General features: G+C 38.3%; 1 protein-coding gene across 1 annotated transcript; it reads right to left on the reverse strand.

Annotated features, from left to right (window-relative positions):
• Nucleotides 1-45,891: 45,891 nt before the first annotated feature.
• LOC306997888 (uncharacterized protein) lies at nt 45,892-115,870 on the reverse strand. Its single transcript, XM_079611463.1, has 3 exons — nt 115,699-115,870; nt 62,990-63,111; nt 45,892-47,088 (listed from the first exon to the last, which is right to left on the reverse strand). The coding sequence occupies exons 1-3, from the start codon at nt 115,719-115,721 to the stop codon at nt 46,922-46,924; spliced, it is 312 nt and encodes a 103-aa protein (XP_079467589.1). The 5' UTR covers nt 115,722-115,870; the 3' UTR covers nt 45,892-46,921.
• Between the last annotated feature and the right edge of the window lie 28,309 nt (nt 115,871-144,179).

Here is a 144,179-nt window from a genome sequence, read left to right on the forward strand (position 1 = left end):
TGTTATTCTAATTCTGCCGCGCCAACCGGGATTTGAAGATCTGTGGTTCATAACACACCGGTGACTCCCTGATGACAGTTAATATTCAGTGCACACACTTGTTTCCCTTTTGCAGATAGGGTTTGATGATATTTGTTTGATTCCCAAAGCTTGCATGAATCAAAGACGGCTCAGTTCATAACATCCCTGAGCTCTACAAAATTCATTGTCATCCTAAATCCTAAAGATGTCACTTCAAGCTTATAGTCTAGTCATTCTGAGGTCCGTCCCGTTCATGAAAGCAATTTGAAATTCCGTCGACCATCCGACCGAGGTGTCCTCTGGTCAGTCGTAATGGGAACTGGGTTTGACTTTGATTTCTTTGCGTCCTTCCCTCAGATGTCCTTCTGTCTCCGCTCATCTCTGTTAATGCTCACTCTCTCTCACCTGGCACACAAATGTCATTCAAATGCTAAATGCCTCCGTGTTCGTCCACATATGCAAATTGACAGCTCGTCTCGAAAGAAGCCGCTGCCAGAACAATCACATTCAAATCCGCCAGAAAGTTCCCATTGTCAATGTTGTTTGATTCTCCTTTCACATTATTTATTTAATTTGTGTCCTTATAACGTATATTTAAAGATTTTTTTCTTCCTCTTCTTTGAAGTTTTGTCGCTATGAAGACATTTTTACGTGCTTTCATGTGTGCCGGATAATCCACTTAAGGGTTCGGTTTCTGTCGGAACAACTCCGGTGAAGGAACCGTGTTGAAAGACTCCCAAAACCTCTCTTGTACCTATTGAATCTCAAGTCTGCCTTGCATAGTTAAATACCCAAGACATGAAATGGAAGATGCTGTTTAAACAAGGCTCTGTCAGAATTCTGAAAGAACGCAACTCCAGAGAGGTTTGTCTCGCATAAGTGAGAAAGAAAAGCTCATCGTTTCAGGATGCTGTGGGAAAGGAGATGTTCGAGTGCAGGTCTTCAAATATAGGTTTAACTTAAATGAATGAAATATTTAAGCCCATGGGCACAGCCTCATTTTATCTAACCTTCTGTCCTTCAAAGCCGTGTACTGTGCCATTTAGTTCTGTAATCACATTGATTATGCAAACTATGGGATTGTATTGTAAAAAACAAACAAAAAGAGCATCATGTCATTGACCCGATTTCAAAACCTGTCATTAAAAAGTCTCATGGTGCTCAACACCACCTCTATTATTTTCTCATCTTATGTCTTTAAATGTTTAGTTCAATCTACAAACACATACCTCTCCTTCTGAAAAATGTATTGTCCCCATCCGTCACCATGGCAGTGACTTGACATCATCTGCATCCATGCACTCATCTTACAATAACTGATGTCAAAGAGTGATTTATAGCCCATTTGATTCAGGTTGACTTGAACATGATTGCACTTTTTTTGTCTTCCCAGCTTTTAATATCAACAAGCTTCAGGTTTACTGAGTACTTTTCTCTTATATGTTTCACGAGAATCCCGTACACCAAATGTAGGGGTCAATGTACATCCTGTTGTCCTTTCTATCATTTTAATGTTGAAATCCACATGCCATTGGTGTACAATTAAGCAAGCCAGAACATTTCCGTTTGGGTTTGATCACATTTTGATGTAAACGTGCTGTGCCCACATGGACGTTTTCCAACAGTCACGTTGTGCCAGCAGCACCGAAGGCCAAATTCCAGAATGTGAACTTAAAAGTGTTCACAATGCATAAGCGAACAAACAAATGCGACGAACACAGATGGTCCCCTTGTCAAAGTCTGTTTGTGTCTGTCACATTAGACACTTCAGGAATGCCATCACAGGACAACCCGGACTGGAAAAAAATATTAAAATAAGAGGCAGTTTGCGCATTTTAAAATGCATTTTAGGCACAAACCTGAAATCTTGAGTGCTTGCGTCTGCCATCTGTTGACTCAACAAACATTATTCAGAGACTAACTGGTTCTGTCTTCATTTAATTCCTCTCCAACCTTGCAGAATCCCTGAATACCAATCAGTCATTGCTGCAAAACACCCTGCTAAGGGGGTCAAAATCCTTCTTTGACGAGGCAAATGAAAATATGCAAATGGATTCGACAACAGAAAGGGGCAAGCTAACGGGTGGCACCTGTGCCCATTATCCCTTGTCGAATTTGAGTTCCAGGCTCTCGAGCACTATCCCTCCCCAGCATGCCAGTTCTTCACAATGACTGGATTGAATTGAAATGGTAAGACTGCTGATATTGTTTGAAGATCACGCTGGCAAACCTGGGGAACATGCATCTTTGTACCCTGAGCTGTCTTGCTGAGTTGTAAACCCAGTAGCACAAAGCTGAATTCTGCACAAAACAAAACACACGCTGTCCCGTAGGAAACAAGACTCTCTTAGCAACACGTTTTGCATGATATTATAAGCCTGTGTATGCGGTGTCATCAAATTAAATCCACAGCATGATATTGGCAAACTAGTACACACAATCTAAGCTATCTGTTACCATTCCCATTCATCTGCTCATGCATGACCCCCAGGAAGTGCACAGTTTTACATTTGCCATATCAACATAACTGCTAATCACTACAAGAAAACATTTTTTTAACTAGAGCTGAATCCGAAAATGCATTATTCCCTACAATATAGCAAGGTGAAAAACAGTATAGACCATTTTGGTGTTTGTTGGCGAAGCCTACCTGGTGGGAGAAAGTTACAGTTCTGCAATAGCAGTCTATGGACATTACTTATGCCATGGAATAATATATATTACAGCAAATTCTGACTTTGCCATGGATGGGTTATAAATGCCAGCTGGTTGGGGAGCCATAAGGAGCAGCTCATATATAACAAAATGAATGAACATAAAAAAGCACATTTGTTAGGGGACACGTATTGGGGAAAAGCATTTGTCTCGAATGTTACAGTGCTATGAGTCATTGGCTTTCTCATATTAATCTTTCTTGAATTAATTCTGAAACCCATCTGACTCATAGAAACCAATGCCAACCCCATCTCACCCCACCCTCCCGTTACCAAATCAGAGCATGAAAAATGGATATGTGCATTAATAATAACGTCATTCTTCCATGAATACCTACAGGCATGTGTTGATTTGAACACAATGACAACATCTGTTGGGTGAGTCAATAGGTTCGCAGGATTTAACCAAGCCCTTATTACGAGCATTTATGAGCTGTTGAATTGTCACTTTTCTCAGTGTAGACGGTCTTAAATGGTTCTTACATAAGTCACTTTACATTCTGCCTAGCTTCAGCAGAGCATATCACTCTTACATAACTGTTTTGCAAAGCTAAATGTTTGAGTCTGAGCCTGCACTAACTTCTTTACAAGGATCAATCACAATGAGAATGTCTACGGTATAATTAGGAAAAAGGACATTTCATTTACAAATAGAATTTAAAACACGTTGCCAAGTTTTATTTCTTTTTTATTTGTATTAATCCTATTAATACAAGTTTTAGTACAAAAGTAATGACATATTGTCCCTAATCTATGAAACCATGTGGGTGTATAATAATTAAGTGACATATTTTTTGCTCATTGTAAAAATGATTATTATTATTACAAATATCATGAATACTTCATAAATATTTAGTTTTGAGGGAGTTCCACCACCTGGCATTTTACACCAAATAACTAATATTGCCTTGACATACAAAGGTCAAATTATATGGTATTTTAAAAGACTAGAATGTGGGCTGCACTATTTGGTAGAGCTTCACTTCAGCACATACATATTTCATTTAACAGTCATATATTGATATGCGTTTTATTTCATTTAATTGTACAGCCCTGCTAAACCGTTGAAGCAGTTTTGTTATAATATTGTTTTATAAGAAATAATAAAAGATTGTAAAACTAATTTCAAATCTTTTAATACGATTTTTCAAGTCATTGCATGAATGAATTGCATGTATTTAAATAAATTACCAGAATAATAGAATGAATAGAAAAAAGACTTCTCACTCCAAAGTACCATTGCTTAAGATCTCTGAGGTTTTTCCTTGCTCCCTATGAGTATTGTATAGTGCTTTCGGAACTCAAGCGTTGAGGAGTCTAGTCACACAGGAGGAGCTGTCTATTATAGCTGAACAGGCCGAGTACCTTTCAGTAATCAGTTGTAAAGCCCTGTTACAATTGGGCATTACAATTCAAAATGACACCTCGGCACAAGGTCAAGGCAGGTGCCATTATTCACCATGTAGTGCCGTTAGACTAATGAAGTCTTTCACAACACGCTATCAAAATAAGGTTGTCTTCTGTAATGTATGTGAGCAGGAAAACAGAATTAGAACACCATTAATAGCACCAAGTCCTACTTAGAGTGATGGGATCAAATGCGAGCCAATTAGACACCCACTTCGCTATCCGCAGTACATATTTATAGAGATGAAAGCGTCCAAAGTGAGAGCCGAGAACCTAACTTACCACTTTTGCAGATTTTGGTAAGTGAACATCATTCACTTGCACATATGCTTTGACCTTTATTGTAACGTACATGGTGCCGTGCCCTAAACCCCATCTCCAGCCGTTACATTTATGAATACGTTATTTAATTTTGGACAACGGATCTGTTTTCCATGTTCATATCTGGATGGCTGATTCCGCACAGGTCCCATATGGCCTGATTTGAATAAGGAAATTCGTTCAGGGTTGCAGGTAAAATGCTGTGTGTGACTCACAAGTGAGTTATAATTCATGATATTTACAAAGATGTCTGCTGTTCTCAAGAACAACTTTGATGTCATTATGATGATGGCAGGGTAAATAATGATTATGATTAAGACATTAGTAATGTACTGTAGTGAAATGCTATTGCTAATATGGAGGATACACCGAAACAAAGTTTCTGGGCTGATACCGATTATTCAGAATGACTTCTGCTGATGACGAGAGTTTAGTATCAGGAGATTTTGTGCTATAAACACAAATTTAATTTGTGTTTGATTTTTTTTTTATTCTGTTGAATGCTTGCGCTATAAACAGTATGATTACGTCTCTAAAATATCACAGTATACGGTATTAAAAACTTCGATTCAATATTGATTTATTTATAACAATTTCAGGTAGGCCTACATGTACATTTTTCTTATGGAAAAAAAATCACTCCCAACTAATGCTGTAGGGATCCCACTCATTTAGTAAATTACTGATTAACATAATAGTGCCTAAACTATTATATTCAACTGCTATTTATTTTCAGATATAATATTAAACCTCAAATAAAAAACATTAGGACATTAGGTTGGTCATTTTTTTTTTTTCGTATTACTTTTTGTTGACGACAAAAGTTGATTCCTTAACCATCTTATCTGAGAAGCCTTGTGGCAATTTCCCCAAAAATAAATAAATAAATAAATGAATACCACATTTAATTGAAAGCAATTCAGCTTCCACGGTGAAAAGCAAATCTAAGACACTGTGAAGGTCAGACCTAGACAAAAAAAAATAGCCTTGGCTTGTCTGGTTTTGCAGTACGAGTCTGTCGGACAAATTGGCTTGTTTTTGTTGCCAATGAATTCCCCTCGTGTCAAACTATTTCAATTGCTTCTTTTAAGCTATGCAATCCATACTGTTGAGAATAACACATTTCTTGTTATAGAATGAACAGGTCACTCCCGCAAATGGCAACTTGTGATCTTCAGGTCACAACCTAGACATAAATAATGAAATCATTTTGACTATATACTGTCGACTGTGCTTATGTATGAGACTGAGACTTCCTTTTCCAACTGGACCAAATACTATAAAAAGGTCAACACATCAGTATGTATCCTAACTATTGATCAGACTTTTCACCTGCTAAATAAAACAACTGTTGAACTGCATGAAAGCATACCTAGATACAAAAGTTTCAGAGAGACCCTGGTGAAAAAAAGAAGCTAAGTATACTTGCAGCCAGACTAATTTAGTATACATCAAGTGTGTTAATGATTAGTTAACTTGAAGTGTGCTATTTTGAAAGAACTAATTTTGAACTAAGTATATTTTAGTTGTAATTAAATTTTAGTAAAGCATAACTTTAAGTGTATGTAGGGTACTTTTGTGTACTAAATTGGAACAACTTTAAGTATATGCCTGTAGGGGCTAATTACATAGCCTGGCTCCGTCCTCCTACGTACTTCCGCTCAATTTTCATTTTCCTTTAATACTACGTCTGGGTTTGTGGTATATTCGCGGGTTTTCTCCGGTCAATTTTTTACCGGTCCAATCAGCGAACAGCGGGAGTGGCTGAGAAGTAGTTTGAGTTGAAGGCCCTGTCCCAAAATGCACTTTCGGTCTTGTTGACTTACAATGGCTGCCACGTGCGCGTGTCCGTTAAGTCCGTGAGACCGTAGGGTGTCCCATTTGTCATTTTAGCTTTCAGAAGGGTGCTCGCGAGCGCCCCCTCTGCGGTCAATTTGCGCCCTCGATGCGCACTTTTGCCAAGCCCGCACTGATGCGCACTCCGCAGCAGACTTCTTCCCGACAGGCAAAGCGGTGTTACATCACGAAAGTGCGGACTCAGAGGAAGACCGTGAGTGCTTAGGGTGCCATTTGGGACAGGGCCGAAGTTTCGTCACGACCAAACGCGTTAGCGATTGGTTATGGCAGATCCAGAGTGGCTCTGGGCAGATCCAATAGTTTTAAACTTCAAAAGAGTACCTGCCTTCAAGGAAGTTAACACTTGTCAATGGAGAGAGGCCAGACTCTCTGTACAAATGAAATGTACGAGAGTCTGGTAGGACCAGGCTACTAATTACATGCTTGATTAGTGATATTGAAGTGTACTTTATTTGTGTTACAAGTACATTACAAATTCATTAAGTGTCTACGAAACATACAAGCAATATACCATTAGTGTGTATGTATTAGGGATGCATCGATCCGATATTCAGTATCGGTATCGGCTACGATACTGCCATTTTTGCCGGATCGGGTATCGGTCAGACGAGGCCGATCCAAATCCGATATTGTGCGTATACTATTCTGTGCTATTGTTAAGCCCCACAAAAGGCACAAAAACATTATAAAGCACCATAAAGTTGTCCTGCACTATATTATAAGTGTTCGGAAGCCATTATATAGTATAATGTGAGATAGAAATTAATATTTAAGTCATTAAATTCAAGATCACGTACACTTTTCCCTCCGCTGCGGCTGTCAGTCATTCTCCATTCAGCATCAAACAGCGCGTCGCGCTCGGTTACGACGGTCAACACGATGAAAAACTCTCTCCAAGATGATTCAAAGTTACTATAATTATACTTGATCTGTAGATAAAGGTCTATAGGTTTGCATTAAACAACTTTATCTTGCTGGACTTTATTGCTGTACCTTAATCATGTTACTTTCTACCGGGTGTCTCTCACAACACTGAAGTCAGAGCATTATAATTGTTCTTCACGCGCATTTAAAACTGTTAAAAGAAAATGCTCAATAAACTATTGCATAGATAGATAGATACTGTATAATACACTACGCATCAATATGTCTTTCCTTTGTGATTTGAACTTTTTAATGCGGACTCAAAGTGCTGCGCGCTGTGACTCGTGTTGCTTCAAGCGCATCATTCTGCGCTCGGGATGCGCATACATATTTTGTGCCGCACTGTACTGGAGCCTTTCATATCATAATACAGCGACGCAATGAACGATTATTAATAGCCTTTCTAGTTCTGTCCTATCTATCATATGTTGCTGCCTCATTAAACCGCTGTGATATACATTTAAAACATGTCTCAATTTTATAGTAGGCCTAGGCTATAAAATAATTTATTTTTGATTTTTGTTATCTTGTTTTTCATGAATGTATTTTACAACAATACAAAGAGTAATGTGTAACGTTTTACCAAATTTAGTGTTACACTTATTGTCTCATATTTGTTCCCCACTAAATGTTTTTTCATGTTCAGATTTAATACAATTATTGTGCACTTGTGATTTTTTTCTAGACTAAATTTTACTGCTGAATTATCCACTAATCTAGTTTATAATAGCATTTTTGTCACAGATTATGATCATATTTTTTTTTATTTGTTGTTTTTCTTTATAATGAAGTTGTCTGTATTAATTAGGTTGTTTTTAACACAAAGAGTGATTATCAGTTCAACACACAGAGTTAAAGAAATTCTACTTGATAAAAAAAAAACGGTGCTGGTATCGGATTGGTATCGGTATCGGTCGATACTCAGAATGTTTGGTATCGGATCGGATCGGTTCTGAAAAAATGGTATCGTTGCATCCCTAGTATGTATATCTATACTGTATATATTTACAGCATTTTATTAGGATAGGACAGTAGCTAGACAGGAAGAGAGGTGGGAGAGAGAGTGGGGGGATGGGATGGAATAGGTCCACGAGGTGGGACTCGAACTCTGGTCTCCCAAAGCACAACGGCGGTACATGTCAGCGCACTTGCCCACAAGGCTATCGGCTAATGTTACTATTGTATACTATAAAGTATTTTCAAAGTATACTTTAAATATATATATAAAATAGCCTATATATATATAAAAAATATAAATATATATAAACACAGTTAAAATATACCTAAAATATATTTTTAATGAAGTACAAATAAATACACTTTTAAAATATAAACAGATTTTTCACTTCAAGTATATTTTTAGAAAATATATTTTTAGAAAATATACTAAAGTACAATTATTCTAAGGTGTGTTAAAAGTTGTATTGTGAAAATAGGTAAAAGCATGATGCTAATATATTTTTTATTTTTATAAAGACAGTGCAATTCTTGTTAGTATATAAATACAATAAAAAATACTTTTTTTCACTATAGGGGAGACTATTTTGAATTGGGTCAGAAAGAAACTACTTAGCAACCTCCTAGCGACACCCTAGAAACTAGAAATCTAGAAATTCCCTAGCAACCACCAAGCAAAACCGTAGCAACAACCAGAGCACCCTAGCAACCACCTAGATTAGAACATCATAGCAACCACCCTTAACACCATAGAAACACAATGCACTAGCATTGATGGCCATTGTTTCGGCTATAGGTTTACCTCTGAAGGAAAGGTTTGTAGAAAATAACACTGCTTTTGGTTTAATAATAATTTGAACATTTGAACATTGAACATTTATAAAATCCTGATTTTAGAAATAACATGCTATCTATGATTTTTTCTATTTCTTATTTCATTACGTTCACATATGAGGTTATACTCATACTTATTTTGGGTAGAAAGTCTGCCAATTTAAAGTGTTTAGTTACAACAGTATCACGCTAGAAAAAGTGATGTTGTTCCCAACACCGAGAAAGTTGCCAACACAGTTGCTCACAATTGAAGTAGACAATTGCGAATGTGATATTGCTTTTGTACAACAGTTAAATAAACAATAAATTAATACTGAGTAACTATTTCATACACAATTGTCATGCAGACTTTGGTCTGTTGTTGCTCCATAAACGGAAATAGTTCCAAACGAAGTCCAAGAAGAACCGTTGCGTTTCTCCGACCAACAGTGGTGGTGTTTTGATCCTGATTGAATCAGTCTTTTGACCAAGTGAACGATTCAACAGTTCATTAATAAATAGAGTCACGTTCTAATTGGTAGAAAAAATGATTCAGCGACTCACTCATAAATACACTTGTTTCATTCCTGAATGAATCAGCATTTTTGAACAAATCAGTTGAATGAATGATTCAATGACTCACTCATAAATACACTTGGGCTGTGTTCGAAATCGACCTCTTAAAATAGGGCACAGAGTCCAAATTCACTCACTCGTTTTCATTCACTCCATTAATTGGACTATATTAGTGAATAATGCAGGGAAAGGTGAATCAAGGTATAGGGGGTGATTTTGAATTCAGCAATGTTTCATTCCTGAAGGAATCAGTGTTTTTGAACAAATTGGTTGAATGGGTAGGGTTGGTTAAGGGTTAATAAGACCCCCTTTATTAAGACTTGCCACCTGCTGATGCAACAATGCTCTTGCAGAAAGAATATCATTGTGTCTAAGGCATTGTTTACAAAAACTCTGAACATTTTATTCATAAAAGGGAAAGAAATGGATAGTTTTGTCTTTTAACAAAGTCCTTGCTTTTTGTGTTTGGGCTTCCCTATATTTTGTTCGCCATTGCTGGACTTTCTTATAAATTGACATTGTCTTCTCTCCGGACTAGAGGCATCAATCACACATTCTTTGGACGTGCATGGCTTGGAGGGTCTTTACCGTCATTCTGTCCTTGTCTCAGAGCAATGTCTGTAAACATCTATTGTGAAGTGAGGGACTGCCAGAAACATCTCTGCTTTAGCCATTTTTGTTGTCAAGTTGTCCCAGTTGACACTAAATGTGTTTGAGGCTTGGATACCTTTGGTCCTCTAAGTGCACTTTTCATCTGGGGAATAAAAGTAGGGTGCATCCTAAAACATGAAATAGATGATGTTACAGTATAATAGCTCATAAGATCATATGCTAGATTCTACAATTTTACTCATCTTGTCTAATTCAATACAACACATGCTGGTGTACATTGCTTTTGCACAGAATGTAGAAATTATATTTTGGCGTTAATCATAGTAATGCGCTTCAGAAGATGAATGATCTTGGCCAGTTTTTATTTGTATAGCTTCTGTACTACATTCGGCAAAGATCTGTTTGACCCATAATGCATCACTTTCTGCCCCAAATATTTATGTAAGATATTACTTCTGAGTCTGTAATCAATATTATCCTCCTTATTTATCCTTGAGTCAAACATTTGTTCAGTGGCCCTTGCAAACAATTCAATCTAGGACAGTTTAATGCGAGGTCCTGAGCTGTACTACGAGAATGAATTTTTCGAGTGCTTGCAGAAGGATATCGAGCTCTGTTTGTTCAATTTCTTAGGTGAATATTATATATCAAACTAAATTCTCAAAGTAAATGAAAATTTAATTATGTTTAGAAATGAATATTTTCCTCATGGTTAATTAGTAATGGCTATTAAAGTGAGTTTAGAACCCAGCTTGTCCATTCTCATGAATAATTCGTTACATTTATATAGCGCTTTATCTGAGACCTCAAAGCGCTTTACATAGAAGGGGGGAATCTCCTCAACCACCACCAATGTGCAGCATCCACTTGGATGATGCGACGGCAGCCATATTGTGCCAGAACGCCCACCACACACCAGCTTACTGGTGGAGAGGAGACAGAGTGATGAAGCCAATTAGTGTATATAGGAGGATGATTAGGAGGCCATGATGGACAGCGGCCAAGGGGCAAATTTGGCCAGGATGCCGGGGTTACACCCCTACTCTTTTTCGAAGGACATCCTGGGATTTTTAATGACCACAGAGAGTCAGGACCTCGGTTTAACGTCTCATCCGAAGGACGGACGTCTCATCCGAAGGACGGAAACTTCCTTCTGGAAGTTCACAATTGAAGTAACTTAACTTAAGAAACTTAACGTTCTGTTTATAAGTTACGTTGATTAAAACAAAGGATGACTATAATGAATGCGGTCAATAGATCAAATGTTCATTGGTTGAGCATCTGATAGAGTTGTGTTTTAGCATGTAATTCACTAAAGGAATTCTGCAAAAGAAAAGGTAATAGTTCAAACACAAAATCTGTGCTAAATCACAGTATGCATGACACAGTTCCTCGTCCAGCTATCCGAAATTCTTCTCAGCATACACTCATGGGTCAGTGAGTTTCCTTAAAGATTCTCATTAGTAGCTCAGACTTCTGTCAGGTTTTTTTCATGTAATTATGAGGAGACCAACCATGCAAAGTCCCATCTGCCCTTAAGAGTGCAGTTTTCTTTTTCAAAATGCATTGTCCATGTTTTTCACTCTGCATAAAAAAAACCCCGCGCTTACATTTTACTCGCTCCCAGTTTATCTGTGATGATGCAATCTATGCTCACTTTACAGTCAAACTGAGGCAGCATCCAGGGAATACAGCAGCATACTGAGCCCTTATTTGTGTCACAGTCTGCTGCATTACAGGAATAGTTTGCTATTAGCTCCATAAGACGGCCAGATCTTCATGCTATCAGATGTTTAGCTTTCTCTGGGTTCATCTATTTCAAAATGCCTCTCTCCTATACCGAGCTCTGTGAATATCACTGGCAGGCACAGAACTGATTTGTGCTGTAATTATGGGGCTTTACTGACTGGATAATTGACTGTTAACACATGTGTGTGTCAGAGACACCTGCCCTCAGAGGCAGGAGCTGAAATCTTTGAGACTGCAGCAAGAGGAGGGCTGGATGTCGTTGCTGCATGTGCTCACCAAAATACTGTCACACAGAGGACAGCAGTGTACTCTTGAATGCTATATAGAGAGGCAGGGAAACAGTGAAAGCGAGAGGGAGAGAGACATTTGCATGTTTTAGAACCGGTTGATTGGAGTAGATGGTTGTTCTGTTGGTTAATTGTTAATTACATCCATCTAAAATCACAATCTACTCACTAATGGGACCTAAAGTGGGACAAATTCACTGGCATGTACTGCTTTTTGTGTGTATAATGGAGCAGTGTATTAGTGTTTAATACTTGTCTAATTGTTATTAGCTTAGCACCGTGCTAACATCAAACCCGAATGCATTGCAGTGAACTCGGTGGAAAACTAACCTTGCACCCGGATATGAATTGTTCCACACTATAAAGTAAGCAAACAACATTATGTGAAAAGACTACTATGTTCAGATTCATAGCATTCATAGACCAAAAATACCTGGATGACCTACTTCCGCTGAGATTCTGAAATTGACATCTGATGGACAGTTTAGTATCCCATGAGGTAATGGGAGAACATTTGTGAAGTGATGCAACTGACACTGATGGTGACAACATGACGAATTTCACTTAATATTTCACATTCACAGTTCTGTCATGGAACTCTAGATGGCGCAGGTTGTTAGGTCCTTAACTCAATCTGCTTGTAATCACATCGTTCTCTATAGGGCATGCTGATTGGTTCCTGCTGTATCAGTAGCCAATGAGCTTGCAGCTTCAAACACACATTTGCATAGCAGTTTGCAGCACACTTTCAGAAACCCTCCACCCTCCCCAGCTCCACCTGTGTAGATGTATGCTATTATACAGCAGCATGCCTTACTTGCTTACTGCAGTGTATATATATATCCTTTTTATTTTGAATGATACATATTTACAATCAACATTTCCTTCAATTCATCTGCCAGTTTGGATGACTTCTTTCACCGAGAACAAGATAATGCTCATTATAATTTAAGGTGTCTTAGAAGCATCAGTGTTGCTGCCAACCTTCTTTTCTTTCTTAACCTACCTTTTTTTTTCTCTAGCCTATTTTATCTTATTTATTAAACTAGTAATTTGGCTCTGTCTATACCCTGTTTAAAACCAGTGTTTTCTCCTATTGTCTGTTGTTGTTGTTTTTGCTACTTATCAGTGTGTCTGACAACTGTGGATAAATGATGTCTGCTTGGGATAAAGCGGTCTGTCCCTGCTTGTCAATCACAGCTGCAAATCATTCTGTCAAGGTTTTTTCTTTTCTTTTCTGAACATGCAGGGAATTAAACAAGTGCTTTTACTTGCTTTAAATTTGCAATGCAAAAATTTGTCCATTTTCACTGTAAAGCATGCTAGAATCTGAGTGCTAGATTTGAGATCTCTCAGAGACTGAATCTGATTTATATGCATATGAAAGTTTTCTTTGTACAGTTTTCCAGCACTTTGATGGGCAATTTTCCACGTTTTAGTCCAATTTTGTGTACATTAAAATAAAATCAATCCAATTTATCAACACTTATGTTACATCTCATGCCTTACAAGCCATACCCAGATCACAGTATTTTTTCTGAGGAGCAAATTATTGCCTAATAATAACAACTTTGGTGCTGCAAAGATCTTTTACAAAACCGCCTATACACTGTGTATATTGTGGTTAAGACAGCCAATAAAAAAATAAAAAATTATATTTGCAAATTTTCCAAATACATTACTTTTCAACAAAATCTAGTTTTTTATTTGTCTTTATTAGTTTCTCCATTTTAGCTTATTTTATTTTTAACTTAGTCCATGTTGCTTTGTTCTCAAAATTTAAATGGATAGTTCACCTAAAAATGTAAATTCAGTTATTATTGTGTTATCATTTACTTACTGTATTCAAATGCTATTTTTCATTTTCATGACCTTGCGTTTATAAAAAAATAAAATAAAAATCCGACACAGACAAAAATGCCCCTGAACTTCATTAGCAAGCAGTTTTTGGACCTTGGTATTTCTAAAATAATAAAGTACTATGATTACTATGATAAGCAGATAGATATAAATATATATATATATATACAAAAAAAAAATCCATATATATAAGCTGTTTTCCTCATGGGGGCCAAACAATGTTCCGACAAGGACTTCGGATATTGCCATCTTCGTGGACGCTTTCGCAATAAATTCTTTAATTCTGAATTATTAAACTTGAAACAAATGTATTGTTAAGCCCCTGCAGCGTACACAGGTATGAACTCAGTAAACTGGCAAGATCCTAAACACATATTCCATTAATACTTTGTGATATGTCTTAGTGAAGTCAGTATACCGAGAATAGAACTGCTGTCCTTGGTGTTGAACTTCTTCTGCAGCACTGAGGTTTGTCATGCAGCACAGCACACCCAGACAGACGGCAGCTTAAAAAAGGTGGTATTAAAAAAAAAAGAAGAAGATACAAACAGAAACCTTTTCCAGCACCTCTTAAAGAAACCCCGAAAAGAAACTCTCCCTGCCTGCTTCTCCGAAGAGAGCAGCTGATCTTCACGTATGTGACTGTCTCTCTGTCTTGCACTCATTTGTCGATTTGAAAATATCTTTTCTTATGAGGAAGCATTAGGCCTTTTTATCATTACTTTTTATGGAGTTTTTTTGTCTACTGTTTTTCTTTCTTTCTGAAAGACGCTTCATCTGAACAATAGTTGTTACTGTAAACAACAGTAGGCTACAACCCATTGAACGCACTGTATCCTACCCCTTCACAGCCTTGTTTTCATTCCTGTCAAATATTAAATATGGCACTACCCTGACTAAGATCTAAATTTCATGTTTTTGGAACAATTTACAATGACAGAAAACCATGTCTGGGAGGGTTTAAAAAGCAGAAATTTAAAACCTGTATTTTTGGTAAAGCACTTACATTAATTATTCAGAAAAAAAAAAACTTTATTCCTGCTGTAAAGTTGTTTAATGTATCCTTGGATTCTGGTTATGAGTTTGCTCACTTTCTTATGGAAGTCTGTCACCCATCTCTCATCTTTAAAGATGTAAAGGAAACTTGAAGTCCTGACAAAGTGCTATGTAATTATTAATATTATCACCATTATTATTACCGGTAGTATTGTTATTATTATGTGGTTTTAGTGTTTATTGTTTTTTTTTGCTGTGTGCTTCTTAAAAAAAAAAAAAAAGGCAATGCAATGATGCCTTCATAATTATTTTTTATGTGGTAAACCTAATTTTATCTTGTATTCAACAACCAATAAACCATAACCCAACTCTTTTAAGTACTTTCATGAATCATATTATTAGGCTTATTAGAGTATCAACTAGTCTGTTCGGCACATTTGGTACCACTAATATGCAGACTATTAAATTTTCTTGTTATTGCGACATGTTCTATGTCAGCATATCTCTCCTACTGGAATCCCCTGTCTTCATTATCCTCAGCCAGTACGTAACCTGCCATCACTCTTCAAATCCTGAGGAAAACGGGCGTCCAGAGCAGACAGTGCCCACAGTGTGCCATCTGTAGAGGTGCCACACTGAAGTGGAGCCCTCACTTTTGGCATTGCTGGTGCACAGAGAGGGCTGTCCCTGACAGATAGACCAAAACAGGGATGTGACATTGCCTTGGGAAGTTGCTTCAGCTCCCAATGGGAAGTCTAGCTCTTCTCGGTGGAAAAGCTGGTGTGAAGCTGCAGGGCGGTGTTAATTTGCACTTTAGACTAACGCTGAGGTACATCACTTTGCCAGGGAAAGCTCTGTGGGAAATAAACTTTTACTTGGAATAATTAAAGTGAATTAGTTTTCACATTTAATAGGGGAGAGTGTGGTAAGATGTGACACCTTCTTAAAATGAATAGTTCATCTAAAAATGAACATTAATTTTCTCACCCTCATGCCATTCTAAACCCGCATAAAATGTGTACAGTTTTATAATGTGAACGTTTAGATACAGCCCATCACAAATTGCTGTCTATGACTGAGAATATATACAAAGTTCTGTCATGAAACTCTAGATAGCGCAGGCTGATAGGTTCTTAACTCAATCTTCTTGTAAACACATCATTCTCTAAAGGGCACAGCTGATTGGTTTCTGTTGCATCTGCAGCCAATGAGCTTGTTCCTCAACCGTCAAATACTTGGTCAGCATTTGCTGTAGAAGTTGTAGCACACTTTCAGAAACCCTCCACCTTCCCCAGCTCCACCTGTATAGATCTGCTATGGGTAATTCATGAATGCTATTGTACAGCAGTACACGCAGCAGTAATAACCAAAAGCAGCAGCGTAGCAAATATATTCCGCTGAGACCAAACATGTCAACATTGCCATATGAATTAATATGCCAAACACACTGAGAGCTGTCATGACAGAAATAAGTAAAGTGGTACAAATGTTAAACTAGGTTTTTTACATGGCTTGTGAAATAAGTTGTAACGGTCACCAGCTGGAGTGCCCTTGAGAGCCACCAGAGGGCACTCCACATCAGACTATTTTCACTTCCTCACAAACTACATTTCCCATTACTCACTGCCCGGACTCATCATCACTGATTGCATTCACCTGTGTCTCATCACCCTGTTAGTCTCAGCCTATTTATACCATGTTCACTCATTCACTCACGACAAAGTTTTGTACTCTATGTTGTTGCACTGTATTTCCGAGCGTTTTCCCCGGTTTCATGTCTCATGGTTTTTGGATTTCTTGCCTGTTCCATGGATTACTCTTTTGCCTCTGACCCCTGCCTGTTTTGTTTGTTTGTTTGTTTGTTTGGACTGCCTACCTGTGTTTTGACCTATTGCCTGTATATTGGATTACGTGTCTGGATTGCCCCTTAATTAAAGCTGCATTTGGATCTTAACCTTCGTGTCTCGGAGCAGTTCGTAACAGAAGTGTTATGTTGAAACTAATTTATTCAGCTCTATTAATATTGTTTGATGCCAGTATATATACACTAAAGCACTTTAAGAGAATAACTTTTGAGGTTTTTGATGAATTATTTACTGAACAGGCTGCCACAGGCTCACAAAGTTATGTGAACTACAAGGAAGGAACAATATTTGTGCAGTTTCATGTCCTAGAGCCTGATTTTTATTAAAACTAACTAAACAAACTTTTTTGTTGTTGATTTATTGTGTATATATATATATATATATATATATATATATATATTTGTCCCACAGTGTGGCATCATTTCTAACACATTGAACATTAAACAAATTTTTTTCCCAAAAAAAGTTTACGAATTAAGTGTCAGTGAAGATCTTGTGTGTGTATATATATATATATATATATATAAATTCTTTTATTGCACATCATTGTTAAATTATTACAAATGTGTAAAAATATTATTTTAATTTTGAGCATTTATGAAACAATACAATTATAGCTATGGAATTAGCCTTGGAGTTAACTTACTGTGGTTGGAATGTGGAATGACACTGTGTTTGTTTGTTCAGGATCTCTTTAGATTATTTATGAAAAACATCTATATGCATAATAGCAAAAAACAGAAATTGTCACTTGATTTCGGATTGTGAAAGCTGGAAGTGATCTTAAGCCATATTTTGTGAGCGTATGCATGCATCCGAGTGTTTGTGAGTGCAAGTAAAAGTATGACAGAAAAATGACAGCAAGAAAGAGAGAAGATGTGCAAGAGAGAGAGAGAGAGACTGCAGCCGGATTCAGTTTCTGGTTCATTAGAATGACACACCGCAGCAGAGTCGGTATCAGCCCCGCTCAGATCAATGGTAAGCTGGTTGCTCTTGGGGAGAGAACAATCTGGAAATATTGTATTACAGCCAGACAGGGAGATGAAAAGTAAGATACATTCTTGCGGTTGGCCTTGATATTGCATTATCTTGTGTCACATGATGTATTCCATACTATTTACATCTGCAGAAACAAGAGCTCTGTCATTGTGCAGAAATGAGAGAAAAAAAGCCAAGGGCTGCAAAGAAAAAAATCAGTGAGTCGTGATTTATTGTTGTTATGACCTTGCATGTGCTGAAGGAGGTGTTTTTCTTATTTCCAGGCTTACTGTGACATGACTGAACAGTCTTTTAATAAATAATGTGCCTTTTAATAATATGTATTCAAATATTTAAACAATTCTGTTACTATAGCAACTTTTATTTTCTGTGGTATTTGCATCTTAAATCATCTCAAAGTTAACTATTTGTGTTTGGTTAATGTTAGAGAATATTACCAAAAAAATGACATGCATTGCAGTATATAAAGTCATTATTTTTCAGCAAGGGCTGCTTTGTATCTCTTTTGTACACTTTAAGGGACATCTAGGCAATTTCAAGCAAACATTGGCTTGGGTTTTCGGAGATGCGATAACTTAGAGATTTGAAATGTTGTAAAGGAGATGCCGTTTTTTTTTTACCCAACAGGTGAGTAAGGTGTTTTAGCTTTAACAGATAAATTGCCATATGAAGCTCTCAAACAGAGTTCATTGTTAAGCATTATCTACTGTGAAGGGTCATTTCATTATGGTTCTTAGCGAATTTATTTTCAAGGATGTTTTATTAATGGGTAAAGCTACAGTAACGTCTTCAGCTAGTCAGCTTGAGATCCTTTATATCTTATATCTCTTAAGCCTACTAGTGAATGTTTTATGAGCGGTAACATTCATCCGTAACAGTCATGCAGAGCCGAAGCACAACCAAAACAATGTTCTTCTGCAAAATGCAAGCAGTTTAGTTTAGTTTTTTTTAGGTTTTTTTAACTGCTAGAGGGCCACAAGGTGTAGTGTACCTTTAAATTAAAATAAATGAAATATATGAAAAAGTAAACTTATTTTATTTCAGCAAAATTTCTCATTTTCATTTAACTTGATGTACTTAAATAGGAGCCAGGTTAGATAGCGTATATGAGTCTCATAATTAATAACTTTCAAATAAGCCTGAGGTTTTTTCCTTATATATATATATCCTATCCTATATATATATATATATATAGAACCTCCGACTCTATAAAAGTTATTGGAAGATCAATTTTTTTTCCCAGTAAAAAACAACAACACCTGAAGAATATCTCCACAAGGAATGAGTAGGTGAGGCAAGTGAATTCCACTGCAATAAAATCAAGCACCGAGCAAGGAGGGATATAAGGCCACAAAATCCCGGAAGATGAACTGTGCCAAAAAAAGTTCTGTTATAGCCACAGGTTTGTTTACTATCCCAACTGTTTGAGATATTGTCTCAAATATATGAAACCAATATCCATGGGGAGATTGGCAGAACCAAAACATGTGTGCCATGGTTGGGCCTGAAATTGTTACTATTTGCGTACTGACTTTACATTTTTTTTGTTTCATTCATTTTGTATGGTAAAAAAAAAGTAAAAAGTAAAAAAAAAAATTATGCTGGCAAAGGTGCAGTGCCCAACATCTTCCAAAAAAATATTCATTATTCCCTTATGAGCATAACAGCTAATTCCGAACCGAATTGGAAAAGGCGGTGAAGATCTGTCATGTCCTATTACAGGCTTATCAGATGTGATAAAGGCAAGTGTAAGGTCTGACTTTGCAGATCTTGTTAAGAAAAGGCAGAAATCCGATGACGTGTGCAATCCCTTGCTGACTAAAGCATTCTTAGCTCTAATTAGGAGAATCTCTGGGCCATGTGGCTCTGCAGTGTCATAATATGCAGTTTACAGTAGTTCTCCGAGGCCGTCTAGATCCCTGTCGCATTTCATTAGTTCTGCGGATTGTCTTCACAGAAGACTGGCCCGAGAGATTTCAGACCACAAGGCACCTGTGCAAAGTCACGAGTGTGCACACATGCTGGCATAAACCGTTCTGTAACAGCCACATACAACTGGGTCTCAAGTTGGCCCACACTAAGTGGCACAAAATTGACAAACATTTAATAATTTTGTTAGTGAGATCAATGATGAGAAGCTTTTTTTTTTCTTTTTTTTTTTTAAAATACATTGAAAAGGCAATTATGACATAGTGACTTGAATACACCTCTTTGATGAGCACGTTTTTAATGACTTAATCAAAATTCATTTATTTTGTTTTTAATATTAGATCAAAGTCACTGTCACAAGATAGTAATGTGCAAATGCATGGAGTAAAACCAACCCTCATGACTTTGTGTCAAAATCAATATTAAAATATCCGATAATTTTATGTTTTTGTATGACAGGGACAAGGTTAGTTCAGCCTATAAAACCACAACAATTAATAATTCACAATATCTGTTAAAAAATACCTTTTTACACAACACCATCTTTAAATAAAAACTGAAAAGTTTTGGCCGTTGATTTACACGATAATGGCATTTTAGGGGACTGAAAACTCAAACTTTTGAAAACGAGTTGCAAAGTGCATGTTTTTTTGAAAACGATACTGTTATCATCTGTGTAAACTACAAAAACATCAGTTTGTGAAAACGGTGACGTCATTTTATAGTGTTTCTTTACAAAGTGACAACGTTTCCGCGGATCATTTTGACAACGTCGTCGTCTGTATGCAGAATTTTTTTTCTTCCGTTTTTACTACATCATTGTCGTGTCAACGTACCCTAGATGTCTACATCTGTGCAATATAAGGACAATATGATATTACTTTTAACTTGATGGTTAGGCCACATGACATTTTTTTTTTTTTACATATTTCTTATCTGTCAGTGACTGCCTGTTGTTATGTATTCTGTCTCCATCTGGGTGTCAGCACATTGAGAGGTTTCATGGCAGATGGTATCCATCAATTTACAAAACTGACCTTTTACATGGTCTATGTGCATGATTAGGAGAGATGGAAATAGGCATGATGCTGGAATAACCTGCTTCTTTTTAATATCCTCTTTGAATTCAGCGCTGACGCACAAGGATCACTGTCACGATTGCAATTATAATGCGATGGAGTTGCTTGGCAGTTATTAATCTATTCTTAGGGAGGATAATGCAAATTAGTATGCATGAGCAAAGAATGGATAGTAAGGGTGAATACAAAAAAAATAGCTTCTTAATTGAGGAGTCTGTTTGAGACAACCGGGTGGCACTCCATCAACAAGATGGAATAACGTGATTTTTTTCTTGTTTGTTTTTTTGAAAAGAACATGGAACCCGGAATTAGTTTTTGTCCATCAGTTTGTATTGTGACATTTACCAAGAAAGAAGGTGCTTGGTAAAAATGCAGTTTTATACACAGCAATGTAGTCACAAGCAGCGCTCAATTATCAACAAATGGAAACCATATACAGACCTTTGGGAGCAACTTGACAATATGTTCCCTGGAAGGACAAATTACAGCTTTGGAATGAGTATCTGAATGCCGGCTCTTAAGAATGAAAGACGTTGCGGTTTTCTCTCTATAAGTATCACATTGTTCATGATTGGAAAAGCAGATTTTCAGTTTAAAAAGCACTTTGAAGATTGTAGAAATTAGCCAATGACATTCTTGTTACTTGTTCAATATGTTGAGTGTAAGTAAAGTGTTCTTAAAAAAAATAAGTAAAGTGTGTGTTACTGTACATACCAGAATAACAATCCTAAATAATTATGAAGACAAACCCTCAGATTGATTGATGATTATTTATTTAATGCATGAAACCAGGGACTTGAAAGTAAACAGGCTTAATTTTGTTCCATATTGACTTCTTATATACTTTAAGTAATTTATGTTTACACTTGAGGTTAACATTGTATATACAATATTTTCTTCTCAAGAAAAAAATAATGTCAGGATTTTTATTAAATGTGTAGTTTTGTTTATTAATGCTTTACTGTTTATTAAAAATGATTCAGTTTGAGTCTTGTGCACACGTCTCTTCATTGCATTACCAAGAGACACGTGAAATTATTTATTCATAAAATACATTTTATGATCACTAAAACTCTGTACTTCCCTGAATTCCAACACAAAATGTCTATTCCCCAACATGTGGTCAATGCTGTCTAATTTTCCTTTGTTGAAAACATGATTTCAGGTCAGCTGTTCTGTAGGAGGGAGATCTATTAATACTGATGGAAGCAGAGAGAAGGAGAGGCAGATGGAGGTATAGATGAATTTAAATGCCACAAGGGGATCGCTGGAGATTCTGGAGGTCTAGGAATACCCCGTTACCCACGAATCCAACCAACAATCTGCATAATTCCACAGAGCTGCATCTAATAAAACGAGAGCGATACCATCTAGATAACACTTGAGAGTTTATTAAACTAAATGAGATTCCAAAGGTAATAAGACGAATTTGAATTGTGCGTAAACCTTTTTGACACAGTAAATTCCTGTAGATGAGATATAATGTCATTTGAGGAACAGAAACACGATTGACCCTGAGGCCGGAGCGTAATAACGGCCCACAATTACGGGACATGATTGTGACAGCTGGAGCTAAATTACTTGGCAGGTATAAGGGACTGTTGGATGTATAAGTCCTTTTGAGATTTGGCAAGTATACTTTAATTTGCTGTTCAGCTCAAATCTGTTTGCTTGAGGCAAAGCATGCCTTTCTTAATACTTTCAGACACAAATGTATATAATCTTGCTTGAGACTCGAGCCCATGTAACGATAAGCCAGTTATTCACTTGATTTCCATATCTTGTTAATGCCTCTGGGCAAATTTATTATGTATACAAGAACAGCTCATGTCGACTTGAATATAGAAACACTGAAATGTGCAAATCTGTTTGTTGAGATCTTTTTCAATAACATTCCATCCATCCATCCATCCATCCATCCATCCATCCATCCATCCATCCATCCATCCATCCATCCATCCATCCATCCATCCATCCATCCATCCATCCATCCATCCACCCATCCATCCATTCATTCATTCATTCATTCATCCATCCAGTATATTTAAATTGAAAAATATATAAAAATGGCCACAAATATATGAATAATATAAGTAACTTTAGCCCTAAAGAGGGATATGGTGTAAGCCTCGCCAATCTGTTAGGTTGGGGCACCTTCCTGAAGTGTGTGTTGTTTTCCTCTCCCTTGATTTCAAGCAGAGCGGTACATACAAGGTTGTTCAGAGTAAAATAGATTTTCCATATTCCACACATGCCAGCAAATCTCTCTTTTTACATAATTAGAAAGACAAACCTTCAGTCACAAGTGAGGTATCCCTGCATTAAGTGGCTCGTGCGGTGACAGCTGTTTATATTCCTGAAGTGTTCTTGTGGTGTCCAGGATTGAGTGTGAGAGAATATTCTTCGACCAAAACGATAAGGGGTGAAGTCTTTTTAATATCTCGGTGCTGCTGCCTGGAATAGGCTGACAGGTCCAATTACCACTTGAAGCTCCTCTGCGGTTGCTTGCTGGACAAACACAACCTCCAAATATCCCTTAGGATAAGGACTGTTCAGTCAGACAGATGTAAGGAAGCCAAACAAAGAAAACAGAAGAGTGCATGATTTAGACACCTCTCAAATCAGCTCCAGGTCGAAGTCTTTTGAAGAGACTTTGTGATCCTTTGTTGCAGAACAAAGCACCAACAAATCAATGTAAATAAACCAAGGAAATATTCCAAGGAGTGGACACAGGGAATATGCTGTCAGTCAATCATGTTAGTAGGGAGGTATCAAGAGAACAAGGAACTCCTTCTCACCCCTTCGCAGTTTAATGTTGTATGGCGTTCTGGGTTGGTAAGATTCGTTTAAGGGTCAAGTGTTTGCATGGGTCATCTTGGACCTCTTAAGCAGAGTTATGGACAACACCTTGTGTCAGAGAAAATAAAAAAGCATTGAAATACTGTCCCTCTCAGTCTTCATCCTTTGCACTTACTAGCAGAGGCACTCAACCTGTCTCAAGGCAATGCAATATCTGTGCCTGCTCTCTCCAACACACATCTAGATGTTGCAGCCAAGATCTCTCTGGCGTTTTGAGAGAGATTTGAGTTTTAAAAGGTTACTGTTGACATTTGTACAATATCTGTCAACTTTCACTTCTCAATACCTTCAGTAACTTGGCAGGTGACATAATATTCAATCCCAAAACACTGGGCCTGGACCTTATCAAAGTTGCTATTATGTCCAACCCAGGCTTACTGGAAAAAAAACGTCATGCCTGTGGGGATATTTCTGCAAAATCATATTATGTTGTAAAACGTCCAGTGAGTGGCACTAAAAGCGCGCTAACTTTTTTGCTGAAAGAGTTGAATGTGAATCTGGCCTTGTTTTATTACATTGAATGTTGTACGTATCACGGCAGTTCATTAATGACATGACATACAAGCACCTGTACAGTAAACCTATCCTCAACCTAAACCATAGTGCAAAAGCAACCATGAGATAAAAAAGCATCTGCTGAAGAAACCATGCTAACTTGGTTAGCGTGATTCATGTTTCATCTGCATCACAAGTGCAATGCTGTACAAGGTGAGCTACCAAGCAAATTTACTATATTAAAGCTATTCTTATGGAGCTGGTTATGCAATGCAAACATTACAAATATATTAGTTTGCAAATCATGCACTATGGTAAAGTGTTTTGAGGTCAGAACATACTGAAGTATTGTGCAAGAAACACAAAAAAGTCGTTATTAACTCTTAAGTGCATGAATGTTTCGCCAATCATTACATATTCGGGACTTTAGCAACGCAGGATCTGTATCTAACGCGAAAGGATCTCTACCTGTCGTGATGATACAAAACTCTCCTGATGTTAGAGTAACAATTACAGAAGAATAAAATAAAACATAGTTTGTTACCTTTTGGAGCTTGGAAGGGTTCAGTTTGAGCAGATGTTTAATACCATCATCACTGTCCTCATCAGAGCTCATTTCACAGTACATTCAGCATCTGGCTCATATTCGCGATCTCAAACAAATCCTCAAAACTATCAATTTCAACGTCTTAAAAATCAATATTTTGATCGCTGACAGATTCTTCACCAGATCCACCATCAATAATAAAGGTTGATGTGGAATAAAGGTGAATTGCACTTATTTAGTCTATAAACATTGAATTATTGTTGTGCAGAAAAAAATATACTTAGTTGTTAGTGACCCTATACAATAAAAAAAACGGGAAAACAGGCATTCTTTTATAACTTATGTTGTATTTCTTGTTATATTGTTTATAATGAATTGATACTAAGAAGGTTGATGTCTAACTTTAAAAAATGAATGAGGACGACGGTAGTAAATGACTTCCCGGGTCACTAAAGACCCGAGGTACGTGTTTAAGTGTTAAGTTCTGCTGGAAACTGAAGTGAGTTGTTTGCATAAGTACGTTTTTGGATTTTTGCAATGAGCCCATGCAGCAGATGTCCTCCTCGCTGGAGTCGCCCCACCTTCCCTCATTCCAGCCCACCTGATCATCTGTTTGTTTGAGAGCATAATCACGGAAAAGCCGTTAAGCACCTGTGTGTTATGCCACCGTCACGACGAGGGCTTTGGATGTAAATTACCTGCAGTGTTCCAAATGCCACGACAAGCAGTGCATTTACCGATGCAGTGGGAAAACCCAATGGAGATTTTTACCCTGGTGACAACGCTAATGTCTGGGTAATAGGTGCAATTTCACAACGTAAATGTCAGCAAATCACTGCACACAGGAAAATCCGACGTTGTGTTCTGCATCTCGTACATTTCCCGAAGTGTAACCTCAAAATGCCTTATTCTCTGGACCGTCAGTACGTAAATTAACTTGCGTGAAATGATATCTGCATGTGATATTAAAGCTTGTTTTCTGCGAAGACACTTCACTGCAGTCAAAGCCTTATGAAAAAGCAATGAAGGTAATTTTACCCTTATGAAGCTCAGAGAGAATTATAATACCTTTGGAGGTTTCTGGCTTGGCCAAACTCCATTTTAGGCAAGCAAAGCCAATCCGAATGCCCAGTCTCTACACCTTCAATTACCTCCAAGAATAACCAGTTAATAATCACGTGTCATATCCTGTGCTTGAGCACTCTTACTGAATTAATGAGGTGGCCAGGAACCTGTGATTAATTTTTTATGATGGTGCACAGAGTGAGTCCGTCTCCATGACAAATTCTTGGGGTCGTGGCAAATGACCCCCTGCCCTTTCTATCACAGACTGTCATAGGCCTTTTACACCTCCCCACTGTTAATTAAATTAAAGGAGTCTGCCCAGAGGAGGATGCAAAACACTTTTGATGAAACTTTTCTGAAAATAAAGACGTTGTCTGGCACATTGATGCACTGGTTAGATTCAATATAGCGTCCTTGTAGCAGTGATGATGAATACTGCTAATGTTAACATCCCAACTATGCGGTATAGAAGATTGAGCAGTGCTTACCAAATTATTATTGCATTGCTATTAGCTGAAAATGCTTTTGCTTCATGTTTTTGGATAAACATACTTGATGGTACTGGAACAACACTACTATCAACCAATCAGATTGCATGGTTTCCTGACTTACCTTGTCTATGACTTCTATGATCTACACTTATTGGGGGGAAAAACATGCCTCTGCCTACATTTTTGCAAAACACACTTACTGTATGCATACAATTTACTACAGTTTCAAGCTGAAATGAACACTATAGTGGCAATACGGTGGGTGGCGCTATTACGCATCTTTGGAAAGAATACTGAATCTCCTGATCAAAACACTTGTGAGGAAGATGCAGAAACAAGCAATATCATATATCATCATATGCACATCTAAAATAACATGATCATCAGCATTAAACAGCATATAAATCAAAACTGCCTAATGTAACTGAATGAAAGGTCGACCAAAGAGAAAGTATAGGAATGTGAAGCTTTGGGGGTATTCATGGACTCAATCTACTATATGTTTTGATCATCGTTCTGAATTCGATTCAGACTTTGACAAAAATAAGATTTTCCCAGATTTTTGCTCAAAATGTTGCTTTTTTTTATGAAACTTAATTGTTGATAAAAAAAAGAATGCACAAAGCTAAAATATTATTATTATTTATTTTTTTAAGCAAATGGTCTATTATTGCATGTTCAAGATAAGATATGGTCAAAAACACTGGCGGTGGCAGGCAATTAAAAAAAAATGCTGGAGGGGAAAGAATTAATGTGCTGGGGTCAACAATGAATTTCTAAATAATAAAAATTAAACAAAGGATTGAGAACTACTTAGTATTGGCTGCTTCAACAATGTTAATTTTACCAAATCTAGCACAGCGTTCTGAGAAATATATTTAAGACACCAACTGTACTTTTTTAAGCCTTAATAAAGTGTTTTCTTCTTCAGCTGCTGCTTTGTGCATACATTTCAAGGGAATTTGCTGTCAAGTTAGTGGATTTGCATTTGAAGCCGGCTGTATAGAACAATTCGTGTTTAAGGCATAACACATCATGCATTTTAAAATCAGTGGGTGCATCCAGTTCCCATTTCATGTATTCTCAGAGAGGGCTTTCCTCTTAAAAAATGTTTCTACTGTACCTAGATTTTGTCATTAGAATTCAGATAATGTCCGTAGAGCAATTACTTTGTTGAAAGGAGACGCTTAGGCTTTATATATGTGATATCTAAACAACTTTAGCTTAAGGCTAACAGAATATTCTGTGCTCGGCAGGGTGGGACCCAATTAGTGTGTCCAATTCTGCTCATCACCAGGCACGCTATTCAACAGACTATAGAGGGGGAAGCGTGCAGTGGCAACAATGGAATGCCTTTTATCATAATATTCAATTTGTGCTTGCTTCTCATACTGCAAACAAGGGACCATGCGAGGCATAGATCAAGTGTTGACAATCAAGAGGACTTGCTGAAGAGACTTGTCTTTCTAATTGCACTATTGTTGTGTTTATTGTTAAGCCAGATACACTGGCTTTGTGTGGTCTCTAAGCTAAATAGTCTTGTTTATCATGCCGCACAGAGAGTAGTGGTTGGGCTGAGTCTCAGACAAAAAAGAAAAGAAAAAAAAGAGGCATTGTATGGGGTTTAGCCAAGAGTGTATTTTGTCAACAGTGCTTTTGCCAGCTCAGGCTTACTGGAAAAATGTGCATGTGGTGACATTTCTGCAAAATTATATTAAATTGTTTCATTATTGCACCACTTTCAAAGTGACATTTACAGTGAGTGGCGCTAAAAGTGAGCTCTGTTTCACCCAAAACAGATCGTAACGTTATCCTGGCAATGTTTTATTCCGTTGGTTGTTGTACTGTACGTATCATGGCAGTTGAGAATGTCCGCTAAGTGTTGCTAAAAGGTTAATGGTCTATCGCGTAAAAAAAAATAGCATGCCGCTACACTAAACCCGACCGTAAACCTAAACAATAACAAAAATAAATGTGACATAAAACAGTTTTTGAGACAGAAAAGACATATGGAGCTGATTTTGTGATATAAACATCGATGCAAAACATGACCTCTGGTAAAATGAAAAAAAAAATTTATGGTAAAAAAAAAACGTTCACATATCACGACTTTTGCGAGGTCAAGTTTGTTCAAATGTAGGTGCGCAGCATTTTTTCCTGGCGCAGCGAGATGAAAGTCTCAACTTGCCAGAAAGCCGCAAAAGTACCACAGGTCATGTGACAGGAACCAACCAATCAGCTTCACCCTTTCCGTAACAACATTGAAAGCTCAGTCAACATGAAGGATGGGGTGCACCCAAACACTATGGGTGTTTTTCTCTTCTCCGTAAATAGATCAGCAAGCATTTTTCGGTGGTGGAAATCCATTAGCTACTAAACTTCTTTGTCGTTGTGGAGAGCGCGGTGCATGGTTGCATAGCAACGACAGACACCACGGGAAAATCGGACCGAATTTTACTATTAATAATAAAAGATAAGCTAATGTGCATTTTAAATGTCAGTAATATGTGAAATATGTGAGGTTTATCTTTTTATAAAACCTTTTTTGTCAAAACTTTATTTTAACTTGTACATGCTAGTAGATAACATGTTGCAAGACACCCCTTTACAATCTGGCCATCATTTTTAATGGTATTATTTTAATGTTTATGTAAACAAAAAGTGTATATTGATGCTAATTGTATTTGTTATTTGCTAGTCTTCAATATAAAACTTGTTGAATTGATTTCATTGTGTAGTAGGCTAGTACTTTTTGAACAGGATTCTGTGATATCATTTTTTCACTATAATCATGAAATTAATAGTTATGATATATGATCAACTAAAATTATGTGTAAAATCAACTATAATTATGTGTTGTTACAGTATAATATGCAAAGTACACTTTTATATAAAAAAATGAATCTCTGATTCTGTTCTTTTCTCTGACATTTAAGGTTGACTTATACAGGCCTACACAAACTATTTTAGGTCTAAAACAGTTTGGATAGTTGTTAATATGAGAGTTATGAGACATTATTTAAGAGATTTAAGTATTGTAGCCTATTACATGAGTAGCTCTCGGCCACTTTCATTTTAAAAGGTGTCTCGTCCAGGGTGTAATTCAATGTAGAACCGCCACTGAATTTGAGATTATGTTAACCATATTTTTTTGTTTAAAAATGACTATTCATTTCTCTGGGGTAAAACTTTTTAATGAGGTAAAATTAATGAGTTCACTTTTAAATACTGACAAGTATCCATTATTGAAATAACTTTCTTTGCTTTTTCTACTGTGATAAAATAAATTGTTCCTTCGCAGATTTATGGCAGTTCCATACAAAAATAAATCTCTTGTATGGATAAAATTACATTTTTAAAAGCCCTTTTCCGTAAACCTCTGCAGGAAAATATATATTATTACAGGCCTGTGTTTCTAACAGCTTTTTGACTCCAGATTAAATTGTATGAAATGGAGCACACATCTTACCCATCTGTTCTATCTGATTGAGGATCCAGGCAATGAACTAAATCTGGTCTCTACTGCATTTCCTGTTCTTCGACAGGGGAGATGGAGAGGTGAGGAGAGGAGAGGAAGTGACTGATCCATCCTCATTCATCACCGAGCCACAGTCCTGCCGTTCAGTCTGCCGCGTTGTCACCGAGCATGTTTACTTTCTGGAGCGCAAGACCATTATGAATGAGACTCCAACACCCACTACCGATGCTAAGCAAAGAGATTGTCAATGTGTGCTGGATTAAACGAGAGGAGGCTATCAATAATGTGTGCTCAGTAGGCCTACAGATACATGTTAAGACCTCTCCGTCATGTCATGTTCCTGTCCTTCAGTGACAATGGGTCAATACGGCCCCCTCCACGGATAACTACTGTTACTGATGGGCTTCTCTGATTGAATTTCATACTACAGTTAGGTCCGGCCATGCAGTGTGATTGGCAGACAATCATTTTTTTTTTAAATAACAGCATGCTTGTCATCTGTGACTGTGTCATTCTGCTGACCTGCGCCTCCAGGAGCTAAGTAATAGAAAAATTCCCCCACACTTACATACTTTAACCCTTTCACACGTAAGTTTAAAATATTCTGGCTGGCCACCAAGCGTGAGTTTTTCACGGCGACCGTTATTTAGAACGTATCACTTTATAGTTTCCATGGTGACGCGCCATTGCTTGTCATGTGACACGCCGCAGGTACAATAGCACTGAATGACTGATAATCTGCTTTTATTTAATTTTTCCTTTTTCATTCAAAATATTCACACATTTGTTAGCTATAGCATAACATATCTGATATTACGATTTGTCAAATATATGCGAGTGGTTGTGTTTTGTTGTTTAAACACGTTTATAACAATCTCGTTCGTTGAGCTATATGCGCCACCATGTTAGTTTGTGCCGCAGTTCATAGAATCGGATCTGTAGGATTTACAACACATCGAATTCATCCACTTCTCCCGGAATACATGGAAGTAAAGTGGCCGGTGAACTGGGAGAAGAATAGAATAAACTTTATAGTTACTTACACCATATCTGATGAATAGAAAGTGTTGTCTAATTATAATGGAAAGGATTATTATTGCCGCTTCTATAGACATGAGTATGTATTTTACAGGTATATCATGATACAGGCCTGATTTAAAGTGAACCATTGATTGGACAAACAGATAGCCCCACCCCCCAACTCACACCATTGGCTGAGCCAATGTTACGATGGATTGATGGATGTTCTTCATTAAAATATATGCAAATATAGCTCTAGTTACGGGTAGTACACTAGGTTACTGATCCATCTATGCTAACCATTTACAATAAATGTGATTTGACTCAAGACATCTGTTAAAAACAAACAATAACAAACGATTTTGATATGAAATATAACTTGGGGCCTCCCAAGCAACGCCGAAGTTCACATTAGCAGAATTCTGCATTTGCATTTTGTTCGCATTATGAGGAGTCATTTTGTTGAGTTGATGACACATTTCGCATATCTGAAAAACCCTCTCCAAAACACAATATCTTCTTATTTTATCATGCTTGCAGGCTTGACAAATAAACAGAAGGGGAAGGGTTACATAAAGGTTAAATTATCCTCATAATGTTAATGACTCCGGCATGTAAACCACAAACTTGCTATGAGGCTTTCACTAATGTTAAGACAGATGGAAAGGCACTGCCTTTCAGCAATACCTGCTATTTTTACTCATTATAGACACAGATTTCTAATTACATTCAATTACAGAGCAGGAAAGTGATTACAATGCAAGGGGACCGTTACGCCAAAGGACAAAATAATCGAGCACGACTCCTCGGGCCAGACACCCATGACTCGTGAAAACAGCAGAGAGATTTTTGTCATTCATGTACCGTATTTAGTCAGACAGTGCTCTTGCACATTTGCAGGGGGAAATTTTCTTAGGTCACTGAGTCATATCAAGCGCAACATGACTTCTGCAGCAGGATAAGAGGTTTCGGATGGTCTCAATCATTCTCGTCGAATTGTGAAATCACTGTTGCATTAAAGCAGGAGAGAATGAGGCCAAAGCAAAACGGTGGTCTCCCAGGTGGAGCAAGCAGTGTAAGTAGACTCACCTAGGTGAGTTTTATAGCTATTTGCCATGTGTGGCTTGAGGTGAATTCGCCACATGCAGGCATATATATAAATTGTGAAATGATAGGTTAACGCAGTGGATTCCAAATATAAACTATAGCTAGGCATGCATTCCAAATAATAGTTATGAATAAGGTTACTCAATACGTTATTTTCAAGGCACTGGCTCCTCTTCACACCCCTGGATTGGACTTTATACTGCCACCTATCTGTCTGGATGAATTAAGTTTCTCTACCAACTGCTGCTGTTTATCTTTTGTTAGCAACGTTTTGCACAGACAGACGATAAAGATGTAGGTGAAGTTTAAATTCAAGGATTGATAAAAGTCCACAAAGTAATCCACAACAGGCTCAGAAATAAAGCAACTTTCACAGACGGTAACGCAAACAAGATCATACACCAAACTCTTCTTCTTCTTCTTCTTCTTCTTCTTCTTCTTCTTCTTCTTCTTCTTTCTTCTTCTTTTTTGTTTTTAACGGTGGTTGGCAACCAGCTTTCGGTGCATTACCGCCACCTTCTGCTCCGGAGTATACACCAAACTCAGGAAAAGGATGAACTTAAGTAGTAATACAAACAAGGTAAATTAACGATACACAGCTGAAAACAATGATCCAATCATGTTAGTAACCATAGAGACAAAGGATTGGAGGGAAATTAAAACTAAGGAACACATGTGACTGATGAAAACAAACTAAAATCCATGAAAACGGACACACACACACACACACACACACACACACACACACACACACACACACACACACACACAGTTTGTTTTGCTATAAGTTTGACATTCTGTGTCTTTTCAATGCTGCAAGACTTGCTGAAATATTAAAATTTTTTGATGCAAAGCTGAATTTTCAGCAGCCATTTCGCCAGTCTTCAGTGTCACATGATCCTACATACAGGGGTTGGAAAATAAAACGGAAACACTGACCAATATAGCGTTGGAGGTTCCCCGCCTATATGCGCTCTCTGGTGGCCAATATTCACTGATTTTACATTCCATCAGTAAGAGCAGAGTGAAGGTTGAATTAGCAGAATAGGACAGCTGTACATAAAATATTGCAATCCACACAACATATTGAGAGACATATCAGAGTTCAACAGAGGACAATTTGTTGGTGAGCGCCGCGCTGGCTCATTTGTGATCAGGACAGCAAGTCTGTCTGGTGTATTCGAGAGCTATGGTATCCAGGGTAATATTGGCACACCACCACATCGGACGTACCACACCCAACAGGAGTAACTGTCGACGCAGCTGTCTTAAATGGATGTCCAGGTACTAACCCAGACCGTACCCCCCCAAAAAAAAACAGAAAACCACAGCTGCCCAACTCACTGCAGAATTAAATGCGCACCGGACTCTCCTGTTTCCACCAAAACTGGAGCTCCGCAGTGTCAACATGGCCGGGCTGCTAGCCAAATATTTGGTCACTCGTGCCAATGCCAAATGTCGGTTTCATTGGTGCCAACAGTGCAAATCTTGGGCTGGACAATGTGAAACATGTATTGTTCTCTGATGAGCCCACCTTCACTGTCTTTCTGGGCTGTCTGAGATCTGGACACTTGTGAGCCCAGAGTAAAGCATGGGTTGATCAGTGATGGTTTGGGCTGCAATATCATGGCGTTCCCTACTGTGCCTAATGGGGGGCGTCACTGCCAAGGACAACCGAACCATTGGAGGACCATGGACACCTAATGGTTCAAACATTGTACCCTGAAGGGGTATCAGCACACACGTGTATCAACATAAGGCACTATTACACACAGCAATAATTGCGGCGGATTGGTTTGATGAACATGAAAGTGAACACCTCCCATGGCCTGCACAGCCACCAGCTCTAAATATTTTTGAGCCACTTTGGGGGTATTTTGGAGTAGCAACTCAGAAAACATTGTCCTCCACCAGCATAACATAGTGACATGGCCACTGTTCTGGAAGAGGAATGGCTCAAACTCCCTCTGGCCACTGTGAAGGACTTGTATCTGTAACTCCAGAAGGAGAACCTGGTGCTGTATTGGCCACAGAAGGAATTCTGGGGGAATTTCATTGTCCAACCCCTATATGCGTATATAATGTATTCAATTGCCATATTTTATGTCCAAAGGAGCCAAGAAAGATGTTTCACCTCAACATGGCTTTACAGATACAGGGAAATAGTGAAATGCTATTTATAACAACAGATCAACATGGTGAACGAGTAATATGGCTGCTTTTAAGGATATTAGGATTAACGAATTGAGATACACAGTGCAAAGATGCAACCGCTAATGCAGCCTCAAATAAGCTTATCAGGCGCTCTTTGGTTCAGAGAGCACATTTCATGAATTGTAAACCTCTGAAATCGAGGGCTTATTAGCATCTCCAATTTAATTTCTTCTCTCTTTTATTAGTGAACCTGTAAAACCCTAGAGGGATCATGGCAATTACCGGTGGTTATATAAGACAGACGGCTTTTCTTACAACAAGGAACAACTGGAACCTCATTCTGCAATAGTACACGCAGGTCATGTATCTCTGTACACCTAACTTATGTCTATGTTTGATTAAAAACTGTGTGTAGAAGGGAACACCTAATAATGATATTGGGTTTTGATTGTCTGGCAAACTAATCTGCATTTGGTGATGTGTTGTGTGCTGTAATTAACACTTTAATATGATTTTTTTTTTTTTAATTCAGACAACATTGGGAATTGGGAATCTTATTGACACCAAACTTTTGGATGGTAGCGTAAATTCTGGCAAAACATTGCTTTTATTTTTCAAAGAGAATGCAAAAATAGACATATTTTCATCAGTGGTCTCAGACTTTAAAGGAGAACTCCAGCACAAAATGAACCTTTGGTCTAATTACACATAGTTACCTAGTCAACCGTTATCTGAGATTTGTTTTCATGATTATCGAATGTAAATAGTTTTATCTCTAAAAACAGTTTAGCCTATAACGCTAGATATAGGGATTCTGCAGTGAGATTCTACGCATTTGCGATCGGCGTTCGTAGATCGACTGATCGAGTCTGTTTTTCAAAGATGGCTTCTGCTTGTATACGTGAAGTTGACTGTATGTATAAAATATCTTCTTATTAAACTGTCTGGACACTGTCAAAGTTCTCAATGCTTCGGTTTGAAGGTAGGGACCCTCATTATGCTACCGTGTTAGTGTGGGGCTATTTTGAGCCTTGTTAGTGGTATTAACAAGCGATTTGTATTTGTCATTACTCAATGCCCTATATACTAGCGTTATACTAGCGTTATAGGCTAAACTGTTTTTAGAGATAAAACTATTTACATTCGATAATCATGAAAACAAATCCCAGATAACGGTTGACTAGGTAACAATGTGTAATTAGACCAAAGGTTCATTTTGCGCTGGAGTTCTCCTTTAAGTTAGTGCCATTTTTTTTTTATTACTGTAAAAATATTAACAATAAAAACAGAAACAAGTGCAAATGACAGTATCCAGCAGGGTTATTTCAGTCAATTTAGTATCTTACTAAATTGGCGGTTAATGATTAGAGTCACCATGTTTTTTTTGTGTATATATTGCAGTATTTCTCATAAATTATTTATCTATGTACACCATTATTTTTTTAAATGCATGTGCCCTCTTAAGCTTTAATCAAAATAACTTCCCCTCTCTATTGCACTCTTCTCTTCTCTTCTCTTCTCTTCTCTTCTCTTCTCTTCTCTTCTCTTCTCTTCTCTTCTCTTCTCTTCTCTTCTCTTCTGTGTTTAGTGGCATTAGGGCGGGACAAACTGTCACTCACATGAGATCGACCAATAGCAAACCACAACCATCCAATAAATTGCCCATGGACAAAATTAGTTTTTCCTCATTTAAGAAGCCGTTTCACTCATATATGCATATCAATAGTAAGAAAAGACTATCGCAACTTGCGTTTCATGCCGACTTTAAGATGTAGGTTCTTGCGAGAATGTGGATCTCAGCAGTGAGATTATGCTGTTTGTACAGCAGCATGATATAAATACAGTCCCGCTGTTATCCTGAATAAGTAAAGAGGCAGCTCAAATGGCCCTAGTGTATTTATGAGCAACGACAGATTTAAATGCATGCCATTGTGATTGAGTTTTTTTTACAAATCAGCAATGGATTGCTGGGGAATTAATCATTCCCGTGGCCCAGGTTGATTTGATTACCAACTCTCGATGTGTGGTTATGGAATGCAGTGCCGTGAAGCTGTTGATTGTTACTATTGAAAGAGTTGCAAGAAAGCCATATGTGTATTAGTGCATTGAGACTTTGTGATGAGATGATCTTCCGAGCGTTAAATATGTTGGATCAGCATGATTACTTCGAGTGCTTGAAAATCAGGCAGAAAAGCTTATATACTGTAGGCCTTCTGGCCCTTAATAACATGTCTATTGAGTCTGAAATCAGTGTTTCAAACTCTTAGTTAAACATGAATTCAAATTATGCTAGATACAGAATGTTGAACAGGCAAGACATAGTATTTTTCTTAAGAAAATCAATGAGATATATAAAAATATTAGACCTCTATAGGTGGGTGAACCAGTGTTTGCTCATTATTAGACTTCCCTAGCATGTGGAGCATGCTTCACTACAGGAGAGTGTGTAAAGCTGTGGAAAGCATAGTCTTCTCCTGGTCACAGACATTGTATGAATATAGATGGGAATACAAGGGGGGATTTTACATGGAATAGGATTATTCCTACATGTTGATGCCTTTTGGGCTTTGACACCTTTGAAAAATCACCCTTAGTTTTTCAAGTGTCTCTGCATTTCATCATACAAAATAAATGTTCAAGTTTTCAACTATTTTGACAAATTACTGAAATGTAGGCTATTAAAATATAATTGATGAGTAATGCATAACAGGGTGGACAAGTCAAGTTATCAATATCATGTTCAATACATTCACTCCAATACCATTTCTTTCAACTTAAGAATGAAGAATGAAATTTGAAAGAAATTAACAATTTTATTGAGCAAGCATGCATTATTAAAAAGTGCCAGTAAATACATTCATAATGCTACAAAAGACTTATATTTCAAATGAATGCTGTTATTTTTAACTTTCTATTCATCAAAGAATCCAGAAAAAAAGGATCACCGTTTTCACAGTTGTTTTTTAACATTATTAATAATAAAAAAATTATAATTCTTGAGCAGCAAATCAGTATATTATAATTATTAATGAAGGATCATGTGACACTGAAGACTGGAGTAATGAAGCTGAAAATTCAGCTTTGACATCACAGAAAAACATTACATTTCAATATATATAAAATAGAAAACAATTATTTAAAATTGTAACAATATTTCACAATATTACAGTATTTTACTGTATTTTTTATCAAATAAACGCAGCCTTGGTGAGCAGAGACTTATTTCAAAAACATTTTAAAAATCTTACTGACCCCAAACTTTTAAATGGTATTGTATTAAACACAATTAATCATTTGTGCATAAATTTGACATAATTACAGCTTGATTAAAAAAGAAGCACATAAAAATACTCAAGTCAAATTGAAAGTCTAGGTCTGGGGCAAAGGCAAATCAATAAAAATCAGTACAAACGTTTGCTATTTGGTCTTCATATAAGAAAAACAACAAAAGCTGAAAAATCAACCCCTAGGTCATAAAAGTGCCCAAAGTTGAAGAAACACCCAATTATAATCAGTTGAAATTTCACATAATAATTACCATAGACATGCTCAGTTCACTCTGCCACAATTTTGTGTCTAGGATAATAAATGCTAGCCCATAAATGCTGATCTAGGATCAGCTTCTCCTTACCAAATCCAACTCTAACCTAAACATTACTAGTGAGAAATCAGCTCCAGGCTTCTTTATTGTTTCTCTCTTTTTGATTAAATACACACAAGTAGTGTGGATGAAAAGGTTTATATCGAATTATAATTAGAGTTCATCTAACAATGTAAAATATTTCTCTTTAAATTGCATCCACACATAAATCAATATGCGACCATCTCTGGAAGCCTGCACTGAGGCGACCTCATGAAAATAAATTATCTGGACACATGCCCTCTCCACTTATACTTTATAGCTTTACCCTGCAGTCAGTTCACCCTCGGCCTATGTCCATATGTATATAAATTACTCACAGCAACATCAAGATCTTATATAATGTGTGGATGGAAATGCGTAAAATTAAAATGCTAAAACAGCTGCAGTGGGTGTGAAATGCAGTGCCAAAAAGGTCACAGGCCAAATTAATGACCATTTGCATTGCAATGCATCGCCACATAAGATCTCACAACAACACAATTCAAGGAAAATGTGTTTCGCTTTCTATTTCAAGCTCAATCTAAATATCCACTATAAAAGCACATCCAGTGCCAGACTCTGATGGTGACAGGATGCCCTTTTTCTGTGTGTGATGCACCCTCTCGTTTTTGCAATCGGCCTAATGCGCAAGATAATACACCTCCTGTCGCCCTCTCCCCCGTTTCCTTCTGCATGTCAGAAATAAAGAATGAGTCTATGATAAGTCTCAGTGGGAAACTGACCCTCATTTTGGAGGCTGCCAGGTTCTGTGACTTGTACAACTGCCTATCTGACTCGGCCAGACGCTTTCCGGAGTATTCCGCAGAGGAGAGTAATCTGAGTGAAAGACGTGTCTGTTAAAGCACTATCCCTCACGCTCGCTCGCGTACACACTTGCCATGCAGGTGTCTGACACAGCGAACAACAAAAGGGAAATGGATAAGCTATAAGCACGGCTTACACGAACTAAAACTGATGCATCCATCAAAACGTCTGTATTTGCTGACTTTAACCACAATAACATATACAGATTATTGACGAATAGAATACATTTTATTATTATTTTTTCTAGTTTATACAGGGAAATGTTTTACTCGTGTTGTTGGGAATAATGTAAAATTGAATTAATATTGATAAAACCAGACTGATCGGTAACAAGAGATCGGTAATAGTTATTCAATTTCCGAATTTCTGACGAACACCTGCAAAATCTTTAATCTTCTTAAGACAAAATAAATAAGATGCATTCACATATACCGAATTTAGCAAATTTGAGCAGGTGAAATACATATTTTCAATAGTAGCCTAATTGGGAATTTGCTATTGAAGCTTTTTTTTTTTCTGCTAGTGAATAAAAAATAAAAAAAGGTACTTACAACTTTTTTTTTATCACAACACAACTTTTTCTCACAGTTGCGAGTCTACATCTCGCAATTCTGATTTTATACAACTTTTGATTTTAATATTAGTAAATGTTGAAATTAACTAACTAAGAATAATAGTTCATATTATAAATGATTTAGAAGTATTTTTATTGTTAGTTAATGATATAATAAATTAACTAATGTTATCAAAACCTTATTGTAAAGATAAACAATAGAGAATTTTTTTAAACAATATATATTTTATGTCTCACAATTTTGAGAAAATAAGTCAGAATTCTGGGATATAAACTTGCAATTGCGAGAAATCAAGTTAGAATAGTGAGTTTATATAGCCTACCGCTATTGTAAAAATAAATTCACAATTATCTTTTTCTTAAAAAAAAAACACACACAAGCTTCCATAGCCAGATTGTACAAATTGTCATAACAATTTCATGACAATTTGTAAATATTTTATTGGTGACTAATGAATTTGTACAATCTCATTTGTAGCCTACCTTTTCGTACAATCTACTTCTGCCCCATTTAAGGGAGAACCGTCATGCTTATTCTTTTCAAATTTTTTTACTTTTTTCATGCAAATTACATCGTACGAATTCATACAAAATTGCTACCTCGTAAAAAAGTTAGGCTATTTTTCCTCATGAGATCAGTTTGGCAGTGTTTCATCCATCGCCACACTCTTATAATAAATTAACTTTTTCGCCCACAAAATTGTAGAAATGCGACCGCACCTTTACATGCATGTGATTTGAAAGGCACTCATTTCAGTAATTAAACCCTTAGCCTAATCCAAACCATACAGAGACCACAACAGCGTTATTTGACTTATTTTTGAGTCTTGAATGTACCGTGAAAGGCGGGAATATTCACAGAATGGTGGCATCTGTCTGAAATTAGAACTGAATTTAGGTGGAAAAACATTATGAGTTAGCACGCTAAATTCCAGCAAAGATGTGAAGTTCAATCATGTAAATGTAAAGCTATAATCGCAGCAATTGAAAACACAAGCTTGAGCACTGCATACTGGTCCTACCAGACTCTCGCAGCCTACATTTCATTTATACAGAGAGTCTGGCCTCTCTCCATTGAAAAGCGTTAACTTACTTGAAGGCGGGTACTCTGTTGAAGTTTAAAACTATTGGAGCTGCCATAACCAATCGATAACGTTTGGTCGTGAGTCTCGTGACGTATGTCAACTCAAACTAGCGCACGACCTCAACGTCATCGTTCTCAACCACTCCCTCTGTTCGCTGATTGGACCGGTACAAAATTGACCAGAGAAAACCCAAGAATATACCACAATCCCAGATGTAGTTCTGAAGGAAAATGAAAATTGAGCAGAAGTACGTAGGAGGACGGAGCCAGACTATGCATACACAGTACTTGTACATGTCCAGACTGAACAGTTTTCGTATGTATTAATAAAATGCTAACTAGATGTAATTGCCAAAACTAGTTGTTTATCATACATGTTATGTCTTTATATTTTATTTTTGCAGATCAACAAAAATATGTAGCTGATCAGCAATTCATTCTGGGAAGTGCTGCATGTTTATTATTTCTCAATTAAAATATATTCACATATATATAGTATATAATATGTCTAGACTAGACTACTATTCAAGATATTATTTAATATAAAGTCTAGTGGGATTCAAACAAGGCTAACAGGCAGACCAAAACAAAGAAGAGAAGAAGATTTAAAGATATTAGCAGAATAAAGGTGCAATATGATAGCCGAGACTTGTGGGGAATATTACAAGAACCGGAGGCTATTGGTAACCTCAAAGGCAATAACAGACCTTCACTGACTCATCTCTTCTACACAAACTGAAAGACCTTGCTTTTTAACTCAAGACAGTGAGCCTGTAAGAATCAGTGGGCAGAAGAAACCCATGCGACAGCTTTTTTTCAAAGGTGAAATGCATTATTTTGATGTTAAGATACTTTCTTCTATCCCAGTTTAATATGCAGAGACAGCTGTAAGTAACCCATTTGTAAGATGTCTTTCTGCAGATTGTGAATATACGGACTCTGCTGCACTTTCAAAACAAACTTTAGTGGTGCTTGCTGTCTAGGGACTAGAATATCATAGATATTTGATGGCTCTTTTGACTTGAGCCAGCTGTCATTTAGTAATGCTAGTTGCAACTGTATATCAATGACCGACCCACAACAGATGAGTCTTTCACTTGGAGCAATACTCACGCTTTCCACTGAAAATCGGTCTCCAAGATGCTGAGTGTTGTTATGCAGTTATCTATCTATGAAAAGGAAAATGCCTCTTCATAGCTTCAGAAGTGTATTCCTGTTTTATTGGTCTTCTTCTGTTAGGCTTGTGACTGAAATGGCTTTGTCCTTTTTTGAAGGACAGCTTAGTAAAGATCAGCCACCAGTTTTCATGAGGACAATCTGATTGAATTTACAGCGAGGTCCAGTCACACTGGCCTCTATTCTTTAAACCTGTCTTTCGATCTTGACCCTTATTCCACAGAGAGACCCCCCACACAAGTGTTTAATCTCGTTTCCAGTTCTATGGTTACTCACCGTCTGTCTCCATATCAGTTTCAAAGCTATATGACAACAATAAATCTGAATTGTTCTGAAGGTCCCTATACAGGCCTCAGTTACAGTACTGTGGATGGGCCATGATGAATATGTTTGAGTACGACCAAAGTTATATCAGTCATATTTTTTTTGTTATTTAAAGTCTAATCATTATTAAATGTATCCCTTTTACATTATTTATTTTGAATCGTGCATTACTATTTACATTAAAGGGGTCATAACCTGCATTAATTTATTATTTTAGAATATTTCCTGGGATGCACTTATAATAGTATGATTTTTAAATCAACAATTTTTCATAATTTAGAAACAAAAGGCTGATTTTAGCCCTCTGATTTGATCGCTCTGTTTGAAGGGACGTGTCTGCTGTGAGACTTCAGGGTAAACTTGATTGGCTAATATCTTTGTATGAAATAGGTATTACATGTAGAACTCTCTTGAAAACTTTTAGCACGTTTTTACTATTACAAATATTAAGGTTAACTAAAAAAAAAGTGTTGATTATAGCATTATATTTGTATCATTATATTTAGATAGTGGCATGAGTCATGACATGTTACAGTGATGTTGAGCGCATGAATGCAGTGATCTCGTCATTGCAACTCGGTTTCTGATTTATTTGATCAAAAATACAGTAAAAACAGTAATATTGTGTAATATTGTTACTATTGAAAATAACTTTTATTTTAATATGTTTGTTTAATATGTATATAATATAAGTGTAATTAACATCTGTGATACAAAGCTGATTTTTCAGCATCGTTACTTCAGTCATCATCATCTCACATGATCCTTCAGAAATCATTCTAATATGCTGTTTTTCATGCTCAAGAAATTTCGTATTATTATTAAAGGGCACCTATTATGACATTTAAAATGTTCCTAATGTTGTTTTGGGAGTCCCCAACAGCAGTTTTACATGCATGCAATGACAAAAAACACTTTTGTTGTCGTATAATATGCATTTATTTTTACCTGATTTGCTCACCGACTCCCAAATGATTCGTTCAACGACTCATTTTTCCAAACCCCTCCTTTGCGCGACGCTAATCTGCGTTGATTGGTCAGATGACCCAGTCAGTTGTGATTGGTATACTTATTGTCTAACACGGAGTACAATTATGCTTTTATCAATTAAATCGTGTTATAATAATGATTATAGTCCACTGCTTTGTAGTTTGTAAAAAAAATTAAATAAGATAAAGAATTTAATGTTATGTTAGCGAGCATAGCCCAGAGTTCATATTGTAAAAGCACAATCAGTCTTTGTTTGCGTTAGCCCGATGCATAAACATAACGTTTAAAAAAAATAAAAAAATAAATGCAGTTACGTTACTACGAGGTATTACTCTATTCTTTAAGACAACTCCGAAAACAACGACAAACACATCACATATCTCAATACAATTGTCATTGAAGACCTAGAAGCTAAACGGTGCTTACACAACAAACAAAATAATTATTAAGCATGCTACATAAAACATAAAAGCAACAATTATTAATAACACTTACAGGTTGTGATACGGAGGAGAAAGCTGATGCAAATACACTTGGAACTGAACCTTCCTTCAATATCAGCCGGCTCGCGAATCCAAGTTTGATTGCATTTAAGTTGGTAAAGCAATCGTCTTCAAAACGGCGCGGACAAAGCACAAGGCTCGGACTATACTTCTGTGGTATAGATAGTTGTATATATGAGTTGTAGCCACTTAGTCTTCAAATGCTCGTCCTTGGGCAGATTAAAAAAGTTGGCTTTTGAGCCGCACTTCAGAACACAGCGTCTCGTCGCCATGATATTTTCCCTGGCCTTGGAGCGCAATAAGTGGGCGTATCGTATTCAAATAACTTGACAAGTTGACGTCATCTAGTCAGAGAAAAAGCTTCGGTCTTCTAACGATTCATAAAAATGACTCCGAGTCGACTCTTACTTTTGAAAGACAATAACTTTATATACGGTGCGCTTTCATATTTCAAACTTTGCAGGATGTTTTTGTTCACTTAGATCTATGTTACACACTACATGAAAGGTAAATTTCAAAATTCCATAATAGGTGCCCTTTAATGTTAAAAACAGCTGTGTTGTCCCGTTTGGTCGACCTAATATATTTATTAATCAAGGATGCATTAATTTATTTAAATATATTACAGACCGCGAACGTTTGAACAGTGATTAACAATTGAGAAAGGAGATACATTTTCCCTAATTTATTTTCAGATTTATTTATTGGAAATGTAAATTATTCATACATTTCTCCTTATTATAATTGGTAGCTCACATCTGAAATCTAATTATGTGTATTATTTGAACTTCTAGCACATTTCTAACATGCAGAGGACAATTTAAATAAAAAGGGATACCTCATAATCTCAATCTCCCTTATATGTCTTTCTCAGGTGACTGAAAGATCTGTCCAATAGAAAAATGTATTGCTCAGCAAGAAGGCAAATAGAGTGAACGTACAGTATGCTTTTTTTTTTTTTTAGATTTCATAAAGAAATCTTATACTGTATACTGCTTACATTTCAGTACCATGCTCTTTTGAAATCCTCTGTGAACTGGTTCCAGGTAGATTAGATGTATTTTAGGTCATTGGTGCAGTGGAAAGGGTGAAGACCTCATGCATGGGGATTTTGGCGAATGTGTACGTCACACAACTGACAGCCCAGAAAGTAAGAGCTCATGTTTTTTTTTCATTCTAAATCGTTTACAGTATTGATACTTGAGCATAGTTGTGCAAGAAACCATGCAGCAAACACATTTTTCCCCCTGTTGTAAATGAAAAACCCATTTTGTGGCTTGAAATCAATCAGCACAGACCTTGATTTGATAAAGTTTGCCATATATGTTCAATCCATGCTGTGAAAGCAGTTCTAAAAGATTTACTTTAGTTAGTTACCTACACAGTGTCCTTCACAAATGATACATGATGGACTCCACATTGACACTGAACCATCTGGGATTAAGTTACTGTATATGTTTTGAATGCTGAGATGGGCATGTATTCTCCTCAGTTCTCGGGATGTGACCATGCCTGTCATCTGACCCTTTGCCCCCAGTGACTATACACTCCATTGATCAATTGTATGTTGCCTGTTGTGATTCAATTTTACTGTGTTCATACTATAGATGATTCAATCATGCTTTAAAACAAAAATCCATATGGCTGACAGAGCAAGTAAAGTCAGTCAAGTATACAAAAGGTCTCTCAAGGCTTCATTACACTATTCCCACCAGAACAGGAAAACTTGATGTGTACGACTCGAGCATGGAGAAACTCTCAGAATTATGCCAAATTATTGCAAACATGGAAAAATGCATTTGTTTGTCATTCATTATTTGCTCACCCTCATCTTGTTCCAAACCTCTATGACTTTATTTTGTTCGAACATAAAAGGTGATTTGATTTTTTCACCTGTAATTTCATCTGAATATCAACATTTATACAATTTTGTCAGTCGAAATAGTTTTGAGGTTTCTGTTAATTGTGTGTCTCTGGAATATAGTGATCTATGACATTGTACTGTTTTGTGTGTGAGTATGTTTGTGTTAATGAGGGTTTTGTGGGCGCATTAATGTTTTTAGAATTGTTGAGTAAAAATTTGTTTTATTTTGAAGTGAAAAAATACAATTAGGCCCTTTGGGTAAGATGACCCCCACAGAACTGGCACAGAGCGGCATGTTGCTACTAGTCTTACTATTTTTAAATTTATTATTAATTGTAATTCATGGGGTTATTATTCCGATGTACATTTCAGACATTTTGACTTTTTATTAAAACCTAGGTTAATTACGTTTAATCGTAGAATTCAAATTCATTATGTGCTGCTATCATGCCATATCTTCAACTGAAATATGAGAAAACAATCATTTAAATAAAATGTTCTGTCATAGGTTATTCATTAATTCAACCGAACTGTCAAAACATAATTCTAAATAGACGGCGTAAATGAGCGTGGAATCATGGGAGGTGCCGTATTCACCTCCACAGCCAATGGAAAGCAATCCGATGGGACTCAGGCAAAAATCGTGTTCATGGATAAGCTAATGATCTAATGTATTAATAGTTTTATTAGCATTACTGTGGTATTGTCACGGGTTGTTTGGAGGCAAACAGATGAAGACAGGAGGAGAAGGTTCCAAACAACAATAGTTTTAATAATACCATTCCCGAAGGCAGGCAGACAGATAGCAAACACGAATTACATAACTGTGACCGGACGAGAAGTGCAGGAGAGGGAACAACTTAAGTAAACACAAACGAGGATGATTAAATAAACACAGCTGACACATTTGAACTAATAGTTATAGTAACCAAGGAGACAGATGAGTGGCGGGAATACGCACAATGACACGTGACAACTGAAAACAAATTGAAAGTCCATGAAAACAGAAACTAACAGAACATAGCGGTGACTTCAAAGGGATTTGGAGGAGGACGAGGTGATGGTGAAGGGCTGGTGACGATGGTAGGACGACGAGACCCCATCAGCAACGATGGAGAGTTCCTGATGGCACAGACTCAGAGCCGTCCATGACGGAGACATGGGAGGTATGATGAGCCAATATGTTACTGGCTTGGCTGTCGGCATCTGGGTGACAACAGACGGAGACAGAGCTGTGGGATCCGATGGCGCAGACCGAGGGTTGAGGGAGCTGAGCGACATTGCTGGTTCTGGAGACCCAGGCGATATCGAGGCGACGGACGTCGTAAGAGAAGTAAGAGTACCCGAGGGCTGGGGTGATGACGGTGTTACCGAGGACAGAGGCGATGCCGACAGGAAGGAGGAACCTACGGCAGCCGAAGAGGTGGAGGGATGCGGCATGAAGTGGTGTGACGACTGACTAAGGGGGAGCCGGTGGGACGAGGGAACCCAGAGGAGCCACTAGGCTGAGGGTCTCTGGTGGAGCCGAAGGTGGGAGGAGCCAAGAGCCTGGTGGTGACTATGCAACCAACTTTGATAGGATGACCGTAATTATGACAGTCCACACAGGTTAGCGCAAAGAATAAATCCCAGTTCATATTGTTGTCCTTACACAGTGGTAAGTCTGAACAGGCTGACGAGTCTTCTACGGACAATATAATTCAGATACCATCCCCAGACAAGTCCCCATTGAAGTCTATCCGCCAGTCCTCCGCTTCCGTTCCCACGGCTGCTGGTGTCACAGGCTCAGACCCCTGGTCAGATCCAGGCTGGGGCTCCACTTCCGGGCGATAGTAAGCTCTGTCCTCTCGTCCACGGGCTCTGGCTCACTCGGCCTCGGCGGGTGGTGCCGCTCGATCTGCGGAGGGCTCACGTGACTTCTCCACGGTCGTTGGTGAGCTTTCCCTTTAAATGTATTGACACACACAGTAAGTGATCATTAAGAAAAGTTACTTCTGGAATCCAGCCCTCCAATCCTTTAATCTAATTTTTAAGAATCTTTTGACCAACTTTGCTGAAAACACAGCTGTGGCCTAGTTGTGGCTTGAGACTTTTAAATACACGGTCCTATAACATCCACCCTCAGATTAAACTGAACCCATCCCATTAAACCGTAATGAGGCTGTCACTCTGGATGCGCAGTAAGGAATAGGAGGTAAGGCCAGATTGAGTCAGAGAGAAAGATTGTGAAGTCTAATGTGACTCTAGTGGTGATTTCTCATTATTGGGGGCAGTATGTGTCAGGAGAGGCAGCTAATGGAGGATTCGGAGCTGTTACCATGAAGGAGGCTCGTACCCCCCTCATGCCAGCCGGCCTGTCAGTCCCTCCTCAATCTGGTACTTCATTCCTGGCAAGTTCTGACAGGACCCTCTCTATCTCACCAAAAACATCAGTATTTTCAGTTAGTAGTGCACACACGTATGTGCCCAGCTTAACCCACCACACATCTCATATGATACAGTATTTGCAATATAGTTTTTATTCAAAATGTATTCTTTAAGCCAAAGATAAACCTTAGTTTTTTTAAACTAACACTATTCTTTTTTTCACATAAACAGTGTTATTAGTTAATTAAAACTAAAGTGATTTTCGGTACTTGATATTAAATAAATGTTAACTGAAATAAAATAAAATCTATATAATAAAAATGTTGCCAAGACAATATTTCTCGAGAAATGTATCATACCTTTCAGGAAATGGGTCTTAGTAATTGGGGAAACTGTAATAGCTCTGGAGGAAATTTAAATGGATTGCAAGGCAGTTTGTAAAAGATTGAGATGGAGTGGTGCAATTCTGAGCATTATCATAAACCAACACATAATGTAATCAATAAATTGCATTAGAAGATAGGCCTAAATTCAGGCTATACCATTATCTGCACTAAACATCTTCTAGGTGGGAAGCAATAACGTTTTGGGACTATCAATCATCAGTTTGAATAGTGCTCCATTAGTTTAAGAATGTTTTCAGGATGATCCAAAAGAATAAGAAATCTTTTGATTGATATTACTTTTTACTTCTAATCAGTATTTAGGATTATCTAGCCTTATTTGCTTAACCCTTCATCCAAATTGCCTCAGGTTAAAAAACTAAATTATTTGCTTGACAAGCAAATGATGCATAAAAGATGGCAATAAAAGGTTAATAATGAAAGGAAAACTTTTCCCCCGGAAGTCATTTAAAAATGTTCTTGTGGCAGGGTGAAGCATGTAGTGGATGCACATTTTTGGAGAACACCTCTCAGAATAGCAATGTTTATTGATTTTTTTAACCCATGAAGTGAGTAAACATCATTTTAAAACATTCAGAATTCTATAAATTATTTGTATGTTATGTGGAATTGCTTAACCCTCTACTGCAAGTTGCTTCAGGGAAAGAAACATATTTTGATGTATTTGAAAGCACATGGCAATGAGGGCTTAATAATGATGTGATGCCTTGGGGTAAAGCACACTTTTGCACTCTTAAAAGCAAGTTTTGATTTACATTTGTAAGAGAGTATTTGAAATTTGAAAGTATTTTTGCATTGCCAATGTGTGAACAGCTTGTAACAATCAAGAATCATTTAGGCCCTGTTTACACAAGAACGCTTGCGGGTGAAAACGTAAAAATATGTTATCGGATGTGCCTTTCGTTTACACGACGGCCGCGTTTTTGGGGCTTAAAAACGCAAAAAAGTGAAACCACTCTCCAGAGTGGAAATCTTAAAAAAAACGCTCCACCGTCGCGTTCCAGTTTTAAGGGTAAAAACGGTAAAAATGCAAAAGTCTGCTAGACATTGAAGGCGCCGCGTACGCGTTTACGTCACAGGCATGCACCAGTACAGGAATATAACAAAACATTATCAAACTAAAATATAGTATTAATTTCATTGACAAAAAATAAATAAATTCTGTAATTTTTGAGCGACACGCGAGGGTTAAAACAGCAGCTTAACCATATTAAACATGAAAAACTGTCAGCGTCTCTTTCACTTTCAGTGCTTGAGATTGCCACCTAGCCGCCTGGAGTACACACTACATCCAATTTCACACACTTTTGCGTCACCATATGCACGCAGATTTCCCCCCCATAACGCTCTAAACGCAGAATAAAAAGTGATAATGCAACGCCACTTTTGCAATTGGGTCTTGATCTTATTGTAAAATAGCCTCTAAAAATTAATATGTGACAATTTTATTATATTCTGTCGTGTATCAGTTAGGCCACTTAATTATTATAAATTTTTTAGGTATTTTAGGTTTACAAATTGCTTACGTCCCACTGTTGGGTTTAGGTGTGGACCTTCATGTTTAGTTTTTCTTTCTTCTTTTTTTTAATCGTATGATTTTGCACAAATCAGATTGTACGATTTCATACAAATTTGTGACCAATTCACTAAAACGTAAACTAGTTACATTTTCTCATAAGATTGAGTTGGTTACAATGCCTTAAATCAAAGCCTTGTAGTTTCATTTGATGAAGACATCTTTCCGCCTGTCGAAATCATAAGCGTAAGCCTTTTGAGCTCCATCTCTTAGAGACAGTGTGAATGTGTGTGAGAGAGAGAAGAAAAAACAAAACAATGCATAGTCAGTATCCATTCCTTGAGTAATGACGCTGTCAGAACTAGCCTGTGCTTGGCCCCTGCGCGCTCAACCTCAGACACGGGTCACGCATTGTGGAGCACAAGACCCTGGCCCCTCTTCCATCTCTCACCTGATGTGCCTAGCAGAGAAAAATACAAAAATAACACTGCATCCTCTGTCACAGAAGTTCTCCAGCCTGATGTTCATCTGCTGTGTCGGTGGAGGACCAACTGCTCCTAATTACTTCACCAGCCTCTATCTTGCCTGTAGTCCACAATCCTACCGCAGCACTGCTTCCACTCAGCCAGCAATTAGGAGAGGAGAAGCAGGCATTGCTGTTCTGCAGTGGCTCCCTTCACTGATCCAGTGTGTGTGTGAATCACTTGAGTGTGAAGTGACTGAAGTTCCTGGCGTTTCCCCAGCTCCAATTACTGACCAGCGCCTCTTTTGCTCTTCAGAACAACAATTCGCAGAGAAGAACAGAAGCACTTGTGCGTCCCACCATCTGTATGACTGCTCTAATGGGGCTTCATAACAGAGGCGCCTTCGGCCAGAAGAAAAGTGAATAAGATGCTCTTTCAGAAGACATTAAAACTGCAGTGGGATTGTAAGCTGTGAACTCTGGCACATGCTTCGCTGGCCCGTCAATAATACATAGGTCTTGAATTACATATCTTTATGTTTCATATGTGCTGTATGTATGAGTGTTGTAGCAATAACAAATAATGACCAAGTGAGCTTAGCTAACATTTCTCAAGCGCTTTTGAGTATGAAATAATCACTGGATTTAAAGCTACAATATGTAAGGTTTTCGTAATAAAATATCCAAAAATCACTTGCACCATGTTATATATTCCCTGCAGTTGTGTACTTACAATATCCCAAAAGTTCCCAAAGAAAAAAAATTCCGAGAAATTCCAATTTTAAATAATTGCCATCCCGGAAAACATGTTCACTTGTCGCCTGTCAATGAAGTAATATCCGCGTTATCCCTGGTTTCCGGCCGCTCGTACTGCCAGAGTAACCATGGCGACAGACATGGATAACTGGGTAACGTCTAGCTGAGCGCTGTTGCTGTTTCGTTCAAACATTATGGACCATGGCAAGCAGACTTTGGGGAAAAAAAGGAGAACTAACACGAGGATCAATATCAGCGTGGCGGTTTCGAGACGCCGAGAGCTCCACGTCCGTGACAAACTTCGACTTGACAGAGCTCTTGCATGTACTTTATTAGACAGGTGAGAAAATGTACATAAAACGAATCAATGTTATATAGTTCAACATGATTAAATGTTAGAATATGATCTGTATGTTATTCTAATGTTGATCTAGCTTACTGCTACTCATATAGCCAACAATCTAACACAGAACAACATTATAACTTTCAACACACTCAAATGAAGTTTAGTGTGATAGTGTAGACCAAGTGAAGCAGCGCTGCGCTACCTCACAAGTTTAATTCGTCTAATAAACTGACCTGTGTGAGTAGTAATTCAGCACTTGCGGGTAAGTTAGTTCGGTAGAATGAAATGTCCTTATTCCTCTATATCCGCGGGACTCGTGTGTGTGTGTGGCGCTGATAGCTGTCTCTTATTAGCAATCGAGCCCTGCTTCACACCACAGTCATGATAAAAACATCAATGTATTCACTCATCCATAAACATTGTTACAGTAGATCCATCGGCTTGACGACAAGTTCCATAATTTCACAGGAAATTATGCGTCATCAAACTACGCCTTTGTTATTGTAAGAGGTTAGCGCCCCATAGCGGCGAAAAACAAACAAAACATATTGTAGCTTTAAGTTTAACAGGTTATTTATGACTAGGAGTGTGGGTAAAAACTTGGCATATTGTTGGCTTGTTGGCATATCCATAAACAACCTGTTCAACTTGGTGATGAAAAACGTTAATCCATTCACTTCCGGAAAAACTAAACTTTTTATGCAATTTGGTCGTTCATTTACAACAGTGACAATTACGACAACAGTGTTTTGGGAGCCTGAAAACGCACACTTTTGTAAACAAAATTCAAAGTGCAAGGTTTTGAAAACAATACTATTATCGCATCCGTGTAAACTACAAAAACGCCAATTTGTAAAAACAAAGACGTCATGTGCCGTGTCGTATTACGTGTTCAGTCTATAGGAGTGTTGTGTTTCGTTGAGTGACATCGCCAACTACTGGCCTGGCATGCATAATACAGTGTCTTTGTCATTTTTTGTGTGAAAAACGCAAAAGAACAACCTTTCCATTTTTAATGTACCCTTAGACAACTCAATGTGATCAAAGACCAAATACAATGCTTGAGCATCCAGATTTGGGCTGTAAATTTGTATCTGCCAGATCTGCAAGGCAATGGAAGTTAATAACAGCAAAACATATGTAACTGTGTGTGTAACTGTGCACACCACAGCAGCAAATGAATCTCAGGAATGGTGCCTTGTAGATGTCAGTGAAGGAAAAGACGACAGCGAGAGTAAGAGAGCTGACACATAAACAACTGCATTGCAGTCAGTCTGTTTTTGTTATTGCACACCAGTTGCATGAAGTAATATTACCTCTGGCTTTAATTCCAGAACTCTTTGATGCTTTTGCCACAGATTGACAGCATATGGAGAATGCATATGTTTCATACAAAAAAGGCAATGTGAGCAGGTGTAAACTTAACCCCTTTGGAAAAAAGTATTTTTTTCCAACCTACTGCTTCCTTTCTATTTCAACCAGGGTTTAAAAATGACTATATGCCACAAATGCCAATAGCAAGTGCATTCATATAAAGAAGTATTTCTAAAGTATCCGTTTTGATGGCTTACTCCAAGAAAGGAGTTAAGCATTCTTATCTGATGGTAAATTTTCCACTGATGTAATAGTGTACAGAGGCCAAGTAAATCACAACACTTCAGTCTTCATACATTTCAGCGAACAGTTCTTAAAATAACCTTTGTTATCCTTATTGTGAAGAACATTTTAATAATCCGAAGAACCATTTTCCACTACAAAGATCCTTTTGTGAAATGGAAAGGTTCCATGGATGTTAAGTTCTTCATGGAACCATTCCAAATAAAGAACCTTTATGTTTAAGATTGTGGCATGATGTTACGACTACTAACAGGAGCAGTGATCCCAACCAGACATTTGGATATAGTTGAACTTGCAATCAACGAAACCAAGACCTTCAGTGATTGAGTTGCTTTGAAGACTACGTTTTATTTAAATTGCTCACATCAGCAAAGGTCAGACTAACTCTTACAGCTAGACTAGTGCTAGTGACAGGAATAGTTCACCCACAAATTACAATTCTGTCATCATTTACTCTCCCCCGTGTATTTCTAAACCTGTATGACTGAATTTTTTCATTGTGAAGAATGATCCATCTTTTTGCCCAGTGGCATTTTTCAAAGTTAAGGCCGTTTACACTAAGGATGAGAACCATATCGATAACAATGAAGATAGAGTAAAAACTGTTCTAAATATGAAATAATATCCACACCACAACTGACGACACCATAGATAAATTATATTGTTGGAATCACTTTCAGAATTACTTTTTTTCCCATCATAAAAACATTGGCAGCCAATCAGAATCCATCCTGCTTTAAAGAGCTCAAGCATTTAAAGAGGCAGACGACTAATATGGACATTGGAAAGAAAAAAAGGCGAGTAAATGACAGACAAGAGGATGAGTAATGTTTAAAAAAGTAAGCTTTTGCATACACTGTCCCTTTAAATCACCTATTATGCAACAGTTCCTTATAAAGTAGCATCTCCCTGGTTTGCTTTTAGCATTTGCACAAGAAAACAACCATTGGGAATTTACCATTTAACACAATTAGGCTATAATTTGGTTTGCACAACATCTAATCACCAACTTGGGTACAATATTCCTTCCTCTAAAAATGTCTGGAGAGTTTTATCACGCAGGAATCTCACATTTTCAGCTGTGAGGCGTCTCATTTGTTTTTTGGATAATAATACTTAAAATGGATTGTGTGTCATATTACCTAGAATTCACTGGGGCTGGTTTGCATAGTGTGGTAGAACTGCGCATCTCCAAGCAAATGGGTCAGAAGGAGGAGGCCGTTGTATTGGAGGGCTACAATTTCGTAACAGAGTGACAGGATGGACCCCGAACTGATCCTAATATCCAAGCCGATTGCGTTTCTGTTGACTCCTTCGCCCACTTCTCCTGGACTATCATTATTTTGGAAGATGACGAGTTGTAGAAAGGCAAATCAGCCTGTCTCTGCTCTGACATCTTGTCTAAACATGTCTGTTGGCGGTGAGATTGGCCTGTTTTTGCTTCGGTGAAGACTGGGGGGACTTTGGTCTTGCCGGGTCCAGGCTTGCGGGAGGTGCAGCTTTACTGTTCTCTATGACATAAACAGAAACTGAGAGCCCTCTTCTCCGGCACTCAGGAAGGATGTGTTCCTTCAGGCGAACAGCTCATCTAAATGATCAAAGACACAGCACTTTTGTTCCCATCCTGCCATGTTACATGAGTCAGCTCAAATCGCAAAGTGTATCCATCTAATATGGTTAAGTTTACACGCATGCTTACTCAAGGGGGAAATAAACACGTTGTTTTTGCGGTGTAGGTAAACATGTCAAATGTACTCATAATTGCTTTATGCTTAGCAGTGATGCTCTCAAACACAAAAAGTGTGACCAGAAAAGCTTGTTTTCAGTCATTCTATTGAATATTTATGAAACGGAACATTGGCATTAACATGTTTACTGTGTTAACAATGTTTATACTCTGATATACTGTATGGCAGTGGTTCACAACTATAGTGAGTCCAAAAATGGCTCTGCTCGGTGTTGGGGAAAGCAGTATTATTGCTAGCATTGCTAGTAGTACAGTATGTCATTTTGCATAATTTACAGTTATAACTGTAATGTAAATATTACAAATACAAATATATATATATATATTTGTAATACAAAATAGTATTTTTAAATATATATATCAAATATATATATATATATTTGTAATACAAAATAGTATTTTTAAATCGATTTTGAGATGAAATACGAGTCATTTCATTGTGAGGAGAACTTATCTAAGGGTCACAGACTGTAACACTTGGGATTTAATGAGATTTCATTTGAATCTAAGCATAATATTTAGAAGTGATTTTATACAGTTAATAACCTCATTTGGCAAACCTACAGAAAGCGCCGGCCTTGACGGCAACGTTTATTCCACTATTCTCATTTATAACACTGTTGCTAAGAAACAGTCTGTCTGATTGCGCCGAGATGAGACGCTGTCGTTATTTCCTTCAGAGGTCAATACCAAAGAAGACGACACGTTCTCGCTTGTCACTGGGGATGTTCTCTGGTCACAACCGTGTGAATTTGTTTATTGCATCGGAGGAGGAGGATTTATTTAGACAATATGTATTAAGATGGTAGGTATTCTGATTTATTTAGACAATATGTATTAAGATGGTAGGTATTCTGAACTGATCTCTGATGGAGAAAAAACATAAACATTGTGAATCACACTTGATGTAGTTTGAGGCCGAATCAACAGACAGCAGTTTAAAAATAGTGTGGTATACAAGCAGAAGCACGGCTTCCAGTGTGTGGGAACTGCATATAGCTTCCTCACAGATATGCTATCTGTTTATTTACAGTATCTTCTGAGAGAATTCATAAAGTGAATCTATATTGGCTTTGAAGTTTCACTGCCATAGGGATGAGGACGGGGCAATCTGTATAACCTGTATTTTTATTGCATGCACCGCTGAGAGCGTGAGGCTACAGGCTTTATAAATGCTGCTTGTTTCCTTTCCTAAATCCTCCAATGACAACAAAAAGTATCTGAATATAGTTCCAAAAATCTGCAGTTTTAAACTATATTGAGAATAAATCCTATAAGCGAGAAGAGGAGGGAAATGGTGTTTATAGAAGCCATCAAATGAGTGATGTAACGGTCAAAGAGCAGCTTGGGGGTGTCGACAAATAGCTAAAGACCAAGAGAGGTTTCGGTCCTTTAGGTCGCAGATAAAGCGGATACAGTCCAGAGTTCAAGGAAGTTTCAGAGCGCTCTCATTTCATCATGACCCATGTGACTCTTAAACACTCGAGTCGGCACAGCGTTGTGGGTGTCTGACATAATAATCCTTCCGAGTCTTTCTCATCCGTTCTCTTTCAGAGAATCTAAAACTGCAGTCGCACAGCTGCCAGTCCTCTGCGCCATGCAGAAAATCTTTTAAATGATATCAATCTACCAAAATCACTCTTTTAATCCAGGATGAAATACTTGATTCTTTTGCATTTTTCATTATGATCTTTTCATCCTTAGGCAGTTCATATCTTTTCACTTTTTATCTTTTTAGAGCACATTAAAGCGTTAGACTTTAAAGTTACACTTTAACACAGTTATTAAACTGGAATTCGCAGCAGTAAAATCAATAGACTGTCGTACTTTTAATCAAGGAACACTATTTGAATAATGAAATGATTTGAGAGGGAATGCAGAGACATTTTTACCCTTTTATTATTTTCACCCTTATCTCACACCCAGACTTTTTTACCATTATTATATTTTATTATGTATTTATTATTACCATTATAATAATACATTAAATCAATTCACAAAGAAAAATAACAATAAAACCATAACAATTATATATTGCATATTTAAAACTATAGTCTAAAGTGTGAAATAATCTCAAACCTTTTCAATATTTTAGTGATATGACAATATTCTATTATGTGAAAATAATAATTTTCTTATAATTTATTATGTATTTTGTTAACTGCCCCAGAGTTATATCCTCCCCACTGAATATACTATTTTTTCCCCCAATAAATTTACAAGAAAATGTAATAATTTAAATTTGTTTCTGTCATTTAATTTACAGAATGTTAATAAACACGCACCTACATCATCTGAGATGTGATTACAAATTACACTGTAGTGGAAATGATAATGACTTTCTGAAAACAAAATTGAAAAAAATAACACAATGCTCCCATGATGCATGCATGTCCACTGAGGAACACAGTCGACCAATTAAAGTCACACAGTTTTCACAGTCAGTTTTTTTGTGTGAAATATAGCAGTATTTGCTATAAATGTATTTGCTTCTAAAAAATTATCCATGCACATCATTATTATTATTTTTCTAAAATTCATGTACCCTCATAATATTTCATCAAAATAACTTCCCTTTCCTCTAGCAAGACAACTCTTTTCTTCTCTGATGATGTGTTTACTGGCATGAGGGCGGGACAGCATGTCACTCATGAGATCGACCAATAGCAAACCACAATCATCCAATCAATTCCCAAATGGACAAAATCAACCAATCCTAATTTTTTTTCTTGTCCAGAAGCCATTTCACTTGGATAAATGTCACAATATGAAAAAAAAAACACACACATACTATTTCAGCTTCCATTTAATCCCAACTTGAAATATCTGAGAAGTGTTTTTTAAGAACGTTTATTTTCCCAATTAAAAATAAATAAATAACTTATATAAAAACAAAGAGTGCATTAGAAGCACATTGGGATAACTGGCCTAAATAACCAGGTGTAATTCCACTTAGATGACCAAACCTAGAGATCTAGAAACCTGAATCTGATCTTTAAAAGACCACAAGTAAGTCTGAACCGATATACTTGTTTTCAGTATTGTTTCATTAAAATGTAAACAAACATCTCTTCTTAATAAATACCTGCTTTCAGTGGACCAACTTTAACTGAACTCTACAAGGAAAAAAGCTCTGCATTTTGAGAATAAAGTAAGTAATAAGCCTAATTTACATAGCAAGGTGGTGTGTTTGTGCTGAAAAGAATTACAATGACTTAATTTACATAGTCAGGAAGCAGAGCTATTTCTGCGCATTTAGTGCCTGGCTAAACTCGATTGCAGGTGGTTGGTAGTTAGGCACCACTCGCAAAACTGTTCAGTGAATTCACCCGAGAGTGTTTTCAAACACAGCTTTAATTTAACGTCTGGAGGAGACCCAACTGGTGATTCTCTTAAAGCATCAAAAACTGAACAAACTACCCTCTGAGTAATGTGCAATAGAAGGTCTGTTCCAATGTTTCGGGTGCCCTGTGGTTAGAGCTTATGTGCCACGAATGCAGATTGTGTGGATATTCTCCTCTGATTTTCTCTCGGGAGTAAAAGTTTATTATTTAAGATCCATTTACTTGTCCTTTTGGTTAAAAAAGGGCCTCAGAAATTCAGCGCTGTGTGGAATGATTCGACAGGCTTTAAGAGAGAGTTTGATTGACATGTGTTGTCCTCCATCCTCCGCCACCCCTGCTGTGCAACACATCACCCCTATCTCTCATCCTCCATCTCTCCAGGCGTATTCCCGGGTCTCGCCGCAATCAGCTGAGCACACCTGCGGAGCAGCCTTGGTTATAAAGCGCTGCCATCAAGGGCACGACATCTGTCAGCTCATGTGACCTAAATCATGTGATCGTCAGGAAAACACAGTTCCACCTCTTATCACTAAACACTTCTCACACGTGGAACAACAACAAAACAAACACACCAACAGCCTTTGGACAACATTCCTGACAAGCAGTTATAGGTCAAACCCTTTCAGTAACTCTAAACCCAAACCATTAAAAATCGCAAATGAAATCACTTTAAAGGAGTGGTTCACTTCAGAATTTAAATTTCCTGATAATTTACTCATGTCTTTCTTTCTTCAGTCGAAAAGAAATTAACGTTTTTGAGGAAAAAAAAACAGGAATTTTCTCCATATAGTGGACTTCAATGGGGAACAACAGTTTGAAGGTCCAAATTGTAGTTTCAATGCAGCTTCAAAGGGCTCTACACGATCCCAGCCGAGGAATAGGGGTCTTATCTAGCGACACCATGGCGGGCCAGGAAGGGCAATGTGGGTATGTGGTGTGAAGTAGGACGTGGCTGAGAACTGTGGGAGCGGACAGAGGAGAATGATAGGAGTAGGAGTAGGGATGGGAACCGAGAACCGATTCTTCTTCAGAACCGGTGCCCAGTGAATCAATTCCTTGGAACCGTTAGCATGCCTGCTTAACAATTCCGCGTATCGGTTCCGCTTGTTGCAAATGTGTCATGACGTCACACACGCGCTGCGTTGTTTTGATTCGGAACACGGCAAACATGGCAGAGGCAGAAGTTCGATGCAGAACTACTTCGTGAGTTCGATGCAGTATAATGAGGCCTTTAACGGGACGCCACGTTGCTTTCCGACCAGCCATCGCGTGCCGACTCGCACAATACATACTCACTCTCTCGCGCTCACACACGCACTCTCTCGCGCTCACTCACTCACACACACACAAACGCACACATGCTCACTCACACACACACTCACTTTGAGAAGTAGCTCACCTACTTTTAGGTTTGTTCTGAGGTTGCTACACATAATTTGTGTATACTCTGTGCTGTGTCTTCTGATCAGATATTAAAGCGAGTTAATACAAACAAACAAATTTGTACTTATTCCCTCACCCAATGAGAATCGATAAGAGAATCGATAAGGAATCGGATCGATAAGCAATATCGATAATGGAATCGGAATCGTTAAATTCTTATCAATTCCCATCTCTAAGGAGGAGTGACGACAGTGAAGGATGAGAGAGGACCAGGCATGGGACATTTATGTTGTAGTTTTGTTTCCAGTCATCCGCGAGGGCTGTCGCTTTACTTTTGTTTCGTTGTTTATGTCTATTTTGTGATTAAAGTTACATTTACCGTTTACCTCCTCCTTCTTCCCTTAATGATGAACTGCGTTACAGAGATCTTTCCACCATTTTCAACCTAGTTTGAATATCCAGTTTGTGGAAATGTTCAGAGAAACAAAGATGTTTCGCTCTTTCTTCTAGAGCTGGCCATCATCCCGCCGACGTCACATCCAATCCTAGCCAGTTTAAAAGACCGCCATAGACCAGAGGATAGGTAAGTATATCACGTGATGTACATTGTGCACACAAAATATGTCTTATGTCATTACAGAATTTTAGGAAAACTATAAGGTGATACTTTAATGATCTTCATTAGGTTTCCGTAGAAAGTTATGAAAGAGCCACCAATGAATGAATGCAGTTCTTCAGGACAACCCATGTATGTCTGTCTGTCCAGGACATCTTGTTGAGTAAATCACATTAAGCTCATAGACAGAGCTGTGCTTCATTAAACTTCTACTATAGAAAATAGGGACTTTCACATTGCGAAGGAGAGGGAACACCAGCATGCCTAGACCCACGCATTCACGCTAAAGCTGAAAAAAACACCAATTCTCAAAATGTGTCAGAGGTGATCTGCAGCATATCCACACGTGACAGTCTGTCTGACACGCCACGGCCGTGCATTTGAGAAGCTATTGAGATGTGCCTGGTAAAGGGAAAGACGGGGCGAGAGAGAAAGACAAGGAGAGAGAAGCAAAGAGATTCCTTGGCAACGTTTCGCTTAGTATACACGCAATTTTTCCCCTGAGAGGCCATATCACGAGGCAAAGGCATGGCACTCTGAAAACAAAACAGCAAAATCAATAAAACCAGCTTTACCAAATCGGTTGCACATTAGGGTTTACCTACCTCATTTATAGAGCCAATTACCTCAGCAGTTCAGAGCTTTATTATAATGACTAATGCTGCTGTGCTCCTGTTGATCAACAATAATTTATTTCATTTCCACACGAAGTATGATCTATATAAACTGCTGTACCAGAAAATGAGTTACTTTGATTTGAGCAGACCAAACTGTTCAAACACTTTCACTTTTGTCATCAACAGGTCAAGTAAAATCAGTTTTTATGTTCACAATTTCAAATCAGTTTTAAGGACTGGAACACTATATCATCAAATGTATCATTACCTTGATAAAAAAAATACATATATTGTGGTAAAAGAGTTTGGTCATATTGCCCACCCTATTATTTTTATCTGGGAGTTGCAAGAAAGCTATTCCATGATTTTACTCCTTTGATTAGAAAAAGCTAATTAAAAGTTTAACAATTCAAAAACAATTTATTGAAATGTTATTCAAGTCTTTAATTAACTTTTTTATTTTCACTTGATTCATTTAAATAACATTGCAATAAGTGTATCAAAGTACTTCAATGCTGAGCTTCACATCGTATCTAAAAACATTTAATTATGTTGTATAATTATGTAAGCAAATCTCTGCACAACATTATAAATAAAATGCTTGTCTGTCCATGTTCTTAAAACACATTTTTCTAAAACACATTACAAAATGTCCAATAGTGAACACACAAGCATCACAGAACATTATATCATATATTCATGATTGTTTGGTTCATGGTCATTTCCAATTCTGTACATGCCAAATCATGTATTGTGTCTAATATAATTCTGTAGTGGAATAATACTAATAATCATTTTGATCATGTACTTCTCCATGTTGAAATGTCCAAAATTATAAAATGACAATGCAGTACAATAGCATAATTGCCGTACAAGTCTTACTCACCATCACAGTGTTAAGTGTGTTTTTGTCATACTACTAAAGGTGAAAACGTGCGAGCGCAAGGCGGAGCCACTGATAGCGCAGTTACACTGCAGTGCTCCTGATGGATGAGTATCTTTAAACCTTCGTTGAGCGAAAGTACAACAGGAAAACTGTGGCGAGTTCACTACAATCCCAAACCAGAGCAGGAACTTGATTTAGATTAATGGGCCTGGTTCTGACAATGTGAGTATAAATGACCTCCAGCGCGTGGTCTCTACAGCTAGATCTAAACTGTAAACGGTGAGCTGAGCGTTCGTTTTCAGCCCTACCTGCCCCTCCTCACATGATCTCCACAGGCCTTTGGAGAAGACTGCAGGCTCTTCTATTTTTCTTTGCTTGGTTGCACTTTTGATTTCTCACCCACTCATCCTGCTGGGTTCCAGATTTGTGGAGGCTTCCAGACCGAGGCGCTCCCCAGGCTGAGGGGTCCTTTCACAACGGTCTCAAAACTCAGTCTTCTTTGATTTGACTGCTCTTCCACATAATGCACTAATTCAAATAAAATGAACTCGGTTTGCTCAGTTTTACGAATCAATTTTATTTCTTTATCTGGATTTTTACCTAAAGATTGGAGAGTACAAATCTTGCTTATTGTAGTAATGTAAATTTGTTTTTGTTAAGTGGTTCTAAACAGTAGATTGGCCACCATTCAACCCGAAAAAAAGTAATATAACCATTCCAATGACTCCGAAGCTGTTCAGTTAAGGTAAATTAAGCTAAAAAAGAACTGCATAGTTCCCCTTTAACAACTACTAACTATTAATAAACAGTAATTAGGAGTTTATAGTTAGTTAATAATGAGAATTGGACCATAATCTAAAGTGTGACCGATTGTTTTAATGGGGCAGTAAAAAAGATTCAGCAATTATATTGCATCATCACGTAAAAACATCACATAATTATACACAGACATAAACAAATACATTATGTTTACATTAAAAAGACATCCTAAACAAATTTACAATATGCTCTTAGATTCAGTTCGCTAATCGGCTCTTCAAAATCATCACGATACCAACATGGCCAAAATATATGGTTCTTGGTTTACTTGAGTCAGTAATACTGTTAATTTTGAGACAGACAAGTTGTTCAACGTGTTTGAGACTGACAAGTTGTCCCTTGACAGACAATTCTGTCATCATTTAGGACGTCGGTCAAAACTTTGTATGCCTTTCTTTCTTCTGTGAAACGCAAAATATATTTTGAGGAATGTTTGGAACCAAACAATATTGGAGCCCATTGGCTTCCAATATATGGAAAACATTAAGACATTTCACATAATATATTATTAATAAAATAATAATTATGATTTGGTCAGTTAGTTAACCTTCGTTGTGAATAACATGTTTTGATAGAGGTTCTTGGTTCAATGAGTCAGTGAATTGATCACCTGATATATTATTAGTTGGATATGTTTGAAAGTGTCACTTAAATATTCAATAAATAAGTTGTTAAATCTCTTGGACTGTATCAATCTGATTAGTTAACGCTTCATGCATCCAGTTTTTCTGATTTCAAGCTAGAAACAGACCGTTGCAAGTCATCAGATTCACTGAGCTTGACAGCTTCATTTGTAACACAAATAGGACGCATCTCTTCTCTACAGTTATATAACTCAGTTTATACGTTTATTCAATGGGCCCCAAGAGATCCATCTCTGCCGTCTGTGCGTGAACATGTTTGGATGACTTCTACAGATTTTATGCTAATGAGTAGCTCTGCTGTCATTCCAGCATTCTCTTACCTGTACTCGCCTCGGTACCTTCCGCCACACACAGACGCTTTTGTCTCCGATAAATGTAGAGATTCCCCTTCGATTGCCCTGGAGGATGGCTTGAACTCCTCTCCATTACTATCATTAACAGACTGATAAAACAAATAACAGTTTCATTAGAGGAGGTTACCATTCTCAATTGATTCATGTCAAAAGAACATTCTAGGTTTCACTCTCTTGCCTGTAATTTATGCCGCAATCTTTGTAGTGCTTCAAGTCAATTAACTCCCTACATCGCCATTAACTCCCTGCATTGCAATGGTTGATAGGTTCCACTTCAACAACTAAACCATATGCCACCATTAAGTCAAACAAATCTCATCACGATCATGGGATTTATTTAACATGGGAAAACGTAATTGGCACACATGAAAGATTTGCGAGTATTGTGACTAAAGAAGACCATTGTAAGGCCAGATGCTCTAACACCGGGAGTCCTCCAGTGAGAATGGATGTGCGCACAGTCAATTGAATTCAGAGCACTTTAAATAATGTTGAAACTAGGTCATTAGGGAGGTAATGCACTCCCCACAGAGCTTCTGACAGCCATCATGTCTCATTAGCGCATATAACAATCCCAATCAGTGATCAATGATAAATATGGGAAAGCAAACCATGACAAGTTGTATTGGTGAGTTAGTAATGGACTAATTTTCTAAAATGTTTCACAATGTATCTTGTTTTTTTATTGTCCCAATAGATCAGTGTATGATGTTTGAGGTATAACCTGTCTGTGTATGGTTTGAACGCTTCAAAAGGGGCAAGTTCATTTCGATGATCAAGAACCCCTTCAATAATTTAGCTCCAGGCAAAATGGCAGCATTTGGGTGGAAAAATTGACAAAGTATATCATTTTTTTCCCCTTCATCTGAAGTATAATGAAGCTCTTTTTTTCCCTAAAGCCACCATTAACTCTGAGCTAATGAATATTGGTTTAGTAATAAATTACAGCAATTTGGATGACTGTAATTTATATTCAAGATACTAAAGCACAGGTGATTGCTTCAAATGAATTGGCTTTGCAAAACCAAAAACAATGCAGCCATAACACAAACACAACCATCAGGATAATTACAATCATAAATATAGCTGCAAGCAGCAATCACCGGGGCCAAGCGCAAGCAAGACGACAAGACATGCCAAAGTGGCTGTGAGTGTGAGACCAACTGCAGCAAGGAGCAATTGAAGACATTTAAAGATGAATTTTGGCAAAATAGTTGAAAAATCACATACATTTACTAAAAATATGAGTATCACTTTCGACCAATAGGTGGCGCAGTTACTAAACTGATGTGATGTGGTCAGAGTGAAGTGACAATGACACTTACAAAGTTTGGTGTCAATATGTCAAGGCATTGCAGATATAAAGCCTGAATAGTCATTTTGGCATCATGCCTCAACTTTGCCGCTGTGGTATATGAAAACGGTTTCGTCTATCGACACGAAATCCATATCTTTTACTCGGCACGGTCTGGAGATGACACGATCCGATTTTGGTGAAAATCGGACGTTCGGTCTAGGAGGAGTTCGAAAAAGTAGGTTTTAAAAGGAAATAAAGATGGCGGACAGGAAGTTTGACTGACTATGGCAAAATTGGTATCTATGTTTTCAGCATAACCCAAGGAATCTATTGAGATCAGTGTCATTACTATAGGCAAATTTATTCAAAAGTTATTAGCATTTCGTGAAAATTTGTTACAACTTTTGACCAAAAGGTGGCGCTGTCTTTAAATCTGTTGAGTACTTTCAGGACATGGTGTTGATGGCACATACTGAGTTTCATAATGTTACAGCAATGCATTTGTTAAGTATAGCATTTTACATCACTAAACTGCATTGAAGTCAATGGGAATTTCATGTTTTGTTTAGTTTTAGCGCCACCAAGAGGCTCAATCCCACAGTTTTTCTTGTGTGTCCTCAGACTGAGCCCATGCATCTGTGTGTCAATTTTGGTGAAAATATCTCAATTAGATTCAACGTTATAGACATTTATGTGAAAAAACACGTCAAAAACGACTGACACGTGACTTTGATTGAATTTTACTACCCCTTACGATCAATATTTTGATATTTGGGCTTTGATGTTTAGCTATCGACCTATGTTTACAAACTTCTGACGGTGGTTTCGTCTCGATCGGACTAGCGGTTTCGAAGATATCGCTAAAAGTTTTTTAAGCGCTAAATTACAACGCTGCACAAACCATATGCCGAAACCTGGCAAGTCTGGTATCGTTGGACTCGGCAACGATTCAGGAGTCTAAGGAGATGACTCCCGTGAGAATAAGTCGACCACACCCAAAGTTATAAGCATTTGAAAAAAAAAATGATCCACTAGGTGGCGCTGTTTCGAAACTTCTCAGGCTCCTTCAGGGCATTGTACTGATGACTCATACCGAGTTTCGTAACAATTCGTTCATGCGTTCAAAAAATACAGCATTTTAGCACATAATTCAAAATGGCCGACAGACAAAATGGCCGATCTGGAAAAATTGGATATCAGTCGACTCGGAATGATGCCCTGAATCTAACGAGACCACGTTTAGGATTCTTGGACAAACCGTTCAGAAGTTATAAGCCAAAATAGCAATTTTTCATATCTCTGGACCAGTAGGTGGCGCTGCGCCGAAACACTGCATGAAGCTTCAAGTCATGCTTGTGATGACATGTACCAAGTTTGGTCAGAATACGATAAAGCGCTGCGGAGATACAGCCTTACGTCTATTTTCGCAAGTGCTACGTAAAATTAGTTTGTGCGTTTATCAAAACCGGTTAAGCGAATCAACTTGAATTCCATAACTTTTTGTCGGCACTGCCTGAAGATGATCTGGTGCAATTTTGGTGAGAATTGGACAAACCGTCAAGGACGAGTTCGCAAAAGTAGGTTTTTTGGACAATTCAAAATGGCGGACATATTGTTATGACGGAAAATGACGTCATAGGGTGCAATTGAATCGGCATGAGCTCAGGAATCAGAGGAAAAAACTATTTTGTTGATAGGCCTTACGCTTCAAAAGTTATTAGCATACAATTTTTGAAACTTTGGACAGGTGGTGGCGCTAGAGGGAATGAGTTAGAAACACCAAAATTGGTGTATTTGATGTTGGGAATGTCCTCTATCAGAATGTCAAATCAAAACAACTTTCCCGCATACGCTTCTATGGGCTGCCATAGACGCCCAGTCGGAAGAAAAAGAAGAAGAAGAAGAACCAGAACAGATACAATAGGTGCCCGCACCTTCAGTGCTTGGCCCCTAATTCAAAGCGGACATGGTCCTACACTAAGCCATTATCAAACATCAATAGCATTCAACCTCATGTTTGAGTAAACATCCGTTATAAAACACAAAGTGAATCTTGTTAAGCTATAGACAATGTTACTGATACTCATAAAGTGGAAGGAGGAAACTGGGGAATTTCTGAAAACTCTCATGGGGTGTGGATTTCAAACACTCTCAGAAACAATTAAAGTGTAAAAATGGTACTGTACCTTTAGGAGTACAGCTTGTCAGTGGAGCAGTACCCTCAAAGGGATATATTTGTATCTTATCTACCCTTAACGGTTCATTGTAGTTACTTAAGGGTACATAATATTAATACTCTAAGGTACTATAATGAACCTTTCAGGGGTAGAGAAGGTAAAAAGTTGTCCCTTTAAAGGTACTGCCCCAGTGACAAGATGTTGTACCCTAAAGGACACCTTTTTGCATATTTTTCTAACAGTAATCAATGTCAGTCTAACACTCTTTTCTAACCAGAAAGACAGTAAACTAAATCTGACACAACGTCAGAATATGCCTACTTCTATTATATTGTATGCAAAACACAGTAAGATGAGAGACGAGGGACATTTTTTCGAGTGTTTCAAAATCAAAGTTGTTCCTTGTAGTTAAATTGTACTTGTTTAATATGTCTGCGCAAATTATTTTGGGGTTAATACAAGGATAATACCAATATGCTGGATGTACCTAGTAGCCTATGCCATAGAATGAACATACACTGCATACCTAAAATACCAACTTCATCAATATTGGAGATGTTAGTCATTTAGTAAAATATACCCATCTCATTTTTCAATGTGGAAATAAGCTAAATAACTAGAAGAACAAAGTACAAAAAAGGCAAAACTATTTGTACTAAAACAGTTTATTCATGGTTATGATAACAAATTAAAATAATATGATAACAAATATTGCTTTGCGAGCGACACAACAGTTTTTGCATATACTTGAAGCGGCTGAATGTATCGTGCCCGCTCTTACATTAGAAAAAGGGGCATACTTTGAAAGTACACAATTTTGAACACAGCTCGAGTTTGTCATTCACCAAGGGGCGAGCGACAAGACATCACTTGATTGTCGATCACTTTATTTCAATTTCCATGACGTAGCCTTGGTTGGCACCGCCCACTACACCATCTCATCGGTCCCAACTCCCACATCCATATAGTTGTATATTAAACATTCAATCTTTTGATTGGCTGTGACTGTGTCATGTGACTGGAAAGTCGCATCATGCCTGGTTAGTAACATTTGTCATAATACAGCTTTTAATTCTTGTTTACAATATATTGTAACTACAAGATCTACAGTGCATGTGTAAAATAATTGCACATGGATTGTGAATCAGTCACAAACTCAAAGTATGTAGAATATAGCAGTCATTGGTTTATGTAGAGGCTGGTTTCAGAGCCATGATGTGAGCTCTCTCAGCTCATACAGGAAAAAATACACCAGTGCCTTTTTTTCCCTTTTAAAGGCGGACATATGACAACCATATCTGCTTTTACTCTAGGCCTATTCGGGGTTATTAATATCACCTTCTCTAATGTAAGCGGGCTCTTCCTCTACCCTGTTTGTGGTAATGCTGCATTCACAGGGGCTCAAGAATGAGTGGTGCAGCAGAAATAGCCCCATTGTGCATCCCGGCTAATTACACCAGAGTCCTGCTAAAACATTGTGGGTCCTCAGTAATGGTTATGACACAAGAAGAGATGGAGAAGAGGTGTCTCCATTAAGACCACACTTGCATTGGTCTGCTGACCTCAGTTTGAAGAGCCCTATCTTTTGTGTACTAATGTTCTGTGCACGTTGAAAACAGCGAAGCTTTGCCATTTCCTTCAAAGACAGGAACATTTTACACTCTGTTTGGTACATTTTTGACAAGCACATAAACCCCGCAAGTGTTAATATTATATACCTAGTTCTGGCATGAAACTCTACATAGGTCAACATTCAAACAAATACCTGTGTGTTGCTGTTAGCAGTTTGCAGCACGCTTTCCGAAAGCCGCCACCTTGCCCAGCTCCACCTGTATAGATCTGCTACGGGGGTTCAATTGTGTATGTTACAAATAAGCAGCAGCATGTCTTCTATGCTCACAGAAATGTCTGTGAATATATTGCCAGTAGCAAGTATCGGTACTTGCTCTGCAGCAGCGTAGCAGATCTATTCTGCCAAGACCAAATACATGAACATTGCCATATCCATTACCATGTCAATCTCTATTAACTATTAACATTTAAATCTCCCGAGAGTTGCCATGACAGAAATTTTGTTATATGGTTGACGCATTGTGTTACAATATGGGTAAATATAGTATGTGGTTGAATTTAAAAAGCCATATGAAAAGCCATTAAAGCCCCTTTCACACAGAGATTCTGGAAAATACACGGATAATGTCCTGGGATCTTTTGATTTTGGTTCATTCACACTGCCAGTGATTTTCCAGGATCTGTGAGTGCATTCACACACATCCCGTAATATCCCGTAAATACACGTGGCGTCGATGAGACGTGTAACGTACGCGTCGAAAACATGTACACTAACTCATCGCGTACCGTTCCACAAAGCTGGCGAACGATCTCAGCTTCAGCGCGGATAGTAAGGTGCTCCTGGTCTCTGCTTCGTTCCGGTTTGCAGACATTTTTTTCGTTCTTTCTTTGTTGATGACGAACACAAACTTTCTAGAGTCGCGCGATGGCACGTGCGTCATCTCTTCGACACACCCCTTACGGCATTGATCCTGGCTTTTGTTCACACAGGGCGCATTCCGGGACTGATCCCGGCAATGTTACTAGGTCCCCAACCTAGTGTTTGCGTTCACACAGAAGGCACTCTGGCAATTTCGCGGGATCAACGCGCTGTGTGAAAGGGGCTTATGTGGAAATAAGCAAGACTTTGCACATTTGCGCAAATTCAAGCTATGGCACATTGAAAAGAGTTAAAACCAGGTTATGTTACAGCAGTACCAGACATTACAGTCACAAAACAGGGATGGAAATCTCAAAGGCATAGTTCACCCAAAATAAACATTTTTGGAGAGTCTTCACACAGCTTCCCCCCCATATAACGACTCCAAAAATGACAAAGACACCATAAAAGTCGATGACTCATGTGCTATATCCCAGATCTCCTGAAGTCAAAAACCACTGGACCTAGATAATTAAGTCCACGAATTGAACTCGAGAACTGGATCAGTGAAAGGATCATTCTTTTGAACTGGTTCTTTTCAAAGAACCACTTAATCCAGTTCACAAACCGGACTGAATGGACAATCAAGAGTTATGTTCAACTCCAGACTCAATGAACCAGTTGCAGCCTTTCCTCAGTAAGCAGCTCACTGAAGGGGAAGATTATCAGTCAATAACATGTTCCCCTGGTCTCACAGACAAGCCTAGTCCCGGACTAAAACGCAATATTGAGCTCTTTTAACAGAAAGCAACTTTCACTGACATATCTTAAAATATGTCAATGCCATTGTTTTTGTCTCATTGTTGCCATTGTTTGTTTATTTTCTAAGGCATGTTTAGAAAAGCTACTTACATGTCCTAATTGAACCAAGGTCTAATTATGGCTTAAGCTAAGCCTTGTCTGTGAAACCAGGCTGTTATTGTTCCTCATACAAAGCTATTGTATGACTTTAGAAGATATTTAATTTCTTTCTATTATCCATATTCGATATAGAGTAGGAGTCATTTATATTACAGCTGAGTACACAATGCTGGATAACTATGATTATTTATTTATAAAAAAAATAAAAACGTAACAGCTGTCTGTTATTTTGTGCTATGGCTAGAAGATAATGGAACAAGCTGTACTCTCAAAGTAGCTTTGATGCCTTCACATTATAATTACGTAAGTGCATTAGTACAGGCAATTTAGACATGCAACTGAATGAGATGCTTCTACGCAAAGGATATAGAGACGAAAAATCGTTTTTTTATAAGCGAGGTGGACTAAATTAATCTGTTATCAAGCAAAGTATACAAAGTTCGATTTTGCGAGTTTCAATTAGTGTAGGTTTTGGATTTAGTTGCATTCAAATCATATTGTACTGCAAACAAGATATTGCAGCACAAATAATTCACAGCCTTTCTGATGAAAATGCAAAACAAGATTTCTACAGAAATATTCCCCTTATCCTTAACACTAGAACTCCCAAGACGCATATAGCCTATATCTGAAAGTTAAAAAAAAAAAAAAAAAATATATATATATATATATATAATTATAATACTATTTTATAGTATTATAAGTTCAGACCTCTTCAGACATGTTATTTAGCATATTAAATAATATATTAAATAATATGTCAATTTAGTAGCCTATATATTGCCTATAAAATTATTATTTCTTGAATTTTTTTTGGAACGACAACATAACTCATTAGCATAAAATCTGTAGAAGTCATCCAAACATGTTCAAGCATGGATCTATTGGGGCCCATTGAATAAACTTTTATCAAATATGGTTTTTACTTGAGAAATAAGGCTATATGATTAAAATAATGTACGTTTTTATACACATATCCATCCATAAAGCCCTCTTATGTAACTTTAGCGTAGAAATGAGGCTTGCCACTCCAGACGTACACTTAAACCACTCACAGAATTTGAAAAGGGAAAACAGACAGATTAAATATATATCCTCCCACTCCTCTACAGGCCTGCTGTCCTGCTCTTGTGAACCGGCTGGTTCTCAGCAGAGCACTAAAAGCTATCTCCAAACGCACATGAGATCAGGAGAGCAATTAGGCCCGATTAGCACCGCAGATGTTAGATGCCACCAAGTAGAAGTCGTTCTGCACAAGTAGACTCTGTCAAGTGTAACAACCCCTCATCTCATATATCCACCCCTGGGCTGGCTGCTCATTGAGCTGTGCGCTATACATAGAAGGCTTGAGCACACCGTTCACTGACACCCTGTGCTGTGTTTCTGTACAGAAATTAGTTATAAATAATCCTGTCTCATTGATTATTGAGGAAGTGCACAGAGGAACTGTAATCTGTGGATTTTAAGACTTGCCAGATAAAGTAAAAACATATTACTCAACCAGTTTGGCAAAATCAATAAGGCTATGTTCAGACTGCATGCAAAAACGGCCTGCATTTGATCCTCCACCCCTCTTATGTGACTCAGATCTGTTTTTGTTTTTCTCTATCTCTCTCTCTCTTCTTAACAGTGTGAACAGCACAAACCACACTTGGGCCACTCACTGTGTTAGCTGCAGCCAGAAATAAAAATTGAGTTATTTATTCAGCCTCATGTCATTCCGTATCTGCATGAATTTATTTTTTAACATGTAAAAATCTATTTTGAGAAACGTCTCAGTGTTTTATGTCCATGCAATGGATGTCAGTGGTCACCAAAACAGTTTGGTCCAACATTTTTCAAAATGTCTTCTTTCATGTTCCACAGTTGAAAGAAAGTCATACAGGTTTGGAACGACATGAGTGAATCATAACGGAACTTGCATTTTTTGGTGATCAATCACTTCAGCCAGACAAATAGTACATTCTCAAACTAAATATAGGGTAAATTAATTTAAATGTTTTGTTCTATTTAGATGTATTAATATAATTAATACATACAACTTAAATGCTCTTTTTTTTATTTCTAAATTATTCTGTAGGGAGACAAAGCCCCAAATGTGACTGTAATAAAGCCCTGATATGACAGTGAACACATATATTAATAATATATTAATAAATGATATTTTTCTCATAATATTTAAGAAAACTGCAGACCCTAATGACTAACCTTGTCTTCACATTGAAAGATTAAATTATAGGATCATGTTTTACAAAACTTATTTCTATGTGATTCATGATATTTGTTAGAAAAAAAATACTTTTTACATTGAAATTATTAAGATGTGTACACACATGCATTCAAGGAGTAAGAAAAATTACATTTTATATACTGTATGATTTCACCATATGCAATTTTAATCCAACTGTTTGTAGAACATACCGAGTACAACGCTACAACTGCTCTGACTCATTTGTGCAAGGATTTATTTTTCTTTATTTCACACCATGATATTCATTGCATTTATTTTGATCTTTTGAAGAAAATGCTGCCAGAATTTTGGATTATATAATTATACATGTAGAATTTAATGAATAGGAGCAAGATTTGTATTGTACTGTGTGATGATGACAATGGCTACGTCTTTCTCATAAATACTCCCCGCTGAGTGTGTAGGCTGGCTATGTCACTTTTGTTTTTTGGCTGTATTGAATATCCTGGCCGTATTCAAAGCCTAAGACACCCAGCTGGTGGGAGTCCAAAGGCTAGCATTTGTATGACTATAGTCCTCTGACGCAAATGCAGAGGAAGGATATTTCATAATGTTAGCTTTTAAGTCTTTCATTTCTCAGAGAAAGAGACACTTGTTTTAAAGCTGTAAAAACATAATGTAATACCTGTATTCAGGATCTTTTTGACATTATGTCAGAGTCTGAGAACACCTTACAAATCTGGGGTGAAAGGTGCATTTAAAGGTGCAGTATGTAATATTGACAGCTAGTGGTTGTATTAGGTACTACATTCCAAATTGTAAATATTAGAGTGTTTCTCCAGCTCCCTCCTCCTCAAACTCGACGTTCACACGGTTTGCCAGATTGAGGACACGCAACAGGAAAGAGTGCAATTGACCATTCGCAAAGACCCGCCCCCTTTAGTTACTGTTGCTATGTCCGACAAGCTACACCGCTCTCACGCCATGTTCTCACGCAGTGAAAAACACACCGCGGAGCAGAGAGGACACTGACAACGTGCTGACAGACAGGAGAGGTTAATTTTGATATTAAACAAAGTTTCACCTTTCAAATTTGGTCATTTTTTAAAAGAAATTTAAACAATAAATACCGTTTTGTGGCTCTTTAATGTGTCTGACAGATCGCTGTAGAGCATCAGTTAAAGCTGCTCGTGAACCGATCATCGCTTCCTTCTACTTAATTTATAGCATCAAATAAACATGAATGAACATAAGAAGGAATGTTGTTTTAACCGCGTAAAGGCGTCAGTACACTCCGTTTTTCAAGTTCAAATCCTCCCATGTTAATTACTAACTCTCCTGACTGCTTTTGTCGGACAAAATGGCAGATGGCAAAGTATGATTGGACAGATCACCTGTCAATCAAGCTCCCTGAGAAGTGTCAATTGACAGTGGAAGGCTACAAGCCTGATAAATGTAAGTTTGTGAGTTGATTTATCAGGGTTTTAATATTCTTCTGGTCATAGATGTTTTTAGATAGATGGCGAGGCTTTTTAGGTTGGGTAGAATCTGTGATCTCTGACCCAGTTAATTTGCTGGATTTCATTCCAGTTGTAATTTTCCACCAACTGCCAGAGTAAATTGTCAGTGGGCGGAATCAAACGAACCAAAACAAAAACGGACATTCCGAAACGGAACGCACATTTAATAGTAGAATAAAGGTCCTTGCAACCTAAGTTGAAATTTTTGTATGCGTGTTTTAGTTTTCGTCATTCAATGGCTCTGAATTGTCAAAACAATTTGCAACTTGCTATGGATGCAAAAAATGCAGAAAATCCCCCCCAAAAATTATGATGGATTGTTTCGGAGAAACAATAATGTGAACTTATTGGTGTTTTCACCAATACCTTAAACGTGGTATTTTTATGCAGATAGATGGACAGATATACATAACTATATGCATTCTGCATTTTGTTAGATTTTATATATTTGAACCTTGCTTTCAAAGTAGGCTACTTTTTTCTTCTTAGTTAGGCTTTAACTTAATTTGAATAAATTGAGGCTGTGAAAATTGAGCCGTGCTCTTTAGTGTTTCCGCCAGTAGTTACACACATTCAGAATTAGCCGAAGGATCTAATCCGCGTTGTTTAAAGCAGTTTCATTCTTCACGAGAATGACATTTTAGGTCTTTGAGGCAAGTGCCATTTACTCAAAGGTCAAAACCAACTGCTAGAACCATACATTTCACGCATTTCTGGCCTGTTTCATTTTATATTTAAATCTACTGGAACTAATACGTTATTAAAAGAACACAGAACGTCTTGCCACAGGGCTACAGATGATGTGTTGGACACGACTGCAGAGGAAATACTAATGAATTTCTTCATGGCAACTCATGGAGATGGAATTTGGAATTTATACAAAAGTGTTTTGTAACTAAGCTACTGAACACATCACCATATTTCATTAATGTACAGTTATTGTGTATGTTTGGCCTTTTTTAAGTACAATCCAATTTACTGTATAATCATTGTAATTAAGAAAAATAACACAAAACACCAGATTCTCACAGGGGTTTGTTATGACTGTAGATTACCAAAGACATTTTCTCTTCACAGTGGTTTCCTGGCATGTTTCTCGGACTCAAGCTGAGATTTTTCCAAGAGACTCTCCACGCTAGAGAACCAGCCAATTCCACTTGACCTCCACAAGTCAGCCAGAACTATAACCCTGCTGATCGGCCCAAACCACAAACTTTGTGGTCACCTTGACTGTGGTGACAACTAGATTTTTGGAGAATGCTTGCATGCAGGGACATATATAGTGACATTTAAGATATCAAGTGCTTCGAATGATAAGCTACAATTGAAAGCTGTTCAGAACCTGGGAAGGTTTCTGTAGCAGACACTGTCCCACATTCACGGAATAAGAAATGAAGAAAGAAAGAGAGAGAAAAAACGTTTAAACATTAGTTTTTCATTTAAGTCTAAGATGAGTTGTTTTACTTAAATAGCTTTTGCTAGGCAACAGAACAAATCCCAATATATATATATTTTTAAATAAACAGTAAAATATTATATTATATTCGTTTTATCTGAACATTTGAAGACGAGCAGTAAATTATGGAAGCAACACAGAAAATATTTGCTATGTTAACTATTTCTTACCATTTGGCATGTACTTGGATCATATCATTATCAAACAAACACTGTTATCAAACACTTTGACCGGCTAACAAGAATGAACAAGCAACACAATAAGGATAATCACACAGTTATAATCAAATTCAACAGAGATAAATTGTGATCCTTCCCCTTCAGAAAAGAAAAGTAACATTATCTGATAAAATGATGAAGCATTAATTCTGGCTTGATTTTGCTCTGATTATGTGTTGCCGAATTTAAGTGCTTCCATAATTCAATTAAACCCGGCTGCAAACATAATAATCAGACACAGTTTATCGTCTCAGCATTTTGGCAATCCAAAGAGCCCTGATGGCTCTATTGTCCTGCAATGCGCCAAAGGCATATAACATTTGAACAAGTTGGATTGAATAGTTCATGATTACCACTTTGTCTGGCCTCTTGTTGGGCCCCCAGGTGGCACAAATCAATACAACACATATATTTACATATGGCACTTGTGCTGATAAGAATGGAGAGGAACAAACTTGAAATATAATTTTTCACTCATGCATGACATTTGAGAACATTGTTGTTTATTTCTATGTCAAGGTTTTGGCTTGTTCCCAGAACTGGCTTCTTCATTTTGAGTTCCAATATTTATTTTGGTTTGCATTATATTGATTCTGAGCCCCGGTTTAGATTCAATGCAAACTAGACCCGTTTAAATGCACATATACTGTCAGTCTAAATCAATTCAGCACAACTGCAGATTCCCAACGAATGGTTTTTGTACCGTAAACGCAATCTGACGAAAACATCACATGCATTCTGCACATGTGAAGAGTGTTGTTTACTGTCAGCATTACCATAGCAGTGAGAAACTTCTTGCGAGTCCTGTCAGAGAAAACAACATAATTGCCATGTTTGCCTTTCTAACATATCTAAATATAAGGTAAAAAAAAGCTTTCTTTTCACATCTACTATAACATACAAAAGTCTAAAAAGCTTAACATACACAAGTTAGCCTACCATATCTGGATAAGAGTAAGTAAATTGGTGTATTTGGAATTGAAACGATTTTAGAATGACACAGCATTTTGTTATTTTGGGCTATGTGACTTTAATAATAAAAAAAATAAAAATAAAAATAAAAAGACCAATAAGCTCACATATAATGCTGCTATTGCTGCATATAAATGAGGTTCCTGCCTTGAGTGTTGCGTCATTTAAAAATAAAAAAGCCCCCACCTCCCCCCAAACAACTGCTATATTTCTAATTAGTGCTTGATGTCTTTGAGGAAGATTTGTTTCAGTTCACTAGGGAAATCCTGAGCATTACTAAAAACTATTTATTTACTTGATTCACAATGAAAGATACCATCTCATTAGTATCAAATACCTTGTCCAGATCTGCAGCTGATACTGTGAGTCTTGTAGCCGTTTCTATTGTAATTTGGATAATGAATTAACATTTGAATAATAAGTGACACAGCAGGTGGTCACAGCATTTTCAGATAGTAGGACATCCAGCGAGATATTCTGAATCAATCAAACGTATTGGGAGCTACAAAATGGGGGACACAGGTCAGATCAAGAAGAGAGTGTTCATGTGTCTGAATGACAGGCTGTCAAACATTTCCAGCTGATTTTGTATCTCAGAACTTGTAGATTCAGAATTATTTCTCTTTTCCCCGGTATTGATTCACGGGACGAGACACCAGTTATCTTGCCAAGAAAAATCTTTTATTCTTATATGTCAGGAGAGAAACTTTGAGAAGATGTTGTATTCACGCCAGGTCTATGCGTTTCCGTGTTTCTCTGAAGTGGTACAGTGAAATTCAGCTTATATACATCACAGACAGACTTACAGCTTCCATTTAAGGTAACAAACATGTTGCTTTGAGCTTCTTAAAATTGGAACGTAGCCTATATGTCATCTTCAACATGTCACACTCCACTTCCATATTAAGAACTATCCTTGTTGTTTACATTGGTGATATGCTTGCATCAGTGGAAACTGTTGTACACTGTTACACACCCTCAGCAAAATATAGCTTCCCTCTGTCTGACATGTGATCCTCACATGGACCATTAGACTCTTCATGCATTCAAACACATGCATTTAAACTCCATAAGATAATACAACTGATCATGAATACCAATAAAGAATAATAATACAGATACACACTATTAATACTGAAATTATATTAAAAGATGAAATTTTAGATCTTCATTTCCCTCCACTGGAACTACGGCCGTAAGTTCCACACCATCAATCCCAGGTGGCCAACCTATAGAAGTGATAGTGAGGAGAAGAAATAGCAGACCAAGAAAAAGATAGAAAGGACAGAAGAATAGAAACAGAAAAGAAAAAACAACAACAAACACAACAAAAACAACAAAGAACCCCTTCCCAGGTTATGTTCCCGCATACTATGTGTCATTTAACGTCTATGTGTACGCATTTAAAATGACCCCAAACAACTAAGAAAGGAAAAATTAATAAGTCTTCACCGATGCCTTGACTCGTTAAGTAAGTACTTAACTACTTCAAGTTCCCGGCTCCAAAATAATAAACTAAAATAAACGTTGATGTTAAAGGATCCTATCCCTCGGGGTTGAAAATCAGTAAGCGGGTGTTCATTGTTTGTGAGGTTGTGTTTTGTAAGTAATGTAGTATGTAAAATCTCCTATTTCACACTGTATGTCCCATTCTTGGTTCTATCCATTTGGTTAGAAATAATCAATTTGACAGGTTTGGTACTTTTCCTTCCAGTAACACATATCATGAATTGTATTGCTAACATGAACACAAGAACTCCTACCATAGTCAAAACTATCCAATCCGACCATGATAAATTCCCTAGGATTCGTGTTAGTTTCCTCTCAGACATTAATTTAGCTACTCCATTTGCTACGATAACATGACCCATTGCTTGAATTCCCTCCTCTTGAGCTGCTTTTACACTCTTTTTAACTATTCTAATCATCTCAAAGAGTTCATAATTCCGTTCTTCTACTAAATCATTATTCCACCATTGTGGCTCTAACTGCAACAGTTGCACATGTGGAACATGAATTCCTCCCAAGTGAAGAGGATAGAGAATCTCAAGGCAAAATGGATCAGGAGGAATTGGACACAACTTCCCTCCGTATATCATATTTTCACTTATTCCATCATGTAATATACACCACTGTGCTTCTGACACCTGCCATGCACCTGTGGCTTGATCTAACGGAACTACTTCCCAAACTGCAGAACCATTAAGAGATAGACTAAACATTGTAGAACATGAGCAAATTACCCACTCATGTTCCTCAACACAACAATCTGTGGTAGAAATCATTGGTGTGTCACCTTCAGCCCAATATCCATTCCTACCTAATCTAATTACGGAATTTCCTTGTCTAACCCCCATTGATTGGAATTGCCTGACTGTCATAATATTACGTTTCCCATATTGAGGCCATATCATAATCAAAGGTAACATCCCAGAACCTGACAACGAATTTTCATTAATAGCGATTTTAACTAATGGAATATGTTTAGCAGACGTTAAATTAAGTTGATTACCGAAAACCACTAACAAAGATTCTGTTATTCGCTCAGGAATTTGTCCCATTCGAATAACTTGAATATCCTCTACCATCTGATCCTTTAGATTCTGGGCTAAAAATAAACACGCCGCACGATGTGTCTCAAAATTAGATGATTTTGTTAATGCATCTGCCAATTCCTTCGCTGCGTTATTAAGATGCTGACCCGCTGCTATAATATGCAGAGAACCTTGAAGAGCCTCAGTGAGTCCTTTCCCAGTCATTGTTCCCACCCACTGAGTATACTCGCTTAGTTGATTAAGTTGAGCAGTATTACTAATTGAATTGACAGAACCAAATACCCCCGCTATGTCTCCCCATATACTTCTAGGTTTACGATATTTACTACTCAGAGGATTTTTAGAGGTATAATACTTAATTTCTTTTTCCAACCAACTCCTTATTTGTGTAAAATTACCACAATAAGACTGATCAAAAACAGTAAGAAGGGATTGCAAATTATAATTAATGCGTTGTCGCACCATATGGGCTTCATTTATCAAGGTTTTTGTTTCTTTTGCCAACAAAATACCATGAGCTGGTGCAATAGTTGTATTTGGGCATGTTGTAGCTTTGTTTGTCTTTTCCGCAGACAGATAAAAACACCTTCCAATTTCCCCAGTTTCTAGCTCAGTCTCACAATATTCATTCTCATCTTCTGAATGCCATACTCGTGCATAATTTCCCTTGAATCTTGTTGTTCTTGAGGAAGTATCCCACAGAAACCCTTCACATGGTACCACTATGGGATAAATACACCCTTGGGCCAATGAGTCCCATATTGTAAGCATGTGAGTACGATTCAAAACGAAATTAATTTCCACATTAGTAGACGTTATGAGGTCTAACCCCACAACTTCGCATTTTTCTTTTGAACAAATATCTCGTCTTTGAGCACTACCAATATACCCCCCGTCTTTTACCGGCCAAATTACTCTGCTTTTGTAACATTGATGGTAAAAGTTACATCCTCCAAAGATGTCCTTACGATATTTAGCAAGGTCTTTATCATTATGTGGCACCCAATCCCATAATCCCCATCTGGAAATAAAGGGTAGAGTAAAATGTTGACCAGATTTCAGAGTTGCATTCCGAGTGATTCCTTGAACTCGAGGAGTCCATAAAGCTTGGCTTCCTTGATAAATGCCAAGTAAAATTAAAAATAAGCATACCATTGTCGTTGGGTATCGAGAATAACTTGCAACCATCTCTAATCAATGTCAATGGAATTGATTCCTGAAATGGAAGCAGAGAAATAATTAACATCACTTCTTTATTCCCAGTCTTTAAAACTAATGGATGAACATTGTTCAATTTCAGGCCATAAGCTATCATTATCATTTTGTTCATTCACTAGGCAAGGTTTAACTTGTGACCAATGATACCATCTATCTGTTCCTACACCCTTTCCTTTAAGGCAAACACTTGTATCTGTAGTTAAGAGTATCTCATATGGTCCCTCCCATCGAGGCTCTAAACCTTTCCTAAAAATTCGTTTGATCATAACAAAACTGCCTAACTCGGGAATGTGTGGAATATCAGTAGTGGTGTGTTTTTCATCCCATTGCTGTTGAGCTTCTCGCACTTTCTTATTATTGTCTTTAGTAGCTTTATCCAGCATTGCGAGATAGCGTCGTAACTTTTCTTGGAACAAAGTAGAGTCCCCTCCTGTTCCCGCAGGTGGCGGAGCATCATGAGGTAGAACCATTGCTCTTCCGGTCATTAGTTCAAAAGGGGTTAGTCCTGTAACTCTGTTTGGAGTTGCTCTCAAGTTCCACAGAATAGCAGGTAATAACTTATGCCACCCTTGGCCAGTTTGCAGAATGGCTTTGGTAAGAGCGGTTTTCAACGATCGGTTCATTCTCTCGACCAGCCCCGAACTCTCCGGCCTGTAGGGGATGTGGAATTTCTGTTTAATCCCCATCAACTTCATTGCTTCCTTCATCAATTTCCCAGTGAAATGAGTTCCATTGTCAGAATCAAGTTCATATGGAAGACCCCAGCGAGGAAAAACTTCTTCCACCATTACTCGTGCTGTCGCTTCAGCAGTGCAAGTTTTTGTCGGGAATGCTTCCACCCACCTGGTAAATCTGTCCATGATTACAAGAATGTATTGATACCCTCCACTGGGTGATAAAGGTCCTGTGAAATCAATTTGGAGATGCGTCCATGGACCTGTTGGTCTGGGTGCATGTGACATTCGCACCTTTACAGATTTTCCCACATTTGCCTTCAGGCAGATCAAGCATCTCCTACAGTAATCATCAATGTCTCTCATCATTCGTGGCCACCACCAAGTCTCACTGATTTGAGCTTTCATTGCTTTTGCTCCAGCATGTACTTTTCCATGATACAGCTGCATTAGTTCTCTTCTTGTTCCGATAGGCATCACCACTTGTCCTGTTGGAATTCTCCAGATACCTTGATCATCCTCTTTTGCTCCTGTTTTTATCCATTGTTCTTTTTCTTCATCTGTCTCCAGTTGATATGACAGAAGATGGAGCTCAGGATTATCTTTGCTGTTTTCTTTTACCAAGGTAACAGGAGTAAGAGGAAGTAGAGCTGCTTCTCTAGCTGCTGCATCTGCTACCGTGTTCCCTTGACTTTCTTTGGACTTGTCAGATTGATGTGATTTTACTTTGATCACGGCTGCTTCTCTTGGTAAGTGGCATGCTGCAATTAAGCGACGAATTATGGAAGCATGTTGTATTTCGCTCCCACTGCTAGTAATAAGTCCACGTCTTTTCCACAGGGCAAGGTAGTCATGGACCACGCCAAAAGCATAACGACTATCTGTATAGATGTTGACTCTATCTCCTTCCGATAGTTCAAAAGCTTCCGTAAGTGCTATAAGCTCAGCTACTTGTGCTGACAATTTCCCAGAAAGAGCTCCTTTCTTTACAACAGTTCCATCAACTTTCACTACAGCCCATCCAGTATGTCGTTTTCCATCGACATAGTAACTGGATCCATCGACCCATAACTCTTTGTCTGGGTTTTCAAGAGGGATTGGATTAACTGGACCAAGACTATCTTCTTCTACCTGTTTTTCACACTCATGTGGTATTCCCTCATGTGGTTCCAGCATCATTGTTGCAGGGTTAAGAGACGTGTCCCTGATGATTTCCACTCTTAAATCTTTGTTCAACAAGGTTGCTTCCCATTTTGCTCTTCTTGCGTCAGTTATGGTTTTGATGTTTGTGTTGTTCAACAGTGTCACTATACTGTGTGGAGTGTGCAATATGATAGTTTGTGCTCCTATCAGATTTTCAACAGCATCCACTGCCCATGTGGCACCGTCGAGGGCTTGTATACATCGTGGTTGCCCAATCATAGTGACAGGAATCTTTGTAGAAAAGTATCCAACTGGTCTGTATCGATCACCTGGTTTTTGACTCAGTACTGCTGAATACGTCTCATCTCCTACCCTGGTCCACAAATGAAACTGCAACCGTCCATCAGGAAGTCCCAAAGCTGGGGCTGAAGTCAGTTTCTCTTTCATAGATGTAAATGCTTCCTCAGCTTCCGGTGTCCAGTTTATCTGTTCCACTCCAGGCTTTCCCCCCTTGTACAGGTCAATGAGGGGACTGGTGATGCTAGCAAAATCAGGTATATACTGACGACAATAGTTGAAAAGTCCCATCACCTTCCGCATTCCTGTAACTGTTAGAGGTTTTGGAAGTTGACGTAATGCCTCTACACGCTCTGTTGTCATTCTCCTTCCCTCGATAGATATTTCCTGGCCCAAGTAGATCACCTTGGTTTTTGCCAGCTGTGCCTTGTCGGGGTTGACTTTGAATCCTCCTTTCCTAAGGGCTTGTAGGATGATATTCAGAGCAAATATATGGCTGTTTTCATCTGGGCTTGCAATCAGCAAGTCATCCACATATTGGAGACAAACACTTCCGGAACTCTCAATTTCAGCTTTGTGCTCCGTTAGGAACTGGTTCAAAGCTCTATGAAATACAACAGGAGAAAGATTAAGACCTTGTGGGAGTCTATTCCAAACATACTGTTTTGCGCCCACTGTGAAGGCCAATTTCTCTTGAGATCTTTCGTCAATAGGTATAGACCAGAAAGCCGACAGTACATCTAGTACCGTAAATATTTTAGCATTACCTGGAATATCATTCAAAATGGTGGCAGGATTGGCCACAATAGGATGCGGTTTTGGTGTTACACTGTTAAGTCTTGTGTAATCAATAGTTAGTCGCCATGAGTTATCGGATTTCCTGACAGGCCAGACAGGACTATTAGTGGTAGATGAAGTTTGTCTGATGATTCCTTCAGCTTCCAAGTCTGCCACTATCTCCTCCACGGCTTGTCTTGCTTCAGGTCGGATGGGGTATTGTTTATGAGGGGCATGTATCGGTCCTTCAATAACAATGGGATCAATGTTGGCTTTGCCACAATCCAATTTGTGTTTAGCCCAGACATCCGGATATACACTGCACAGAAGACCCCACACACCGTCTTTTCCCCAGTCTCTGATAATTGGTTTTGCTGTACCAACAGACCTTAGGTTACATGTGCGATCTTCGTGTGGTATTATCCCAGCTGTTGTAGCGATCTGACGACTGTCTGTGAATATGATCATGTTTAACAATGGAAGAATGTCCATGCCAATAAGGCTTCCTTGTGAATTTGGCCCCACCCAGAAAGATGTCCATAAGACTTCATCTTCATGTATTTGCAGAGGAACTTGAATACTTTTGTGAAATTTTGTGATACCTCCTCCAACTCCTTCAACTTCCATTGTTTCATCTGTTGTAGGTAAGTTCAAATCTGTTATTGAAATTGCTGCTCCTGTGTCAACCAAAATGTCACATGGGTGGCCCCCTATTAATGCATTGATGAAAAGGCGATTGTCTCTTTTCTTACCAAAACAGGGGGCCGCTGATTCCTATTGCGGACGCATAATCCCCTCAATGAGCTGACGGACTTGTGCTTCAGTCCACGTCTTCCCTTGAGAGGTTTCATCATGGTTTTTTACACTGGCCTGTTTAAATGATTGACCTTGACCTTCTGCTCCACCTCCTTTAGCCCAGCAATCTCTTCTGACGTGTCCAGGCTTTCCACAATGGAGGCAAACAATCATCTTTTTCCTTGTATCCATGTTGTATTGAGCTGTTGCCACTCCTCTTCGATATGGCTTGTTTCCTTCTTCTTTGTTTGATCTCATAGCCATTTCTAAGCGGCCAGCCCATTGCATAATTTGATCAAATGTCTCACCTGGATTGACTCCAAGTGATAAGGCTTGTTGGTATTTTGCGCTAAGTCCATCCACAAGTGTGTCAGTGAACTGTACATCATCTCTGTCAGGTTGTTTCTTGGCACAGAGAGCCCATCTCTCATAAGAATTCCACTTACGTAGAGCATATTCATCTGGAGATTCATCATCCTTTTGCTTAATCAATGTCACTAATGTGAAAGGAATTTTACCGCTGCCCAAGATTTCTTGGATTTCTTTTCGGAACTCATCTAATGCTTGCCAAAGACCCAGTGGTCGTCCCTGGCCATCAACCCACAAGTCTATCCATTGGGCTGTTGTGATCGATGCTGGCAAGCGTTCCCATCTGTCTCTTGGGATTTTTGCCTTTACAATGGTGTGTATGTCTTTTAATGTCATTTGATGAGCTTCGACTAATGAGTCTAATTCTCGCCAAAACTCTGTGTTTGGATCTTGTCTCTTCAGAGGAGGCAGGGCTGTGAGAATGGCTTGACGTTCTCCTGGTGTGAATGGTCTCTCTTCTGTCATTAGTTCAGATCCTTCCCTTTTAACAGCAGGTGAAGAAAATTCAGGTCCAATTTTGTCAACAGTGATCATGTCGTCATCTCTCGTCTCCTCACCCCAGTCCGATCCATAATTACGAGCTGGTGTACCTCGCAACATGTCTCTGTTTGGCTGAACTGATTTAGATCTCATTATTATTGGAGCGGCTTGTGCAGATGCAATATACATTTTGTCAACTGGACCTCCATTTGATCTCGAAGCTTGAGGCTGTATCAGAGGTTTAGATGAATCTATATATTGTTCAGGCAAAACTGGATAAATTGGGTTGTAAGGGGGCGGCGTTACAGTTGTTGCAGATTTCACTGGTGCTTGAGAATATTTCTTTTCAGCTTCAGTTATTATATTTGTCCAATCTGGATCAAATGAATCATTACTGGTTGTATTTTCTCCATCTGAACATTTAATGGACATAATTTTGTTCAATTTGTTATATGCTTCAATTTGAGGTTTCATGGCTTCGACAAGTGGAGTTGGGCACCCATCAATACCGCAACAAATTCCACCTTGTTTTAAAATCCAATGTGCGGCAAGGATTGGAAACACTTTTGACTTGATGGAGTCTTTCTGGGACTCAAACCAGCTTAACTGCACATCTATAGATGCGTTAATGTCCAATCCTTTCTTCAAAAACTTAGCTTGCTTTTTATTTTTCCTTTCCAGGTACCAAGCAGATATTGTTCTGCTATTATAGGCACTTGCCATTGCAGAGTATTTGTCACTCTGTGTCACTCTGTGTCTTGTATGCTCAAAACAGCAGGGCTATTTTTGTGTGCGTGGGTGTGTGTGTGTGTGTGTGTGTGTATGTATGTATGTGTGTGTGTGTGTGTGTGTGAATTCCAGGGGAGGCCCTCTGCTGCTCTCCCTCTGCTTTTCTCCCTCTGCTTTTCTCCCTTTCCACCTGGCGTCTTTTACTCAAGAACAAAAAAAGGGAAAAAGGAAACAAAAAACAGAAACAAAAAGGTTAACTCTAATAATTTATGTTTTCTTTGTTTGCTTGTCTCAGATCAATTGATTGATTTGTTTTTCCTACATATAATTTTATTTTATTTTTAAAAGTTGCTCTCAGATCAGTCAACCTCCTCAAACACTGAACAGCTTCATTGTCAAAAATTAGAATGCATGCGATTCTAGCTCCTTTTACATTGATTCCCTTCTTCTAAGGGTTCAATCCTCTGCGTATTTAAACGTTTTAGGGTTTCTTTGTATCTCTATATACTGCACTGAGCTAACCCGGAGCACAGACCCGCCACTTTAAACCGCTATAAATCACCGCTTGTCACACTATCCTCGTCCCCTTCTGAAACGATTCTTCGGTGTGTTGAAATATGTAGAGAAAAATCTGCCCTCGGTTTTTACAGTCTCATCATATTCAACCACCTCCCAGTCATAACAAGCTAATTGCTAAATCGCCTTACAGCTAATTCTACAAATTTGACAAATGGCCTTTTTCTAACAAAGGTCCATTTTCTAAAGTCTTTTCAAAAATTAAAAAGACTTCCCCAGCTTCATTCAATATTTCAGAGGTTTACTGACCAGAGCAACTCAAATAAGTCACATCAAATTCAAATTATTTAATTATTTTCCTTTTTTCTGACACATATATATTCATTGGCAACACAACTGGTACTCCGAATCACACAGTTCTTTTAAGCAGTTTCAGTCAATGTCTAATCACCAGGCAGACTTATAATTATTTAGAATAAAATAAAGTCTTACCTGAAATGATGAGACAAATGCCCGATCAGCCTGCTGTCCGTGACGCCAAAATGTAGATTCAGAATTATTTCTCTTTTCCCCGGTATTGATTCACGGGACGAGACACCAGTTATCTTGCCAAGAAAAATCTTTTATTCTTATATGTCAGGAGAGAAACTTTGAGAAGATGTTGTATTCACGCCAGGTCTATGCGTTTCCGTGTTTCTCTGAAGTGGTACAGTGAAATTCAGCTTATATACATCACAGACAGACTTACAGCTTCCATTTAAGGTAACAAACATGTTGCTTTGAGCTTCTTAAAATTGGAACGTAGCCTATATGTCATCTTCAACATGTCACACTCCACTTCCATATTAAGAACTATCCTTGTTGTTTACATTGGTGATATGCTTGCATCAGTGGAAACTGTTGTACACTGTTACACACCCTCAGCAAAATATAGCTTCCCTCTGTCTGACATGTGATCCTCACATGGACCATTAGACTCTTCATGCATTCAAACACATGCATTTAAACTCCATAAGATAATACAACTGATCATGAATACCAATAAAGAATAATAATACAGATACACACTATTAATACTGAAATTATATTAAAAGATGAAATTTTAGATCTTCAGAACTGCAGCATTATAAAACATGGTTTTTATAATTAAGGAAATGGTATATTGTCATTCTAGAGAGAATTTATTGGACAAATTTGTACACGCCTCTGTGGACAACATGAGTCATCAATATTTCTGGTTTATATTTGAAGACAAAAATGACTGAAATAAATGTGTGTATACATCTGCTAAAGGTTTATTTTACGCCACATTTGATTTCGTCTTTTATTTAGGTCTTCAACAGGCTAAACCGCAGTAAGATGCATGTCAAAGTTCGTCGGTAAAGCACAACAAATGCAACATTTCTAAAAGGAATTAACAAAGCTCAAAGGTCGCTTCAGAGGAAATAGAGGAGGTTTACCATTTCAAAAGCAGAGTGAACCAGGTACACACAGGGGTTTGAGTATTTCAAAGTGTCTTTTGAAGTTTCATTCTGAAAAGCCTGCTAAAACCAACCAACAAGCGACGGTTTTGGAAACCTTTGCCACTTTTATTAGGACAGCAGCAGCAGCATCAGCGTTTGTTGTGAGAATGCTGGCCGATTTTCTCACTCTTGGTTTATCCTCAAAAATTCCCAAAGACTTTTAATACATTTGGATCGTAATTCCAACAGTAAAGCAATGCAAATGCTTCTGTTTTTCCTGCCACAAACAGGTGAATGCGCGGGAGAGACGCGTTCTTCCTGAGATTAGTGTCGCTCTTGTTTAACACGAGAGATTGTCACACGATCACTTTTGGCAAAACGAAATGCCATCTTTGGAGGCGGGGGATTAATTTTGAGATAATTAATCCCTGACACGCGCAAATGTGACGTTATGTGTCATTTCAAGATGTTCTATTATTTGAAAGGTGTCATTAGAATCGCATCACCTTAAAATGTTATGAAATGAGAGTGTATTTATTTCGCTGGCAAAATCACCGCGATACAACAGAAGATGCTACATTAGAAAGAGTAAAAGAGATTAACTTGCTTTTAATACCCAGGGGTTTTTTTCACATTGAGATGATTGTGAAGACCGGTGGTCCAGTTCAAAAAGTAACAATGATTTTTACTTGGAAGTAGGGGTGTGACGATAGACTCACGAGACAAGACGATACACGGCATTGGGTTCACGAGAACGAGACGATATTTTAAAGGGGAGGTTGATTAGGATTTCACTTTTCTAACTTTAGTTAGTGTGTAATGTTATAGAGACAATATTGGGTAACTTATGTCACTTTTGACATGACAATGATTTACGACCTCAATAAAAGACCCACCCAAGCCCCCACCTTTTTGTCCCAGTTCCGGAATGTACGTTCAAGCGTGGGAGTTTTCCCACGGATACCCCTCCTCTTTCCACCCCTTAAAATTCTCATGCTCAAGTATTTCTAAAGGTATCAAAGGTGTATTATGGGTGTTATTGTTTGTTTCAATGTAAAAAGGTTTAAAAATGTGGAAAAAACATTCAAAAACAATATATTTTCAAACTTTTTAAAGAAATGTGTAATAATGACAGTCAGAGGTTAGATGAGTGTACTTTTACACACAGTATTTGAAAGTGTTCAAAATCATGTTTAAAACTGTGTATAAAAGTGAAACATTAAAATACACGTCTTTTAGCATTCATACATATGTAAAAATGTTAAAACATACTGTATTTTTCTAAACCTTATCAAAAGTGTTAGTGTTAAAATTACATCAGACAAACAGTAAAAATTGTTAAAACATCAAACGAAGAAGTTTAAATTGGATTTTCTAAAAGTTATCAAAAATGTGTTAGTGTTAAAATGACATCAGACAAGCACCGCATTTGTAAACTGTTACATTTGACATAAAATGCAAACTAGTTTAAAAACATTGTTAATATCCGTTGTTAAAGGAGGAACCTCATTAAACAGGGTGCATGTTTTTTTTTCCGCGGAGCTAAAGTCCAATCCTCCATAGGTTCATCAATGTTTCATTCAGGAGTTTTGGGGGCTGCAGAGGCCATAGTTTTCTACTTGAATAAAAACCACAAGTATCTCACGTCGTGCTTGCGCTGCTTTTTAAACAGCTCATGTGACTGTCACACTGTGGGGGGCATCGACGTGAGGTTTGTGTGTGTGTGTGTGGGTGGTGGTATGGGAGGGGGCTAGGGGTGGAGCCTGTGGGTGGCTCTGAGCGCACTTTCGGGAATTAATTTCTGGTTTTGGAATAGTAGTGATCGCACGCGTTTCGCTGACCTCCTCGGACTTTACACTTCTCTAAATTTTAGAGATACTGCACATGGGAATCTTTTACACATCTTCAAACTTTGAGCTGTATAATAGGAGTTTTTATTGGGGGTCATAAATCACTCAAAGGTGACATGGTACACAATATTGTCTCTCTAATGTTGCTGTTTGAGCATAAACAACATCTGCAAAGTTACAACGCTCAAAGTTCAAAGCAAAGGAAGATATTTGCTTTTAGAGAAATCGTTTCTTTTAAGGACTACAACAAACGGCTGGTAGGGACTACACGACATTCCTCCTGGGTTAGTGACATCACCAACCCTAAAATTTACATAAACCCCGCCCCCGGGAACACGATTTATAGATAATCATGACAGAATATGCTAATACATGACTTGAAGATAACTATACATAAGCTACATAAATTCATCAACTAACCATTCAGAAATGTCCTATTGCTTCTACATGTTGTCACTTCTTCTTGAGTCTCTCAATCATTGTCTGACTTTTTTAAATTTCCAGTGCATGTCTGTGTGAGGTAAAAGGACACGAGCTCTTGAAGCTCCGACACTCTTCTTGAAAGTGAGCAGCAGTTAATTTGCATTTAAAGGTACAGACAAAAACGGTGCGTTTTGGCTCACCCTCAAAAAGTGACAGTTTTAACATGCTATATAAAAATATAGGCTATGTGGGGTATTTTGAGCTAAAACTTCACATACACACTCTGGGAACATCTAAGACTTATTTTACATCTTGTGAAAAGGGCATTATACCAGCCCTTTAACATTTTTTAAGAAATCTTCAATGACAAAAAATGTGACTGAAAGTCAAAATGCAAAACAATGCATCAAACATTAAATCTTGTGAAACATTAATGAACTAATATCAAAAGTTGGATCCAACATGGCTATATGTACTGTATATGTATATGTACTAAAATGTCCTTCAGAAAAGATCGGAGATTGCAGCTAGCACATGAACCGAGGAATTCAGACAGTACATATAGCTAAAGTCCTTTTACCTCATCTTCATCTTCATCTTCATCTCTCTCTCTCTCTCTCTCTCTCTCTCTCTCTCTCTCTCTCTCTCTCTCTCTCTCTCTCTCTCTCTCTCTCTCTCTCTCTCTCTCTCTCCCTCCCTCTCTCCCTCTCTCCCTCCCTCTCTCCCTCTCTCCCTCTCTCTCTCTCTCTCTCTCTCTCTCTCTCTCTGCTAATCTGTCCATCCATCTGTAAGCATAGGGATAAGCAGATGGGAGAAAAATCATGTCCTTTTCAATAGTAAAGATGGTATTTTTAGTCCCGTCATTCCCCCACAGGGAATAAAGCTCCTCTCAGGTTCAGAAAGTGAAATTCAGAAGAAAGCGTAGCACATTTGCAATGATCTTGGAGAGCTTGAGAGAGGTGTTGGAGAGCAACTAACTAAAAATAGTGACGCTACTTAAATATATTTTCAGCAGGTGCTTTTAAGTAGCTTATCCATGGCTTTTCTAGTAAGAATGTTTTCCAATCTGCAAAACAATATGAAACATGTATTATCAATGTAGAAATTGAGATTTTTTATTATGAATATATAGTTTAATACAACAGAATTTATTTGAAATATAAATATTTTGTAGCATTATACATTTACTGTCACTTTTCATCAAAGTAATGCTTCCTTGAAAAATTAATGTATTAATTTAACTAACTAAACATTTAAATGTTAATGTAAACTGTTCTAATAGTGCAGAGGGGAGACCTACATTCCCTTGCAAACATCTAAAGGTGTTAAATGCTGTAATGTTTGTACTTACTTATGTTGCTATAGTTTACCTTTCTACAGATTTACTGCCACAGAATAAATAATAGCCACATGAAACAAGAACGTCTCGGTTACGGATGTAACCCTCGTTCCCTGAGTAGGGAACGGAGACGTTACGTCGAATGACGACGAATGGGGTTCGCTTAGAAGCCTATCATCTTCGAACAGTAATAAAACGAGCCAATGGCAAGCAAATGCCATGGGTCTGCTGAATTTGCATAGCATAACTCCGCCCCACCTTGTGGGTATAAAGGAAGTGAGCTGGCAACATGCAGATATGTTTCTTCGCTGAAGGAGCCAAGGCTGAACTCGGCTGTTCCAGCGGTACAGCGGAAGTGGCAGGAAGACGTAACGTCTCCGTTCCCTACTCAGGGAACGAGGGTTACATCCGTAACCGAGACGTTCCCTTTCGTTGTCACTTCGAGTTACGTCGAATGACGACGAATGGGGTTACCAGTCCAATCACGCCACCTCGGCTGTCTTCCAGTGCCCTGCGTAAGTCTGAGCTCCCTGTCGTGAGACTAGCACGGACGAAGGACTCCTACTTAACACAGGAATACCAAGGTACACTGGGAGCATATCTCAGTGGAATATGCAATCAGTGCCCGCCCGAAGGGGGGACTTAAGAATAACATATGACCCGGAGGGGGGTGCATACGGAAACACTGGGGTGTCCAGCCCGTAGGGTGGAGTATTTCAACCCCAAGGGTGGCAGACTGGCTTGCCAAGGGAAAGACACATGCTCGAGAGAGGCTTACAGTGGAAATACACACGTGGGGGTCGCCCAGAGGGGGAACCATGCACATGGTGGCACCTAGCCAACGCGAAAGCTGCCGGAGGCATAACTCTGGCGTTGACGTCAACAGCGCTGGAGGAACTCAGGGCTTATCAGGCTCACCTGAGGAATATCGCACGTATCCAGTCCGTGGAGTGGAATGGCGAGCAAGCGAAGACACCTGAGCGGGTCCTGCACCGGCTGGTTGAAGCGAGTACACAGGAGGACACTGGCTCCACTCGGAGATTATAGAATCTGGCGAATGTGTTGGGTGTCGCCCAGCCTGCAGCTCTGCAGATGTCTGTTAGCGAGGCGCCATGCGCTAGAGCCCAAGAGGAGGCCACACTCCGGGTGGAGTGGGCCGTCACACCAAGGGGGCACGGTCGACCTTGCTGCTGGTAAGCCAAAGCAATGGCGTCCACTATCCAGTGAGACAACCTTTGCTTGGAGAGAGCCTTTCCCTTCAGCTTCCCACCATAACAGACAAAGAGCTGGTCTGAGGTCCTGAAACACTGCGTTCTGTCTACGTAAGCACGGAGGGCGCGTACTGGACAGAGCAATGCCAAGGCTGGGTCTGCCTCCTCCAGGGGCAGCGCTTGCAGGTTCACCACCTGGTCCCGGAAGGGAGTGGTGGGAACCTTGGGCACATATCCAGGCCGGGGTCTCAGGATCACGTGAGAAAAGGCCGGCCCGAATTCCAGGCACGCTTCGTCTACAGAAAATGCGTGCAGGTCCCCTACCCTCTTGATGGAGGCCAAAGCAACCAGGAGCACTGTCTTAATTGACAGGAACTTAAGCTCCACTGATTGCAAAGGCTCAAAGGGAGCACTCTGCAGGGCATTTAGTACCACCGAGAGGTCCCAAGAGGGAACGAGAGGAGGGCGAGGAGGCTGTAGTCTCCTCGCTCCTCTCAGGAACCTGATGACCAGGTCGTGCTTTCCCACGGACTTACCATCAACTGCATCGTGATGTGCGGCGATAGCGGCAACATATACTTTCAGGGTGGAGGGAGACAGCCTTCGCTCCAACCCAGCAGGAAGGAAAGCACGACACTGATCGGGCATGATCTGGGGTCTTCTGAGTGAGAAGAGCACCAAAGACGAAGAGGTTCCACTTCAACGCGTAGGCATGTCTTGTCTTAGTGGACGACGCTCTAGCGGAAGTGATGGTAGCCACCACCGCTGGTGGTAGGGTACTCAAACCTGCCTCTTCCCGTCCAGGAGCCACACGTGGAGGTTCCAAAGATCGGGACGAGGGTGCCAAAGGGTGCCCCGTCCCTGAGAAAGGAGGTCCTTCCTCAGAGGAATTGGCCAGGGAGGTGCTGTCGCGAGGAGTACAAGTTCGGAGAACCAGGTTCGGGTGGGCCAGTGCGGCGCAACCAATATGACCTGCTCCTCGTCCTCCCTGATCTTGCACAGGTCTGTGCAAGAAGGCTCACTGGGGGAAACGCATACTTGCGAAGGCCCCGGGGCCAGCTGTGCGCCAGAGCGTCCGTGCCGAGCGTGCCCTCGGTCAGGGAGTAAAACTGGGCGCAGTGGGACGAGTCGTGGGAGGCAAACAGGTCTACCTGTGCGTCCCCGAACTGATCCCAATCAGCTGGACCGCCTGGGGATGGAGTCTCCATTCTCTCGGAAGAGGCTGAAGCCGTGAGAGCTCGTCGGCTGCACAGTTCAGGTCTCCCGGAATATAATGGCTCGAAGCGACCTCAGATGCTTCTGACTCCATATGAGGAGGTGGCGGGCGAGTTGCGACATACGGCGGGAGCGTAGACCACCTTGTCGTTGATGTACGCTACTGTCGCGGTATTGTCTGATCGGACTAGTACGTGCTGGTTCTTGAGCAGCGCCTGGAAGCGGTGCAGAGCGAGACGTACTGCCAGCAACTCGAGGCAATTGACATGCCCTAGGCGGTGGGGACCTGTCCAGGAGCCCACGGCAGCATGTCCATTGCACATGGCGGCCCAGCCCGTGAAGGAGGAGGCATCCGTTGAGACAACAACGTGCCTGGAAACTCGTTCTAAGGGCACTCCGGCCCGAGAAAGCTGAGATTCGTCCACGGGGAGAAGGTCTGATGGCAGGTCGGAGTAACTGGTACTCGGAACGTAGCCTGACGCCATGCCCACCTCGGGACTCGATCGCAAAGCCAGTGCTGAAGCGGTCTCATATGAAGCAATCCGAGCGGCGTTGCCGCGGCTGCAGATGCCATATGCCCCAGGAGCCTCTGAAAAAGTTTCAGTGGAACCGCACTCTTGCCCTCAAATTGTCTCAGGCAAGTCGGCAGTGACTGCGCGCGCTCGCTCGTAAGCTGCGCGCACATGGCGACCGAGTCGAATTTCCTACCGAGAAAGAGATCCTCTGCACGGGGCAAAGTTTGCTCTTCTCCCAGTTGACCCGAAGGCCCAGACGGGCTAGGTGCCGGAGCACTAGGTCCCTGTGTTCGCAACCCTGGTCCGAGAGTGAGCTAGGATTAGCCAGTCATCGGGTTAATTCAGGATGCGAACCCCGTGCTGCCGTAGCGGCACAAGGGCTGCCTCGACGACCTTCGTGAAGACGCGAGGAGACAGGGCCAACCCGAATGGGAGAACAGCGTACTGGAATGCCTGCCCCTCGAAAGCAACCCGCAAGAACGGTCTGTGTCGAGAAAAAATGGAGACATGAAGTAGGCGTCCTTCAGGTCGATCGCTGCAAACCAATCCTGTGGCTGCACACATTCGAAAATGCGCTAGGCCATGAGCCTCTTGAACGGAAGCCTGTGAAGGGAACGGTTCAAGACGCGCAGATCCAGGATTGGCCGTAACCCACCGGATTTCCTGGGGACAATGAAGTAGGGGCTGTAGAAGCCGGACCTCATTGCGGCTGGAGGGACAGTCTCGATCGCACCCTTCGCCAGCAGGGTGGCGACCTCCGCTCTCATGACAGGGGCATAGCCACCGACCATAGTGAAGCGGACTCCCCGGAAGCGGGGAGGAGACCGTGCGAACTGAATCGCATAGCCGAGCCTGATGGTTCGCGCAAGCCAGCGGGACAGGGGGGAAGCTCTAACCAGGCTCCCACGGACTGTGCCAGCGGGGTCATGCGAACGACAGACGTCCCCCCGGGGGTGCAGTGAAGCGGAATGACCGCCCCAGACGTGGGTGGCATAGCGGCCCGGTGTGGGGGCACGGTCATTAGCCGCGTCCTGCCAGAGGAGGCCAGGGAAGGACCAGCGTTCCACAGGGGCGTGCTCTGGCAGGGGTCTGGCGACAGAGGGGGACGAGAGTGGCGAGGCCCGTGAGCGTGCGCACTGTCATCCGAGAACTCTGTGACAGAGGAGGGCGAGAGTGGCGGGACCCGAGGGTGGCGCGCACTGTCGTCCGAGAACTCTGTGTGCTCAGAGATGGGAGAGACAGTTCTTTGGAAAAAGAGGTTTTCCCCCGGCCCTCCACCGGGGGAAGGAGTGGCCCTGCAACCACCTCCTAGAAAGAACTGCAACCCATCTCTGAGCTGCCCGTAACGGGAGCACCACATTGCTGCGGGGCTGGTACGGGCTGGGGCGCCTTCCTGCGACTACCTCCACGGCACGGCCTGGGTGAAGGGTGCTGCTAGGGCCGGCAGGGAGTGTCGCAGGAGGGCGCCCTCGGCGGCGAGCGGAATGAGGCAGCTGAGCCGGCGGCTGAGCAGCTGGCCGCGGGATCAGAGCCTCAGTCCGCTCTGGGCAGCCGAGAACTCTGGGCAGAGTCCTCGACTGCGCCGCCGAGGAGGCCAGTCTGGGATATGGGGAGTTGAGGAAGCGGCTTCGCTCAGCCTCGCCCATATCAACCAGACTAAGCCAGTTTCTGGACCACATATGTGGACATCACCTGACCCAGGGAGCGTGTGGTCACCTTCGTCGCCCGTAGAGCGAGGTCGGTGGCGGCACGCAGCTCTTGCAAGAGCCCTGGACCAGCCCTACCCTCGTGCATTAGCAATGAGCACCCCTGGCCTGGTAGACCTGAAGGATGGGCATAGCATGCAGTGAGGTGGCAGCCAGCCCCGCAGCTCTATAGATCTCTGCCACCGGAGTAGACAAAAACCTACATGCTTTGGGGTGGGTGGGTGCTTAAGGCCGCCACGCCAGTGGAGGCGCTGTGGGGACACAGTTGTGTTGCCACAGAACACTCCATAGGGGGAACCCCAGTGTACCCACTGGCCGCGACCTCATCGAGGGCAGAGAAGGCGGAAGAGGCCGCTGAGTAATCTCATGACCTCTTCATGCACGTCCAGGAAGAAAGGAATTGGGGGCGGGCCGACGTGTGCCGGTGCGTCCCCAAAAACTGATCATCAGCTTTAAGCACTTGGGACATGGCGGAGGGTTCCACACAAGCCCAAATGCTCGCGACTGCCCGGGGAAGCATGGCAGAGTTCTGGTTCAGACTCGGGCAATGCTGGCACACCCGGAGGAGGCAGCACAGCCGAGTCTTCTCCAGCGTACTCACGCCCACCTTGTGATGCGGCGATAGACAAGATTTCATCTGCCGGGGCATCGAATGAAATGCTGGACCAGCCCGCGACCTCTGGCCGGGACTGGTCAGCGATCTCATCCGGATACCACACGGGTTACAATGTGAAGAGGAGTGTGTGGACCGAGGATAGATCGTCGGGTTGGTTCCACACAGCAGCCTCTGATCACCCTGGCCACCAGCCGAAGTATTCTCTCTTGCGGAGAGAATAGATCGGGGTGTGGATGAGGGGACTCTCTCTCGAGGAGGTCATCGAGTCTCGATCGTTACATTGCGATGGTCATGTCCCCGCAATGAGAACATGACGCATCCACGAACGCTGTCTGTGCGTTTGCCCAAACACATCAGACAGCGTCCGTGCCCATCAGCTGATTTAATCTGTGTATCGCACCCAGAAACACACGGGCGAACCGTCTTTAAAAAGACGCGCCGCGTGCAGCTCTTTTAGAGAGATAAAACTCAAACAGCAGTGTTGAAGCGCCCAGGGAGAGACACACGACTGGCAGACCACTGCGCAGATCGGCAGGCAATATGAAGCTCGCTGGAATTCGCCGTCACACCAACACTTCTGAAGAGTAGCTCGTCTCGAAGAGTGAAGAGAGATGATCTCAGAATGGCTTGTGGAGTGAAGAATGCTCTTGGCTCCGAAAGCGAAAACATATCTGCATGTTGCCAGCTCACTTCCTTTATACCCACAAGGTGGGGCGGAGTTATGCTATGCAAATTCAGCAGACCCATGGCATTTGCTTGCCATTGGCTCGTTTTATTACTGTTCGAAGATGATAGGCTTCTAAGCGAACCCCATTCGTCGTCATTCGACGTAACTCGAAGTGACAACGAAAGGGAACATTAGTGTTCCTCTTGGTTCCCAGGTTGTGTTTCAGTTACTGTACTAATAAGTTGCTTGTGTGGTAATATCCAGCAATCCGTTTGAGACTTGTTAGTGTACATTTATTGATTTTTTTTTGTTTTGTTTTTGTTTCCCCAAAACTTCTTCCACATTTATGGTGTGGACTGTAATAAGCACAGCCCACAGTTCAGTTATCTGAGCTGTTTCCGCAAAACGTTTTTGACAAGAAGCTTAAGCTGACAATAAAGTCGAACAAACATGATGTGTCTTGTGGCACAATGATTGTATTAATTAATTTAAATATGCTTATTGAGGTTCAGTGGCTATAATAGAGTTGTACTGTAAATGCCTTGTTTTGACAGCGATTTGAGTTTTAAACGCATTAATGAACAAAGAACACAATCACTTAACAGTTAAATCACGTTTGCTTAAATCACATGTTCTTTCTGCCTCTCTTTCCCCTATGTTTATGGGTAATCAAATTATGTCTCTTTAGATGTCACTCAGCAATTTATTTGACTCTTTTTGTTTTGTTTGAAGAAATACTTCACACAAGAATAATAATTCTGTCATCTTTTACTTTCATTCTACAGAATGGACGTTTGAGTATTGAATTGAATGTAGAATACAAATGAGGTTTAAGACTTGGGATATAATGCATGTGCACGTGTGTCCTTTTCTGGACAGTGTTTAAATTATGAGGGGAGAGAAATATTGACAAATTGTTCAGTGAAAACATGATGTATTTTAGTTAACAAAACTACAAGATACTAAAGGATGAATTGATGTACCAGGCAATACTTAGATGCACAGAGTGCAGCATTTGCTTGCTGCAATATTCTTCTAAATATTGTTCAAATAATTTGCTTTGGTCACATACAACAGTAGAAGAGCTTAATAAAAATGAATTGTGAATTTGAAAAATACAGTGCACTAGTCCTATTTGGCGTTTCTGAACACGAAACTAGGCTTCGTCCCTATATTACTGCTCTATTAGGTCTCTTCTTGAACATCCAGGAACAAGCTTCCCCAATGCCGATATTTACACTCTCTCTTGCTTTCAAGTTTCACCATCTCAAAACATCACAATTTTCCCTTGCTGCCACCAATCTATGTGGTAAATTTGACAACCTCCTCTTCAGATACTGGAGTCCGATGACAGCTATGATTGCCCACGGGTTGAGCTCACAAAAAAAACAACCCCACAGGAGCTGGTTATACACATCAAATAAGCAGCCAAAAGTATTTGAGGCGTTCTTGAGATTTATTTTGTCTTTTTTGCTAGATGGATTATTTGTGTCTCTAAATAACCATTTAATTGGCACAACAAGAAAAGAAGAAAAAAAAAACAATGGAGAAATTATGTATTTGTATTTTGTGGTTCCCTCCAACACGATCTCATGAGTATCTATACCACGAATGTTATTTCTCATGCCATTTATACGCCAAAAATGTTTTTTTACGTGCATATGCTACGCACTGAAAAGAAAACCTTTGGGAAGGATTAGGGGTGGGGAGTGCGTATTACACGCCATAAAGTGCATATCATATGCATGCGAAAACTGCACGCACAAACTATTTTTGGCGTATAAATGGCACGAGAAATAACATTCGTGGAATAGATACGCACTTTATGAGATCGGGCTGTTCCCTCGGGCAGTAATATTGAAACAAACAATGTTTTTTTATATATTCAATAATCAATGGATAATAATATTATTGTCCAAAAATCTGCATTATTATGGTGAAATTAAAACCATTTCATTACTTGAAAAATAAATAAATGTAAGCTGAAATAAAATAATAAAATAAAAACATTATATATATATATATATATATATATATATATATATATATATATATATATAATGTTTTTATTTTGTATAAACGTATATAGTGCATTGATGCATATCTGTCATTTACAAATATTCACTTGCACCATGGTGCAAAGATAATAATATGAATAATACATTTTTGGATGAACTATTTCTTTAAATCAAAATGTGCTCAGCCACACATTTGAGAGGCCGGTTTAAAGGATAATGCAAAAAGTAAAAGTTGTCTTTGTTCATTTGTTACTTTGGTGAGCGTGAAGCTTTACAGTCCTCCATATTCAAAACGGCAGCTGGAAATCATCAGGCCTTTTTAACAACTTCTACTATGTCTATTTATAGCAGAGATCAAAACATGAATTTGCCATTTTGGTGATTCTATGTCACTCTTTTGTTATTAGTCTTCTCTGTCCCTGACACGTCTAAGATTTTAGAATATTTTAATGCTGTCAGAATCACTTGAGATAAAGAGATATATTGAAATTGATGCTCCCAACCGGCCTGACAAAATTAAATGAGATGGGAGAGAGCGTGGTGTTCGATCATGTCTTCACTCTAACATAAATTGTCTGGCTTGCTGAAATTGGAGATGGATTAGATTTTGGTGTTTATGATCTCAACCTTGATTGTTTCCAAGTTATGCATAAAAAGTAATATCCATCAGATTGTTGGGCTTGATTGAATTCATCAGATTGTTGGGCTTGATTGATAATTCACATATTTTAATGCATGCATATATCGTGACAGAAGACAATATGTTTGTAACTATATTTTGCAACCTAATGAGCTCAAAGAGTAACACAATGGGAAGTGAACAGCTTTAAAGGGTTAATTTATTAAACACTGTGATTCTGCAGCTAGAGAAGCTCTTTTAATGACTACAGAACTACATGTGTAAATTAACACACACACACACACACACACACACACACACACACACACACACACACACACACACACACACACACACACACACACATATATATATATATATATATATACATACATGTTGTTGAACAATTATATGCAGAATCTGATTTTCTGTTAAACTTCGCTATGAAGGCATTTCCTTTAAATAATAATAATAAAAAAACAGTTTTAATGATGTTACAAATTTAAGTAAAGACACCCCACATCATAAAGTGAGTACAATATCTCTTTTTAACACAAAAAAAGAAAAAAACTGTCAAAACATCCAGACAAAAAAGGTATAAAATCAGGCAAATTATAAGAACAAGCTCTATAAAAACCTTGGCAACAAATCTGTAAAGTTGCTGCTGAAATTACCTTAAAACTGAAAGATTTAGTTCAAAACAAATTTTGAGAAAATGGCATTTCAAGATACAAACTGTAATTTAAATATACACAACACATGCAAATATATAAAGTGCAATTAAAACATTTAAACGTGTTTATTATTGTTTTCTTTTCACTAGTCTGAAACAAAATTTTATGAAAAGCTTAATAGCCCAAAATCTCAAACTTGAGCCTTGATCAGTGCATGAAATAGTGTAAATCATTTTAACATTATTTAGATGTTCAGTTATGAGTAATAGTAACATCAAGTGATCTTCGACCTGTCGTGGAAATTCTCAATATGAATACAACATACTAATCTGACTTCTTCACCACAGACAATTCGAGCAACCTCCAGTTGTCAGTATAATACAATACAAAACTATATTATTAATTCAATTCTGCCGTACCTATATGTAACCTTCCCGAATTCATACAATACAATCCAATACTTCGAGGTAATTCCCCTCCCGAAGTATGGTGACGGCATCCCGTCAAGAAGCTACTATCCCTACCTCCGACCACACATAAGCACAAGGCCTTTAGCTTCTATAAACTCTCACCGGTGTACGCTGGTCTGGTACAGGATCATTAATACTAACTCCGGGTATTACAAGCCTCACCCCGAGTGCGGGTCTATTGTCTTCCAACACTATCAATGTCCCAGCTGTGGTCCTCTGAGCATAAAATCATTAGTGCTTCTATTCCACAGCTGTGCCGCACCAGACACGACTCCGAGTTTCTCTTTGGAGGAATTAAAGTTTATTCCCTGTCGGGAGCTAACGGTTCACAACAACCAAGAGAGAGAGAAAGATACATGTACATTTATACCTCGCAGTTGAGTAAAAATCAATGCCACTCAAGTCTTCTTCACTGTAATTGGTTATACTGATCTGGTGAATGGTTTGTAATGATCTAAGCTAATCTGTTAGCTCTACTGTGTTAAGCACTTTTTAGTTAAGTTGATCGTGTGACGTATTATTATTAGTCTGCACTTTTTTATTAGTCTGCACTTTTCCAAAACATTTCATTTTGAAATACCCTTTTGACCTCTTCTAAGGCCATTACATAAAACATTTCATTCACAATCCTCTAGAGTCTTTCTTTATTACTACTGAAGGAAAGTTAGGCCCTACTGTAGTTGAGGAGGAGTTGAGAAAGTACAATACTTCTAAGGTAGGCCACCCATGCCACTAGCTGTCACATAAAGCCGTTCAAACAATGCATCATGAAATCATAACATTCAAACTTCCTACCGAAGGTCACTTTGTAATACACACCCTGGTCAGGGCTGCCCCATAGACTCCAATAACAGCCTCTGTGCAAACCCTGCATTATGTTTTGACAGGTTCTCAAAACAGTCCCCTTGAAAACCCCTTGCTCAAACTGTTAAAGTGGGAATGACATGGGACCTTTTTAAAAGGAACTTCTTTATAATTCTGCAATCCTCGGGAAAACATGCTGGAATAATAGTTCATCTTTATAATATATAGTAAAAACCAATGGATAAATTAGTATATAAACGATTAGTTCAATACAACTAAACCAATAAATAAATAATTTACTCACTCTCATGTCTTCACTTGAGAACATTCAATGCAAATTGTCCATACAACAAAAGTCAGTAGGGTCCATTGTTGTCTGGATGTGGTCGTCATTTACTTTTATTGTATGGATAAGCACTTTGGACATTCTGATAAATATCTACTTTTGGGTTTCATGCAATACAATGATGTCATATTTTACAAACCTATATGACTTTTTGTAAGTTTCTGGGTGACCTGTTCATTTAAAGGGATAGTTCACTTTAAAATTAAAATTCTGTCATCATATACTCACCCTCAAGTTGTTTCAAACCTGTATGAATTTCTGTCTTCTGCTGAACACAAAGGAAAATATTTTGAAGAATGTCGGTAACCAAACCAAACTGGTCCCATTGACTTCCATAGTATTATTTTTTCCTACTATGGATTGAAGCAACTTGAGGGTGAGTATATGATGACAATTTTTATTTTAAATTGAACTATCCCTTTAACACTTTCCCCGCCATCGATGAGATTTTCCGTCATTTATGGCAGAATGGTTCCCCACCATTGACAAGTGTTTCTCTCTCTCTCGTATTTTCACTGTTTGGTAGGAAGCGCTATCTGAAATAGTACAGCATCTCCGGATCCAAAACTAAGCAAAGAGAAGGATCTGGATAATCCAGATGGAGCGACTAGAAGTTGCTTTTACACAAATAGGCTAAAGTGATCATCAAACACTCAACAGCATATAAAACTGCCTAATTGTACAGAATTAAATGTCCAACACAAGAAGAGGTACAGGACTGTGAAGCTTTATGGGTGTTGATGAACTCGATATATGTTTTGATCAACGTTCTGAATCTGATCCGGATGATGTGTTTTGATACTGATTTCAATACATTCTGGGGTCTATGAACCAACAAACGCATTATGTAGTTGTTTTAAATTACGCATGCAGATATACTTGTTCAGAATTCTCTGTCCTTTAATGTATTTTATTTGATTAGGCAGCTCTACCTATGCAGGAAATTTATGAACTCTAATTCATTTGGCTTGACATCTCTATGAACTAGTGTTTAACAAGAGCTACACATCAGTGCCTCTGTTTCCCTCACGACACCTTAGATGATGAATGAATAACAACTTGTTTGTTGTGAAGTCATTTTCTTTTTCTTGCATAAGCAAGAGCTTCCTTAATATAAAACGGAATCAAAATCATTAGTAGTTAACATTTAGGAGAAAACACTTCATAAGTTTTAAATGTATTCAAATGTTTTACTCCTAAACTTTGCAATCACACAAAATAGTCCTAGCACTTGATGATAAACAGCGGGATGCTGTTTGTTATGATGTAAGTGTAACATACCCAATGACTTCCGCCAGTCTCTCAAAAGAGTACTCAACAAAAATATGTGGGCTTCAACGTACAGTGGTGTTTTACATGTCACTACATTCAGAATAACTTGACTTGAGTGAACCTGAGTGCAGTATGACACTGCTAACATTTCAGAGTGCTTTCAGCCATTCAGCTTGGCACTTATTACAGGTCTTCAAAGCTGTTTTGTACAAAGTCATTTGGCTGGTTTGGGACTGAAACTTTTGAAGCCCCATGAAGGCGACACAGTAAAGTCATTGTTTTCTGGCACAGGTGACTCTTGAAGACAGTGCCATGACTGAATCTGTGAGTGAAACCAAGTGAGCAGCATACTGTAGCAATGTCAAGAAGTAACTAACTAAAAGTTGTGATTCCAACTAGCATAACAACAGCTTAGCTGCTTTAAAATGTGTAGATTTTACAGTAGCAAGCTACATGTAGCGATGTAGCATGACAAAATGCTCTCTTTAACTACAGTCTCTTATTTTTAGTGTTAGGAAATCCAGTCCTTTTGAAAAAGAAGTGCACTTAAGCATGCTTTAAAAAATATTACCGGAATAATATAGTTACGTGTGAACTGAATGTAAGCCTAATGTTGTTCAGACACTTAATTAGCTATGGAATGTTGTTTGATTCAGTTAAGTAGGACGACTTAAAGCTAGGGTAGGCAATTGGTTTTTGATAAACACTTTTTGTTATATTGTTCCTGAGAGCAATCAATAATAGAAGTGGCCTAAATATCAAAATATGTGCATATGTTCTGTGGAAGACTCAGGACTAAAACAATGTTGTCCAATAATTGTATTCGGTCCGATGCAATGATTGGATGAACAATGATACGATGCAATGATAGGATGTCATGGAAATTAATTTCGGTGAATCATATTTTTTAAGACAGGTCATGGAAATTGTTAAAAACAATTCCGATTAATCTGTATCCTTGTGGAGAAATCCACGTGGAGTAGTTTTTTCCCCCCATCAGATTAAGGAAGGGAAGCATTTTTCTATATTTATTAGTAGTATTTAGTGCACAATCTGTTCAATCATCGTATACAGTAGTCTGATAAAACATATTCAATGTTACATTTTGTTAGCTGCTTGCATCTAATTACTTGAGTAGCCAGTAGCTTGGGAAACTAGTTTGAAAGGAGACTCCCCAGCACTGCTTCCTACAGTACAGCTCCTGGCAGCTCACAAGGCTTTGGAACATGATGTCTATCATGTGACTGTCACTATGCATTACATTTCATTGATATTATCATATGAATATTATTTATGTGTCACAAGTCACATACTTGATATGACATCAACGCGAGTTTCTTCCTGGCGCTGATCCTCCTATCATCAGGGTTTTAAGGATGAAGGCTGATTTGCAGTCTGAGCAGGTAGACTAAATCAGGCAACGTGTCCCATATACATTTAAAGTACCTTAAATTATTCCCCACCTGCCTGGCTTTCCTCGTCTGTTTGAAGTGAAGAGAAGCAAGCGGATGAGACTTTGGGAGCATTGCTTCATCAACATTGCATCAGTGTTTCAATGTTAAAATTACTAGTTGAAGCCTGATGGTTATTCTATCAAGAAAAAAAGTGCATAATAATGGCACATATAAATGTTCATAATGCCTTGAACTGTAAAAATGTTGCACTTGGCAGATGCTTCAATCTAGACTAAATGGTAGTCCAGATTATGTCTTGCCTTGCCAACATTTTCACTGGCCAAATCACCAAAGATTGACATTTGACACATTTTTGTTCACTAATATTTGTGTTATTAGTATTATTTGAATTATTATACAAAATTATCTGGAAAAGAATGTAAAATTAATATGCGCTTTTGCTGGATTTTTCTGTTCTTACTGATGCTTTTAAGGCAAACCCAAAGTCATTTTTTGCAGTTTGGACAAAACCGTATAGCCATAAATTTTTTTACAGTACCCGTCCAGTATGGCTGATGGAAATGCTAATTATCAATGAAATTGCACAATTTTCAACACAATCAGTTTGGTTAAAATTTTTCACATAAATTCTATATGTCAAATACTTCAAAGGTTGCTAAAACTAGTTTGGAAACACATTTTATCAAGAAAATGGCTTCAAATAGGGTTAGTCACGTAACATATTAGACGCAAGACTAATTCTGTCATATTTATTAAAAATTTTGTGAACTGGCAAAAAATAAATCTAAATTCTGAAAATGTTTCACTGTAAATGTTAGAGAAGAACTATATAGTATAGTAATTATTTGAAACACAAGAGACGCATGTTTACATTTGCTGATAACAAAACAGAACTGGATGGGAAACTTGGCTTATGTTAGCCAGCTAACATTATTTTCGTGAATATATTTCAAAATTTGCAACATTCTAGAATACACCACAGAAATCCAAACATGTAAGTTAGCACAGTGAAAAAAAGAATATACACCATTAAGATGTTCCAGTCCCTTGAAAGTCTGAAACCAGTTTCTTTAGGAGCTACAGTTCCTTAATCCAAAAATGCTTTCTGGAAGGTCAAGACAGCTACCTCAGATTTCAAACATAGAAATGAAGTCCTTGTAGACAGCCAATATATATATATATATATATATATATATATATATATATATATATATATATATATATATATATTAAATCAAGAAGTTTTAGAGTTATACTAAGTGAGCATCTTGTCCTTAAAGTGCCCTCCATTTTGGTTGATCGCATGTTGTGACATGCGTCAGCATTTTTATTCATTTATTTCCAAACCCAGCCAACCACACAATAAGTTATCCCAACACGAACTCTCTGAGATGTACAAAATATGACAGCATGTTCTCTGCACAACAAAAAGCACAAATTGATGTGAACAGGGTGTCTGGACTGGTAACACACGCAGTATTCCAGAAATGATAATTCGACCACTTATCATTAATACCGTACAAGATTCACTTTTCAGAAACATTTTCGATTGCATACCTAAAGGTTAATATATAAACTGCATTTGTCCACAGTTGTGAAGCAGCAAGACACACATATTATTTCCTCTGAAAGTGTTACAGTCATGTACGTTTCCTGTAAATGTTGAATTTTTTAACTGTCTTGTCATTTGGCATGATATTTAGTTTAATTTTGTGTGCCTGAGACACACCTAATGCATGAAAGTTGGCAACCCTGCATGTGAGTGTTATGCTGGTCCAACACAACAAATGTCCCAGACTGTGGGAATGTGGCGGCAACGCCACTGCAAATGTCATTTAGTGGCCCATTAGATGCAGACAGCCATTCTGTGATGCCATGAATTATCCAGGGCTCATCTCGTAACAATATAACCACACACCGACCAGTAACGTTGTTGTGACTCTTAATTCCACGCCCCACTGCCCACGGAGCCCAAGAGGACAGGAAAGAATATAGAAAGAAAGAGAACCAAGAGACACTTAGGAAGAGTCCTACTGTGAGCCGAGATTTACAAGCGGCAATTCAAAGGGCCGATTAAAGGTTAGACGTCTATGGAAATGGATTGACTTTGTCAGAGAGGGCAGCCTTACCTCATTACGGCACCTTTGAGTGAGTAGAGCTCTGGTAAGCGGTTCTTAATCTGTTTTGGGTCTGTTGTGTTTTAGCACACACTGAAGAGTAAGTGAACGAAGGGTTGATGATATTCCGAATGCTGCGATTAGGGCTCAAACGTGTGAAAAATCCCATGAGTGGATATGTCAGAAAGGCTTTCGTTTAGTTTAGTAGAGGTGAATCCAATTATATTTGCAGAGGGCAATTAAATAGCAGTAGGAATGAGAGCTGTAGAGTAATCATAAATTATTGATGCTCTGCTTTGTTCAGAAGGGCTCAACAATAAATAAATATTCCAGTATTGGAGAATTTCAGACCAGTTGGCGAATCGGTTACTTGTTCCTTTTCTACATTGACAATGAAATATTTTCAGCCATTAATGATGTGTAGTGACCATGATGGACAAAAGCACAAGAAAACATCCAACCTATCAAATAAACAAAAGGAGGAACAGTAAAATATGCTTCTCCTCCTGACAAAGTCCTACACTATTATCAGCTAAAAACGTTTTAGCATTGTTGTTGTGTAAACATACCCTAAAATTTTTCCCATGGAAGCATCCTAACATGAAGCTTAAGCTACTGGGTGAACACCTATAGAGTACAACACAACACCAGCAAGCAGTAACCACACATTAGGTTACAGTACAGTATCACGTTATTCATTTTTCATATCACTGATGTCATTATGTCATGGAAAATTGCATTAGCTAGCTCCAGGAAACAAACTTTATAGCTCTTTCCAGTAGTTTTAAATAATATGTGTGGGAATTCCATCACGATACCTACAGAGGCTGATGTAATGGTTAGGTACCCTCAGAGCTTGAACTGTAATGCGGTTTATTAATGATTTGATATTCTGGGTTTTCCCAATTGTTATCAGACATGGGAGATGAGGGCTGCGATACCCCTGGCGATGCTGACTAATTAATGATATGGAGTGCATGAAAGCTTGCAGATCTCTCAATCCCACGCTTTCAATGATTCATTTGAGTTTCCCTGTGGATTTAGATGTATGGTAGGATTTATGAAACCAGGTCATCCAGGAGCGGGATAAAGATAATTTATGTGCAATCAATTAAGTTTTCAAGATGTGGTTACCTCTATAAAAATTTAACATCAAACCAATTGGTTTTAAAATCATAGGTCTAAACAGTGAGTATAGATTTCTATCTAATAATCCATCTACAGTATGTAACTATTGCAAAGTCATTACAAGTGATGGACAGTTTGTATTATTGGCAATATTTATGTGTACTTTATTTTCGTATGCCTTCATTATATGCCATGATGTTCTTGTATACATGGCATTCATCTGCATACGACTTTACTTAATCGTGATATACTCGTCTTGCCATTTGTTATGCTGCATTTGAATAATTCTGCTCATTAATTTGAATTTATGTCCTTAACAATAACACACAAAATCTCAAGCAATAGTCAAGCGACGTGAGTCATGAAACTACTATGACCCATCTCTATACCGATTTAAAAAAAACAATGCATGTATAGCTTTCCTTATCTATCATACATATTTTAACATTGGACATATACCCATATACCCAATATCCCCATAACATTGAAAATGCAACAAGCCCTTAGGCCCTGCTGTGTTATAGACAATATGAAGTGATGCAATATATGATATGTTATTTTGTTCTATATGTTTACACAAAGCACCGCCTCTAAACAGCCCATAGTCATTCCATACACAGATCAATAAAATACACACATGGTTATTAGGGCCTGGGCACCAATGGTGTGAGGACCCTGTTGGAATTGCTCTGTTTATTTATAGAGTGATTCTGCATCTTTTGCGTTTTTACCCTTTAGACAGGAACGCGACGGTGGAGCATCTTTAAGATTTCCCCTCTGGAGGGTGGTTTCACTTTTTAAGCCCCAAAAATGCCGTTGTCGTCTACATGAAAAAGGCACATCTGATAAAATATTTTTACCCGCGAACATTCTTATGTAAACAGGGCCGCAAAGTGATTTTTGAAAATTATACCGTTCATTTCCGTGTAAACTATAAAAACGCAAGTTTATGAAAATGGTGACATCATACGGATGCGTGTTCAGTCTATAGGCATGTTGTGCTTCAAAGTAACTGGGACATTTTGGGGTGGAATTGTCATTTAAAAGCCACATATCTGTCTCTATATTATTAGTAGTAGTATTTTTCGATCTCAGAAATATTGCAAGGTTATTAAATATGATTTATTTTTAAGACAGAAAAGTTATGTAACATGCTCATAGCTTCGTCACTGGATTATAGTAATGCTGACCTCAAATGTTCCCATAAATATGCTGCAGCTTGTTCAATATGCTTGTTCATATCAGAAATATTATCATTGATGCTCTGATTACTTGTTCCTTTTCAATTACAAAATATTACATATAAAGTTGCTCAGTACCTATACCTTATTGCTCTATACATACAGTATCTTAAAGTAATTCCTGTGCAAAGTATACATAATCCATATTTACATGCCTAGCCATTTTCAGGAGACATACTGTACTCTGTGTTTAAGTCTAAACAGAAGACTCTGTTTATCCAGGCATATAGTTCAATTCCCACATTCTGCTTTTAATCCTGCTTTAATCCAGCTCTGTGGTCTGTATGCTGAGAAATACAGTTTGATTCTTTCCTTCACTGCTCTATTTATTTTCTCTATCCTTTGCTTAAGACGCCCATCCCGAGGTCCATTGGCTCCTGTCACGCCCAGATTCACTCCTGGCCTCACATCTGTACCACATCTGCCATCACAGGTTCTCATCCTATGACGGCTAACTGAGCATCATGTCATTAGAATTCAATTAGAATCAAATTTGCCAAAATTATCATTATCGCCATGTGGTCAGATCAAATCTGTTAAATTGAGATTGCATTTGATTTAAACTAACATTTTTAATAAAATTTTAACTTTTGTTTTAATATTGTGAATTTGTCACTGAAATCGGTTCAAATTGCCAGAAGCACTTCATTTTGCACTTAATATTAGCTTTAATTAAAATTGTACATGTATATTTAGTTTAAATAACATTAATTGACAGCACAAACTATAATGTAAAATTGTCACAATTATTATCAGTTCAAATTGAATGAACTGAGATGCTAATTTAATATTATTATTAAAAAAAATACATTATTTTTCATTCATAATTTAAATTATATTTAGTTTACATTTAAAATTAATTGACTGCAAAAAAAAAACGGACGTTTTATTATTATTTTAATTTAACACTGTGAAGCTGCTTTGATACAATCTGTATTGTGAAAAGCGCTATACAAATATTCTTGACTTGACAAAACAACATACACATATATACAAACAAAAAGCATGCATATTAGTATGAGTGAAAATGTTGCAATATATACAGTGTATATTTAATATTGCTATATAACATACTGAGAAAACTATTTATATATTGTGAATTTGTCACTCATACTAATATGCAACAAGCATATAGCAACAAGCATATATTTGGCTAAATATCCATGAATGTCAAATTGACTTTCATAAATATCCGGTCAGGGCAGCAGCTTGTCACATGTGTTTTAAATGTTGCCATTTTATACAGTTTAGTAATTACAAACTTTGTTGGGCAAAACAATGGTTTGATGTTTATATATACATATACAATCAAAAAAAAAATGTAGGTTTAATGGTAGATGTTATTGTGACAGCTTACCGCACATACTAGCTTGAAAACAGCATTACCCTTCAGCTGTTCAGTGAACTGTAACTTGTGAACTGTATATTTACTCTGGGTAATAACAAGAGTGTAAAGTCTAAGTAAAGTTTTGTAGTCAAGTAAGTTTTCAAATGCTGTTTTGACTGCAAAGTAAAATGCATGACAAACAGCCTTCCCTTATACACACTGTACGCCTTCACATTACAGCAGACAGGGACGTGTGTAGAGATGTCACACTGGACAAGGTCAAGCAACAAAACATTCCAAGGTGATAGACATACTTCACCACGGCTGAAAGCCTGCACATCTGGAGCTGCTCACTTCACGACACAATGTGACACACGTCTTCCTTCTCTTCATCAGTTTCATATAGGGAACGGTAACGGCTTCATCAGCAGCAGAAATTACATTTCTGTGAAACATTTAATTCAGCAACCAATTATAACAGCGAGAAAGTACTATGTAGGTGACAATTACTCCTACGCTTCCACTTTTTATTTGTTTTCCTTTGCAACAGCAGCCATTATCTTTCCTCCATCTTCAAGCAAAACCCAAAATACCATCAATGCTGCATCCTAAATTGCATACTCTCTTGAGTAGGTACTTATTTGGAATAAGTACTTATTTTGTGACCTCTAAAAAATATGTTCTAGTATGAATGTGTGTACTACTATGAATGTACAACATTCGCCATGTGATCTAGAGTCGTTTACGTCGATTCACTGCCATTCATAAATTATCTCCTGAGAAAACCAGGTTGCTGCTGGAAGGTGTTAGTGTGGCCAGTAGGGGGCGCTCACCCTGTGGTCTGTGTGGGTCCTAATACCCCAGTATAGTGACGGGGACACTATACTGTCGAAGAGCACTGTCCGGATGAGACGTTAAACCGAGGTCCTGACTCTCTGTGGTCATTAAAAATCCCAGGATGTCCTTCGAAAAAGAGTAGTGGGGTAACCGCCGCATCCTGGTCAAATTTGCCCATTGGTCTCTGTCCATCATGGCCTCCTAATCGTCCTCATATACTGATTGGCTTCATCACTCGGTCTCCTCTCCACCTCTCCACACTGGTGTGTGGTGGGCGTTCTGGCGCAATATGGCTGCCGTCGCATCATCCAGGTGGTGCTGCACAATGGTGGTGGTTGAGGAGATTCCCCCTTCCATGAGAAGCGCTTTGAGTTAGGGCTGTAAACGATTAATCGCGATTCATCGAATTCAAGATAAAAGTTTGTGTTTACATAATATATGTGTGTGTGTATTGTGTATAATTATTTTGTATACTGTATATAAATACCCACACATGCATGTACTGTATATATTTAAGAACATTTATTTATTTATATATAAAATAGTTCTATTTATATATAATATAAATCATTTAAAAATATATATGCATTATATAAATGCAAATATTTCTCAAATATATACATGCATGTGTGTGTGTATACAAAATAATTATACACAATACACACACTATGTAAACACAAACTTTTATTTTGGATTCATTTAATCGCGATTAATCGTTTACACCCCTACTTTGAGTGCCCAGAAAAGCACTATATAAATGTAACAAATTAATATTATTATTATTATTATTATTATGGGATAGTAAAGTGTCCATTGTATGCACACTTCAGAAGCTCGCTGGAAGAACTAGGTCATACGGGTACTTTTATGAGTACTGTGACTTCGGACATCTTGTCACATACTGATTTCCGCCTTCTATATAGTAGGGAAGTATGCGATTTGGGTTGAAACACATCTTTTTCAATCAAAGGGATTTCATTTTGAGGTCAACACTTCCGTTTGGATGTAACCGCACTATTGCATCATCTCAGGTCCGCGGCGGCTAAACCATCTGGCGGCTGCGAGGAGATGCTACATGGGCTTCTGCAAAGCACTCAAAACAAGAATGTTTTTGAGATTTATGGATTAATATACTATAAAAAGAGTCAAAGTACATCCCAAATGACGCCGACACTAAGCCAACAAGACACCAATCTAATGCGCACTCAACCTCATGCGTCTGTTTCATCATGTTTGCTGTTTGATTTACATTTTGCAACTTAACCCATTCCTGGCATCTATGAATATGGCATGCAAACAGAATAAATACAAATGAAAACAAATACATCAGGAACAATCCTTAGAATTAGTATTATGTAAGAGGATTATATGACAGTGTATGGATAAATCCTTCTCTCCATCTTCCCTTTCTGACAAGTACAGTAGACAATGGGATTTTCAAATAAATAAAGGCACATTGTGAACTGGGCACAGTTGAGGAAATATACCCCGAAAGGAATGATTACTTAAAGCTTTTTTGTCTTTGCCTAAAACATTCTCTCTTTCCTTATGTCGCAGAATAGTGTTCAGAAAAAGGCCTTTCATCTGATCTCAGCCATCAAAGTGCCATAACTGAATGCTTTGATAGCTGGGAAACGCTGCTCAGAAACCACAGCAAACTGGCACAACTGGGAGATAATATCAACAATGCAACATGCACAATTTATCCTACTTGTAAAAAAAAGAGCCTAAAACAACTCTAATGACAAGAAGGTTTCAAAGTGCCACGGGGCCTATAGCGGGGGGTCGTGTTCTGACCGCTGAGGCGTGACTGCTGGAATTTTCAATTAAAATGAATACAATTTATTCATTCATATTCCCTCAAACTCTGTGCATGGATTGTGGGAGATCTGAAGGCTGTCCAAAGGGTTGATACACACTCTCTTAGTCATTCTGGGGTTGGCGCTACATGTGGGGCCTGTGGGAGCCGCGAGACTTCTGCTAGATCACTGTGGCCCCCCAGCAGTGGTGAACAGTAACATAGTATTTTAAAGTTCACCCAAAAATGTATATCCTGTCATCTTCTACTCATGCTCAATTTGTTCCAAACTTGTGTAAATGTCTTTCTTCTGCTGAACAGAAAATAAGATATTTTGAAGAATATAAGTATCCAAACAGTTGATGGGCCCCATTAACTTCTACAGTATGGAGGGGAAAATACCATGGAAGTCAATGGGGCCCATCAACTGTTTGGTTACTTTATAAGAGTATTTTTATTTCACTACATTACAAAGCATAGTATTGTATTTTTTCACTCAACTACATTTCATAAAAACATATCGCGATATGTGTCCGATTCGGTTGAACCATTCATTTGTGAACTTGACCGATATGATCGTATTCTGTTCTCAAATCAACAACTCACTGATTCAAATGATCCGGTCAGAGAGAGTCTCCAGTTTACAATTCACTGAATTCAGAAGTCTGACTCAAAATGAGCCAATAATGATCTTCTGAGCTTGAGTGAACGCAAGACTCAAGACTGTCAGTGGTTTATGAACTAAATCTGCTGTAAAAGGCCAGCTGTTTAAACCCATTGTATTAAATGTCTACATTTGTGTATTACCATCTGAACAGGGTAGGACATAAAAACATAGCTTTAAATAAAGCAAATTAATGCATCTTATCCTCTACTGTAGAAGTTTCAAATGATGTAAAACAGTTGTGCTGCTTCATAGTTTTTTGTGTAAAACGGAAATATTTTTCTCTAGAATCGTTGATGGATTAAAAGTTAAAAATAAAATGATGTATTTATTTTTTAAAACAAATCTTTACGGTCACTTCTGATCAATTGAATGCATCCCTTCTGGACAAAGTATTAATTTTATTTTTAAAAAAAGAACAAAAGAACAGGTCTTAAAAGGTAAAAAAAAAGCATTGAAATGTGAAAATAATAATCAAACATCGATTTTTATTTTTGTATGACTTCATTTATAAAATGAAAAATTTAAAATATTGATTGCTATTAAGTTTAATTATTCCATATGTAGATCAAAAGAAAAAAACAATGTAATATTAATTTTACTTTAATTGACTAGTGTTAAAATAAATATTAAATATGAATTTCAACATTACATCTAAAACAAGAGCTAAATATAGCTAAAGCATACATTAAACACACAGTATAAGCTCTAACTACTGGCTGCACATTTGCAGTAGCATGTGTTTATATGCGTTCAGCTTGTATCAGTGTGGATCAAACTGAAGTTCAGCTGTGTCAGACAGCTTTTGGAGTAAATATGTACGTGTAAGGCCTATTGTGTTTTATCCATTTACTCCGGGGATCTGTAGAGTGTTTTAAGATGCATGAACCTATGCACTGTAAAGCTTGATTCTTGTATATTCAGAGGGATTTTGTGAGGGTCCTTGTTATACAGCAGCAGAGATTAAGCCTGGCCTTGAGTACACTAACACCCTCTCAGCTGGACAGCATCCAAGGGTTCGTTCAGTTCATGCTGACAACAACAGGCCTCGGAGTATTAGTGCTCATGGCTGCTTCAGCATTTAGCACACATTACCCTACTCCAGGGGTTTTAGCATACCTGAGACAAGAGCAAACTATCACGAAAAGTACTGGGATACAAGAAGTTTATAGTTGGGATATAAACACTGATGTCTACAGTAGCGATAAAAATAGAGCAAATCACATTTTGAAAGTAACTTGGTGCTTCAATTAACGATTGTATCGATTACATTGTTACACTACTAGGTGACAACAAGTGACTTAAAAGAGACTCATTCATTCAAGAGATTTGTTCAAAAATGCTGATTCATCCATTAATGAAACAAGTGAAGTATTTATGAGTGAGTCATTGAATAATTTATTCAAACATATAGGGATGGGCAGTGATTAATCATGATTAATCACATCAAAAATGAAAGTTTGTGTTTAAATAATATATGTATGTGTACTGTGTATAATTATTTTGTATATTTAAATAAACACACATGCATGTATATATTTAAGAAAAATGTGGTATTTATATATAAAATATTTATATATAATATAAATTATGTATAAATATAAACATGCGAATATATATATATATATATATATATATATATATATATATATATATATATATATATATATATGCATATGTGTGTATTTATATACAAAATAATTACATATATTATTTAAACACAAACTTTTATTTTGGATGCGATTAATCGCTTTAAATATTTAAAGGGGTGGTAAAGTATGATTTCACTTTTCTAACCTTAGTTAGTGTGTAATGTTGCTGTTTGAGCAGAAACAACATCTGAAAAGTTACAAAGCTCAAAGTTCAAAGCAAAGGAAGATATTTGCTTTTAAAGAAAAGGACTACAACAAACGGCTGGTATGGACTACACGACATTCCTCCGGGTTAGTGACATCAGCAAATCTAAAATGTCCATAAGCTCCGCCCCCGGGAACACGCAGTCCATGTTGAGAAGAGGAAAAGTTGCTGTATAATAGTACATTTGTGAGTCAGCTCAAACTTTAGCATCCATTTTTTCACATGCAATAGAAAGTCACTCTGTGTGCATCTCACAACAGTTCCTATACCAGCGATTTATAGATTACCATGACAGAATATGCTAATTGAAATTAACTCCACATCAGCAGCATGAATTCATCAACTAACCTTTCAGAGACGTCCAGTTGCATTCTACATGTTGTCACTTCTTCTTCAGTCTCTCCATCTTTGTCTGACTCCGTTTTAACATTAAAGGCAGATAAGTTTCTGTCATTTTAGTGTGTCTGCGTGAGGTAATGTCAGCTGCTAATACACGCCACACACGCGCTCTTGAAACCCCGCTCTCTGCAGTAGCTCATTTGCATTTAAAGGGCCAGGCACAAAACGGTGCGTTTTTGCAAGTCCTCAAAAAGTGACAACTTTAACATGCTTTATAAAAATATCTGTGGGGTATTTTGTGCTAAAACTTCACACACACACTCTGGGGACATCAGAGATGTATTTTACAGCTTGTGAAAATGGCATTTTACCACCCCTATAATTTATAATTCTAAATTAATTAAACATTTTTAAATAGACAGCTGCAATTAACATTGTGTCAGAACTTCTAATAAATTACATGTTTAGTTTTATAAATAAATCTACAAGGTTGATCACCACCGATCAGAATGTCAGAAAGTATCAGACCATTTTGCACATGAAGTGTAAACGGTAATCAGTCCAAATGCTGTATACATTTACATTTATGCATTTGCCAGACGCTTTTATCCAAAGCAACTTACATTGCATTTCAAGTTACACACTTACATTCTTATCAATTCTTGCTTTCCCTGGGAATCGAACCCATGATGACCTTGGCGTTGCAAGCGCCAGCGCTCTATTGTTTGAGCTACAGGAAAGATAGCTCACAGGAAAGATAGGTCACTGTCCAGAATCGTGGGTGAATCGTGATCTCTATTTGAAACAAAATAATTGTGATTCTCAATTTATCCTGAATGTGCAGCTCTACCTGAGACCTAAACTGACCTGACAGAATAACAATTTCAAAGGTGTTTCTTGCTGGATGTTGTGATGAGAAAGTAGCCTATCTGGTCAGAATCTTAAGGTGTAATTTCGCAGATTTTCAACTCGCTTTGTATTGTGACAATGTCGGTAGTAAATTAACAATGTGCACTCATTGTCTGTGTTATCTGGACCGAGAAATTCACGTTTGTTTTGACAGCTCCAGGTCGCCATGACAGTCGGATCGACAGAGGGTTACACAGAACGTTTATTGTATGTTTATCACTGAAATCATATCGTACTTTTTCTACTCTTTAAAACAACATTGTGGTAAAAACGGAAAAGTGTGAACAGCTTTCTTACACTCGACAGCGTTTTACTTGAATGAATGACATCTTCTTCTTCTTTTGTGATTTTATTGGCAGTTGACCTACAAGGAATTGGTGTATTACCGCCACCAACTGGTATGGAGTGAGGATCAGAATGACATATTTCCCCATCCTTTTAATCCTCTCCCACAAATAAGTTATTTTAAGGTACTGAAAAGGAAAACTATACCATTAATGTCCTGCTTTATTTTATAGAATAGCCTACCTAACGTTAGTTTAAAATGTTGAATACAACTGTGCTGGATCTGTACTGGAAACTGAAAGTAACTCACTCGCGCTAAACGTTTACTCGTTTCTTGCGACCCTAAGGAACAACTAGAAGTACTAAAAGTACTAATAACTAAAAGTTTGCTAAGTAGTATTTCCTACTAAAGCAAGGTGATGTTTCACTTTGGACAAGTCTCCATAACAGACTGGTGGGCGTGGCCTTGGACGGCAACATGCCCAGTGCATTATGGGTGTTAAAGTTTTCCTAATTATTTGGCAAAAGGAAAAGCAACAGCCTTTTTTTCCCTCTGTTTTGACTTCCCCCCCTGAGTACTGATCCTTTTCTTTTTTTTCTACTGTATAGTCAGCCAAGTTTTATCAAAAGCCAATTTTCCCAGCATGGCACACCCTTTAAAGTGGATTTAGTGATATGCATTTGGTTGGGTTAAATTGTTATTTGTTTCTCATTAGCCACAATGGTTTTATTGGGAGTGATGTTATATTAAAACCTTGTTAGTATGCACAATACTGTGAACACTACATGAAACAATCTTAATCTACAATAACATACAATCCCATTTAAAAAGAAATCTTTTTTCAAAGAATCAAATTTTTTTATTTAGCAAGTGTTAAAATGTGGCAATAAAGACATTTAGCCTATAATACAACATATTTATCCTTCACATAAATGCTTTCTATTCATCAAAGTGTCCTGAAAATGTATTTAAACATCTATATAAAAATATTATATTTACTATTCCACATATCCATTATTAATAAGAAGAAATGTTTGAGCAGCAATTAGCATATTAGAATGATTTCTGAAGGATCATGTGACACCGAAACCTGGAGTAATGATACTGAAAATGCAGCTTTGCCATCGCAGGAATAAATTATATTTTAAAATATATTCAAAATAGAAAACGGTTCTTTTAAATTGTAATAATATTTCACAATATTGCTGTTTTTACTGAATTTTTTATCAAATAAGTGCAGCCTTAAAACAGTGGTTCTTTTCAGTAAATAAGTAAACAAACCAACTAATAATAAAAATAAAGCCTTAATTAGACATTTTAGACCACCTAACAATTATTATTTAATTTGAAATTCCTTTTACTAAAAGTCTTGAGTTACAAAGATCAATATTATTTCTAGACTGTGTTTGTTCTAATTATATTAAAATTAACAGCTGCTAATTATGTAGCTAAAGACCCCACGAAGTTGGACTGAACAACAATTAAGTGAAACAAAAACACTTTATCGAATTAATTTGAACACAATCAGTTTATTCGTTGTTATGATGAGGCAATTGATTAGTCAATTAATTTTTTTTTTTGTCACTTGCAATTATACTTTGCATTTTTTTTATTTATCAGCCAATCCTTTGCAGACTATCATTTTGAGAGTCACTGTTCTAGAAAAGGCTAGCATGTTTGCTCCAGATAGCACATTTGAAGACCTGCGAATTGCATATCGTATATGTAAAACAGAAGAAGTACTGACAAGATGTTCACCCTCAGGGTTGAGACTGTTTAAACGGATAACTTACATGGCAGCAGGCACCATACACACACCTGTCCTCTCTTGCTGATTCATGTGTACACATATGATTGATATTTCGAATGCCTTACGGCCGTGTTGCGGTGCCAGTTTTGGTCTGAGTGATTTGCAGCGACTGCCCTGCTCTGTGAACTCTGTGATGTCAGAAACTTTCTTGAACTGTTTGCATAAGTCATACATCTTACATAAATACAGTGGCATGATATCAAATGATAGCGCTTACTGTAATATAAGAAAACTATGCAGGTTTTGTAAGTGTAGTGTAGAAATACATAAATACTATTTAAATATTGAATGATCTTTTAAATGTTTAAAAACTAATAATAAATAATAAATTATATTAATTACAGTGCATTAATGCCCAATTTCAATATTAGTTGCAAAGTTAATCTCAAACCTCCTCATTCTTCATTTAACTGTGTGTGATTAAATCGTTTATTATTCATTGTCTGTCATCATTAAATTGGATGCTTATATTAGAACCAATTAAATATTGTATAATTTAATAATGGTCACTGACTAGTATTTGCCAACCTAATTATGCAAAGCTGGTTATTGTAATAAAAAGAAATTGTGCTCACATGTGTTTTTTTATTTTTTTTATTTAATTTTTTTATACCCTCTCTATGTCCATATCCGGGGTCCGCTAATCAATGGCGGCGCCCGGGGAAGCTTCAATGTCTTCCGGAACACTGCCCCCCTGGTGTGGATCCGTGCTCATTCTAAAGGCTAATATTACCCACAACCCATTGCGCTAAGGAGGATTCGGTTCAGAACTACAAAACATGGCGAATATGCGCGACCGACGGTGAGAGGTTTAGATAAAGGTTTGAGTGACTAATCAAATTTTAACCAGATTTTTAAAAAATACAGTAATCCCTCTAATGTACAGGTGTGAATCTGCATTTCCTCCAGCCTGAGGATTATTACTTTCACTTCTGGTGTGAAATAACTTTTTTTTTGTTATTTAAGAACAAACAATCAAGCCCAGCCCAGATGAGGAAAAGTAACACAAAAGTAACATAACGCAATTGATTACTTTTTAAGGGAGTAACATAATATTGTAACGCATTACTTTTAAAAGTAACTTTCCCCAACCCTGCTGACAACTTAAGACTTATCATGCCAAGGATAAAACAAACTCCCAACTGAACAGCAAAAGCCATTGTAAAAACAAACAAACAAATAAGAAACAGAAAGAAGTTAAAATGCATTTAGTCAACAGTGATGTTGGACTTTTTACACATATTGTTATGGATGCATCAAACAAAGGCAAATATTACAATGTCATTTACAATCAATCATTATTAACTTATTCTACAGAATAAAGAGTTAAATACAGAGAAAATTGAGTATTCGGCTGGCCAGCACTCTTACTTTATTTAGGAGTAAAACATTCTTATGTGAAAAAAAAGGTCACATAAAACATGGCCAACACATGTATTTGTGACATAAGTCAAACAACCACATTTGTTCGTGTCTGTAACAAACATATTTGTATTTGTCCTTAGATTAGCAAAAGTTGTCACTAAGCAATTGTAGTCTAAATTTAAAGTCGGCCTGAATTGGATTACCAACTTGACCGCTGTATTGGGAAATATTTCTAAGTGAAACTTTTATCGAACAAGAAAACTAGTATATAAAAAAAGTATAAGAGGGCGGATTTTATCCTACAGTTCTCCATTGGACTTGGACACTGGCTGTGCTGGATTGTAAAAAGTGTTATATTGTTCACAATAAGGCCGGTTAAGTAAGGCTGATATTGATTTCATGCAGATTCCAAATATGTAGTAAAAACCGAAGGTGATTTGACACGGAATAAATGCCTGCAATGAAAATGATCTTGAAATCATTTCCATTTTCCCACATCTGACACTCCGCAAGGTAGTTATTATCAATTATTCAGCTTTACTCATTCCTTTCCTGTCTGTCAGCTATTTCTATTATTTCCACAGCACACACCAACCTGTTTCACTTTTCATCTTTCTTGCTTTCTTTCTGATTCCGTGATCGACCCTTTAGACACACGCTTTGTTTCCGGAGTGTTTGTGTATTTTCACACTAACCCTTCAGCTTTTCTTTTCACTCAGTCTCCTATCGACTTCCCTACTTCTCTTTATCAGCCGCCAATCGCTTGTAATGTCTCAAAGGAGTACTGCAGCAGGCATGCTGTCTCTTTCATCCCTCCACCAGACCTCCATTTTGTGGGATTTCACATCCGTTTTCCTTATTCTCTCAGGGTCTCTTGGGGTTAAGTGACATTCCCAAGGTCGCTGGGTCATATTAGCTGCAGTAACCTATTCGTCCTGTGCCACGAGGGTGAACATATTAAGTTTTCATAATAGCTAACATAAGACAGACATGGTGGAAGGTAAAGTGTTTTATTGTTTTGTTTTACATTGTTTGTGTGTGTGTGTGTTTATTTTCTGAATGATTGAAAAGACTCTTGTGGCAATTATTAACAACAGTTACAATTGGATGTTTCCTATTATTATCAGATATCATATTCTGTGCTCATTTTGGTAAGTGTCTGATGGCGCCGAGTTGAGAACTTGAGAACCCATGCAGTTTAATAACAAAAGTGTTGACAAAAGTGTCAAACAATCAGAAAATAAACAAAACAAAAACAAATAAACAAGTCTTGACTTGAACAAAACCACAAACACACCAACAGCAAATTACACAAACAAATCTAGACAAGAGACAACAGGAACATGAAGACTACAAAAACTATCAATCATCATACTATCAACAATCAATCATAAAACTTATTTGTCCAAGTTTCCTGATGTCCAACCTTTGCTAAATGCTAAACTGTCATGTGATTCCCTTGCCACTCATGTGATCTTGTCATGTGCTTCCTTGCTTCTTATGTTTTGATCTGATATGTTCATTTTATATTATTATTCGTGTAGGCTATCTTGTTAGTCATTAGTTTTTGTGTATATAGTCTTCATGTTCCTGTTGTCTCTTGTCTAGATTTTTTTAATGTAAGCTGCTGTTGCAAGTCAAGACTTGTTTATTTGGTTTTGTTTATTTTATGATTGTTTGACACTTTTGTTATAAAACTGCATGGGTTCTCAATTCTCAACTCTAGGCGCCATCAGACACTTACCAAAATAAGCACAGGATATGGTATCTGACAGTACACTAACCTTAACCTTCAATTTTCTTAACTGTAAGTAATATCATTCATAATTTTTAGCACCTTTCTTGACTCATTATTTGACTGGACTCGCAAATGTGAAGACAATTTAAAACATAAATAAGAATTCATAACAACAGATGTATTTCCAGCATGATAAATGGACACCACTTGTGGAGTTAAATATGCAATGTGCTGAGGTCATGTGACAAACGCTTTGAGATCATGTGATCACAGTGTGTGTGTGTGTACCTGGTAAACCCTGAATTATTGGGATAGATAGATAGATAGATAGATAGATAGATAGATAGATAGATAGATAGATAGATAGATAGATAGATAGATAGATAGATAGATAGATAGATAGATAGTGTTGTCACGATATGACATTTTTTAACTTCACGATATCTCGAGAAATATTGATAGGCCTATTCGATACTATATTCTATACAACTGTGGCATATATACCGCCAACATGCAGATATTTTGGGTAATTTTGTTGTTATAGCTTTCCCACGGCTCAGGGAGTCTTTATTTAAATCGTTGAACTAGATTTAAAAAAAGAAGAAGAATATAAGTAAACAGTCCGAAATAAACATATAGCAAACAATAGCACAAAAAAATACAATAGGCTACAAATAAAGAGACACAATAAATAAACATGGCTTTATCTAAAAGAGGTATTCACGAAAGAAATAGTATATACATTAAAGTAGTCAAATCAAATGTAAAATAAATAGGATCGAAGCACGTCATTAATGAATCATTAATGGAATCGCTAAGTGACAAAATTCCCATCCATCTACCGGGCTTGGTAAATGCTTTACTGTTACAAACAGTCATACAAATCACGCACACAATCTGTTTCTAAACGTTCGGAGTTCATGTGCGCTGTCCTTGGTGCTGAACTGCACTGACACTGGTCCTGGGCAAAGAAAGCAAAGCGCGAAACGCATTTGAATCACCGCGCCTGTGCTTCTTCGGTCAGATTATCGTTTATTTGCACCCGCGCTCACGTGCTAGGTAACCATTTCAGCACCGTTAGTTTTAACTGAGTTCAGTTCCTCTATCGCACTCTGAGTAATGATGTGTCCTTTTTACCTTTTACAAAGCTCAAAGTCACAAGTTTCTTCCATCCGCACTGACAGAAAGCCTGTTTGTGTGCATGTAGAGGAGCAGCGCTTCAGGCGGAGGCATGCATGCTTATTGGCAGTGAGCCGTGAAGATCTACCCCAATAACGCCCACTCTCCAGCATGCTCCAAGACGAGCAGACGCTTCGTGTGTATTTGTCTTCTAACTCTCCCATCTATCAGGATGATATTGCAAGAGGGTTCCTTCTCGAGGATCTACTCCTCTGACGGATTGGATTGTCCTGTATTTCAGCAGCGTTTGGATATGTATTCTTTATTGCAAGGTGAAACTGAAAAGCCAAGGAAACTAGATATCTGATTCGACGCACCTGGGAAAGGGTCGAGGCACGAGAATGGGAACTATTTTTGCGAGAAAGCAAAAGTAACGGTAAATTGTGTCGCGTAAAGAAAATGAAAGCATCTTGTTTTTTTGGTGCACATTGTGAAAAACATTAAGGTACTGTGCAACCGTACCGAACCTGTCTGATCTTTCCCCCCGGCTTTAATGCCGCTTTAATTAGAGCTATCCCACCCTGTCCTCACCAAACGACCACCGGCTGGCACTTTACACCGGAGGACAAGGAGCATCGCAGAGGAAAGGTAACCTTTTCTTAAAAGACTCTCTAGATTGTTGGAATGAATTGACTGTGCGGCACAAACTATTTCTCTCTGTTCGGCTTTCTTGGACGTTTTTTGCCGATCTTTTGATTTCAGATTAATCTCAAGCACAATCTTATGACTATAGGTTATTATTATAAGTAGTGTGATGTGCGTCCCAGTGCAAAGATCTCGATGTGTTTCTTTCGATGCTGAGTAATGGTCAGCAATGCACCAGAGCCACGATTCTCCCCGTCGTGAATTTGATAGCTCACTTTCTCCTCTTTATTTGCATATGCAATTACTTGAGTGTTTGCATCGGTGCAAGGACTTAGTTAAAATGGTGGTATGAAATGATGCGAAATTGTGTTTAGACAAACGATATGCTGTATAATAGTCCTTCTAATGTTAGGGTTAGGGTTGTGGGTTAGTTCTGCCTGACAATACATTTTTCCCATGGTGGCAGCACACCCTGATAGGGTTTTCTGCATGACAAGATGTTCCACCCACGTTTTCAGCAGTTTTTTTCTCTCTACTTGGCTTGATGTTTTTCCATTTTAAAGATCACTAAAGGTATTAAATACACCAGACCTCTGTTACAACACTGATTACATTTAACAGCAAAGATGTGTCCAATTACCAGGGAAAAAAAATGTATACAGTATTCTGAGTCACTGCAGGTCATCAAAACCATGTTATTTGTCTTTAATGTGCATATGGATTTCATGACATTTCATTCTAATGCAAAAAATGTCCTGCGAGAATCATCAGCCATTTGCTGGCATGTGTCATTGTTTTCTGTTGCATTAACAAACACTGTTCTACATTAGTTCAATCATTTTAGTGTCGTTCTGCTTTAAAATGAAGATAACCCCTTACTTCTCTCTTCACAACCAAAGACCAGAAATTGGAGGAGTTTTGAATGTCAAGTTGCAAAGCTCATGTAATGTCTTATTCTTGTCCACAGGTAGGGGGTGTAGATGCATGCGTGTTCTGTATCGCCTATAGCTCATGTAGCCTGAAAACATTTGAGTCATGTTAGGTGCAGGTGGTTATTTCATAACCGGTCTTAATTTAATCCGTATGTGCTGTAAGCCAAACATACGCTTCTCTTTCCCTTTAACGTCCTTCACCGTCTAAGTTGTGTTTCTTTTTAGCCATATTTCATTTCACGATGATATGCGAATGAAATATGTCATTAAAATATTAGTCAGTTGTGTTTTTCCTAGTATAACCACATGCAGCTAGTTTATTGTATTCTCCCTTATAAGATACTGGATGATGGATGGTGGGTGACATTCAATAACACGGCAGGACAAATGAAATGCATGCGTGTTGTACAAATCTCCAGAGCTGTATTTGGGACCAGCACGTCCCGTTAATAGGCACATGGCACTGTCATTTGTTTAAGGAGGCACCATTTAACTGTGAGAACTGGGCTGGCAGAACGGTCTGGTTTTGCTGCATCTGTCACAGCGAACACAGTATGGCTATTTTCTGTCTGCATCATGATGCGTTCCCTGTTGCGTGAAATGAAGAAGTGACTTTTGAATTAGATTGATTTGCAAGTTTTTCTTTTTTTTAGTTTCTGCTAGTGTCAAATGAGCAGTGTGAACGCACATGGCAGAAAAGGGCTCACTAAAAGCTTACAATGGCACTGACTGGACTTTTACTCTGCTGGTGAAACCTTTCTGAGCTTATCGGTGTTCAAATGATCCTGTTTTTGAGAGTCTTTTTGAGCAAAAACTCTTCTAGAGAAATAATAACCTCATCCTGATTCCTCCAACTGAGCTGTGCAAATCTAATGGTTTCGAGGGGGAAATCAGTCGTGCCTTTTTTTAATGTAATTATAAGTTATGTATGTACTTATTTAAGCTATTAGTCATTTATTTGCACATTTATTTACTTATTTAATCTTTAGCTGTTTATTTATGTGATACTGAAGACTGAGGTAATGGCTGGAAAAAATACAGTGTTGACTAAAGAGGAATAAATTACATTTTAGGATATGTTAAAATTGAAAACCATCTTAAATTGTAATAATATTTCACAATACTACAGTTTTTACTGTATTTTGATCAAATAATCACTATGATTTAAATTACCAACCATGATTTTAGAAAATTATCTATTATGATTATTAATAGACTATTTAAATAATTTATTCATTATTTGTTTATTTCCAGATACTTTGGTCACACGTAAGTTTAGGGGTCCAATTCTCACTATTAACTAACGGCTTTTGCCTCAATAAACTCCTAACTACTGCTTATTAATACTTAGTAAGGTAATTGTTAAGTTTAGGTAGGATTAATGAATGTAGAATATCATGCAGAATAATGCATAACTATGTCCTTTATAAGTACTAATCAGCCAATATCCTAGTCATATTTGAGTTAATAAGCAACTAGTTAATAGTGAGAATTGGACCCTAAACTAAAGTGTTAGCAATACATTTTTAAATTTGATTTCCACATCCACTGAAAGCGATTACGTTAGTCAGCTTTTTTGGTTTCATGGTGTCACTTAATGTAATTTAACCACCGGTTGTTGCGTAATTCCATAAGTGCGTTTGAGAGGAATGTTTCCGATTTCTCCGTTTTCCCCCTCCTTCTCTGCCATCCATCACGAGCCATAGCGCGCACCAAATATGCAGACGAGGCCGTATTCCGAATGTGTGCTCAAGATTGAACACTCCATCCCGGGCTTTTCAAACAGACTGTCATATTTCCAGCAGGTGGTAGGACCAGGGTGCACACTCCAATCTCCAGAGAGAAAGACGGAGAGTGGGCTCACTGTGAAGCAGAGTGGTGCTCAGGGATGATTGGAATGGAAGTAGAGAGCAGGGGCAAGGAAGAGGAAGAGGAAGCCCCCCCCTCTCCCGTTCTCTCCCCGTGGTGCAGAGTTCTGTATTAACTAGAGGCAGTGATGAGTGGGGTCTGCAATTACCCTCAGGCCTCCGTCACGCCACAGAAGCCTCGGCTTGCGGCTAATTGCTCCGATGTATTAGCCTGTGTGTTGCTCTTCTATTACCTATTACTCTTCCTCCTCCCACTCTGCCGGCGACCGCGCTAAATGAACTCTTGCCGCTTTTGAGTTGATGCCCGACAAACAGACTTTTCGCCAATGGAGCTTAAACGGCCAGACGTGTAATTTTCCAGTTGATCTGGTCTGGAAGGCAACACAGATACACAATGCGGGCAGCGAGATGGAGGCGAGGCTGTAATATGGGTGGGGATTGAAGCGGAGTAAAGGATGGAGGAGGTCAGGCCTGTTCTTCCATTATGTTGTAAGCACATCAATATTCTGCTTAAACATTTCACACCTCAGCAAAATCAATGGCTCTCTGCTAGACCTGAGGAGGCTACTAAAGCTTGTGGGCTTTAAAGGCTAATGTGTTTATCTTTGGTATTAGCGACAACTAACTACACATTTTTGTCCGTCTTGTTTTAATGTAAAAATACGAGTCAGACTTTCCTTGAATTAACTTTCCTTTAACGTCGGATAGGAGGCCAGCAGATCCTGAACCACCAACTGTTACTGCCCCCCAGAAAGCTGGCAAAAATGTTGAAATCCATAATGAAGGTGCAGCAGGCGGAGCAATGAGAAATCTGACTTTAGTTACGATGTAGGTCAAAATAAACGAGGAGAAGCGTAGTGTCATTCCGCTGACATTCCTATTCGGACAGGATTACATTTCACAGAGGACCCCTGAGTTAGAGCGGGGAAAAAGTAGGTGATTTGCTTTTTTTTTTTTGGTTGTGTGAGAAAAAAACACAGACTCGTTTGATTTCAGAGGATTAAAATCACAAAGTATGTCTTTGAAAATACAAATTAACCTGACCTCCTCAGGGAAAACTAGTCTTGTCCAAAAAAGGGCTTAAGAACAGGAGCTTTCACAGTGTGCAGTTACCACTGCTCTCACTGGAGTACTCACATTTGGAATAATACAAGGATTTGGCAGTTACTTTTTGTATGAAACCAGTTGTAATCAGGATCCACAATAAGTGGTTTGTGATGCCTATACCAATGGCAGGCAAATAGAGAAAATGTGCTGTACTTTTTTTTTTTTTTTTTAACCAGCCAATGAAAAAAATATATGTAATTATTTTAATAATTAATTTTATATTTATTTAAAATAATATATATTGTAATTATTTTCATTCTAAATTATTATCACTGTCCAGCCGGGAGGGAGAAAAGCTACTTTTCAGGAAATGGATTTTTTTTTATTTTTTTTTTATAATTAAACACTGCATTATCAAAATTGATATTGTGGCTTCATATGGTCAGATACTTGCATGTGTCATAACATTTGACCAAAATCAAGCTCAAATGCAAGCAGAAACAGTCCAAACTGTGTGCCACACATCATTCGCGGTTCAGGCGGTGTGGAGTTATAAGGATTCAATGAACTTACAAAGTTTAGTCACAAGCTCTTTTTAAGACTTTTCATTTGTTAAATAGTCTATTTGCGAAACCCACAGACAGTAAATGGTGACCAATAGTAATGATATAAGAATAAAAATGACAAAATATGAAGATTCGAGGTTTCCACCTGACAGCGATGATATGATTAATCATAATTCAATGCATTGTTCATCTCGTCCCTATGTAATTGTTTTGCTATTTTTCTTTAAGCTCTACAGTATTTCCCAGCGAAGAAATTGAACCTCTTACAAAAACAGACGTGATTTTAATCCTCATATTTTATGTTTGGTTACGGTTACGGCTGTGTAAATCATTGCACTTTGGATAATTTAGAAGATTTGGCTGTCCTCCTGAATCTTTGCAGAGTGCAATGAAAGTACTGATTTATCATTTTCAATGATTCTTTGCGCTTGACAAACGTTCATTTTGTACCCTGATTTCAATGTCACTTGTTATTCAAGAATTTAAAGTTATATACACACATTTATTCCAAAACCCAGAACTGTAAAAGGTTCCTAGTGTTTCATATATTAAAAATGCATGTTGATAGTGTTTGATCCAGTCCTTACCAACAGTTCTTCCCGCACCAAGCAGTTAAAAATTCCAAATGTATAATAATTATATGAAATATGACCCAGAAAATGTCTCTCTCAGTTCAAATCCAGTGTTCGGTATATCTTCTACATTGTTTCTGTTGGTATAATTAAGGTTTGCTTAAGTGCACTTTATGTATTTGTCCTGCACTCCAAAGCCCTCCATTGATCTACGGTTACAGCCAGTGAAACCACAGCCAAAGCCTTTACTAATCCATTCTGGGGTTCCTGCAGAGAAACAGATCCAGCACTGTGGGAAACCGTCACTTCCTATTTGGCCTTTCAAGGATGACCGATCCCTACAGTCTGTCTTCTTCTTTCCTTGGCTCAATGAAAATCATTTTATGACAGTGTCTCGGCACATTCGTGCTCACTGCTGCCTGACTGACGCTGGGTCTGCCGTTAAGTTACAGTGAACGCTCTGCCTTCTTCATTCAGGACTGATCAGCAGTTACGTGCCCTCCAATAGAGAGATGGAGTTTGGCATATAGGGAAATGGTGGAGCATCAATCATATGATGGCATATACTCAGATCAATCAGAATAATCAATCAGAAATGGCTAGTAAATTTAGCAAACTACAAGTAATATTTGAATTAAACATGACATTTTGAAGTACAAAGACTGAAATAGTATCTTATCTAGAAAAAATATTTTTTTGCAGTGTAGTCAAGCTCACTTTTGTAATTTTATTGGGAATTATTGGTATTAATATTGGGGACTGTGGCACGCAAATTGCATTCAGCACAGATTGTGTGGCTTATTTTGCTCTTTTACCTGTTTTGTATAATTTCATCTTTTGTGCCAGTGTCAGTCCTTGAAAGTTAACGTTCAGAAACTTTAGGCTCTACTTTAAAGACATTTCTAGTTCTCACTAGTCAGAACCAAAGAAACCTTGTCTTTTCATATCCGTATCCTTAAGAAACCCAGCCAAAAAGTTGAATTCTCCAACTCTTCTTTTTTTTATCTTCGTTTCATAATAGTAACGAATCACACATGCCCCTGGAGCCGAGAGAGTTTAAGTGACTCAGTGGTTTGAGATAGTAGGATTTGAATAGGGTGGGTTGTGTTCAAAGTGTGACATTCTTAGTCACTTTCCCTTATCAGGCCCAAACTGTGAAGGCCACTCCTTTCTTAAATATAACAAAGATATGCCTCTTGAAGTGAAGGTTGAGCATTTAAACCCTATAATAATGTTCCGGTTTAATGTGCAAAAACAGCCAACAACCTGTGTTCATAAGTTGATTTCTCAGAGAGTGTGAAAACTATATCTGTGGTGTTTCTACAGTATATTGCTCTTTTTGAGTGGCCGAATAACTTGGACTTAATGTGACAATAATGTGACTTCAGAGCAGGATTAGAGGTTACATTGGGTTGGAGAGATTTTATTGGCAAAATCCGGTCATTAGAATAGAAATCAATGCGATCAGGTGTTGGGTGAACAAGTTCCCCATGCAGATTCCACTAGCGTTTCATTTCGTTATACAAATTTCCCCCTTTTGACCAACAGAAAGCTACTTGGTTTGAAAGTGACTTCTCTGCCCAGTAGACAATAGACAGTGGATCTTGTTTTGCCCAGTTATAGTTTTGGTGAACTATAATAACCCTCTTTATATCTCACTATGTCTATCATAATTGTGACTTTATATCTGCCAGTGACACTTTATAATTCCAATGTGACTTTACTAAATATCTCACAATGGGACTTCATATCTCATAATAGGTCATATAGCCTTAATATGAACTATATCTCACAATTATCTTTTTTATATGTATCTCTGAGGCAGAAAGTAGCTTTCATTTTTGGCAGACTCTGATAGAGACAACAGTTTCCGCCTAGGGCGCCCCTCTGTCGTGATGGGCAGAAGGGGCTTTGGGAAGCATTTGGGGAAGCCTTTTTGGAAATTGCATTATTTTTTTCAGTTCCCTTTGGTGCTACTAGCTGCATGGAAAATACACAGTATGCTTTCACTTCATTGAGTAAGTAAAGAGGTTGCCAAAGTGAATTTTTACAGTTGTCTCTGCTTCCCGTTGATTTTTGTATTCATCTTTTCCCAGCTCATTGAGATGTGCAGTTGCTGTCATACACAGTGAGATATTGTAAACCCCCAAAAACAGAGCATCCTGAAATGGATTTTTATCTCCGCAGTGTTTTACCGGTTGGCGTGTAACTGCACGGAGGAGTGTGTTTATCAGCATTTTCTCTTGACACAATTGTCTCCAGCTGCACCTCCAGTGGTGATGGAGTCAATCATCCATGACCTTCGACTACACCTTTCTCTGTCTCTCTCTTTCTGTCTCCGGAGTTATCTTTCAGTCTCTCTGTACTGCTAAGCTCAGCTTTGCTTCTTCCTATGCCATACAGAAAAAAATAGAAATGTTTTCAGTGACCATCTGCCCGTTCTCATTGGCGGGTGAGGCGGGTCAGATTATGGGATCCGACGTCCGGCGGGACGGCTTTTTGCTTCTGTTCCAGTCCTTCCTCTGCCCAAATGCATACAGATGTGCTGCTCAGGGTTACATAGCAGAGGCTTTTCTCTTGAGCTGTGGATTTATTGAAAGTGATACAGCTGATATGTTGCAAGGGATGGTTTGTATGTGTGTTTTGTGGGTATTCGTCGGTAGGATTACACTCTGGGGCGGATCAACGTTCCCAAAAGGGGTCGATGGCAGATTACTACCGTAATCTAGGAAAAACAACGACACGTTTCGGGGGCGATTTCTAGAATCTTGGTCTTAGAAGGGCTTTACCCCCTATACCTGAGCATGAGCTGATGTGGCTGAGAGGGTATTTCTTGCCTGAAGTTACGAGTTAGGATCTTGCTCTGACTGTTTTTACATAGACTAGAGGAATAAAAACTGCACGTACAGTAGAAGTTATGTTTCCATTGAAAGTTGTGAATTTAACTTGTGCGAAAAAATTTGAATGTTTTCAGCGTTTCCATCCCATGGGCCATATTTACTAAACAGGGCAAATTAGCATGAGAGCACAGTTTCAAAAAAGTGGGATCATTTCCATAATGACCAACGCAATCTACCAAGAGCAGTAAAAACTGATCTTATTGCATATGCATTAAGGTCAAGCACAAATTAGCATTTGGTTTAGGACATACTTTTTTGTGGTGTCAAATAATGGCGCAAATACCAATAAATCGACTAAAGCAAACCTTAGTAAATCAACTTGCATGATTCATATAAATCCTCTCCTCCCATACATCTTGAGTCTGAAACTCTTTTAAATGCATAATAAAGGAGTGTCAACTCCTTTTCAGTGCTAATTTTTCCACTACGTGTCTTTAGTAAATCCTGACAGTAGTTTTTTAACTCCAAAACAGAGTTTGCTTTGTTAGTAAATCTGGCCCTATGTGATCAAGATGAAAATCCTTAATTATTTTATATTTTAAGGGACTTATTGATATTGACATACAGTCATTAAGATCTGCAGGGTTTTTCTCTATGATATCATTTCCTGTTATTTATTTATTTTTCTGCATGTTGGTGCATCACATGATTTTGCTGATCACACCGCATCACTTGAATTTGAGTGCTGTAGTTTATAAATATGTATTAAATTAACCTGTTGTAATTGGTAACTAATATATGAAATTTCAAAAAGAAAAATAATCAGGTCAAAAAGAAATAAGACTAAAACATGATCCCAAACAAACTGTAACTAACAAAAAAAAGAAAAGTTTTTTTTTTCATTATCAATTTCAGGGCAGTTTTATTACCCCAATTTGTATTATATATTTGTTCTAAACAAGTAATTGAGATTTTTTCCCCCTCATAATTGTGACTATATGTTACAATGTGAAGTTATATATTACAATTGTGACTATTTCTCATAAGTCTCTTAATGTGACTATCTCGTAATGTAACTTTATCTCACAATATATATCTCACAATATAATCTTACAATTGTGAATTTATTTCTGATTTAAATCGGTCACAATGTGACTTTGTTGTATAACGGTTGCACCTTTTCTTGCATTTTATATAGCGACTTCATTGGAAAGGAGAAATGGAGCGTGCTTGTCTGACATCTGTGTCACGGACAGTGCTGGTCCACCTACAGTGTGATCGAGAATGTCACTGTTTAGCGATCAGACATTTTAATGGTGGTAAAGTGAGTATTCAGAGTGAAAGCATGTTTAAATAGGGTCTAGCTACTTGTATGGACACTGTACATGAGGACTGATGTCAAAGGAACAATAATGGCGTGGGAACAGGATTGAGAGAGGTAAAGAGAGAGAGGCTGCCCCAGCTGCTCTTCAATCAGATCCTGTCTGGCCTGGATACTTAATGCCGATCATATGATTTAATGCTAGATTAAGCACATGCTTGACAGCTAAAATGCCCCCTCTCTTAGCTAAGAGTCACTCAGGGTTTATTGGCCTCAAACAACTCTTAATCTGCCCCCACTGCTGACATATCACAAAAGCATTTCACCAAAACACAATCCAGAGTGCTGCAGGATATGTGTTTTTTTCATCCATTTGTGCTTTTGACCTTGGATCCATAAATGCAATGTTACCAGTTCAGCCTGTAAATGCATATTGGGCAGGATCTAGAAATGACTTGAAAGCCATTAAATGGCTTCTCTGTGCCTGGCCTCAGTTTTCACAGTTTAAAGAGTGCAAACAAGAAGCCTTTTTAGAGTAGAGTAAAACTAATCCCACCCACCTCCCCTTATGTAGCAGTGACTTGATTGCTACTATGCAGAGCACACAATGTGTAATCGACCACAGGATCTAACGCTGATGAGTCAACAAACATCATTATGCAATACAAGTGCCTGAGTCATGTGATGCTTCCACTTTTCAGATGCTGTGTCTGTATTCATCTATAGCCCATAATCTATCCGAGCAAAACAACTAATTTAGCATTTAGCATTGTTGTATTAAATTACGGACGCCCATTTCCGCCTCAGTGTAAAAAAAGTACAAAGTGGATTGTGACATTATTTCCATAATTGTGACTGCATATCTCACACAGGGCTTATCATTAACACCCGCATAACGCAGTCACTCCTACTAGCCACTTTGGTTCAATTTGATATATAATAGATATTTTTTTCAATTGTAGTCTTTTAAAAAAGGCATCTGAAATAATAAACTAAGTGCAATGTAGGGATGTCAAAAATATAGATTTCCAATCATTACTGAAATATCTGAAATGCTTATGATGCGCATTTTCCACAGAATAGATGCACGATACCAGCTGCGTTTTCTCCCTCTCTCATCTTACAGAAAGCGAGTTGACACACAAACCCGCCTCCCCTCACTCACTCGTTTATTTTTCTCCGGATGAATATCGTTGGTGTTACAGGGCTTGAATTTCGGCATGGGATTGCGTGTATTGCACATATTTGACTAAATTCTGCAGATTTTGTGTGCAGATAAAGCCTCTCAGTACAAAGTTTTTCGCTGCTTATTGAGCTTGAACAGTAAAATACACACAAAATAATGTCAAAATGCCGGTCTTGGTGAGCATTCACATAAACACACTCAGTTATGTTTTAGGTGAACGTAAACAGTTGAGAAAGAAAACACAGGATAATCGTGTGTCAGGTCTTAAAGTGACAGCAGCCTAATATATGTGCCGCCAAATTATTAATCAAATTATTATTATTAAGATTTGTATAAAAAATATTTATGACATTATAGCATAATTTTTGCTGTAAAATATAACTAGGCTAGGCCTACCTCTTACAATAGCATCTAGAACATCCAATATTGTCATTTTTAGTTGGAAAAGGGATTGACTTAACCATCTGGAGTCGGCAAACACGCCGGCGCGTTTTGCTGTTTTTTTTTCACATAGAAACATAGACTTCACACAGCAACATAGACTTAAAATACTTCGTCATTTATGGTCATACAGACTTAAAAAATATGAAAAAAGAATCTGTGAGATGTCTGGTTTTGTAAGTGTCCACTTACAATCAAAACAAAACGTTGTGATTTTGTAAAATAAAGAAAATAAACAGGGTGTGCTTTCTGCCTCTCCGTCTTGTGAACTTTTTTTTCTTGAGCACGTCTCTAAACATAAACAAAACTCAGCGAATACTTGTCACACATTTATGAGCTATATCGTTATACACATTTAAGTGTGTACTTTTAAATGACCTGATTCAAAACGAAAACAAATATTCTCTGTTTAAGTAATTTGCATAAAAACCAACAAGATGTCCAGTTTCTCAAACCCTTGCTCATTAGTTTTAATGTGACCACACGCGCAAAAGATATTGACATGCAAATTGTCCATGCGTCACGCGAACGCGCTCATTACCTCAAAAAACAAAGCACCAAACTTCATCAGTCCTTAGCTGCTTTTCGTCGAGTTTGGAAGACAGGCTGTGAGCTTATGTGTATGTGTCTTCATTTGCTTTTGCCGACGATACAAACTCTCAGGCAGAGTTCTACTTCTGCGCTAGCCGAGCAACTGCAGCTGTTGGGATGAATGGCAATGCAAACACAAAGCTTCATCCAGGTATTACAGATCTCCTTCATTTATACAGGAAGTAAAAATGCACTCATCAAAAACATTTCATTGGGTCTTTAAATTCTAAAGCACAACTGCTGACAGTAGCTCACTTCTCGAATCCTTGTGGAGTCTGACCAATTGTTCTGTTGCCAGTAACATTAGTTGTTATGGAACTATAATAGGCTACCGCATACTGAAATAAACAAATTTGCACTTTGAGGTTCGAATAGTGCCTCGTTGAACATGTGCTGCTAGTGCTAGTCAGACATGGCATTTACAAGGCAGGGGAGTTAAAACTGTGTCACTTTGATAGAGATAAGAACAACAGAGGCAGCGAATCACGCATCGAGGTGAGAGGTGTCTTCGGAGAATGGAGAGGGCAGAGAAAGGTTTCTGAATCTACATGAATCCACGTGTTTACTGGTGCGTACAAAGGGCTTTATTTCGGAGTTGGCAAACAACTGACATAAGGTATAATTTTCTCACTCTAAGCGTGCTTTGTTTTCATTTAACATCCAGATCTGTCGGGTCGCATCTGCTTTGATGATCACGAATCTGAAAAAAGGGGAAGAAAAAAGCATTGTGAACATTCATTTGGAATAACCATTTATTTGTAAACGCAATCACTGCCACGGCGTTTATATGGCGGAGGAGTAGTTTGAAGTAATGTGTAAAATATGTTAATGAATATATTCCTACAAATGCAATTCTGATTCGCACATTCCTTAAACATAAACATTTTTATGTAATAATGCAGCTAGTTTGAAGCTTAATTATTATGCCATTTCCATGGGAACCACTCTAAATGAAACCATGAGCACTTCAGATAGATCTCTGAGCAGATATTCTGTGCGTTTCACAGTTTCAACAATTCGCATGTGCCATTTTCCTTCATTATGCAACTATCCAAAATCACTTCTGCACAAATTAGTATAGTCTTAATCTCATGATGGCTTTGCTATGGAAGCTTGTTTCCGCCACAGAATAAAACATTTTACAAGAGAATTGCGACTTTACATCTCTCATTTCTTAGAATTGCGAGTTATGAAGTCAGAATTGCAAGATATAAACTTGCAATTGCAAGAAAAATAGTCAGAGTTGCGAGTTTATGTTTATCTGCAAATGTATATCTTGCAATTGTGACTATAACACGCAATTGTGACTTTATATCACGCAATTGCATGTAAAAAAAGTAACATAACATGCAATATAAGAGATATAGATATAAACATGCAATTCTGAGAACAAAGTTTGCATTTCAATTTTATTTCTTTTAATTTAATTTCTCACAATTGTGACTTTATAACACGTAATTGTGACTTTATAACACGGAATTGTGACTTTATAACACGGAATTGTGACTTTATAACACGGAATTGTGACTTTATAACACGGAATTGTGACTTTATAACACGGAATTGTGACTTTATAACACGGAATTGTGACTTTATAACACAATCACGAATTTATATCACACAATTCTGACTTTATAACTGGCAATTGCGACTTTATAGATCTTTTTTTTTTTAAGATTCTGAGATGCAAACTCGAATTGTGAGAAAAACAAATTTAATTGTGAGATAAAAATTCGCAATTAAGTTTTTTATTGTTTATTCTGTGACGTAAACAAGCTTCCATACTTTACCTTTTTCCCCAATTGTAAAATCAATGAAGCGATGCATTGTTCTACATATACATGTTTCTCAGTATGCTAGGTTCGTCTCTTCCATTCTCTTAATTCACAGTCACTACAATTGGATGGATGATAATGAGTGGGTTGCTTGGTAACTACAATTTGTGTGGCATCTCCCAAAGAACAACTCACAGTCATTAAGTCATTTATTCTGAGCACAAACAGTTTGGATTCCCTGTTCTCGCTCTCGCTCTCTCTCCGTCTCTCTCTCTCGCACATGGCTCAAATGCTGCAGAGTGTGAGAAGCTGGTCATGTGACTGTTTTGGGCACACGCTGACTGAGAAGGGCCTGTGCATACAGTGACACGTCTGTGCGGGGGAATGATGGGAATGGCTGGAATTAAAGAAAACAAGAAGAAAAAAAACACAACTAGGTTTACTGCAAGCTGTCAACATAGTACATGGATAATAAAAGACCCATTAAATCACATTATTAAACAATACTTAGGTAATATCATATGAGCAATAGTGATGTTGTGTGTTTATATAATTTATTTTGGGTATATTTGCATATATTTATTTCATTTTATTTTATTTCATTCATACTATCATTATTATTATTAAACCAGATACATTTGAATGATTTTAGACAAAAAAGAAGACAATTCTAAATCAGAAAATCTCTAAGATTAGAAATATTTATTTATTTATCTATCGATCTATCTCATACTTTCACTTTCATTTGCACTTTTAGAGGTAATACAACATCAACAATAATAATCTTCTGGTTTACATTTTGTAACTGAAATTAATGAGATTTTGGAATAAATTATTTACTCAAGCACTATTCCTGCATTGAATTCGGTTGTTGGAAAACCAAGCGGTTCTGTCAGATCGTCTGCAGTATTCAGCAGCAATGATGAATAATAATGTCCAGAGGAAGAACAATGTTTACTGCAGCTAAAGCAATAAAACTATATTTGTGTAATGAAACTAATGCTCACACAGTACACCTGTCTAGTACATTACAACACACATTTTAAGAGGAGGTTTTATGAGTATGTGCAAAATCCATTTTGCACACAGCCAGTACTCCTTCACAATTTCCTTTTAAGATGGATAGTTGGCATGAGTCCTTGTATGTAGGAGGTGTTGAGTTTTCTAACACCACTTTGCTACTACAATCTTGGTGTTACTAGCTCAACCACACATTAAGACCATGCAATGAATGTATGGTTTAAGAAATGTGCTATTCCAGAAGTGTTTTGACCAAAGGTGTTCATTTACTTGAAAGCATAACTGACTTGCTTTCAAAACTTCAGCAGGTTTTTGTAGAATGTGCAATTTAAAGGGCACAACAATGACAAAATCCCTTTGATTTGCACGCAGATTTTAAGTCATGTGGTGCAACCAACATGCTGAGCAAAAAAATAAAAAATAAAACAAGATGTTTTTATGACAAGGCAAGGTTAGTTCAGGTTGTGAAATGTCATTTTTGTATGATGGTTACACCACATGACAGTTCATAGTCATTAAGGGTTCGTTTACATGAGAAAACAAGTTTTTCCTTTGCGTTTTTGCCTACAGACAACAATGTTGTCAAAACGATCCCCGTTCACACGGATCTGCGAAAACGACTATAAACGCTGTATTCTGCTGCCAGGCCAGTGGTTGGCGATGGCACTTTGTAAAGAAACACTACGCGCTGAGACTGAACACTCGTCACCTGTTTTCATAAATTCACGGTTTTGTAGTTTACATTTTCAATTTGTAGTTGAAAACGGTGTTGTGTAAACGGCTCCTTAGTTAGGCTAATTGAAACTTTTATTGAAACTGGTATAAACGTTTCTCACAAAATTTTCACTAGTACATTTCTAAGACCCTGTATGTGTATTTTAGCTTTTTTGTTTTATTCTTCATAACGGATACCCTAAATAAAAAAATACACCAACATTTAAAATACATTTCATACTAAGATTACTTCAAACCCATTAACATTTTTATTGACATATCACTTAAGACTTACTGATATAAAATTATAATTAAACTTTATTTGGAGTATTTCTTTATTGCACAATGCACATTTCTTAACTTTAAGCCTAAAATGTGTTTTTATATCATTATTAAAAAGGATTGCATGATCTCTGTATAAAATCAATCTTTAAATGCAAGATATTTAAAGTGTATACTTGCAATTTTCACTTTGGCACAATCAGGTATACTTAAGTATATCTTTAGTTGGACTTTAGCACTATTTCTGCACAATTGACCCTTCGCAGGGAGCTTGATTGACAGGTGATCTGACCAATCACACTTCGCCATCCGCCATTTTGTCCGACAAAGCAGTCAGGAGAGTTAGTAGATTAACATGGGTGGATTTGAACTTGAAAAACGGAGTGTACTGACGCCTTTCTGCGGTTAAAACAACATTCCTTCTTATGTTCAGTCATGTTTAAATTTCTTTTAAAAAATTACCAAATTTGAAAGGTGAGACTTTGTTTAATTTTTTTAATATCAAAAGTAACCGAAAAGTAACCTGGTCTGTCCTGTCTGTCAGTGCGTTGTCAGTGTCCTCTCTGCTCCGCGATGTATTTTTCACTAGGGTACTGTTCTTTGGACCAATTCTTCCTTCTCACGTTCTTCAATCGATAAAACGCTCACAGAATACATCTTTCAGATACTCGTTCATTGTTTGTCAGATCTCACGTGGGAGTCAAAGCATCTTGAGCGTTTGTCCCTTTCAAACTTTCCTGAGTTTCTAGCCATTTCACCGTCACACCGCATGCTCGCTATTGTTGTCAAGGTTGCATTTCAAAGGTTCCAGTGGGTTTGGCTGTTTCCAATGGCTGATCAAAGGGTTAGGGTTGTTGTGACAAGAACGCGACAGCTCCTGGATCACAGGCCCTCAAGACCTGGATTCCCTCAATACCACAGCAATCACAAGTTGCCACTGGTACTGGAATGTCTGACACCATCTGATGTATGACATCTTATCAAGCGGGTGAGAAAGACAAGCCTCATGTCTGCTGTAACATCTCTCCCCTTGCTTTCGGCTGCTCATCCTCACACTTCCTCAACGGAAGCTGACTGCGGCCCATCGTACCTTGTGAAGCTTCCACATGTCTATCTTGTCTCGAAAAACAACCAGAAAACAGATTCTCTCCTGAGGTGTGATGCTCCAAAAAAGATCCACCATTTATTATATACATTATTAAACACAGACAATATATTGTTTGTGAAGTTTCGCCGTATGTATGTCGTTCTCGTTGCATCAAAGCGTCTAACCTCTGATGATTTTGCACTGGAAACAGTGACAGCTGCTCTGGATTTTTGGGTGGAGATGGTGAAATTACAGATGAGGAGGAAACAAGACTTCTCACTGAGAACAAAGAGGAACACATGGAGATTTGCCGCTGCTTAGTACTTCCCAGTTTCAAGGCGCACATCATTGTGCATAATGCAGCGGAAGAGGCTCCCCGCAGTGGGCAACTGCTGAAGCGCTGGAAGTGGGGGGTATGCTGGAGGAAAAGAGCCCCACTGACTGGTTATGTTGGGCTTACCAGATGAAAGATGGATTCTGTAGAACAAGATACAGAGAAGAAGTGCTTGCTGCATGGACCAATGTAGTTCATTACCGATCAAGACTAGAAAAACACAAAGAAATAGGCATACCAGGCTTTTTTTGTGTTTTACTTGTAATCGCTTGACAGCCCTAATATAATATTATGTACATATTCATACCGGTAATTTTTGATTCAACATAGAATTTATTACAAATAAAATTTCAATGGCCATTCAGGTTGAGTAAATGATGACAGGATTTTCATTTATTAATATGGATAAATGACTTATTTTTTAAACGAAATTATACTCTAAATACGAATCTAAAACTGCGAGTAGGTGGCGGTAAATGTCTAAATGAGTAAGGCTCTGGCTGCATCTGAAAATCGCATACTCTCTAGGTACTATTGAATAAGTAATAACTTCACGACCGCTAACAAAGTATGTTCTATTATGAATGTAATCTGGACGTACTATATTTGCCACGTTGTCATTATCATGTGACCTACAAGAGTCAAGTTACGTCGCTTCACTGCCATTCACAAATCTTTCCTGTCTCCATCGTTCTGAATCTCACTAAAAGTCGTAGTAATTCGGGATCTTTTTGCATACTCTTTTATGATTACTGTCAATTCGCACATACTTCTTTTGTCACATACTGTTTTTCACCTACTATATAGTTGGTAAGCATGCGATTTTGAATGCATCCATTGAGTCATTCATTCATTTGAATCGTTCAATCGGCTGATTCATTCAGGAATGAAGTAAATGGCTCTCTTTATAAATGGGCCATTGAATTTGATGACGTACGTGATGACGTAACAACACACATCACAATGTGATGATATAATACGTGGCGCGTCGCAGACCAGCACAAGACAAACAAGTGTGGTTAAAAAGTATATATATATATATATATTTTTTTTAGAAAATGACCCATCGTTTCGCTAGATAAGACCCTTATTTATCGACTGGGATCGTATAGAGACTTTGAAGCTGCATTGAGACGGACATTTGAACCTTCTTTTTGAGGAATATTTTCCTCAAAAACCTAAATTTATTTTCGACTGAAGAAAGAAAGACATGGACATCTCGGATGACATCGGGGTGAGTAAATTATCAGCAACATTTTTTTTTTAAGTGAACTAATCCTTTAAATGCATTAATTTTAACGTGTTACTTTTTATTAAGTAATTAATTAAATTAACGCATTAAATCAACAACCCTAATGTATTTAATCCATTTGCATTGAGGTTTGGTGTTTAGAGACACTCCTCAAATTACACAGTATTCATGTAAAGAGACCCAGCTACACTGACAAGACTATTGTGCTCACCTGAAAGACACAATTCTCAGAACACTGCAATAGTAGATCAGCTCAGACATATTTTTTTCTCTCTCTGTGCTATCAAGATTTCACGTTTTATACAACCAGAGTTTACGACTAAAATGGCTCCTTCATTTTTCAATAGCAGAGTTTTCTGGCTACATTGTATACAGTGGTTTCCATTTATATAAATCATTCAATATATTCCTAAAGCACCTTGTCCCTGAGGGCCATCTATGCAAGGCCAGGAACAGGACAAGAATCACACTCAGTTAAAGCCCTTGTGATGGCAGTAAGGGCGAGATGTGGGCGGCATTTCCCCAGAGACCCGCTACCCAATGAAAAAAAATTAACTCTAGCTATACCAAGCCTATAAATTGATAGAAAAGCAACTCACATTTTTCTGTTTGTTTCTCTATTGTTTGGACTCTCTTTGTGCAAGCAGTAAATTGGTAATTAGCGTGATTTGTTTAAAAGCGTAATTGACTTGCTTTCAAGCTCCATCAGTGTGTTTCGTTGAAAGGTTTTTTCCCCACAATGTGAGAGGCCCTTATTGCCCTTACAAGGGCACAACAATGACAAAATCCCCATTTAGGAAGTTTCCCAGAGGGAAACAACTGCGAATGTGTGCTTTTCATGCCTTCTCTCATTGGAGATTCTCATCTAAGCGTCATCCCACACCTTTCGCAGTTACATAATTATATCCAGAGGCCATTCCGCCCATCACGTCTACCCTTGTGTCCTTGGGATTCGCTCCATTTTCCTTGATGTTCCTCTGAATCTGTGCAACTTGTCAATGGCATCTGTACCAGTCTTAAAGAATCTGCATCGACTGCTCCCAACATGTAAATGTGAAAGATATACCGTTCCAGCCAATCTCGCTTCACCTTCGTCTCCTTGTCTGAATATTAACAAGAGCACATGTCAGTTTAGTACATTAACACCCCGTGGGTAATTTCCTGTTGTTTTACAAGGACGTACAGGGTCAGTTACTGTTAAATGCTAACCGGTAATCTTCCCCTAGAGGATCTGAGATGATTCACTGATGATTTATTGTGCAGAACAGAGTCTTGAATATGACAGAGACATTTAGCTTAAAAACTCTGGCGCCATTTTCTCATCCTGTCATTCTGAAAATGTAGGACTTTCTTTCTTATTTGGAGCACAAACTGAGAAATTTTGAAGAATGTGCTGGACGCTCTTTTCCATGCAATTACAATAAATAGGTAAAAAAGCTTCAAGAAGATGACACGAGTAAAGTGTGAGTGCTGATGCAGTTTTGACACAAATGCTCAGCATTTACTGTACATACACCAGGTACTACATTTGAAAGCATTCATGAGCACAAGAACTCGACACATTCGCACAAGAAAGTTTTGTCCGTGTCAAGTGTCTGCACAATTTCTCTCCAGAAGTTATTACAGATAAAAGTTGTTTAAACTAGAGTTACATGCATTTATTAACTCCCCTCACTTGATCACTCTTTGTCATGTGATCTACCAGCGTCAGTTATGTCGCTTCACTGCCATACACAAATCCTGTCCCGTGGCCTCATGGGATAGTGAAGTGTCCATCATATGCACACTTCAGAATCTCACTGGAAGTAGTAGGTCATTTTTGCCTACTCTTTTATAAGAACTGAATTCGGACATACTTATTTTGTCACATACTGGTTTTCGCCTTCTAGGGAAATATGTGATTTTGGATGTAGCCAACTAGCCATTGGGCCCTATTTTAACGATCTGAAACGCAAGTGTCAAAGCGCAAAGCGCAAGTAACTTTGTGGGCGGATCCCGGCGCTGTTGCTATTTTCCCGGCGGATAAACGACTCTTGCGCCCAGCGCAAATCTAAAAGGGGTTGGTCTGAAGTAGCTTCATTATTCATGGGTGTGGTTTGGGCGTAACGTGACATAAACCAATCAGAGCGTCCTCTCACATTCCCTTTAAGAGCAGACGCGCTTGTTCCACGGCGGATCGCTATTATAACGGCAGATTTGCCAGCGCACGCCAGGAGCAGTTCACAGCCAAAGAGACCGACGTTCTCGTCAGGGCCGTAAAACACAGAGAAGTGACACTGGGGATGATGGGAGAAACCCACCCAAATTAGCTTCGGTTAAACAGGCGTATAATTCGGGTAAATGTGTAGCCTAATCTAGTTTTTTTTTTTAAATCTAGATAGATCTTTTTAACATCTTCACGGACACAACCTCCCTCGTGTGTTAATATTTTTCCTTGTAATAATGTATGATTTGCAAAAATGAAAACTGCTGCGTCTGTTTATAATTATTAGAGAATCAAAGTGGATGCGCGTTAACACACTGCATTATGGCCAAGCACGCGCCCTTAAAATACCACATCACTAACGCGCAACGCGCCACTGTCTTTAGACTGTTTTTTTCCTGGTCAGTGGCGCTATTGCTTTCTAAAACTGGAAAATAGCACCATGGAAGTTTTGCGCCGGAACACGCCTCCTCTTTGCGCTGAACCGCCCCCGCGAGCGCAAGTTCATTCCCTAATTTACCGACGTGCGTCTGTGGAGGGAAAAGTCCGCTGTGCGCGGGTGCAAAATAGGAATGATACATGCGTCG

The sequence above is a fragment of the Phoxinus phoxinus genome, assembly GCF_949152265.1.
Source record: "Phoxinus phoxinus genome assembly, chromosome: 4".
Classification (NCBI taxonomy): domain Eukaryota; kingdom Metazoa; phylum Chordata; class Actinopteri; order Cypriniformes; family Leuciscidae; genus Phoxinus; species Phoxinus phoxinus.

Coding starts and splice junctions, on each gene's coding strand:
- LOC306997888 (XM_079611463.1), bottom strand. CDS start 115,721: ATGCAACTGGACGTCTCTGAAAG. Junction 63,112..115,698: donor CAACTGGACGTCTCTGAAAG/GTTAGTTGATGA, acceptor TTGTTTTATCAG/TCTGTTAATGATAGTAATGG. Junction 47,089..62,989: donor AGGTACCGAGGCGAGTACAG/GTAAGAGAATGC, acceptor ATACATTTAAAG/GGAAAGCTCACCAACGACCG.